Genomic DNA, 138884 nt, shown 5'->3' on the forward strand with positions numbered 1-138884 from the left:
GATGCACCAAAGGCTCCTTGGTAACACGATCACCCACCTTTGTTTGTACTGTCAGGGACATGCCCACCTGCACTGAAAGCCTCTTGCTAAGTACATGTACAAGGGAGGTTCCTTGGGCTAAGCGCAAGGCAGAGGAAGGGAGGTTGCCGATATGCGGGGGTAGGGGAAATGGGTCAAACCTTTTCTCTGGACCCAGTTGGGCAGTTTGAGGTGAGAGCAGTCCACAGGTGGCAAGGGTATAGGTACCAAGTTTGCTCTCTTATCCCTGGCCTTGGGGCTTGCTGGGCCAAAGGATGTGGGGGCAGTGGCAGCAGACAGTGAGAGCACACGACACATAGGTGTGTGGCCTTTCGTGGAAGGAGAATTCATGTGTGTACATGGGCAGCACTTTTCTTCTTTTTAATGACATGGTTATAAAATTGTCATGTGTTGAAGGTGTGGGAGGATGTATGTGTATCTGGGAATGTGCGTGTGCCTGAATGTGCACAGGGGCATGCAGGACTGTCTGCAGGCACATGGGCCACACAAACCTTAGGAGCACCTCATAGTTAGTTTCTTTATCTGGCAGGGGAAATGCCATGTATCCGGGTCCATGAAGGCAGTTTTCCTTAAGCATTCCCGGAGGTAACTGTTCTTCTGGCGTGGTTTAGTACCCGCTGAGGTGTTGGGGCTGAAAGTCCACTTTATGGAAATAGGAGGCTCCTCCCTAGCTTGCTTCTGTGGCCATATGGCTGAGGGCAGGCAAAACTTGGGGGCAACCAAACCACAAGCCCCCAGGCTTGGGGCTGCATGTAGGATGCCTGCCAAAAGACTTTGGAAATAGGTGAAGCCAATGGTGGGGGTGGAGGATGTTGCCGGGCTACTTATGGTTCTGGACTGACTCATGGATTGGGACTTGATTTGGCTGGGAACACAAAACCTTTCTTTAAAAAAACCCAGGGAGGCATGCACAGGTGCTGGGTGTGCATCTCTGGCTCTATCTGTATCGTGTTGTCTGTGCATCTGTGGACAGCTGGTTGTGTTTCAAGCTCTGACACATGATGGACAGATTATGGCAGCAGCAGGGCCTAACCTAGCTTGGAGGCCATTCCTTATAATAAAGCCCCTGTGTCCCATGCAGATATGTAACAAAGGACATGATAGCAGTTTTTAAACCCTTGAAGGCCTGCCATAAAGAAGAGTGAAAACACTTTTCTCTCTTACTGAAGAAAGTAGGACACAAACCAATGGCTTGAAGTAGCAGCAAATTATGTTTAGGCTGGATATCTGGAAAAAACTTTATTGTTAGAACAGTGAGACAGTGGAGTAGACTGCCTAGAGAAGTTATGGACTGATCACTGGAGGTGTTCAAGGAAAGGTTAGAAAGCCAGTGGTTGGGGATGATCTAAGAGTAGCTATGCCTATGTTCTGCTATGGTTATTTCCCTTGCTTCTGAGTTTTGCTGGTTGCCATATGGGGCTGGGAAGGAATTCCACCCCCACTCCCTTGCTGCTACATGTGTCACGGTGTTGTGTTTTTTTTGAAGCCTTTCTTAAAGGCATTGGGTGCTGGCTGTAGTCAAGGCTGGGGATTTTGACAGTGTTCCTGCTGGGATTTAAAGTCAGAGGTTCCTGGCTAGAAGGTATTCCCAATCAACATATTTGGGTTATAAGAGGAGTTTTACTTCACGGTCAAATTAGTATGAACTGTGGAGGGTTTGCCTTCCCCTGCAGTGGTGAGCATGGCCCTCTACCTGGGATCTTAGTGTATATTAACAACCTTCTACAGAAGCAGGGCATTGGCTGCTTTGGTCCTCCTGCTGCTTTACCTGTGGCAGGTTAGGGTGTTAGGTCTTGTATTGTGTCAGGGTTGACCATCTAGCTTTACTAAGAGGTTAGATTATGGATTTGTACAGGATGGTTTGGATAGGAATGATCCTGCTTTCAGGCTGGGGGTGGACTAGATGTCCTTTGGAGAGCCTTTCCAGCCCTACTTCTCTGATTCTCTAAGGTAGCTGGGCACCTGGATGCATGGGCACTGTGATGACTTCCAGCTGCTGTCATGATGCTGGCATAATTATATGGCTTCAGCAGTAGCTACTATTTTTCTGACCTTCCCACCAGAAGTTGGCACCCAGGTCGCTACCCTCCCCCACCAGTTATACTTCTACTCCCTTGTTTCTGTTTCTCTGCCCCTGAGGAGTTAAAATAACTCCCTCTTTGCAGCCAGCTCTACCCCTCTCACAGGCACTCAAGCATCCTGGGAGACAAAGCCACATGGAGCTTTCCATGCAGGAAAGGGAAAAATGTTCCCTTTGTTTGATAAATAAAAGACAATGGGCCAAATGTAGCTCAGTATATAGCTGAAGGAGGACATTCCTTCCTGCAGCTACAACAAGTGACCCAAGTGAAGTGCATGTCTCAGCGTATGTGCAGTCACAGGCTTCACTCCTGGAAATGCAATGTGATGGGGCTGCTCTTGATGCCCCCCTTCCGCTGTTCCCAAGACTTTGGTCTCCAGTATGCTTCAGGTCAGCCATTGGGGTTGGCCCTGTAGGAAGACCTTCCTGGCCTATTACCAGGTTTGTGGGGAGGAGGAGTGGGTACATACGGCATGTTTGGGAATGTCCTGACTTGGCCTTGCTGCCAAGCTATGAATCCTGCCACAGATTCTAGAGAGACCCGCTTACTCACCCCACTGGACTCAGCAATAGTTAAAGGGTTTCCCAGATTGAGTGACATGCAGGCATTCCCCCACTGCAGCAAACTGGAGCTAGTGAGTGGAGTCCAGCTTCTGGGGTGTGTTGGCTTGATCAGCTTGGGACACCAGACCTCTCACAGCTTGATTCCTCTATAGAGAAAACCCAGCAAAGAGCCCAGTGAGGTCCAGTAGTGATTCTTTTAGATTTGTCTGGAGAACCTCTGCTTTCAGGGGCTGGCAGCACTGGCAGGTTTCACTTTCTGTTCTTGAGCTGGGGCTTTACTATCAAAAGCCACTGTTCCACAGGTCGCAGTACCACCTTACCCAGTCTGCATTCTGCACAACTTTAGTGCCATCTGATGATCCCAACTGTAATTATTGCCCTTTATCATTTATATGATCAGAATATATGATAATGCCAGCCATAGCAATGATAGATGGTAGGCGGGATTACAATTGAGCACAATGAGAAATGAAAGAGAATGCAAATGAAACTGGCAAGAGTTGTTTTTTCCCCCTATTTCCCTTCTAGAGGCAGATGAGGGCTACCCCTCTTCTAAGCCTTTGGCCTCAGCTTTTTCCTGCAGTCAGAAATATGCAGCCTCAGAAAATCATAACATTATACATGTTCAATGATAACCACTCCCCCAACACAGATTGGTTCCTTTGATCTGAGCAAATCCACTGTTCCTGTTATAACCCGGTGGGCTATAGGGACAGCTCTCTTCTGCACAGCTCCTGACAGAGCTCTTCGCCAGTCTCAAAACTCCATCGTCTCTACTAACTGCTGGTAAAAAGAGGCAGGCCAAATCTTTTGAGTCAGAGGTATTGCCTCTGTGCCAGACTCTGGAGAGCGGGTTGACCAGAACTGGGTGAAATTCTTCAAGTGAATCATTTATTCATGAAAAATACTCTTTCAGGATGATCAAAACTATTTACATTCAGGTCCAATTTGCCAAGAAGTTCCAGATGAAAAAATGGGGCAAAAATGTTTTTTGGAAAAAGTAAAACATTTTGCTTCAACAGTTTCTAAATACATTGTTTAAAAATGTCATTGCAAAACAGGGTTTCAAGGCTGATTTTTGTAAAGTAGCACTGAAGAATAAAAGTGGCCTTCTTTTTCTCGAAAACTAAAGGAAAGGCTGAAAAAAAAATGTTTCATTTGACCTGAAATGAAATGTGATTTAAGTTTCTGTTTTGATGAGAAAACAGAAACTTTTATTTTGGGCAGACCCAAAACAAAACCTTGCTTAGGTTTTTTTTCTGTTTGGCCCCTGAACCAAGTTATTGGTTATCCACACAACTCTACAGTAGACTCTCTGTATGTATGGTTGTACTGCCTAGGAGAAAAATGGTCCAAGTCCCTTCTACTCTAGTGAATTTGAAGCACATCTGGAACTAGACTGTGACCAATGTTGTCTCTGCCAAGTGCTTTGAAGAAGAAAGCAGTGTGAACAATTGTGCCTCTGGGTACAAAATAACCTAAAACAGGCTTCTGGCCATTGTGTAAAGCAGTGCTTCTCAAACTATCTGATGTGGCGGACCGGCAATTTTTTTTCCAGTGGGCCAGGGACCAGGGACCGGTGGCAGCAACTGCGTGTAACAGCGCTACACAAATACGCGACCGACTGTTTCTTTCTCTTTCCTCACCTTGTACGACATGACGTCACGTGGAGTGTTGGAACGTATGAACTATGGCATGACGTATGAACTCTTTCTTTCCTGGCAACTCGCTGTGGACCGGTGAATATATTTCTTTCTTTCCTGGTAACTCGCTGCAGAGTTTCCTGGGGCCTAATAGGGCCACATGTGTAGATGCAAGATATTTACTGCAGAGCTAATTAGTCCATGCTGCAATAAACATCTCTTGTAGATGAGCCTCCTAAGACAACTGTCCAGATTTTGTCCATGATGACCAAGAGGATCATTGTGAGGCATGAATGCTGTGTCTTTTTGTACTGCAAACACACATATAATTAGATTCAGTTTCTTACAAGCTGCCAGATTCAAAATTGGTGTCACCTACCTAGGTACCACTTTCAATGGGAATTTGTACACTGTTTTTATATTGGATGCTAGTGATGCATCTCCCTTTCACCGATATATTTGTTTCTGAATAGCCAGCTAGTTTGACATTTGTTGGATTCATTTTTGGTTTCATCTTAATTTTGTTTTTTCATCCGATGGTAAAATGTTAACCTGAGCTCCAGTGTCCCCATTAAAAGTAACTGTTGTTCCTTGCACTTTCACTGGCAAAATCCATTCCATCTCATTGCTTTTTCTTCATTCTACCATACCTATATAAAATTCTTCTGGTATTCTCTCAACTGCATGTATCTGAGGGTTTTGTGTTTGAGATCTGCAGCCCCTGGTAACATGGTTCCTCTTGTTACAGTAAAAGCAAAGATTTCCAAGCACAGCACAATGTTTGGGGCAAGGCTTCCTTCCACACTTGGTACCCACCTGCTTGTTTGTTCTCTCTCTCCCTTTACCATTCTACTTGCCAATGGAAAATTCCACCCTGTGATGTGGCTTTTTCTGGCCTCATTCTTTCATCTGTACTGCACAGATGACCTCCTTTTGTACAGCCATTACAGGTAGTGCTAGAAAATTTCTCTGGTGAAAGAAGTTCCTGGTAGAAAATGCTACTTTTTTCAGGGAAAGCCAGTTTTCTTCTATGAAGAAATCCTCTGCCATCTGTATGATAGCTTTCTGTGGCAGGAAAAAAAGGCCTTTTTCCTGGTGCAAATATGTCTATCCATAGAACAATGAATGGTAGCTATCACTTGCTTTAAATTTCATTGTCTTTCAGACAGCCTTTGAGAGGGTTTTTTGGCAAATCCTGGGAATCTATAGATTCCCGTATGAAACTATCCAGGGGTTCAGAAGTCTTTATCAGGATGCTAAATGGGCTGGCATCTACAACCCAGAATTAGCCAACTGGTTCAACTTTACCAATGGAGTTACATGAGGCATGTCCTCTTCTCTTTGTTGCATGGTGCTCCCATGAATGTGATTACATGGCCAGCCTAGGCCAAACTCCTTAATCATTTGGTCTTATCCCCACACAGTCAAAAAAGAAAAGAAAGGTTATGGAAGTTCATAACATTTCAGATGGTTCCATCATTCAAAAAGAAGTAGCTTTGGGTACCACTGATGGGTTTACTTACCTTAAGAAAGGCAACATTTTTCCTAACTCTGCTAACAAAATTTATAATGAACTGCTTTTTAGATGCTCCCATCAGCAGAGAAGTGTAGTTCTAAAGGTTGGTCTTTGGCTGTCTATATTGCCTAATTTTTGCAAGTTGATGTACACAGCACATGCAGTATGGATGCTTGTTGGACTTTCCCCTCAGATGATCCTACCAACCCTTGGGCACCAGGGACCAGTAGTGTAACTTGGGGTGGGTGAATGGGGCATCAGCTCCAGGCACCCACTTAGAGGGGGTGCCAGAATGAGGGCTCCACAAGGAGTTTGTGGTGCTGCAGCAGCAGTCAGCAGATGCAGGGACTCTGTGCTGCTGCTGTAAGAGCAGAAGCAACAATAACCTCTCCGTGTAAGCAGCAGCTGGGGATGTTACATTCCCAGGGCAGGTAAGAATGATCTCTCCCCTTCCCTCCTGCTTTCTGGCATCCCCCCTCACCACAGTTTTGCCTACAGTTGATACCCCAGCTCCCAGCACAACCTGATTCTTGCCTGGCGGCCCTTTGTGCTCCGCTTGGACGGTCAGCTTTCTCCATGTTAACCCCCTTAAGTCTTCTAAGCTACAGCATAAAGATGGTGAGTTTCCAGGTGTCTAGGAGCCATGCTCCTACCTGTGTCCTGCTGTAATTAGAGAGCATGTGAAATCAATGCCATTCTCCATGATCACTGGCCATTCTTTTAGCATCAGGGCAAACCAGACTTTCAGCAGCTAGCAAGTCTCTTCTGCCAACTACATCTTTATGGAGCTCCAGGGTGACAATGGCCTACCCCTGAAACAGGTATTGGCCCTTCCTCAACCCAGTCAGACTGTACGGTCAAGGGATTAAGCCTTTCTTGTAGAAGGAGTAGGATACAGCTGATGCTGGAGATCTGATGCCAGGTGATCCCATGTCTGTCCCTCAAATAAGCTGTGCTTGTGCTCTATCAGAAATATCAGCACTGGTGTCCTTTCTATAGAAGTCCTGAAGAGTCAGATGGCTCCTTCTACCAGGTTCTTAGCCTCTGTTACCCAGTGTAGGGTATCTTTGCAGTAGGTGGCCACTGCCTGCACCTCCCTAATGTTGGATATGTAGGGGAGGTGAGAGTGCCTTGAAGCTCACCCTCCCCTGTCTCCAGATCTGGACCCATTGAGCCAGTTGCATTTCTGTATTCACCACCAATGCAAAGCCTGCCCTGCTGGTTGGCCTGGGGGATTTGTAACTGTCCTCTCAACCTTCCCACACATGCAGGGAGCTTTTCACTTGCCCTTTGGCTTGAGTTGGGGGATTGTCAGTGTCAGCACACTACAGTCTTCGGCATCTATTTGTGTCTCTGGGCTATTGTGCACACAGTCCATAGTGACCACCTGAAGCTAGACCCTTGAAGACTCTCCATGAGTTGCTCCTGGTTGTCTGCATTTGTCACCTGCCATGCTTGCATCATTTTAGAGGAGTGCGCTGGCTGTGTGACCACGTCTTCTGGGCCAGGTAGTGGGACCCCAGGGTGTATGCCCTGATGTGTGACCTGTGCATGTGGCTGTATCACAGTCTTTGCTGCTTGTCCTGGGGCCATGGGGCCATCACCCACACATTCCGTGACACACCAGTACCCAAGGGTGGGGTTGAAAGATTAGAGATCAACAAGCCCTTTACATCACTCAGAGCCTGGTCCCTCCTGTTTGAGGGAAGCTGAGGCTTCCTTTGTAAACATCCCCTCTGAATACATGGGAGCTGCCCTTCATGGGCAGATGCAGGATTCTGAAGAAGGCAAGTGTCATAGAGTCATAGTCATAGAGGTGTGGGCCTGGAAGGGACCTCCAGAGCTCATTTAGTCCAACCCTCTGCCTGAGGCAGGATTATCTTTATCCAAATCCTCCCATACAACCATAATCTAAACTCCACATAAGACTACCTTCAACCCTGACACAACATAGACCTAACACTCTAACCTGCCACAGGTAAAGTAGGGGAACCACAGCAGCCAATGTCTTGCTCCTACAAAATGTTGTCAGTATACACTCTAGAAGTCCTGGGTAGAGGGCCATGCTTCCCACTATGGAGAAAGGCAAAAACCCCCATAGCGCATACCAGTTTGACATTGGGGTAAAATTCCTTCCTGACCCCAGATATGGCAAGCAGTCTGACTCTGAGCAGAGGGGCAAGACCCACTAGCCAGGAACCTCTGGCTTTGTTCCTAGCAGGAGACTCGGCACACCCCAGTTGAAGTCCCCAGCCTTAGCTGTAGCCAACACCCAATGTCTCTGGAAAAGCATAAAAACACCCTAACACATACAGGATAAAAAAAGGGGTGGGGGAGCAACCAGCAAAGCCCAGAAGCATGGGAAATATCCATGGTAGAACATATGCATAGCTACACCTACGTCATCCCTGACCAGTAGCTGTCAAACCTCTTCTTGAACACCTCTAGTGATGGAGAGTTCACAACTTCCCTAGGCAGTCCATTCCACTGCCTCACTGTTCTAACAGGGAAGAAGAGTTTCCAGTTATCCAATCTAAGTTTACTTTGCTGGAACCTCAAGCCATTGGTCCACGTCCTCCTCTTGACAGCAAGAGAGAAAAGGTGCTTTCCTTCTTTATGGCAGCCCTTCAAATATTTGAAGACTGATATCTTGTCACCTCTTAAGCGCTGTTTCTGCAAGCTGAACGTGTCTTGCTCCTTCAGCCTCTCCTTGTATGACTTGCCTCCCAAGCCCTTGATCCTTGTTGCCTGTTTCTGGACCCTCTCTAACTTCTCTACATCCTTCTAAAAATATAGAGCCCAGAACTGCCCATAGTACTCCAGATGAGACCTCACCAGTGCTGAGCAGAGAGGCAGTATCACCTCCCATGTATTGCACCTAATGCTTCTAGTGCAGCTGCTGGGGTGCATCCTCACATAACGCAGTGCATATTTTTTTCCAGTTAGCAGGGAACTAGAAACTTTACTAATATGCTACGGGTATACAGCTATATTATTCAGTTTTGGATCCAAGCAAAAACAAAGACAAATATTTGGAGGGTTGGGGGCCTGACTGCCAGCTCCAGGGTGGAGCAGGCACCTGGCGATGGGGGGTATAGCCATTACACCCCACCCAGGCCACAGACAGAACTGCTGCCTACACCCCAAAACTTGTGTCCTCCAGACACTCTACCATGGCCCCAAAGTTCCCTTCATTGCCCTTTATGCATTGCCCCTGCTCCCTCATCTTCCCTGGCTCCACTCTGTCCCACGTATGTCTCCTATGTTCGGCCCCACCCCATTATGCCCCAAGCCCCATTGGACGTCACAATCCTCTTCATGCCCCACTGTGTCCTACCCTACCCTCTCACTGTTCCCATGGACCCACTGCACACTGTACAGCCTTGTCCTCATCGTGCCCCAGCCCCTTGACACTTCACCATCCCCCTCACAACCCACTGAACCCTTCCCTGTCTCTCTGACACCATACCTTACTGCAGGGGGTACCCCTGTTCAAGGAGACCAAACCCTCTGGGTCCATCCATGTCTGGATTTATGCCACCCTGATAGCACCCCTGGTTCAGCCTCCTAGAGCCTCCGCCATCTGCTGCAATGAATAATCTAGGAAAAGGTCACTGCAGTGACTTGCCTTTTCATCTCATCTTTACAGCTCCCTGCTGCCATTTGACAGGAGCCAGTTGGCTCCCTCAGCTCCTCCTGAATAGAAATGCAGAGTTGTCCCTGCTGAGCAGGTTGTTTTAAACTTTGAGTGGAGCAAAAATCAAAGAAGGGTGAAATATCCCATCCATCCCCACCCTGCATTTGCCTCTGGTGCCCTGGTTCCACAAGCTTTCTCTTCTGTAACCTGTCAGAGACTCACTGGTAATGGAGGGCTCCACAGGTATAACTGTAGCACCTTGGGAGCCCGAGTCATAGATCAAGCAGGACCTGTCTCCTACTATGTATTGAGCAAGCAGTGCCAAGTTTTATCTTTGACACTTTCTGGGAAAAGTCCCCACTGGATTAAGCAAAAGTACCCTGTAGGGATTTTCATCATCTGTCTGCTACTGCTTTTGAACCTGTGTAATAATGATTACACCAGTTCTACAAATAAGCTGCCAGCCAGGAACTAGCCTAAGCACATTGCAGCTGCCTCTGTCCTTTTAGTCCTGCTGCATTTTAAGCTGTTCCTGGGAATAACTGATAGCCTCTGGCCACACTTCAGCCCACAGAGCCCTGAAGAGCCCTGAGCCTCTTCAGTGAGGAGGTCTGGGTTTTATCATCTAACCAAAGATTGTAGGCACTGCTGATGAGATGCAGTAAATCAAGGGTGTAACACTCATCTGACCCACAGGTGTGAGGACTGTCTGCAGGGTAGATCAGGCCTACAGTCTGGTCCTGAGCACCAGATCCAGCGTACGGGCTGGTCTGGTGTGAGTGCTATGCAGCATGTGTCCCAGACTGGCTCTGTGCATTAGATACAGCATGCAAAGCCAGTTTATAACGGGCCTGATCCAGACTGGCCCTGCATCCAGCATGCAGGGCTGGCCTGGCACAGATGCCATATGTGGCATGCACCCCAGACTGGCTCTGCATGCTGTGTGCAGCAAACACCTCAGACCAGCTCCACATGCTGTGTGAAGGATGCCCCAGCTCCAGCCTTACACACGGCATATGGCATGCACCAGATCAACTCCATGTGCCACATGCAGCACATGGAGCCAGGGCCAGTGCATGTGACACATGGAACTGGTCTGAGACCCAAAGGCAGCAACCTCGAGCCTGATGATAGTGTTCTGTGGGCTTGCAGTCTGTTATCTTTGACACCCCTGCAGTAAATGCATTCCCCCCATGGCAGCCATGTGTGGGATCATGAATAAGCATCACTGGAATATATACAAATAAAGGCAGCTCAGGGAAGGCAGCTTCCCTGTTACCCCCAAAAGGGGGGAGCAACGGGCTCTGTCCCTTTAAGTCTTTAGCTCCTCAGCAACCACAGCAGTGATGGCAGGTGAGGGGAAATATGCTGCTCATGTAAGGACATGCAGGAAGCTCAGCTAGGGCCCCCATGGCATGTTCAAAATAGGTTATGCTTGGAGAGTGACAGACCATGCTCTCCTCAGGGCAGAGCTACCTAGGCTTGCAGGCTAGTGTGGCTGGGATTCATCCAGCACTCAGGGCTAGTGCCAACTGCCCAGGCAGGACATGCCCACTGTAGGGAGCCAACTTGGGAGTCTAAATTGGCAGCTTTGGACCAGTTGCTGCCTATCCCAGTGCCTTGGTTTCTCTTGCTGTAAGTTGGCCTTTGCTACAACTCCTGCTGTTTAGAGTAGTAGACATTAGAGTAGCAATGCATTGCCCCAGCCATGGTGTCTGACTTCAGGTGTGGAACTGGGAAAATTCCTGGGTGTGCTACTACCAGTGCCAGATTTTTCAGCATGGAGACCTAGCCAAGTCACCACACACATAGGGCATGGAGGCTTAAGCTCACAGCAAAACTCAAGCTTGCAGCAAAACTTATTTGCTGGGAACATACATGAGCCAAAGAGGAACATCATGTCCTCCCACCTCCACAGCAAGAGACTGTGGGCAGGAAAGAGGGCAGTGTGAAGGAAGAGGGCTAGGGTGGCCATCATAAAGGTCAGCTCGGTTGTCTTCTGTCCTCTATTGACATGAAACCAGATGCCTTTATGCCCTCTATTTTTCTCTTGAAGAGAAAAAGGCATTGGGTTTCGTATCAATAGAGGGCAAAGGACAGAGTAGCAGAAAACCAGAATGTCCTCTATGATGGCTCCAGGCTAGTGTCCCATGAAGGAGCAATGTCGGGGGATCTCTCCAGGCTGGTGTCCCACAGGATGCTCTATTCCCTAGCCTCCTTCATGGCTGTGGTAAGTTCCAGGGTTTGGTGCAGTGCCTCTGGGACCATGGCTCTGGGATGCTTGAGGACCCCTAGTAAGTGGAGAGGCTGGTCCCTCTGCCTGTTTTGCACCCCATCTTTCTTCCATGCAGGTGGGGCGTGGTTCTGCTCTGTCTGCTGCTCCCCAATTGGCTGATGGAGCTCTGGCAGCCACCCCAGCAGGATTATCAAGGGTGAAGCACTGAATAAACAACGCTGCCCAAACTGCTGAGTCGGAGTCAGTCTGTTAAGGCACCCTGCGAGGTCGTGAGCTGCTCTTCCAGTGACTCCTAGCCCTGCAGACGCACCGGCAGCGCTGCACATCCTGTCCTCTGCAGGTAAAGGCTTTTTGCTGAGCTGTGATCAGGACCCAGGGCTGAACCTGGGAACCTTGGCCTCTGAGGGATAGGTGGGGTAGATGACTCTCATCTAGCCACAGAGCAGTGGGGGACCCACTGGCTCTGGGGGATGGGGAATTGGACACAGGGCCTTTCTTCTTTGGGGAAGGCCAGTTCCAATCCAGGCCGGTATCTTAAGTGGGCCAGCACAGAGCCCCTCTGGAATCTGCTGGTATCCACACTGGGAATATGTCAGGGTTTATAATTTGGTCCTGGTTTACACAGGCAGCTGTTACAATAATTAATCCCTTAAACAGATGCCTCAGCCCATTGCCCAGCCAACCCTAGGCTGTGATCTGGTTGCCTTGAGCTGTACCCTGTCCTAAGACTGTCGGCAGGCTGGTGAGAAAAGGCAAGCAGAACTAGAAGGCTGTGGGTACTCTGTGCTGGATTGGCCTTAGACCCTGGTTACAGCCCTGCCCTTCTCATGAGTGTCCATAGACCATGACCAGGATGTGAAGCCCAGAGGCTGGCAAGGGCACGACAGATAAGTCAGGCTTCTTGGGCCTCCACACTGAGCCTGAATTGTCTGGCCAGCTTTCTCCACTCTGTGCCTATTTCCCCCTGTGAAAGGCACTGGTTTTAGCCTTGCTGCTTCTCGTCCCCCAAAGGACCTGCAGGGGGAATTTCTTTCAAAAGAGAAAGGGCCAAAGACCAGTGCAGGGATACTGTGCTCCCCTTTGGCCCACGTGAGAGAACCAGGATGTATGCAGACCTTGTTGGGTTGCACTAAACTACAGCCCCAACAAGGCCACTCAAAACCAAGGGCTGGATTTTCCATTCATAAACACGTCTATCAGGGACATGGCATATGTGGAATTCAAGGAAGCTGAGGGTGTCCTTAATCCTGGGAGGCTCTGCCCTAGCCCTAGCCCTTAGGACATAGCTGAGGACATATGGCATTTATCTGGGGGGAGGGGTGCTTTAATTAGAGCGGCTCTAAGAGCTGCTCTAATTAAAGTACTTGGAACATCATGTGAATCAGTGTCCCTGCCCTGAAAAACAATGGCAGAGGGGGTGCTTTAACTAAAGCTTGTTGAACAAGCTACACCCCACCACCATTTTTCAGTGCAGGGACACTGATACATGTGATGCTGGCGTCTGCTGGAGTGAGGTAATAACCATGCTCCAGCAGACTCAATTAATTGAGTCTGCTCTGACATGCTGTAATTACAGCACATCGCACCCTTGATGCACATGTATAGGGGCCCACTGTGAAGTGGAGACTCTGACCTGAGACAGAAGTTTCTTACACAAGAGGTTAGTGGTGGGGGTGGGAGGAGATGTAGGGGCCATGGAGGCAGGTAGGACTGTAGGGAGCAAGGCCTAGGCAACAGGACCAGCCAGCATCTGCTGGCTTCAGCTTGCTCAGTGGAGTCAGCCTCTCTTCATTGTGCGCCCTTGGGAGTTTAGCTCAGTATCCAGCAGCAGAGGGAGAAGAAGAGCAGTGCAGCTCAGACAGCTTGTGGGGCAGGGAGGAGGTGCAGAGATGGCACTTTTGTACCCTGGAGGGCAGTGGCACACAGGGCAGGGGCAGTGGCCAGCAAGGGTGTAACAGGGTGAGTTGCTGCTTCAGTAGTTTATGTGGAAGCTGCAGCTGAAATGTGGTTCAAGCCTTGATTTAAAAACTAATGATCTGTGATAAAATAAGGATGTGCAAGGGTTAACCAGCACCCCTCCATGCAACAGCTTCCCCTGACATTGAACCTCTGGTCAGTACCAACCCCATGGCGGCTGCTCTGCCTTTCCTGTGGGTCTCACACCGGGCGCCCTACCTGGCTGCTGGAGCTGCTGAATAGAAAGTACAGAGTGGAAAGAAGGGTAGGGCAGACAGGAGGGGGAGGCATTCTCCTGCCACCTTTCTGGCTCTCCGCAACCTTAGATGCTCATGCCCATCTTGCCCACCTGTAGGTATGCTACTGTGAGGGGTGGACAGAGCAAGCGTCTGCTGGCAATGAGGATCCTCTCTGTTTGGCTCACCTATGCTGCCTGGGGGTGCCCAAGGTGAAACTCATTAAAGATAATGAGGTGCTGTTGCTATTACAGTAGCAAGGTCAGGAATGGCTTGGGGCTAGTGTGACTATTTACAGACTCTGATCCTCCCCAAAGCAGCTCCTAGCCCTAGTATCTAGGCCCTTCCTGAACCCTGTGTGTATTTTGGGGGGGGGAGAGGCCAAGGTTGTATCTCTCCTTCAGAGAAGCTTTCAGGCAGAGTGGACTGTCCTCTCTCCTGGGCATGTACCCCACTCAGGAGCTGTACCATTGCTCATGGGGAGGGCTACAGCATGGCCCCTCTTTGGCAGGCTCTGGCTTAGAGTCCACAAGGCACACACTAGGCTTTCCTGACACTGGCTGAGTCTAGGTCTGTTCATTCCTCTGTGTGCAGGCAACCACCTTCTTGCCCCAGCTGAGTCTGGCCTATACCAGTGCCCTGATGGAAAGTAGCTGGGGGGTGGGGGGGTGCTAGGGGATGCTTCTGTTGGTAGAAGTGTGTTTACACTAGGGCTTTAGCTGACATAGGAATGTCTTCACCCTCCCCACTGATGTCCCTATGCCAGCACCAGTTTCTCAATTTTCCATGGCCTCAGGCAGGTTTGGCCAGTTCTTGGCCCTGAGGAATATGAGTGGAAAGGGGGAGTGCAGCAAGAAGAGGCAGGGAGAGCAACCTCTCTTCATGCACCTGCCCAGAGAAGGGCCGGGGGACTTCCTTTAGGTCTCTACACCACTTCTTATACCCTGCTGGGTTGCATCATAGTCCTGGGCCCTCTGGCCAAGGGAGGGGAGTGGGAGGTTGGTCTCTATTGTGGATATGAGCCCCTGCTGCTGTCAGACCAGGGATTGATGTGGGGTCAATCCCTGCTCATATTTGCTGCCACACAACAGTCCCACAAATAAATCTTATTTCTGCCCCCACATACCCTGTAGGGCCTTTTGCCATCCTCCCGGAGCCAGCCCCATGGGTGGGGATGGAGTCAGGGCTGCACATTTCTCCCTGCTCCAACAGGTCTGGCTTAGGAGAGAAAAGTATCCCATACACATCCTCCCTGGTCCAAGCATATTCCACTGGTACCTGCATCTGAACCTATGCTGGAACAACTGACTCAATCACTAGAGAATCAAATTGTCCAGAAGGCTTATTGGAGGAGGGTAAGGTGGGGTGAGGAAGTGTGTGGGGGGGAGTCGAGGGGTTTCCACAGGGGATTGGCCTGGCTTAACTCCTTCATGATGGCTGTGGGGTCAGCAGCCTGTCCACGTGGTTCCAGCCTCACAGGTAGGTGGGGAAGATGCCAGTTCTAGGAAGGACTGGGCATTCACAGGGAGCCTGGCCCCGGTGAGCCTACACCCTGGAGAGCTGTAATGTGGCAGCTAGAGACTCCCAGGGAAGCAGATGACAGGATCTGTGGCAAATGGGGACTTGCAGTCACAATCTGTCCTGTATGGTGCCAGGGGCAGCATGTCATAGTGGAGAGGTTGCATCTCTCAATAGCGGGGGCAGACAGGCTGAGCACTACACTGGGGCTACAATCTTGTCTATTTCTATAGAGAGAAGACTCATTGGACACCTTGCTGTCCATACCTCCCAGCAAGAAAAGATGAGCAGGAATGAAGAGGGCCAAGAGGAGGCATTTGTGAGCAGCAAGGCTGGCAAGTCAGATGACAAAGCCACAAGGTAAGTGGCAGAGTGCCCAGAGATGCCAAGAGATGGTACTCTATGAGTCCAGGGAGTTGTGGTCCAGGGTAGGTGCCTGATTCAGGTCATGGGGCCAAATCATGGGGCAGTCAAACCCCAAACCACACAGGGAGCATATGCCAGGAGCCCTACCTGATGCCAAAATCTGTAGGATTAGGGTTGAAGGACAAATAGGAGGGCCAGTAGTTCCACTGGCCCAGCAAACCTAGAGAGAAGGGCTGGTTGGCAGGATTGACCCACCAGTCCCCAGCCATGAGAGGGAATTTTCAGGCAGAGTAGCTTATGGCAAGGCATCCTAGTTGCCAAACCATGGCCCATACCAGGCAGAAGATTCCTGGGACTTGAGGCTGCTTGGAGAAACAGTGAAGGTTTGCTTTCGAGTGAGGAGAAGAGGCTGTGGCAATTGGGGGGTCAAAGCTGTGATGGGTCACAGAAGGGACTGTGGGGTCAAAGCTGTGATGGGTGTGGGAGGCATTGAGCAGGACAGGTAGAAATGGGGTGGGTGTCAAGGCCTATAGGACCTGCCAACACAGGCTGACTTGCTCTTTCAATCCTCAGCACGAACCCTTATGCAGGGCTGGTGAACCGCCTACGTGCTTCCTGGCTCGCGGGGAAGACACGTCCCATAGAGTATCGGATCTCTCAGTTGGAGGCGCTGGGCCGATTTTTGGATGAGAAGAAGCAGTCCATCCTGGATGTCTTAGCTGCAGACTTGAGCAAGGTGAGGGGGCCTCTCTGCACAGTTCAGCCTGTTGGGATCTCCTCTATAGCACAACTGCAGGGGGCTCTTGGGTCTAGTTTCTTCTGTGCTTGGTCCCATTCCCAGAAGTATCTACCATCCATACCATCCAGTCATGTGTTTCATTCCTCTCCTCCTTTATGGAGGCGTGAACCGGATACTATGTTTCCAGGCCTGGGGCATTTTTTAGTTGGGTATTGTACCCATGTCCATGCTTTTTTGAGTTTCTGTCCATCAAGACAGGTCAGAGCAGGGCACTGGACCAAAGGAAAGTAAGGCAGGGAGAAGACCAGTCCATGGTGGAGTAAAATCTGCAGCCTGGCACCATCTCTGAAGACAGTGCTGTTCCCTCTATAGAAAAGCTGTTATTCTAGGGGCAGAAAACCCTGCAGGGTCAAGCAAGCAAAGCTGTGAACCACTTGTCAGCATTTCTTTTGTGATGAACTTGTTCTTGATCTCCCTAATGTAACACCTGCTAACAGGCGAATGACCTTCAGCTCATGTACAGACCTGAGCTTCCCCACTCCCCACCTTGGTGGCTCTGGAGTAGATCTACTCATTTACAAGGGTATGTCAAAGTGGCCTGGCCAGGCAGTACCTGACCAGTCAGTAAAGCCATCACACTTTAGGGGCTGTTACAGTCATAACGTAAGAGGAGACATGCACAGTAGGGAAAGAGATGGGTAAGGGGGCAGAATGGATGGTTTGGCACTCATGAAGCAACCCCATTATTTATAGCTGACAGACCTAGGAATGGAGGCCAAGTTCTTTTCTTATATCTAAAACTCTGCAATCACATGTTGCCCTCTGGCTGCCAACTCAAAGTCCTGAATGCTGTCACTGTATACTAACCACAATCATCCGCTCACACCTTTGTAAAATCACATGCCACTGCTGTCATTTGACTTCTGCAGCTTTTGTGGCAGAGCCAGACCCAACATAACAAGTGAATGCCCTAGGACAGAATGCTTTGAGGGAGTTTTCCTGTTAAGGTCAGCATCTTGTTAACTCTTGGGCCCACCTCTTTCCACAGCTTCCTGGCTTTTGGACAGACCTGTATGCATCAGATTTGCTTTCTCTTTGTTATTCACAAGCACAGGTTAGAGAGTAAGGCCTTTTTCTTGTGGTGGTCCAGGATGCTTAAATTAATCTCTTGTTGCATCTAGCACAGTCTGGACATGCAGATGCAGTGCCATTGATGTTTTTTTGTGGTCATGATAAATCCCCTTCCTCCACTTTCACAAAGAATGCCAGGTTCATGGACTTGTTCTTCATTAACAGAATGGGCAGGAGCCTGGGAGTTAATGGAACAATAAATAAGGGCCTCTGGTTCTTCTAGGGTCCTTGGAATAAACATATGTGTTAGCAAGTGTCTTAACTGTAAGAACCATTGCTTTGCTGAGGGTGGCAGGTCACAGCCCTGTTTCAGCATTAGAAAAGGGATGTAGCCCCTGTCATTGACCCACTGATTAACCCATTGGGTGTCTCTGCCAGGTTGTAAGGCTGACAGAGCAACCTGGCAGCTGGGTGCTAAAAAACCAATTGCCCATTAAAGCACTGGGAACTTTAAAGGAGCAGCACCAGCAGAGTGATAGGCTCCTGTAGAGGTGAGTCCACTCACTGACAGACTCCCCCAGAGGTGGAGGGAGCTAATGAGCAGCACCCACTCACCCTCTGGTTGGAGAGGGCTCCTTTGTTATGCTTCAGCCGGGGGGGTTCTGCACATATGCACACTTCAGGGTGATCTAATTTTTGGAGCGCTACCAGCTTTGTAGTTCTATGGAAATAACTTGTCAGCAAACTGAGAAACTACTTTGGAATAGTTTTCAGAGGCCTCCAGAACAAAGATATCTCTCAAATGTTCCACCCTTTCTCCTGTACTCTAAAAGTTAGATTCACAAATGCTCACTCTGTGGACAGATTTTTGGAATAAATGCATTGTTCCTCTATCATCCCTGTAACCCCAGTGTGAAAATAGAGGGGGACATGATTAGGAACAAAACGTGCCTTGTATAGTCTCACATTCCTTTCCATTCTGTTTAGGCGCCGAAGTACTAGTCCCACTCTAGTAATGTCCATTTTTTTCTTTATAGCCTCCTACTCATCTAAGAAAACAATGGACAAAGGAGGGTATTTGGCAGGGAACCAGGTCAAATTTCTATTGAGCAACACCATTTCAGTGATTCCATTCCTCAAGATCATCTAGCCCCAGCCTCCCCTGTAATGATGATGCTTCCTAACTATGGGCTAAAATCCCATTTAATCTTTATGAGCTTAAATGGCGGTTAGGTAGTTGTGTAAGTGCAAATGTCAGCACTTCTGTGACTTTTTCATTCCATTCTCACCTGTAGGAGAACACAATTTCCCACGTATGTATGGACCTGTCCAAAAGGAAAATGGCAGAGGAAGAAGATCCTTTCACCTTTTAGCTCAATAGCCAGTGTACTCAGAGAGCTTACTGTGCATGTGCCACAGACTTGAGGAGAGCATGGTCACACCACCTAACCATAGTTTTGGATCCACCCATGGTAATACCTGGAGTATGGTCTAGCTCAGAGCTGTCCAAATTCTAGAGGCTAGGGACAGACATTACACATAAATCGATTTAAGTGATCAGAAACTTACTTAAACCTGTAACAGAACAGACATTCAGTGCTCATAAACCAGTTTGAAAATGGCCAAAGCCGGTTTGAGATAAACCTGGTTGAATGTAGTATCAGATTTAACTGATTTGGCTCAAACTGGTTTATGCAATGTCTGTCCCAGACCCTTTGCTGGTTTAAGTTAAACCAGACTCCCCCAGCATCCCGGCATTCTGTCTGAGCAGCTCTGCTCTCTGTTCCAGTGAGCTGGGCTGGCCCCTCCCCTCTGCTGTCTAGCCAGAGCAGGGGTAGGGTATGGCCAGAAGCTGGCCTGCCATAGCCCCTGAGGCGAATTTCTCCCTTCGTCCCCTCTCCACCCCCCCACCGCCCCGCTGGCAAACCATGGGAACTGCAGCTGGGGTTTGCCACTCCCTGCTGCACCTCCATGGCTTGCCTGCAGCCAGGCAGGGACAGAGTTAATTCTTCCCTCTGTCCCCTCTCTCCCCTGGAGCCCCTGGGGGTTTGGCTGAAGTCTCTGCAGCTTGCCTGCAGCCAGGCATGGAGGGAATTAATTTCACAGCCTGGCCTTGGGGGGTTGGGGTGGGAGTAGGGAGAGAGGCAAGCTAGTCCCCTGTGTGGAGATCCAAGCCCTGCACCTGTGAGCCCAGAGCTAAGACCTGCAGGACCAGACTGAGAGGTGGGAAGTGTTGGCAAGGACCTGAGAATCATCACACATGTTGGAGATGTAGTTAAGGAAAGTTGCAAAAAGCTTCACCAAAAAATGCAGAGAGCTACATTTACATTATAAAGCAGAAGGTGTAAAGGGTGGAAATACCTAAACAAAGCCTTTATGAATGTCTGGCTATAAGGAGACACTCTGTCCTCAAGATTAGTAAAACTAATTCTTGTCTTCCTGGTTTACATTTTAAGTTAGACTAAGTTGTGTATGCTGGGTTTTACTGGGCTGTATCTTAGCTTAGAGGAAGATTTTTGGTAGTTCCCTGTTGTATGCTTTGCAAACTGCTGTGTTCAATATATGCTTGCTGAAGAGAAAGGACTATTTTTCCCATCCCCACTCCTCAATCTGGCAGCAGCTGCCCTCCACCCCTTCCCCGCTGGTGGTTGGCATCTGGTGTGTTGTGCTAGCCCCTGCTAGTGCCTGGCTATGCCCCGCTCCGCTCTAGCAGGGAGGGGTGAGAGCCTTGGAGGGTGTCTTTCTTCCCTCCCCTTTGGCAGTGGCTGGCAGGCATGCTCTAGCGCCCCCGTGACTTCTGATTTGAACCACTGCAGGCATGTGGCTGCATTTTCTGATTTAACGGAGAATGTCTGTCCAGTTATTAATCAGTTTAAGCTGCACAACTTAGATTAACTTGCGAAGAGTGAATCAATTCAGGCTCAGGTTTTTTGAATATCTGTCCCTAAGTGGCTGCAAGACACATGCCTTGCAAGCCACACTGATGGGGGCCACATGCTGTGCAGGCTACACCAACATCTGTATCAACATCTTCTTTTTAACATCTTTATCAATGACGTAGACACTGGTGTCAGAAGCGTACTGGCTAAGTTCGCCAATAGCACTAAACTTTGGGGCATAGCGTCTACACCTGAGGACAGGCTAGTGATCCAGGCTGACTTGGGTAAGCTTAGTAAGTGGGCGGACACAAACCTAATGACGTTCAATATTGAGAAATGTAAGGTACTCCATCTCATGAAAATCCCCGCGCAGCATGCTTATAGGCTCGGCAGTGCTACGCTTGCTAGCACCATGGTTGAAAGAGACTTGGGGGTCATGATTGACCACAAGATGAACATGAGCTACCAATCTGATGTTGCAGCTGGCAAAGCAAACAAAACACTGGTTTGCATCCATAGATGCTTCTTAAGTAAATCTCAGGATGTCATCCTCCTGCTGTCCTCAGCCTTGGTGAGGCCGCAGCTGGAGTACTTTATCCAATTCTGGGCTCCACAATTCAAGAAGGATGTGGAGAAGCTTGAGAGACACCAGAGGAGAGCCACGCACATGATCAGAGGGCAAGAGAACAGGCCTTATGAAGAGAGGCTGAGACCCATGGGACTCTTCAGCCTGGAAAAGCTCAGGCTCAGGGGTGACCTGGTGGCTGTATATAAGGGGTGTGCATCAAGATCTGGGAGAATGTCTGTTCACTAGAGCACCCCAAGGAAAAACAAGGACCAATGGTCATAAACTCCTCCAAGACTGTTTTAGGCTGGACATAAGGAAAAATGTCTCTACTGTCCGATTCCCCAAGACCTGGAACAGACTCCCTCCAGAAGTGGTGAAGGGACCTACTCTGGATTCATTCAAGAAATGTTTGGATGTTTATCTTGCTGGGATCCTTTGACCCCAGCTGACTTCCTGCCCCTGGGACAGAGGGCTGGATTTGATGATCTTTGAGGTCCCTTCCAGCCCTAATGTCTATGAAATCTATGAAACATAAGCCACAAGCTCTCCAGGGCATACACTGCATGGGTGCCCCCTCATAGCATTGTGTGTGTGCATGTTCCCTGGCTGTACTGCATGCCTGGGTGTCCTGGCCTTACCCTCAGCTCCTTGCACATGGGGTCCCTTGCTGCCAGCGGGGGGCAGGGCCAGGAAGTGGAAGTCAGAGGGCGAGCCAGGAGACCCTGGGTGCTGCTGCTATGCAAGGCATGTGTGGGAAGTGGTGCCTGGGTGGGAGCCTGGGGACCACAAATTAACCACTTATAGGCTACATGCACAAGTAGCTAGAGCACTGTGCTAGGAAGTAGGAGAGGCAGGTGCAGATGCAAGTGCCCTAACCACTGCATCATTAAATTAAAAGGTAAGAGGGGCCTCATCTGGCATCAAGCAAGCAGTACTCATATTTTTTTCTGCGATTGTAGCTTCATAGTGTTCTGTGAGTACCCAGGCCATCTCTTCCACCTGGAGCCTACCGAGCATGCTGAGAAGGGAAGTGCAGGTCCACCTCATCTACCCCTAGCTAGACACCCGGTTGTTGTATCAAAGAAGGATACCAGGTTAGGCTGACATGATCTAACTTTGGTAAACCCAAGTTGTATTTAACCCATTTTCCATATACACCCATGCCTTTCTTTTTTCTTCCACTTTTTTTTAGCATCATGCATGCATGCTGTTGGACTTTCACAAGTGCTGACTTTAATATGACTTTTGGAAAGGTTTCCTGAACTGAATGAAACTCACATTTAAACTCTTCTCATCCCCCCACCACCTCACCCCTGGCGGGGGCTGAATGACATGTGGGTATACTATCATAGTAGTTCTCAATCTTTTTAGATTCCAAGCAGCCCTCTATATTTTTTTTTAACTTGGTACCACACAGTTGAGAACTACTTTGTGCTATTTCAGTTTCTCTCAATGGTTCGCAACTGGAGTAATGCTGCCATAGCCAGGTGAAACTACTCTGTGCACCTCATACAGCACCCCTGAAAGGGCCTTGCAGCACCCCTGAATGCCATGGCAACCCCATTTGAGAACCATCATACTATCAGTATGGACATAGTCTTTTTGCTATAATGGGAGAACAGGATATTAGCTTGTGATGGTCCTCGGTACCTGAAGTCTCTCTCTATATATAAATACATATTTAAATTAAAGCTTATATCCAAACCCCAGATTGTAACACATGAAACCCCACCCTCTAATTAGGCAAAGGACAGGCAGGTAAACGCAGAACACCTTATTCAATTCCTTTAGTAGTACCAACACTCACACACTACTAATCCTCTAAGTACAGAAAAACAAATCAGTGATGCGCATACCAGACTCACAAGACATTACTCACTACCCCTGTGGGGTGTTTCTCTCCTATTTACCTTTGATCCTTTTTCTAGTTGTCAACACCTCCTCCTTTTTGCTTTGTCTCCTCTTATGCTGTTACCAAGTTTGGGCACCTTTGTCAGAATAGAACAGGCTCAAAGTTTCCTCTCACCTGTCAGTTGCAACTGTGTTGAACCCCGGGGAACCTAGATGCCTCCATTCTTAGAGAGTGAAGAAGCAGCTCAAAACAGTTCTCTGGTGGTCCTTGGAAGACCACCTAGTTATACAAACCTACCCTTCAGTAATAGTGGAGCTCCTGAAAAGGAAGTTTTCTTTTCACTTCTGCCATCTGGTCTAGTACTGACTTGCCAGTACTTAGCTTTTCTAGCAACCTTCTAGCAACCTTCCGCATTTACAGACTTCCTGGTCACTGCAGGAGAGTTAAAAAAAAAAATCACTGACACTTTAGCTTTTTGTTTACCTATTTGTTTCAGGGGCTTCTGGGAAATCAATATGCAAAACCTACAGGAGGTGTTATAGTTCACTAGCTGTCATCCACATAACTAGAGCTGCAGCAGGGGTGATGTGTAGGGGTAGACGTGGCGGTGCACCCCCTACAAAAAGGCACCGCTGACATTGTTGGCGGTGCCTGTAGGCGGTTGCCACTCACCCCCCTCCCCACCGCCGGCAGCATCTGCAGGTGGTCAGTGATCGCTGCTGGCCACTCCCAATGCTGCCAGCGGCATCTGTGGGTGGTTGCTGACACCTGCTCAGCGCTCGCCACTGACAGCTCCGGCGGCGTCTGCGGGAGCTTCTGCTTACCACTGCCACACTCCTGCTGCCGCACTCCTGGTGCTGCCATGCCCACCCGGCTGCTGGGGGCATGTGTCGTTCATGACCTGGAGCATTTCACTTAAGACAGTGTTAATTTTCTGTGATGAGTACTCAGGCTCTGTTTAAGTGGTCAAGTGGCTCAGGCCTTGTTAATTGACTCCTGGCGTTCTTCAACAGCACTGAAGAGTTTTACAATATTTTCCAGCAGACAGAGACTTTAAGGGCTGTCTCATGGATAGTAATGCCTGTATTCAGCAGGTGCCTCAATACAGAAAATGGCATTTGCCTGGGCAGACAGAATAGGATTATTGCTCTATTAGATATCTGATGAGCATGCCTAGGAATGACTTCAAAAGGAATATACATGATATCAAAATTGTTGTACATGATCCAGATTTACAGGCCAAGTTTTGAAGTTCATCCAGATATGATGAAGTTTTGAAGTTCATCCAGATATGATGTGAAGATAGCAAATATGGAGTTGTGAAAGCCTAAATCTTTAAGTAGATACTGTAAAAAGATTTTCTCAGCCTTTGGGGAAAAATATCAGCTTTTGGGCAAAGCTGAGCATGAAGTCTGTCAACCCAAAGGCTTTTTCTCTTCAGATCATAAGTGTGGGCATAGTAACAAGGTAACAAGCTTGCATAGCAAGCTACTCTGCATGCTTCAGTAATGCAGCATATACATACTGATCACTGGGTTCAGTAAACACCGGCATATGTGAATAAGAAGAACAAAGGGATACATTTTATTGTGGAGCAGTAGGCAATCTCTGCAGACCCTTGGTCTGTTTCTCTAACCAATTAGTATAACTGAGGGACCATCTCCCAATTCCCAACTTCTTTAGTCTTCTAAGTAATGGAGTGTCTCTAACTTACAACTTTTATCACTGCAACACTTAAAACAGTGGTTCTCAACCTTTTTTTTTTTAGATTCAAGGCACCCCGCATTAGACTCAGGGCATCTCTCCTTAGTCTCAAGACACTCCACAGAAAATGCCAGCTCTTCATTTTCACTCATTTTTTGACTACAGAAAATACTAGAGCAGTGGTCACTAACCTGGATATCCCGATCTAGAGGTAGATCTTGGAGCCTCTTTTGGTAGATCCTGGGCTGGTGGGGGAACAGCTGGGTGTGCACACATATGCACACCTGCTGCCCCCCACCCTAGCAGATAAATCTGTGGGGAAGGGAAGAGGTGGGGGGCAGATCAAGGCCCCCATGGTGAGCGGTTGACTGTGCGGCCCAGCCAGGAGCAGGGGAAGGTAAGTGGGGCCCCAGCCCAGCTGGGTGGTGGGAGGATTGGAGCCTAGGGGTACTCTTCCAGGGCCACAGGGGGCTCCCTCCCCATCTCTGTGGGGGTGGAGGTGACAGAGGCTGCTGCCACTGCACCTTGAGTCCCCCTGCAGCTGGCCATGTGCAGGCATGGCTCAACTCAGCAGCAGAGACTCACGTGGGGGCAGCCCCAGCCCAGCCAGGTCTGGGAAGATCTGGTCGTCCAGGGACGTGTTGGTGGGGAGGGGCTCCCGCTGCTGGACACAGCCCAGTGGAGGCCCTGGGGGTCTGTTCCCCCCGACCTGTGCCTCATTTTTGGAAACTGGTGCATGTGGAATGCAGGGTGAGCCAGGATGTTCTTCAAAGCTGGACTCCCAGGCAAGGGATGGAGTCTGCCTGCATATGCCTTGGTGCCCACATTGAGCCCTCCACTCTTCTAGGAGTTCAGGCTTTATGATGCTGCTGTGTGTGTAGTGGAGAGTCAGTGTTAGTGGGGAGCCAGCAGCCTCTGGATTAGCACAGCATTGGCCGAGACAAAGCAAGGTGACCATTAGTCTTGAGGACAGTACTGTGGTTGCCTGCTCATAGAGTGCCTCCCCCAGCTACCCCAAGCTGTCTGTATCTGTGCCATTCTGGTGCACCAGAGTCTGTGGGGATTGCTGAGTGGAGCTGAGTCACTCTTAGGGGTGGGAGAGGTGCCCACAGCAGGGTTGGTGCCAACATTGCTTTGTGCCTGCAGCCACCCTTCGAGGGAGAATTCTCTGATATTCTCCTGGTCAGGAACGAGGTCAACTATGCAATCAACAATTTGTCTGCCTGGATGAAAGATGAGCATGTGGAGAAAAACCTGGTAAGGGAGGGCATATCCCTGCTGCTGAGCTGGCAGGAGGTGGAGGGACATGCCTGGGGGTAAGTTAGAAGACTACTCCTGACATTGTGGCTTTTTCCTTACCTCAGGTGGTTCAGCTGGACTCAGCCTTCGTCCGCAAGGACCCCTATGGGGTGGCACTAATCATTGGGCCCTGGAACTACCCAATCCACCTGCTCCTGGTGCCAATGATTGGGGCCATTGCTGCTGGTGAGTCAGGTGCTAAGCCCAGCAAGGAACCACTTCCCCAGTGATGGGTTAGGGTGCTGGGATCCAGGTGATGGCACAATGTCTCTGAGCTACACAGTGACATCCTGCCTGGCCTCTCCCCAGGTAACTGTGTCATCATCAAACCCTCTGAGATCAGCAAATATTCTGAGGCACTCATAGCTGAGATGCTGCCCAACTACTTGGACAAGGTAAGGAGCTGTGCCTTACCCTGGCATCCATGTCCTGATCTGAACCCCTTCCTCATATATCCTGAGACAGGCAGAAGGGTGTGGGATAAAGTGGGAACCAATATGCCCTCTCTTCCCTTGCAGGACTGCTTCGCTGTGGTGACTGCTGGTGTGGAGGAGACTACAAAGCTGCTGGAGAACAAGTTTGACTACATCTTTTTCACTGGTATGATGCAAGTAATCCCACATCCCCTACCCCAAAGATGCCTTCACTTCCACTCCAAAAGGGGCATCATTCAGACTTTCTGCACCCCTGCTCCCAGTCCAAGCAGCACAGGGACAAAGTCTGGGTCAGGGAGCCAGTGCCCTCATTGCTGCTCTGACTGACCAGAAGGGGTTGTTCCAAGAGAGAGATGTCCAGCTGGGTGACAGAGATGAAGGGGTGACCTCAGGGACATTGTGTAGGGAAGAGACAGATATAGAGTCCTTCTTACTCCTGGAAGAGACTGCAATTACCTGCATCTTATACTAGTCCCAGTCCCCAAGCCCCCTGTCAGGCTGATAGCAGGATCTCTATCCTCATGCATTTCCTCCTCCCCTACAGGCAACCCCAGAGTGGGCAAGATCATCATGAAAGCTGCAGCCACGCACCTGACACCAGTGACTCTGGAGCTGGGGGGCAAGAACCCCTGCTATGTGGCTGACCAGTGTGACCTGCAGAATGCAGCCAACCGAATAGTTTGGGGGCGCTTCTTCAATGCAGGGCAGTCCTGCATTGCACCTGACTATGTGCTGTGCACCCTGGAGACACAGGAAAAGTTACTGCCTGTCCTGCGCCGTGCCATCAATGACTTCTATGGGGCCGAGCCCAAGGAGTCACCTGACTACGGTCGCATTATCAACGACAAGCAATTTGAGCGCTTGCGGGCCTTGATGAATGGTGGACGTGTGGCCATTGGGGGACAGACAGATGCGAAGGAGCGGTACATTGGTGAGGGACACTAGATTGGGGACACAGGCTTTTGGGGAGTGCTCAGGTCTGGCTGACAGGGGTTCTCCTGTATTGAGGAAGTAGGCAGAGCAGAGGCACCTCCATGTAAGAGGTCTGGGGTAACTGGGGAGAAAAGAACAGGGGAGCTACAGTCCCAGGGCATGGCCATGATGGGAAGGACACTGCATGCCCCCGTGATTGTGGTGACCCCTTCCCTCCTTCTGCAGCCCCCACAGTGCTGGTGGATGTGTCAACTTCAGCACCCATCATGCAGGAGGAAATATTTGGGCCCATCTTGCCCATTGTCACTGTGGCCAACTTGGAGGAAGCCATCGACTTCATCAATGCCCGGGAACGACCGCTGTCCCTGTACGCCTTCTCCTGTGATAACAAGGTATGGAGGAGGGGTTGAATGGAGGAGAGGGCAGGGCAAGTGTATAGAGTCAGTTCTCATCCTGGATAACATTTTACTGTGGGGCCCACGGCTCATGCCATCACTGGCTTTTCACCCTTTCTCACCAGGTGCAGGAAAGGCAGCATAGGCAGGTGACCCAGCCCTGGGGTTCATCTCCATAGGAAAGCAGCTCCACTTTGTCTCAAGATGGAGACTGACTAGTTGGCAGCAGGGCAACCCTCTGTGTATGCTTTGGCCAGTCTAAGATTAGGTCGTTTGGGTGTAATTTTGTTTCAGCTGCCCTGGAAGCCTTCAGGGTTGGGAGCATAGTCCTGCCCTCTTACCTCCCCTCTGGGCATTATGCACATACTGGTATCCAGCAGGCACTACTCTGATGCTCACAGTTCCTGGGCTGTGCCTGCTCAGCATCCATGCTAGGATTTATACCAGTCAGATTGCACTGGCTAAGCATGGATTTCGGTGGCAACAGAATGGCTTTTGGTCATGTGGGGGTGCAGGTGTAGGAGAGAGGTTAGGGGTGTAAACTGCATCTATGGGTTTGGGGCGGGGGCTGGACTGGGGGTCCCTCATGTGCTTTGTTTCTCTGGCAGGTGATACACCAGCTGCTGGACCGGACGAGCAGCGGTGGTTTTTGTGGCAATGACACCCTGATGCACGTTGCGCTGGTTTCATTGCCCTTTGGTGGGATTGGTATGTTTGGGCCCCCTTGCCCATATTGCCAGTGCTTGTTTTTATTTATCCCTGACCCATTGCTTCAGTCTAGGGCTGATCCCCTTTCACTCCTCTTCTCCTGTCAAAGGCCCAGCAGCAGACTAAGCGTGAGAGACCACCCTTACATGGGGTGTGTTCTGGGGCTGGAGGGTCAATGCCCTGTGGTACTAGAGCATAATGCTTGGTGAGAGGGCTGTAGACCATCGGAGTCTAGATCTAACCTGCTTTGGCCATTGTTGACCTGAGTGACAGAGAGGCCTGGCTCTGCATATCCACATGTTGAACCCACTCATGGGATGGTGACATAACACTGGGCCAGGTAGCTGAGAGCATGGTGTGATGTGGCTATTGGGATTGCATGGAAGCCGGATTTGCTAATCAGTTGAAACACTGTGGGGGCAGGGGCAAGGCTTAGGTGCCGAAGGCCAAGCAGACTTCCCTCAGAGCCTTTCCAAGTGACCTGTCTAACCCAGCAAGTTCCGAGTCATCCCTGCCTCTCAGCTATCTTGGAGTACATTCCTTGGTGTTCCTGTCTGTGTCCCAGCCTTGGTAGGCCTAGTCCCAACCCTGTGACTTTCTCTTCTCCTGGGAGACATGCCATTCTCTGCCTTCTTTGACCAAAGGGAGGCTTTAACTCCTTCTCACCCAGTAGGTATCATAACAAAGTGGTTGGGCATACTGAGTCACGCCTATTGTACAGAAAGATGACAGAACTACACATTTTACCATGTTCTTGGAGTAGTATTTGAGTCAGGCTTTGTGTTGCAGGGAACAGCGGGATGGGAAAATACCATGGCAAGTTCAGCTTCGACACCTTCAGTCACCACCGTGCCAGCCTTCTACGTAACGCAGGCCTGGAGGCGATCAATCGGGTGCGGTACCCACCCTACAGTGACCAAAAGATGGCATTGCTGATCGCTGCCTTTGGGGTCAAGCGCAGGGGGGGCTGCACTCTGCTGTGAGCATGGGAGCGGCTCAGCCCACCCCACAGGCAGCACACACCTACCCACAGGCTCCCTGACTGCATAGGTTGAGGGAAGGGGCTTCTGCAGCGAGCCACACTGACAAGAAGGTCTGGACTCCTCCTTCACAGAAACTCAGCTCCCTCCTTCCTTACTCCTCGGAGAAGGGGGGAAACAAATCTTCTCCTTTCCAGGCCCCGTCCTTTCCTGAAAGCTCCTGCTCCTCCCACCCCACCTGGGTCCTGACCCATCTCCAGCTGCTCAGGCCAGCAGGACAGGAATTTCCTTGACTCTTAGAACTGCCTCCCCACCCACCTCCCCCTGGAGTCTTGCCCCACTGGCTTGGTTGCTGGGAGTGGGCAGATCAGAAATGCCAAAGCACCTTCTCAAGGCATGTCCTTGTCTTGCAGAGACAATGAGCCCGTGACCACCAGGGAGCTGTCCCAGGCCAGCATCCCACTGGCTGCTACAGCATGGCTCTTGGGACAGCTCTGCATGTCCAAGGGGACAAACGATGCTGACCCCAGTGTCCTGCTCTGAGACTAGTTGACCCAGGGGAGGGGGGCTGTTAGGAAGTTTGGGTCCCAATCTGCACTCTTCTCTCCCTGGTTGACTACACCCACCTAGTAACTATGCCCCCTGCCTAGGGAGCTACCTAAAGTTTGGCAAGAGAAAAGGATTTTTGTGGGCCACTCACAGTGTGCAGACTGATTTCTCAGCCTTTTTAGGGCAAACCTGCCCCTTGCTGCTGATTGGCCCAGAGTGGTTGATTGTCCATCATGATTCCCTCTCAGCCAATCAGCAGCAAAGGGTGGGTGGACACTATCTTGGCTGCTCCTCTTCATGTGGGTGGCATCACTTCACTGGCAGAGTTTGAGGATGGGCTTTAGTGGCTGTGAAGACTGCTGGCTACTCCCACTGGGGAGCCAGCATTTTATTTTTAGTAAGTTTTTTTCTTGATTTCACAGACAGTGCTTGATTTCATGAAATCTACAACATCGCAAACTAAGTCGGGTCCCTACCCATGCCAGGTTTTCTTCCTACTTCCACCACCATGCTCTACTTTAGGTACCATCTCTTCTCCTGCATCCTGCTCCATGCTCTGCCCTGTATGTTTTGCTTAAGTAAAGATTCTGCATTGAGTTCTCCTGTCTGGTCTCCCCCTGTGACTCCTTCACCCTCCAGATCTCAGCTCAGCTCAGCTGGCTGGAGGTCAGAGTGGAGGCTCAGGAACTGGCACTGGTGATTGTATCCAAAGCTTCCAAGTCAGGGCTTCTACCTCTACCTGTTGTAATTAAGCAGCTTCTGGGAGAAGCAAAGGACCTGCAGTCAAGTGCAGGGAAGCAGTGATAGAATAGATGAGGAGCTGTGTCTGGGGTTGGGGACCACCAGCAGAGTGCAGGGATAGCAGAGGGGCTGCACATGGCGGTTATAAAGAGTGCTAGCAAGGCTGCAGACCCTTGGGTTGGGACATAGGAGGCCAATTCAAAACCTGCTCTGGACTCCACTGCACCAAAATAGTTCCTGTGTTTCCAGTTTTCTTTTTAAATGGGTTTATTTAGCTGGCTCAGTGAGATGTCCTTCTGAGAGAGGGTTCAGTACATACTGGTACAATCATTTTCACATCTCCTGTGGTACAAACCGCAAGTTTCAACTGGTCCAGAACATGGCTGCTTGTCACACAAGTACATGTTTCTAGAAATGCAACTGCAAAGTTACCTTTCATAAGGTACCTTTACTGTAGCACAAAGATGTGACAGTGATGAGGCAGGGGCAGGGAGGATGTGGGTATCTAATACAAGCCAGGCTCCTTAGCTCACATCTGCATTGCACCTACCTGACTTTACCAGTAACACCAGCCTTCATTCTGGAGCCCAGTCTGGCCTCGTGCAGAGGGAGCACTATGCTCCCTGGATTACTTCCACCAGCAGTTTGCTCACTGCTAATTTCAAGGCACTTGCCCTGAAGGGGTGCAGATGTCACTTGGTCTTCACTGTGGGACTGTGTGAGCCCACTTCTGATAAGACAGCAGCATCAGCCAGCAAACAGCTCCACATGACTGAGCCAGGGCTAGGCTCTCAGCTCCCAAACCCCTTCACATATACCCTCCCCCAACCATAAACACGCACATAGTCTCACCATTCCCCATTCAGCAACAGCCAGCCTTTTACTGCTTTCTCAGTCACACACATAACTCTTGCCTTACCAATTCCTTCTGCTCATTTGGTCATAACCACTCTCACTACCTTTGCTAGCAGCTGCCTAGTTACAAATCCCATAACCTCACCCTCCCAGCCAGTCAGACATACCTGATATCACCCATTTTTCAGCCAGTTTTAAACAACCCTCATATGCTCAATTCCCCACCTATCTAATATAAACAACTGGATTTACTGCATATATTATCCAACCACCCAGTCTCAAAATTACCCCCAGTTGCCTCCCCTGATATTCCTGCGACCCATTACAAACACCCCTGGTACTTCACCCACTTCCATGTGCCCCATCACAAACATGTTTCTTTTCTTTACTTATTCCCGCTACCTAGTTATTAACCATCCTTTTGCCTCCCCAAGAACTCTGCCCCCCAGTAACTGGTGTTCTGCTGCAGGGTGCCCTTCTTCACACCAGTTCACAAGGACCCTGAACCTTCTCCCTTCCCTCACCCAGTGACAAAACCCACCATATTTTACCTTCACCTCTGCCCACTGGCAAACATTTTTATGGCCACAGAACTCCACAAATGGATTTACCACATATACTCCCCACCTATCTAGTCACATTCACCTTGGGTGTCCACCCATCCCTAATTGGGTGGGACGGTCCTGAAATCTGAACATCAAGTCTTGGTCCTGTGCTGAATGACTCTGGGACAGCACTTGTCCTGGAGCCCTAGTATCGTGCAAGGATTCGGGTTCTCCATTTGCCACAGAAAAACATGGGTTTCCCCTTGCAGGGTCCCCTCAGTCTGCAAGGGGCTGCTTGCGGCTGAGGGGAGTGGGACATGGGTGCCATGTGTATGTGTGCATGCACCCATCTGCACGTGGCTGGGAATACAGCCAGGCAGCTGTGGAGAGCAGCTCTCTACAGGTAAGTCTATGGGTGGGAGGGGGCACATGCCCCCCAGATTTGTGTGTGGGGTAGGGGCAGATGCAGGCTGCCCACTGCAGGCTCAGGGCTCCCTACCTTGCTGTTCTCCCCTCCAGGAGCCCTGCCTCACCATAGCAAGGCACCCCCTGCCTGTCTGGAAGCAGTGGGGATAGTGGTGGCATGGAGTTGTGCCCCCATGGCTGCTGGGTGGGCAGGGGGCACCTCACCATGATAGTGCAGGGCTCCCAGGCGGAGGGCTGTAGGGTGGGGAGCCTGCATCCTCCCACAGTGGGCAGCCTGCATCCTCCCACAGGCTCTCCTCCTGCCGTACCACTGGGCGGGGTGGGACGTGGGCACGTGTTCTGCCTTTCCATTTTGAAAAGGTAGTTACCCTACAATCACCCCATTGCCTCCCTTATCCCCACTCAAATCAGTCAACCAGCCCATCCCTTCACACATCCCCAAATAGTCCTGTTGTCTTTCCAGTCCCCTCAAAATACCCCATGGCAAAGATTCACAAGACTTCACTTACCTCTCCATCAGTCACAAAGACCCACATCCATCCTCCAGCGGTCCAAACAAACACACTCATCGTCTTGCCCATCACCTCTCAGATCATTTACAAAAATTTTTTTGCCTTCCCATCTCTCCACTCTAAAAAAAATTCATTCTCCCCTAGCTCCTCACCCAGTCACAAACACCTTACTGTCTCACTCTACTCCACTCTTGTCCAGTCACAACCACCCCTTCACCATCACCCACTCAAAAATACCTATTTCCTCACTTTTCCTCTGCCCAGGCACCAATATACTTCTCAGCCATCCCCCCAATCCAGCCACAAGCAACCTTTTTACCCCCTACACTCATCACAGTCACTCCCACTTCCTCACCCATCTCCCACCCAGAAATAACCTCTCCCTCGCCCTATCTACCAGCAGGCATTGGGGAAGTCCCTGTTCCCCTGAGCACTACCAGGAGTGACCAGGAATAACGGTCACAAGCTGGCAGAGGGTAGATTTAGGCTAGATATCAGCAGGTGCTACTTCACTGTCAGCGCGGCTAGGATCTGGAACCAACTTCCAAGAGAAGTGGTGCTGGCTCCTACCCTGGGGGACTTTAAGAGGAGGCTGGATGTACACCTTGCGGGGGTCGTTTGACCCCAGTACTCTTTCCTGCCATGGCAGGGGGTCGGACTCGATGATCTGTTCAGGTCCCTTCCAACCCTAGAAACTATGAAATCTAGTTCCTGTCCAGGTATAAACAACCCCATTGCCTTACCTGAGCTATACCTGCCCAGTTACAATAATAACTGTTATCTCCTCATCCACTGTTTAGTCATAAGTACACCCCATTGCCTCACACAGCACCCTAAGTCTGTCAGAAACACCCCACACTCTACCAACCTGCATTTGTCCAGTTACAATCATCTCCATTGTCTCACCCATTCCTCCTGCCAAGTTACCAGCTCCGCCATCAACTCACCCATACATCTGTCCAGCCACATTGGTGAGCTGCTGTAGGGTGCCCACCAATGTAATGCCCCCCAAGATGTCCTGTCCAGTTGCAGAACCTACTATATTCTCACTCAGCCAGTACAGCTACAAAAGCCTCATTTTCCCATACTCACTCACAAGAGAGGCCTCACCTTGCTTATCCCCGCCACTCACTGAATGACAATTATGCACCCAGCCCACATCCACCTAGCCACAAATTGCCCCACACCCAATCGCAAACATCCCTCATGACTTCCCTGATCCCCCTCACCCACCCACTTATCACATCCACAAACACCCATCTCCTCATCTATCACTTGCACAGTCACAAATTTAACTGTTCCCTGGTCTGTCCCCTAATAGCCACAAATGCTCCCTCTTCCTCCACCCAGTCATACCTGTGATTGCTTCACTCCCCCCCTTCCCCCACTTCATAAACATATGCCACCCCTTCCCTATTACTGCCCATTCAGTCAACACCCCATTACTGCTCCATTTCCTCCCTTTGTATCACAAACACTCCCCTCCCCTTACATGCCTCCCCCATCAGAGAGCCAATGGTACTTGTAGCAGTGGAGTCATATGACTGTGAGCTGTCCCAGGGAACAGCAGTGCTAACCAGGGTGGGGACACTCAGCTAAGTAGTTAAGCTGCTGCTTAGTTACTGGGAGCTCAGGCTATACTAGCTGGCAGAGAGGAATGCCAGGATCTCCTGGAGGCAGAGCAAGAGCAAGAGAAGTCTTGCCCTAGCTCAGAGAAGCTTTTCCAATCCTGCTATCTCTCTTTCTGAGAACTCTGCCCTCAGCAGTAGGCACAGACTTTGGTACCTCTGCACAGATAAGCCTCTAATGCTTGAACAAGCACCAGGCTCATCCCCACAAGAAGGGCATTTCACGCTGGCAGGAGATCAGGCAACATCAGCACAGCAACTTGTGAAGCCCTCAAGCAGGGGCTGTTGGGCACTGCACGCAGCAAGAGGTAAAAAAAAACGTGGTGAGGCGTGGGTTGCGACATCTCCATACGCTCTGGAGCCCAGTGGGCAGAGGAGTCTGTGTAGGGAGGGCAAGGCGGAGATGGTAGGGGCTCAGGTGTGGGCATGTGGTCACTGGGATGAGGACAGTGTGGTGGACATGGGCAGCCAGGTGAGGCTACAAGATTTTGGGGATCACCCAGAGCTTGCTGATACTGTCCCCAGTATTACAGGCCTGGTTCAGGCCCAATTTCTGGGCTCTGTCAACCCATCCCTTGGTCCCTTGCTCTGCCACTGTGGGAGTAAGTGTCTCAGGCTGTTCTCTGATCAAGGATGGGGTTTCACATTGAAGCTAGCAGGATGAGTACACATGGCAAAGGGGAGATTGCAGATAAAGAGCTCTGAACACAGTGCTACTCAACCCCCCGCTTGCTCCCCTTGTACCTCCCCCAGCCAGGGAGTTCAGGTCAGCACCTCCTGTCCCCCAGCCAGCTCAGGGGTCAACTAACCACCCCTGTCCTGCTCAGTTTTCCCCCCTGTCATCCAACCTTCCCTGTTAGTTTCTTCTCCCATTTCCCCCTCCCCTCAAATTCTCAAACTAGTCCCGTCCAGCTCAGAGCCTGCCATTCCTCGCTCAGTTTTTGCTCCCCAGTCTCCAGTCCTAGTGCAGCCCTGGTGCCACAGGGTGAGGGGCTGCAGTATGTCTACCACTCAGTACACTGACTTTACTACATAGGATAGAAGCAGCTGTACAGTGCAGAGCTCTACTAGGTAGTAATTTACTCAAATCTAGGTTCAAGTTACCCCTTGAAAAATGTGCAGGAACTTTACCTGGGAAAGTTACTTCATGCGTTATGTATCCGCTCCCCTCTCAGTTTGATTGCAGAGTAGCTCTCTGGTCAGTGCAAACCAGCAAGCCTGCAACCCGGGGTCAAGGGCTGTAATAGCACCTACTGCGGGCAGCCAGTTTGGGAGAGCTGGGCATGTGCCCGCTCATTACCACAGCATAAACCCACTAGGGAGTAAACCCAGAGTAAATTACTAAGTAGTAATTGTGCTACATATCTACGCTCATAGATAAATGGCCAGCAGGCAGTTCGCTGCCTTGGGACTGTTCAGACCCTTCATCAGCCAGCACTTTCACAGGGCACGCGGGGCCCTGGGGCTGCTCCCACAGCACGCTGGAGGGAAATAAAGCATCCCTGGGATGAGTCAATCCTATTACACTGTCAGCCCCCAAGGGGGCACACGTACTCATTAAAGCATAATGTGACACAATTTCGTCCCCTCTTGGCAGCAGCCCTTTTTTCAGCAGGGAACAGCAGTGCTAACCAGGGTGAGGACACTCACCCGGCCAGTACTTGGGGCTGTGCCAGGCCTTTCCCTCTGGAGGAAAAGCCGCAGGCCTTGTTGGAGGCGGCACGGACGGTGAAGCCGCGTGGGCCAGGGCCGGGCCACAACATGGCGCGGCCAAACCCAGCCCTCAGAAGCCCTGTGCTGACGCCGGGCCCTGGCCAGGGCCAGAGGACGAGGGGCTCAAATGTGCGGCCAGCCCGAGGCCATGAACAGTTAACTGCAGGTAGCAGCACCCCCCTGGGGGCCAGCGCCGGACCGGATTCAGGCTCCCTGACTCCCAGGGGGGCCCAGGCGCCCTCCCCGGGCTCTGCTGCAGCCCGCCAGCCCCGGAGCGAGATCTCCGGCCCCGGCTCCCGCCCCAGCCGTCTCAGCCCCGGCGCCTGGCGGTGGAGCAGGGAGCACTGGCGATGCATCCCGGCCCGGCCCGGCCAATCGGCGCCCTCTGTCGCAGGCAGCTGCCCAATCAGCAGCAGAAAGACGGGAAGGAGCCGGAGCCACGCCGCCCCCTGGGGAGCAGTGGGGGGGGGGACTTGCTGACGGCGCAGCAAAAGGCCCCGGCCCCGCCTCACCTGCCTTCATCCCTCAGGTGTACTGAGCCAGGGCCGACAGCCCTCCTGTCACCCCTGCACCCAGGGGCCAGGACGGGCTGTGGAGGGTGGGCGAGAGGCCCGGAGTGGGCCCTGGAGGCTATGGGCAGGGTGGTGGTTGCAGCATGTGGGAGAGGCTAGAGGGGCACAGGGGTGAGGGCTGTGAAGATGGGTGCGGGGGGCAGGTGGAGGTGAAGGTAGGTCCTGCCGGCATGGGCTGACTCACCTCTTCCTCCCAAGCATGAACCCCTATGCAGGGCTGGTGAGCCGCTTGCGGGCTGCGTGGCTGGCGGGGAGGACCCGTCCCATGGAGTACCGGGTCTCCCAGCTGGAGGCGCTGGGCCGCTTCCTGGATGAGAAGAAGAAGTCCATTATGGACGCCTTGGCTGCAGACTTGCACAAGGTGAGGGGCTATGCCATGGCTCAGCGGGTTGCTGGGTTTGCGTCTCCCCCATAGGACTAGCAGCAAGAGGCTAAGGGGGCTTATTCTGGCCAGGGAGTAGGTGCATAGGGCTGGGGTGTTTTGACCCGATCTTGTGCCTATATCTGGGTTTCTATTTGGCAAGGCAGGTCAGAACAGGGCATCTGGATGTGACGCTAAAGGAGAGGAGGTGCATGGTCCCTTGTGGAGCATGAGTCCCCCCCCAAGGAAGTACTTGCAGGTGGATTAGCTTTGCTTAGACACAAAAAGCTGTTGTGGGACAGAGGAGTCCTCCTTGGCCTCATCCAATTTCGATTGGCTCCCGGATGTACCGAGTCCAGGCCAGGCAGCACCTTGAAGATATGGAGCAAAGCCTGGGCTCTGTGCATGGGGCAGAGCAAGGAATGCAGGGCCGGTGTGAAGCACAGGATAACTTGTGTTATAAGAAGAGTTGCCTGGCAGCATTTTGGACTGGCTAGGGTATCAGCCCCATGTCTAGTGCACTGCTGGGTCGAGCTGGGAGGTGGTGAGAGCATGTACAGCTGAGGTCAGGCCACCTTCCAGCAAGCAAACAGCAAGGGTGGAGAGCATAGCACTCAGATACAACTATTTGTGTGCAGGTCAGTGTTAGCCAAGGGGTCAGCAGTCCCTAGACTAGTGCTAAAGCACCTTGTCAGGTTGCCTTGGGCTTGCTATATCTGTGCTCTATGCTGTCCTAGTGCAGTGGGGTCTGTGGGGACCTGCTGAGCAGAGTGTGTCTCTTAGCCCATTGCCTGGGGAGCACTAACACTGCTTTTTTTGTCCCCAGCCTTGCTTTGAGGTGGAGGTCTCTGAGGTCATCCTATGCAAAAACGAGCTTAACCATGCACTCAGCAACCTGAGCAGTTGGATGAAGGATGAGCATGTGGACAGGAATCTGGTAGGGGTGGATGCAGCCCCAGGGCTGGCTCAGGCTCTTTCCCTGTGGCCTGGGTCATTCTCTTGTCCATATGCAAGGCCTGTGACTTGTTGCCCCAGCTTCTGACACTGTGCCCCCCTCCCCCCTCAGGTGACTCAGCTAGACACGGCCTTCATCCGCAAGGATCCCTATGGCGTGGTGCTGATCATCGGGCCCTGGAACTATCCTGTCCAGCTTATCCTGGTGCCACTGATTGGAGCTATTGCTGCTGGTAAGTGCCCAGTGCAAAAGTACACCCTTAGCAGAGACTCGTATCCCATTGTGAAGGCTCCCCATACAGCGCTACCTCTATTTGGAATACCTCTCTTGTGGTGGGTCTGGGTGCTGGGCTGTTGAGTAGGTTCGGTGCTATGAGAGTCAGCTTCTGCAGTGGGTCCAGGCTCTGTGACTAGTGGCTGTGTGGGTGGTGTCTCTCTGCTCTGTAGTGATCTCCCACCTGTCTTACCTCCAGGTAACTGTGTCATCATCAAACCTTCTGAGGTTAGCAGCTGTGTTGAGAAGCTCATAGCTGAGATATTGCCCAGCTACCTGGACAAGGTGAGGAGCTGTGCCCTCCCCTGGCACTTCAGCTCATCCCCTACGTTCCCCTGCACCATGTCTCCACCCACAGCCTGTTCCCTCATACGTCATGGTCCCACATTCATCCCTCAATGTTTTCCCCTGCGTTGAAAGTGAATGGGGTAGGGGGGAGAGCTGGATAGAGGGAAGGTCTGGGCAGGGTTCCAGCGCACGCACGCGCACACACCCACACCCGCACGCGCACACACCCGCACGCGCACACACCCGCACGCGCATGCACACAGATGGTCAGATAGCTTTTGATGGGCCTGACCAAATTTCAGAAGGGCTTGATGAACTTCATCCTAGGGTACTGAAGGAACTGGCAAAGCCAATATTAGAGCCTTTGGCAATAATATTTATGAAGTCATAGGAGACAGGTGAGATACCAGAAGAGCGGAAATGAGCCAGTGTAGTACCACACTTTAGAAAGGCAAGAAGGTGGACTTCAGGAACCACAGATTGGTAAGCCTTACCTCAATACCAAAGAGTTTACTGGAGCATATCCTAAAGAAGATTATTTACAACCGTTTGGAGAAGGAAAGGCTGATCACAAGCACTTGGCATGGATTTACTAAGAACAAATCATATATAGGTAACTTGATTGCCTTCTTTCACAAAGAAGCTATTTGGGTGGCTGAAGGAAATGCTGTGGATAAAGTGTACCTGGACCTTAGCAAGGCTACATTACCTTTTCATAAGCAAATTGGAGAAATGTAGGCTAGTTGAAACTACTCAGGTGGGTAGACAACCTGCTCAATAGCTGAAGGAAAGAGTAATTGTAAATAGATCCATGTCAGAATGGCAGGAAGTTTCAAATGGAGTTTCACAGGGTTCTGTCGTGGCCCCATTGCCATTCAATGTATTTGTTAATGATTTGGAAGCTGACATAGAAAGCTTCTTAAGCAAGTTTGCAGATGACACAAAACTGGGAAGGATTGTGAATACATTGGAGAACGGGAATGCAACTGTGAAGAATCTTGACAAATTGGAAAGCTGGTTGGAGCTAACAGGATGAAGTTCAATGCTGACAGATGCTACAACTTCAGATGAATAATCAGAAATACAAAATGGGTGACGCCTGGCTGGATGACAGTACTATAGAAGATGATATGGGAGTCTTGGTAGATCAGACTCAATATGGGTCTGCAGTGTGATATAACTGCACAAAAGGCAAATGCTGTTTTGGGATGCATCAATAGAAGCATTAAGTACAAGAAATGAGAGATGATAGTCCTCACTACTAGGTGCAGGTTAGGCCTCATCTAGAGTAATGTGTGCAGTTTTAGGCTCTACATTTTAAAGGTATGTGGAGAAGTTAGAGAGAGACCAGAGGCTGGAAATAACAATGATAAAGTGCTTGGAAGGCAAGTCATACAAGGAGAGGCTGAAGAAAATAGGTGTGTTCAGCTTGCAGACAAGGCACTTAAGATGGGACAAGATAGCAGTCTTCAAATACCTGAAGGGCTGCCATAAAGAAGAAGGAAAATACCTTTTCTCTGTTGACTCAGAGTAGGACTGGCAGCAAAGGATGTTTATATTGGATATTAGTAGGGGTTTCTGGAATTCACTCCGGAAGTGCACAGTGTGGTGGCTTCTTTAATCTTGGAGTTTCCCCTATCAGGTGTGGGTGGCAAACAACGGGGTCTCTGCCAATCAGCAGTGGGGCAGGAGGTACACGGGGGAGACTCCAAAATGAAAGAAGCTGTCGTGCTGCACATTTTCAGCGTGAATTCTCAGGATCCCTAAATGTTAGAAAACATTTCTTCACTGTTAGAACAGCAAGACAGTGGAACAGACTGCCTAGGAAAGTTGTGGACTTTTCATCATTGGGGGTGTATGAGAAGAAGTTGGGCAGACATTGGTCAGGGGTGATCCAGGCATAGCTATCCTAGGTTCTACTTTTGTTATTTCCAGTCATGGGTGACTGGTGCTGCCTTAATCAGCGACATGTCCCCCGCCTCCCCTCCCAGCGACCAGTCAGTGACCAGGGTGTGGGAGGTTCCCCCCCACAGCCGATCCCACTGACCGGGGCGGGGACTTCCCAGCTGGCATTCCCGCTTACTCCCCCTGCCTGTCGCCTGGGTGGGGTGCACGTGCACCCCCTACGTGTGGCCAGTGTTTCCAGTGTTGGTATTTCCGGGCTTTGCTGGTTGCCCAATATGGTCAGGAGGAAATTTTATTCCCCTCCTGCTGCTACATGTTAGGGATTTTTTTTTTTTTTTAATTGAGTCTTCTTCCAAGACATTGAGTGTTGGCTGCAGCCAAGCAGGGAATTTTGACTGGGGTGTGCCAATGCTCCTGCTGGGACCTAAGCCCAGAGTTTCCCAATTAGAGGGTCAGTCTAATCATATTTGAGGACAGGAAGAAATCTTACCCCTGGTCGGATTGGTGTAGACTGTGGAGGTTTTGTCTTCCTCTGTAGTGGGGAGTGTGTCCTGTTCCTTGGATCCCTTGAGCATTTTTTAACAACCTTTGTAGCAGCAGGATGTTGGCTTCCATGGTCCCCCTGCTTTATTTGTGGCTGGTTAGGGTGTTATGTTCTGTGCTTGTGTCAGGGTTGACAGTATAGTTTTACTAAGAAGCTAGACAATAAATTAGTATAGGATGATTTGGATAGGGATGATCCTGCTTCAGGCATCGGATTAGACTCGATGACTTCTGAAGATCCCTTCCAGCCTTCTTCTCTATGATTCCATGATATATGCTTCCCCCATTCCAGGACTGCTTTGCGGTGGTGACTGGTGGTGTGAAGGAGACCACAGAGCTATTAGAGAACAGATTTGACTACATCTTCTTCACTGGTATGTCCCAAGTGACCCTGCCTCAGCGTTACTCTCTCTTCCACCCCTGAGGAGAGGCACACGCTCCAGCTTCTACCCCCTCGCTTACCTATTTTCTTTTCTTCTAAGGAGGTAGCAACCAGCGTTCCCCACCAAAGTATTGTGTGAGGTCACTGAGTTAGTGCCCAGGTTAGGGAACTTGTGTTCTCAGTGCTGCCCTGAGTACTAGGAGGGGGTGCTCCAGGGGATGCGAGTGGCAAACACGGAGGTGGAATCTTGGAGCCAGGGGTTGGGAGGGGTCTCCTGCAGCTGAATGAGAGGGTCTGTGTTTTTCCTGGTGCAGTGAGGGTGCATACGTCTTACCCCAGGCCTGGTTCTTGGGGGCTTGGAATATTAATGACCCTGTTGATCAGTGGGAATCCTACAACTTCTCTTGGCTCCACTCATACTAAGGGATACCAAGAACGTGTGTTCCTCATTTCTCTCTTCCATAGGCAACTCCAGTGTAGGCAGGATCATTATGGCAGCTGCTGCCAAGCACCTGACACCAGTGACATTGGAGTTGGGGGGCAAGAACCCCTGCTATGTGGCTGAAGATTGTGACCTGCAAAATGTGGCCAACCGGGTGGCCTGGGGCCGCTTCTTCAATGCAGGACAGACCTGCATCGCGCCTGACTATGTGCTTTGCAGCCAGGAGACACGGGAGAAGTTACTGCCTGCCTTGCACCACGCTATCACAGAATTCTATGGTGCTAACCCTCAGGAATCGCCTGACTTTGCCCGCATTGTTAGCGACAAGCAGTTCCAACGCTTGCAGGCCCTGATGGATGGTGGACGTGTGGCCATTGGAGGGCAGACGGATGAGAAGGAGCGGTACATTGGTGAGGGACCCTGTACTGCAACCATGGGTTTTGGGGGAGTACCCAGATCTGTGTGACAGAAGAGGATGGACGCAGTACAGGGCACCTCCATGTTGAGATCTAGGTAGCTGGGGAGACAAGAGCAGGGAAGCTGCAGTACAAGGGCAGGGCCATGGTGGAGGATAAGCCCTGATGATTGTGGTAACTCTTGCCCTTCTGCAGCCCCGACAGTGCTGGTAGATGTGTCGCTATCAGCACCTATCATGCAGGAGGAAATCTTTGGGCCCATCCTGCCCATTGTCACTGTGGCCAACGTGGAAGAAGCCATTGACTTCATCAATGCCCGGGAACGGCCGCTGGCTGTGTATGCTTTCTCATCTAACAAGAAGGTATGTTCCCAGGCCGGGAGAACAGTACCCGATCTGGGTGAAGTAAGAAGTTGCTTAGGAGGCCTGGGGAATAGGCAGAGAGCAGGGCCAAAAAAGGCAGGGCCCCAGGGCTTTGTGCTCAGGGATCATTTTACCTACTAACATATGCCTGAGGAGATAGCATTGTGATGACCTCTGCTGAGGCATGTTTGCACAAGGTAAGTGTTTCCCCTTTGTTGCCCACTGGGTAAGGGACCCTGACCCAGAGGATGTTTGCCCTGATCTAGAGTCAGGTTTTATTAGTTTTGCCTCCTACTCATTCTGTGTTAGTCACCTGCGAGGGTTACATACGGGCATGATAGAGGGCACTGGAGCAGCAGTGGCGTGTAGTCTGATGCTGCAGTGTGGAGCGTGGCTTTTTCATCCCCTTTTTCTACCTCCCTTAGGTATTGAACCAAGTGCTGAAACAGACAAGTAGTGGTGGCTTTGGAGGCAATGACACCATTATGCATATGACGTTGATCACGCTGCCATTCGGTGGAATTGGTATGTCTGGGTCTCCTACCTTGCCCTCACCAGTGCTGCCTCTGTCTTTGTGCTCCCTACTACTGTTCTGGGGTTCAGCCCCTCTCCCTTCCCCAGCTGAAGTGCTCCAAGGGGCATAAAGGTGTGTGATTCTTCCCCCAAGTGCCAGGATTGCACTCAGCCTGGAGAATAACTGCTGGGCTGATCCTGGGCAGCCCCTGGGTGGCTAGACTGCTGCTAGTTGAACAGATCATAGCTGAATGGGGTTCAAATCTAATTAGTGCTGGCCATTGCTGCCACAAGTGCTGAAGAACCCCAGTCCACCCCTTGCTGAACCAACTGACATGGGGCAGGGTGTTGAGTCTGGCCTCTCCTGTGTATGAGACTGTGCCACATGTTTGGCCAGGTGGCTGAGAGGACGGTGCCCTATGACTACTGGGATTTCATTGAGAGGCTCAAGAACACACTGCTCAGTGTATCTGAGCCTGGTGTGGCCAATCTCTGGCTCTGTGTTAGTTGCTAGTTTCAGGACTCCAGTGTCGCACAGGGCCCAGTGAGTTGGCAATAGGAACGTGGGCCATAACACTGAAGAGACCTGCTAGCTCATTTGAGTCCAGTGCCAGGTTGTCAAGGGTATCCGTTTTTTCTTCTTCATAAAAAGATTGATCCCCATCTGGGAATTGCTATCTTGTCTTGTGCTACTGCTCTGATTTGGCAGTTTGATTTTAATCCTTGCTTCCTGGGTTCTGGTTTCATGGGCCAGTACTTGCAGTTCTCTGGGAAAGAGTTCACCTAGTTGCACACACTTGCTCTTGGAGTTTGGTTGTTCTCTGCCTGAGGTCATTTCTGTTTTCCATTTGGCAACCCACCCTTGTCCCATGTTTTACACCTTCCTTATTGACAACCGAGGCAAAGCATTGATTCAATTTTTGGGCCAGGCCTAGATTATCTTTCATTTTGACACCTTCCTTACTATAGTGCTGCCCTACCTCAACTTTTGAAAATTATAATTTTCTTCTTACGTTTTTGCACTGTCAAGGTGGAGCTTTTTTGCTGATCAGTCTTTCTTTTATACTCCTTGCAAACTCTCTCTTTGTTCCCAATACCCTTTTTCAAATGACCATTCATTCAGTCAGATCAGGAGCCCTCTTCTGCAAAGTTTCCCCTTTTTAGGCAAAGTCTAAATAGTGTTTGTGCCTTTGGGTTAAGTTGCAGGCTTCCCCAACATTCTGGTCACTAGATTGTCCAGTTGGGTTCACTTAATTTCTTGAAGTTTGCACTTTTGAAGTTTAAAACCTTAGTAACAGATCCTAAAAAAATGTGTGGTCATTCCATTCCAGGGTTTTTTTTATGATCATATCTACAGTAATGTCCTTGCTTTATACTAAAATCATTATTAGTGTTGTTTAGATTTACCTCCTGCCCTCCATGTCTAAAAGAAGCATCACCTCTTGTTAGTTGTACCATGGGAGCATTTAAGGCTGGGCCTTGCACATGCGCCTGTGATGTGCTGTATGTTACAGGGCAGAGTAGGTTGGGACTTTTGAGAATTTTCACTTTATCTCAGCACTTTCAAACCCAGCCATTACTTTTCCTGTTCCTTGCAGGTTTTTAGCCTATTCCTGGTATCCTTTTTGAGTAAGTTATTTATCCTGTTAGGTCTTGGGTCCTTATGTATAAACGTATTCCCCCTTGGGAATGCAGCTATTGGGTTGTATTAGCAGGAGTGTCCTATACAAGTCACAGGAAGTAACTGTTGCATTCAGCACTGGTCAGGTCTCACCTGGAACACTGTGTACAGTCTCAGACACTGAATTACAAGAAATTTAAAAGAATTTCAAAATTTAAGGAAAGCACCAAAAATTATTAGAAGCCTATTGGAAGCTTAGAAAAACATGCCATATGAGGACAGGTTAAAATAATTAGGATTATTTAGTTTGGAGAAGACAAGACTAAGGGATGACTTGATAAGTTTTTGTATACAAAATATATGAAATGGGTTGTAATAAAAACCAAAAAATGGTAATTGTTCACTGTATTCACAGGAGCCAGGACAAAGAGCACTAGGTTTAAATTGTAGGTAACTAGGAAGGTGATTATGTGCTGGAACAGACTTGCTAGAGAGGTTGTGAAACTTCAGTTGTTGGAAGATCTTAGGTCCAGGTTAGCTAAATGTTCATTTGAGATTGTTCAGATGGGGGAAATCCTTCTTTGAGCAGCATTATTGGACAAGATACCTATCAAGGTTCTTCCCATCCCAGTCGTAATATAATGTCTATGATTGTATAGTTTTTCTGCCTTTTCCTTAAAACTTAAGCTGTTTCCCTATTCAAACCCTGGGCTCCTCAGGCTTGGTGATTTCACTGACAAGGTTGTCCCTTGGAATTTGAAAACCTTGAAAATCTTGAGATCACTTAAACCTGGGTGCCTTATGAAGAGCTCTTTTGTAATGGCCTCCCTTAATAAATTCATACCTGAAGCAGCATCACTTCCTTTTGGTTGTGCTATGGGGCTAGTGGGGCAGAACCCTTCCTTTATCCTGCTGTCTGAGCTATGCTGTGTGTTACAGGGGAAAGTGGTTTGGGGATGTACCACGGCAAGTTCAGCTTTGACACCTTTTCTCATCACCGCACCTGCCTACTGCGCTACACAGGCCTGGAGAAGTTGAATGAACTCCGCTACCCACCCTACACCCAGCGCAACTTGGGACTGCTGAGTTCTACCTTTGAGATCAAGCGCAAGGGGTCTTGCACCCTGTTGTGAAGGGAGAAGTAGCTTGGCCTAGCCCGGCTCAGCTCCATGCTGGTCACTCCACTTCTACTTTGCTCCATTCCACAGTTGAGGGAACCTGCAGTGGGATCTAAACAGGCAGGTTGGGGAATTTCTGTTCTCACAGTCCCACTTGGATATGCATCCAGTCAGACACCCTCTTGGTAGTCATGCCGTCAGTCAGGTTCATCTCCTTCTGTCATGCTGTGCCATATGCTCTACTCTGTATACATTTCTCCACTATAGACTGCATTAAGTTCTCTTGCCTGGTCTCCTGTGGCTTCTTCACCTTCCAGGCCTAAACTCAGTTCAGCTGGCTAGGGGTTGGAGTGTGAGCTCAGCATCCAAAACCATCACAACTGGGCCCCCTTCCACTTCCTGTTGTCACTGAGCAGCCTCTGGGAGAAGTGAAGAAAGGGACCTACAGCCAGTGCAAGGGAGCAGTGGTAGAACTGGGAGCAGGGGGGAGGGAGGGGGAAGGATCACTGTGTCTGAGAGTGGGAGGCACCAGCAGAGCTCTGGTATTGGGGTAGCAGAAAGGCCACAGTTCAAACTAGAAGGCATCAGTGAAGCTGTAGGTGGCCACAGATTGTTTGACCAAATGCAAGGACTGTGAGAGAACTTTCATGGTCTGTCCTTGAACCGGCATACAAAAGATCCAAAACCCACCCTTATTTTTCACACAGACCCTTGCTCAGTGCTATGGGGTGTGGACAGATGCAACTATTAAGATATTTTAAACTGGGTGTTTGTGACTGGGTTGATGCAGGGAGACTGATCCAGGGAGGACACAGTGCTGAGCATTGGCACCATGTGGTTTATGGCCAAGCGGGAAAGGAGCCCAGATGTCCCATGTTGCAGATAGACCCTGATGTCTGTCTCAGCTTGAGTGTGCCACACCTAGGTACTTGTAACCCTTTTCTGCAGCCCCTCCCTGAGCATGGGTAATGCTCAGGTTTCCTCTCCTGTCCAGCAGACATCTGTCAAACCCTTTAGCAGTGATTGGTTCAGGCACATCTCAAGGAGAGTGGTCTTACTGTTCCTGGTTTAGCCCCGCTGTACTCTCCTCCCCCAGTTTCACAGAAGGAAGTTTGTGCTCTCTGAGTTTTCATTCTAACTGGTTTAAAAAGAAATGGGTAATACATGTGGGTGTTCTGTGCCAACGTGGGTAGTGTGTCATGTATTTCTGGGACATGTTTGATATTTCATATTTCACTCTTGGTCCATCACAAACACTTACTGTTGCCTCATTCACTCCAGTCACAAATACTTTTTCATCTTTGCTTCCCCTCATTGCTAAGTTCCCTCCTCATCATCCTGTCCTGTGACAACTTAGTCACAAACACCCTCTCTTAGTTACTTCCTATATCCTCCTGCCTGCCAAGTCACAAGCACTATCACCTTGCACTCTCCTTGGGCACAAACTCCCTGTTGCCTCACCTGTACCCCAGTCATGAACATGTGTTGCCTTCACAATTCCCACCTTCTGGGTAACCTTTGCTTCACCTGTCACCCTGCCTAAACATGTCTGTCACCATCTTACAACCCCAGTCACCTATCCCCCATCCAGTTATAAACACCCCTGTCATGTCACCCTTCCCCTCCGCTATTTGTTACAGCCCCTCCTCCTTTTGCCTCCACCATTCCTCACTCAGGCAAAAAGAACCACTTCCTTGTTCCTGCACTCCACCTGGTCATGTACAGCCTGTCATCCCACTCACACTTCACCTACGTCCAAACACACTGGTTTACATCACTATCCCAATCTGGCAGGACAAAAGTACCCCTGTTTGCTTCACCCATTACCGTACCCACTCATGTCCCCCACCAAGTCACAGATACACTTCCCGAGCATCTCTTTATTACCCTAAGGCAGTTACAAACATCTTGCCATCCTCCCCTGTCCAGCAATAACTCTCCCCTTGCTTAATCCATGCTGAAAAGTCACAACACATGTTGCCTGTACTATCCCACCCCTTCTGCCAGAAATACCTATCTTTTCCTCATCCCCTCTTCTGACAACAGAGCCACGCGCATGATCAGAGGTCAGGAAAACAGATCTTACGATGACAGGCTGAGAGCCATGGGACTCTTTAGCCTGGAAAAGCGCAGGCTCAGGGGTGATCTGATGGCCACCTATAAGTTTATCAGGGGTGACCACCAGGATCTGGGGGAACGTCTGTTCACCAGAGCGCCCCAAGGGATGACGAGGTCGAACGGTCACAAACTCCTGCAAGACCATTTCAGGCTGGACATAAGGAAGAATTTCTTTACTGTCCGAGCCCCCAAGGTCTGGAACAGTCTGCCAGCGGAGGTGGTTCAAGCACCTACATTGAACACCTTCAAGAGTAAATTGGATGCTTATCTTGCTGGGATCCTATGACCCCAGCTGACTTCCTGCCCTTTGGGCAGGGGGCTGGACTCAATGATCTCCCGAGGTCCCTTCCAGCCCTAATGTCTATGAAATCTATGAAAGATTCTCCTATTGTCATCTCACACATCAACCCCATCTGCCCAGTGGCAGACAACCCCTTTGGCCTCCTCCATATGCCTGCTGGCTAGCAAATGCCTATATTATCGCCCTCAACTCATCACCAGAAAATGACCCCTTTTCCCTCTATACACTCGGCTGTGTCACAAATACTGCATTGCCATGTTTTTTTTTAAACTGATTAAACAATTTATTCATAGGTTGGATGTAATTGCTACACTTTTTATAAATCTGACTAACATTTAAACCATTTAAGGGTATAACACATGTTATTGCCTTCAATATTGCATTTTGAATTGCTGTAGTTCTATAGTCAATTTTACCATGCAGTGAATTTCCAGGGATTATTGCTCTGCAAGGTGCAGGATCTCATCTTGTAGGTATTTTGATGGTTGTTGTGGAATATTGTGTGGAGATTTAGATTTAGGAAACTAGCTCCCAAAATTCTTGTGCAATTAGCCATGACCCTGTATGATTGAACTTTATTATTAAGGTGTATATGTTTTCACCTGTACAAGAGAAAGCATGGAAGGGTACATCTAACCAAAAATAAAACTGTGTTGCTGTGACTTTGGAACACTGGGCATCCTCCATGGGAAAGGGATTAACTGCAGTAATTATTGTAATGTATTGACATCCACGTGTATGCATCTCTTTCTGCCCATCATAAAGGTGCAATTTTTCAGTGTTTATAGAGTTTTTTCTGAGTCATACTTACTATATCTTCTTGTTTTCTTTCTGAGTGGGTCCAAACTGCACCTAATTATGTTCCATTAGGACTGATTATGCATACACCGTTTGTACATCCTGGTTTTGTTATTGTGTTCCACTCTTTTTTGCTGCTGGCCCATCTTTGGGTCTGTGTTTTGTTATGTTGGGGGCGGGTTGTGTCTCATGTTTTCCATTTAACATGATTCCCATAGCCAATATAAGAAGCACTATTAAGCACTGCGTATTTTGGGTCTGAAAAAGAACAGAAACAAAACAAAATGCTTCTCACTTGTTAGATGAGTTGTCTCCTTTCCATATTTTCAGTTGTGATGAATGAAATGATTTGCATACAGGCCCCTTTTTCATTTTTCCAGTCAGCACCTGATACACTCTGGGGCTTGACTTGTCCAGTGTTTCATATGGACCTTCCCACGTACTGGCTAATATATGTTGGTTTTCTTTGAGATACTTTACCATTACTCTGTCCCCAATTTGCCACTCACAGGGATAGGATGGGCTGAAACAATTTGTCCTTTTTTTTAATGTTTAGCTCTGTTTGGTTAGCAGTTTGTATATGAACGTCATTAAGGTGTTGCACGAACTGACTTACCTATTTATCTGTTGAGACTTGAGGTTGCCATTCATCAGGAACTGTGGAGAATGAGGCCTCTGGCATTCACTTTCAGTCATTGCCAGGTGGGGACTTATCCCATGTGACTCTGTGGCTGCTCTTAGGGTCATCAGGACAAGCTTAACATCCCAGTACTTATCAGTAGAAATTACGGCTTTTCTAGAGTCTCTTTGATGGTTCAGTTCTTTCCACTAACCCTGAAATTTGGGGATGGTGTGCAATCTGCAGCTTTTGTTTAATTTCATATACCTGGCAAACTGTGCTCATAGGAGTTTACAAAACTACTTTCTGGCCACAACTACATGAGATGTTGACTGTACAGTACCCCAATACTACTGTACAGTTATGTCATATGGCAACAACAGTGATGCTACACTACTGCACAGTAGTATTAGACTACTGTGCAGTAGCTTCATGATAAAGATGTTTGTTGGCACTACTGCACAGTAATTCGGGTTACTATGCAGTCACTTGTTTATACAAGTACTAAGTGACTGTGCTGTAATGACTGTGTGGCCAGTGTCTCATGTAGACATGGCCCCTCTCTGAATCTATTTCTTTGGATACACCCCACCTAGAAAACACCTGTTTCATCAATACCGTGGGAGTAGCCACTGCTGTATTATTTTATACTGGAACTGCCTCTATTTATTTGGGGAAAGACTCTACAATTACCAGTATGAATTTGTTTCCATGAACTGTTTGAGGTAGAGGTCCCACATAATCTATTTGAATTTGCTTCCATGGTCCTATGCTTTGGTGCCTCAGTTCCCCTTTCTTTACTACTGAATCTGCATTATTCATTGCACACTGGAAACAGTTATTGACATATTCTGCAACATTATACTTTATATTTGGCCAGCACCCCACTAGTTTTAACTTTTCCAAAGTTTTTTCTGTTCCCAGGTATCCATGGTTTTGGGTCAAAGCTATTAGTTCAGTGTGGCATATTGAGGGTACTACCTAGACCCAAGCCTATTTTATCTAAATTAATACTAGCCTGCCCTTTGTCACCTTTACTGGCAATTCTTGTACACTTTCCTTTTTTTTTTTCCCCCCCAAGTCATTTATTTTTTCCTGCCTCATTTTGTTTAACTTTTGTGGTAGAAAAAACTCCTTTTAACTACTTCGAGAATTTCCATGCTTCCCCATTTTGAGCTCCTGCCTTAGCTTCCAGATATGCCCAGTTTTTCCAGTAGGAATCTCTCGGAGCATTTTGTGTGCCTTTACCTTTACTATAGCAGCTATGTGTGCAATTGAATAATATACTTAAATACCTTGGCATGTGTCACTGGCTTTCCTTCAGAGTCTTTCATTTCTCTAGCTCCCCAAGGCAGGGCTTCTCTGGTGGTGTGTGAGTGCCAGGAACTGCATGTGTGCCATGATAGAGGCGGGCTGGCCTGGTTGCATTCCTTGTCACCACGGGCAGTGCTGGCCCTAGCTGTGCACTGCTGGGCAGCAGCACCTGCATGGGCCACAAGCACCCCAAGCACCTGCTGCTGCCACCAGCAAGGGGTGTGCACCATGGGGGAGAGTGTGTGAGGGGTCCCCACCCTCCCTCACACACTCATACCATGCCCCCAAAACCTCCCCACATACTCTGTGTACCCCACACACATCCATACCCTCTTACAAACCACACACATACCCCACACCCTACCACACACACACATCTACCCCCAACCACACCCCATGCACAATATGCAAGAGTAAGACTGAGTTATTATACAATTATCTCTACATACAGTACACATACACCAGTCATGGTAATAATATTATGTAATAAAATATGTTATAGTAGGTGTTTGAATACTGTATATGATTTGTTTTTTTTCTGGTTCCAAGATGGCAACCCTCCCCTCCCAAAAGGTGTAATTCCAAGGGCAAGGGTGGGGACTCCCAGTGGCAAAAGTCAGGGGTTTGGGGCAGGACTTCTAGTCTCAAGATGGCAACCAGGGGGTGGGGCACCTGTCAAGGGGCAAGGCTAAAACCTGTTAGCCCCAAAAAGGACTGACAGATTGCAACATCTGTAGGCAAGGGCAGCTGGCAGATTAACTGTGCATGCTATTGATCTGGTGACCTGCCTGGCGCATTAACTTTTATTCCTAAAAAGGACACCAATTGCTGAACTACCTTTTTGCCATTTAATTTAAGGCCAGTTGTCAATAATGGTTGTAGTACTTTAAGGGCCACTAAATGTCTCTCACCATCTTGTGTACTAATTAGAACAGGGGTGGGCAAAATACGGCCCGGGGGCCAGATCCAGCCTACCAGGCCATTCTGTCTGGCCCATGGGGCCCCTAAAAAATTTAGAAAATTAATACTTATTTGCTCCTAGCTGCCTGTCAAAGATGATAGGAGCCTGGGGCAGTAGGGCCCATGGGAAGCTGGTGGCAGGACCCAGCAACAAGGCCTGCCCAGGCTTGCCCCCCCAACCAGAAACCCCTGCCTAGCAGAGGTTTCTGGTCTGGGACCATTCAGCTGTTCCTGCTTCCCTGCGCCAGAGAGGGAAATGCGGCCCTCAACAGCTTGCCAAAACTCAGTGAGTGGCCCTCCACCCGAAATAATTGCCTGCCCCTGAATTAGAAGATCATCTATATAAGCAATGACTTGATGTGTGCACTGCAAATTTTTTAGTATTTTGCTCATGTGTATGTGAAAAATACTGGGAGATTTATGCAAACCCTCCAGCAGTGGCTTCTCCTCTCACTCCTGCCACACTGTGCTGTGCCACTCCTGGCAGGTGCATGGGGCTCTGGCTCTAGATCCTGGAGGTGGGGGTGCAGAGCAGCACCTGGCTGGGCTGTAGGCACCGGTGGAAGCACAGTGTGGGCTGCCCCAGTGCAAGTGGGCAGGCCTTGGCCCCATGTAGAGTGCTGCAGGGCAGAATGGACCACACTGGCCAGTTCTGGTGTCCACCCTGCCACAGCAGGCTCCTGGACCTAGTGCCCAAGCAGTCCCCTCTGCACACACACACATACATACATGCACATGCACCCCCCGCACCCCAGAGGGCAGGGGTATGTGATCCTAGCCTCTTCCACTCCACTCCTGAACACTGCTCCTGCACACCCACAGCCCACAGGGAGTTTTGCTGAGTTGTTGCAGGGGTGCTGGCAGTGCTGAGTTGGTCTGCAACAGCCGATGAAAACTTCCTATGTGGCCCTCAGGCCCAAATAATCGCTCACCCCTGGTGTAGAGGGAACACCCAGAAATCATTAGAAATATCTGACACTGAAAACTACCCAGTTCCTTCACATCTTGCTATGATGCTACTCCTGGTGCTTTCTGGGGTGTTAGTTTGTTAAGAGCACAGTAATCAATTGTAAGTCAAGAACATCTTTATCCCCTTCTGGCAACAGTATTTGGCTGGGGGGAGTGTTAAAGAAAAAAGTGCATGAGTGAATCTAATTACAGCAGCTTCTTCACCCTGTAGATAATGACACATTCCAATCCACAAACACATTAGCATAGTTAATTAATGCTCCTAACTCTCTCAGGGTCTGTGACCTCCAAATTCCACGACAATCAGCTAACAACATCTTTCCAAACTTACCTGAACAATGAGTGGTATCTAGTAAAAAGTTTAACTCCTGGGTAATGCAAACTTGGGATATTTTACCTGTAAATCCTTCTAAAATAAAAAGCCTGCATTCTACAAGTTTCCATCTTCCCTTGGTTTTGTATGTATTATGGAACTGGATGCCCCTGTGTCAATTAATGCTTTGTACCAGCAACCCTCAATGGTGATATATATTTGGGGATGCCCCCAAGAGTATCCAGGCTGAATTTAACCGAGATATTTGATTTGAGAGCCTGGCATTGTTATGCAGTGACATTGGACTCCCCTTCTTTTTTTGGGGGGGGGGTGCAGAAGGGGTTGCAGCTGCTGATTTTTTAAATTTTTATTCTGAGGTTCTCTTTCTATAGTTTTGGTTTTGCTTAGCTGCACAGCTCTTTGCCAGTATCGCAGCCCTTCTGGTACTTTTTCATACTTGCTGAATCTTTGGATTAAATCTTTATAGGAGGGACATACCCAATAGCCTGGTTTCTTTTGCTCCTTATTTGTGCCCTTAGTTTGTGAGGGAGTTCTCCCTTTGATTTCAAAGATTACAACAGCAATTTTTCCTCACTGCTCTAATGAATTTAGATTTCTCTTTCCAAATTTGTTTGTTGCTATGGACCTTGCTGCAGTGCATCTCTCCAGAATGGTTGTGTAAGTAGTCCCTGAGGTTACTGTAATGCCCGCATATTTAACAGTACTAGGGTGTAATTCTGCAGTTATATTTTTACATAGACTATCATCTTGGTCAGACTCAAGCACTGCTAGTTTACATAAGAGAAAAACCTGGTTGGAAAACAGTCCTGGTGATTCCCCTGTTCTTTGGGTCATTTTTGAAAGGTAAGAGAACGTGTCTTTTCCAAGGACTGCACACACCTCCTTTGTTAATAGCTCTTTGTTTCCCCTGTTTAGTTGTGTCTGGGAGCTCCTGCCGGTCCCCAGGTGGCAAACAGCTATACATCACCTGGATCAAATCTCCAATTGTGAGCCCCTCCAATTGCCTTTTTGTATTCCACTTTAAAAGCCAGTTTATTACATTATCATGATTAATTTGGTCCATAGTGGTAACCAGAACACTTCGTTGATTATATTTCAGTAGTGTTTCCTCTCTAATCTTTCATCTGACTGGAATTTGGCTCCCAGGTTCAGTAGTTTCACTTTTAACTTGGAGTCATGGGGGCTGCTTTTAGATTGCTTTCCCTTTCTGGGCTATACCAGTCATATTCATAATCATATTCAGTGTAAAACTGATCAGGGTCATCATCCTTATTTCCTGTGGAAGTGACAACAGCCACTATTCCCTGTTTAGCTTGAAGCTGCTCTTCCGACTGCCTGGTTTTTGCTTCACTGTGGGTATGTCTACACGTTCATTAATACACCTTTGCTACTGTGCATTAAGTTTAGTAGCTTTAATATGAGGTACTAGATAACAGTGCAGTAGCTCTGCTAATGTGCAGTAGCAAAGGTGAGCATGTGTTTGTGATGCTTAATGCACAGTAGACTGATTTTGCTGTGCATTAGAGCATGAGCACGGTTTTTGCCATGATGCGCTAATGTGCAGTAGAACAGTCCACTGCGCATTAAGGCATCTTGTGTAGAGGTGCCCATTGTTTATGATCCCCCTACTCATATTGGGTTTGTTTAACTCCCCTGAGTGTGGTCCTAACTGCTGCCTGGCTGTCTTGCAGTTTGATGTTTATGCTTTTGAGCTTAGCACTTAATTTAGCTGCCTTACTGCCAGTATCTTACTTGTCAGTCAGCAGCTTGGAGGTGAACTCTATCCGTTAAAGTCCTACCATCCAGGTTTAAAACCCATGCTTGTAATTTCTTGCATACATTCTCTTGGGCTTTCAACTGTGCTGTAACATCTCGATACTCCTTCTCTAAAGTTTGTACTTTTTCTGATGTCCTTTTTGCCACCATGTACAGTCCTTTAAGGAGAGATGCCTTCTTCCTACATTTTCCCATTTTCTAATTCTTTTTAATCTGCCCATCCCATTCTTCACAGAGGGTCCTCCAGGGGTTTGGGGTGTCAAATCTACTGTTTCCATACTGTCCCCCTCATATCAGATTGCGTGAGATGGTCCTCCTTTTCCTCTTTATCAGGTAGGGTACTAGTACTACCCATGCCAGACTACTGACTTTTACCAGTGGGGAAAAATTCAAATTGCAGCCCCGAGGCCTCACTTATGCTTTAGCTAAAAAGAGTAAACACAGTGCAACCAAATTTCTACCACACTGTGCCAGGCAAACTGAGTTATCCTAGGGCTTTTTAGCCATAATGCAGGCCTTCCCAGCACCAAGCAATACAATTAAACAGACAACAGGCTTAACACCTTCTGTGGCACTGGGAGATGTGAGTGCTGTGACTAGTGTGCTAGGCGAGCTAGGAACAAGAGTTTCCGTATAAGGAGTGCTTGGCGTGGTACCAGGGGATTAGACAATTTAGGATGAGAAAAGTTATGAAAGTAATGAACAAACAGGAAAAGCTGTGTGTAGCATGCTGTGATTTTGGGAGGTCAGATGCAGCTGCTGCATCCCTGCTTGAACAGCCAGAAACTAACATCCCATGCACCCAGTGGAGGACCTGAGGCCTGATACCCTCTGAAGGTCGCTGCTGTAATGTCTAAGGAGCCACTTGCCAGGTTGTATTATGGGGAGGAAACATGTAACATTGTATAGGGATTACTATTAAAGTTCACTTGATACCACATTGGATGAATTGCTGTGTCAACCCTTGGCTCTGACAAAAAGAAATCCTATTGGTAACACACACAGCAGCCTGTGCCCCATGTTGGGCACCAATTCTGCTACCCAGATTACAGGTAGCCTTGTGGGTAGACTGCTGATAAAAGAGGCAGACACAGGTCTACAGCCCAATCTTTTATTTGCTTGCATGTTAAAACATGAAAACAAACATTTATTCTGAAGTTTGTCTGGCTACCCATGATAGCACAATGCAGATTCTCACCTATACCAGCTGAGGAGACTTGAGAAGTGGGAGAAGGGTGGCACACAGATCGGCACCAGGTCTTGAATTTGCTGAGTTCTCCAAATTTCTCTCCAGCCTATGCCCAATATTTATAGATGGCTGGTGTTAATAGTTTAATAAATGATCTCTGGTTGGTTTTATTTAAATTTCTTTGTTTCACTAAAACTTTTGGAGCTGGACTTTTAGAACCAGATCTCTTTTGGACTTGGAAGGTGTCAATTAACTGGGATTTATATCCTTGAGAAAGAGGGTATGTTTCTTACCTCCTTTCCTTCCCCATTGTGGAATTCTGTTCCTGTTTCATCTTTACCTGCAAAAGTTCATGCCGAGGTGACTCAGGAACTGACTTTATGAGCATTCTGCTTAGCAACGCTTCTGCATCTTAGCCCTGGTCCTTTGAAAATGGCCAAGGCTGGCAAAGGAACAGCCCAAAGACACTAAGAACATCCTAACCTGCCACAGGTAAAGGGGATGAGGGTAGTGTCAACATTTCAACCTGCACTATTCCCACCCTTCTGAACGAGCCCCCCGCCATCACCTCCCCCCTCTTCCCCCATAACTCAGGAACTCCCTGGTGCCTTGCAGACCTCCCTCTCCGCTGAGCCACAAACACCCCCTCTTGTCTCAGCCTTTCCCCTGCCTACTCAAACCTTATCACAAACACCCTTTCCCATCACTTCCCCATTATTGCTGGCAAGTTACAAACACACCTCGTCTCCCCCATCCTTGCATTGCTAAGCAGTCACAAGCACCCTCTGTTACTTTATCCATACCTCAGCTAGTCACAAATTGTCTGTTACCTTTGCTATCCTCACCCACCTGCATGCAAACATCCCTTTTGTGTCCCTTTGCCCTATGTCAAACATCCTCCTTGGCTGCCTCACCTGTGCTAACTTAGTCCTTCCTTCTATCATTTCCATCACCTCCCCCCCACCCGCAGAGTCACAAATACCCCCCAACCCTGGCACCTTCCACTTCATCATGCCTGCCAAGCCTCAACCTCAAGCCATCTTGTCACTCTTTCCTTCCGTAGGACCCCCCGCAGTCACATAACACCTGTGACCTCTCCATTATGCCCTTGCCACTAACAAACATACCTGTCATGCCAACCATCCTCTGCCTGCAGTCGCAAACAAACCCCTGCCTGTCACTGCCACCACCCCCCTGGGCTGGTCATAAACACACCTCTTGTCTCCATTGCTTCTCCACTATCAACCAGTCACAAACACTCTCTGTTGCCTGCCACTTTCCCCAGCCAGTCACAAACACCCCCCTCCCTTTGGCTTTCTTTGTCACCAGGTAACCAATGAGACCTGTAACAAAGAAGCAAGAGGACTGCGAGCTGCCCTGCCCCATGCCAGGGTGCAGCTTGCCAGTAGGGGTGGGGAGAAATGTGCCAAGGGGAGGTTCTTTCTCCCTTTTTTTAACACAGCTGTTAGGCTGCTGGCTGTGCAGGCCAACAGTGCTCTATGTTGGGGCCTGATCCTCCGGTCTGGTCTGTGCAAGGAGAACCTTAGCTGACTCCTCTGCTGTTACGGTCCTTCTGCCAGCAAAGCAGTGGTATTTTCAATCTGTGAGCCGGTTATCCACATTGAGAGATTGGGCACCATCAGCACAGCCTCTGTGAATAACTTAAGCAGGAGCACTTCAGCGCTGCACAGAGCAGGAGAGGTAACAACAAGGGTAGGTGTGAGTTGTGGCATCCCCATGTACCCTGGAGTCTGGAGAGTGAGGTTCCAGGGGTTTGCAGGGAGGTGCCCCACTTAACTGCAGAGTGCTTGTAAGCTCCGCACCAAAGGCAAGACAGAGGGCTATGGTGTGCCCTCCAGGAGAGGAATGCCCAAGGATAGCACTCCGCACATAGGCACAGGTGAGAACATGAGACTCTGGTGATCATTCAGGTGATGCGTGTCCTGGCACTGATCAAACCACCCCCAATATTGCAGGCCTGGTTAAAGCCCCATCACACCATCCCTTGCCCTGCTGCTGTGGGAGTTGGCATTTCAATCTCTGTTGTAGAGTGAGGATAGAGTTTCACACCGAGGCCAGCAGAATGAGGCCAGATGGCAATCAAAGGGGATGGAGGAGTTTTTTTTTAAATTTAAATTGTATCTGAGGCCAAATTAGCCTAAACTAATTCCAAATCCAAGAGTCCAGAATCATAAGTGGCCCTACTAGTGGCAAACATCTTCCACCCACACCTGGGGCTTCAGGTGTTTTCAAAACATTTGGTGGGCATCCTACTTGCAGGCCCAAGCCCAGAGGCTCGGGGTTCAGATACCCCCGAGTTTTGCTTGCCCTTAGCCATAAGGCCCTTGGAGCAAGCAAAGGGATGGAGGAGATGAGAAACCTTGAACACAGTCACTCTGATCAAGGCCACCCACCTCCTGCCAGCTCACCCAGCCCAGGTGAGGGCTCTGTTTCTGAGCTTTTTCTGAGGGCCATGCCTGTCGTTAGTTTTCATGTTTTTTCCTCGATTTTCCCTCTCCTGCACAAAGACCCTAACACAGCAGCCTGAGGTCCAACCCTCCCCTGCTCTAATCAGTCCCCTAGGCCCCTCCTTTCCTCCCAGAAGAAGGGATAGGAGTCCTGGCTTTACTCCCTGACTCTAATCCCCTAGACTCCACTGTCCTCCAAAGGCTAAGAGACACAATCCAAACTTCTGAGCAAGGGACGTATATGCCAACCAGCAACCTCTGTCAAGCAGTGGGTGCTTGGGTGAGTATTTATAGCGGAGAGGGAGTTTGCTTTGGAGAGTAAGAAAAACAAGATTGGCTAGAACCTGATCCGGGAGCAAGAGCAAGAAAAGAATAGAGTGGGTCCAGCTGCATGGGGCATAGGAGTATGCCCCGGCAATGGGAAGGGGTAAATATTGGGTCAGAGCTCTCCCTTCCTTGCTTGGGTCTGGTGGGCACAACAAGGTTGTACCAAGGCTCTGGTCCTTGTCTTCATCTGCCTTTAGCACTCTCCCCTCCCTGACCATCCAAAGATGGGGCTGAGGCAAGGTTAACAACCCTCTTCTCACCACCCAAATCCCATGAGGCCAGGACTGGGCTGTGTGTAGGGCAGGGTCTCTGAGGTGGATAGGTGAGAGGGCTAGGATTAGGGGTAAGAGGCTGTGGGAATGGGTGGTGCCTGCAGGATGTGGGGAGTGACAAAGGGTGACAAGCTGACTTTCCCTTTCCCTTCCAGCATGAACCCCTATGCAGGGTTGGTGAGCTGCCTTCGTGCTTCTTGGCTCGCAGGGAAGACACGTCCCATGGAGTACCGGGTCTCCCAGCTGGAGGCACTTGGCCACTTTCTGGATGAGAAGCATCAGCCCATTTTGGATGCCTTGGTCTCAGACATGCACAAGGTCGGGGGGGGAGGGTCTTGATCCCATGGTTCAGTGGGCTATGAAGTTGGGGGTTTTCTGTGCTTCCCCCTAGCACTGGCAGGAAGGAGGCCCCTATGAAGTGCTGTCATCCACACAGGCTAGATTTACCCAAGAGGGGCAGAAAGCCCTGCTGGGTCAGAGAAACACAACTGTTAACTACAACTTCAGCCCAGGGTAACCAGGTTTCTCAGCCACACTGCCCCCAGGTCACATAGCACTACGAAGATCTGGAGCAAGGCCAGCACTTGGTATGTAAGGAAGGCCAGAGAGTGTAGTGCTGGGCTTGGAGTTTGAGACACATGACAGCATCCTGTGCCAGCTGGCATGTCCTTGGTACTGCAGATGTTATGCTCAGGTATGTTGCATTGTGGGGTCTAGCTGGGAGGTGGTGAAAGTGTTTAAGGCCAAAACCAAGCTATCATTAACCAGAATGGGGCACTCAGTCTCTTGGGCACCTAGCAAAGGTTGTGTCTGCTTTCCACGCTGCCTGGAAAAGCAGCTACCGTGTCTCTGCCAATGGATTAACTAAGGTAATTGTAGAACCATCGGTTATTGCCTTTGGGAACTCATGGAGGTCAGGAGAGGTCTCCATAGAGCTGGAAAAGAGCAAATATAGTGCCTATCTTTAAAAAAGAGGAAAGGGCGATTCCAGGAAATTAGATAGGTCAGTCTAACTGATACCTGAGAAAATATTAGAGCTTATCATCAAGGAATCAATTGGCAAGCACACAGAGGATAACACAGTGATAAGGAGCAGTCAACACGAATTTTTCAAATCAGTCACATATGTCCAACCTCATTTCCTTCTATAAACAAAGTGACAGGCTTTGTGGACAGAGGTGGGGCGCTGGATGCAAAATGCCTTGAATTTAATAAGGCTTCTGATGCTTTCTCCCTTGACATGCTCATAAGGAGGCCCTGGAAATATGTCCTGGAAGAAACTGTTATAAGGGGGGTCTATAACTGGTTGGAGAATCATACTCAAAGAGTAGTAGTCAGTAGCTCAACATCTAGCTGGGAGGAGGTATGCCTTATGTCTAGTACTGTTCAATATCTTAATTAATGACTTGGAGCAGGGGTCAGCAACTCATGGGCTATGTGTGGCATCCCGGCTGTGAACAGGCTGGGTCCACTGCAGTTCAGGAAATAGCTGAACTGCACCTCCATCTACCTAGTCTCTCTGCGGCATGAGGTTGTCGTCTCCATAGCCCTTTCCTATCTAGAGCCTTTACAGCACCTGCTACCTGCAGGCAGGGGTGGCCTGAGGCAAGAGGCTGGGTTGCAAATAGTGGCCCATGGTGGCAAAAGGTTGTCAACCCCTGACTTGGAGGATGGAGCTGAGTGTACACTTAATAAATCTGTGGATGAAACTAAGATGAATGGAGTAGCAGGCACTTGGTAGGATTAGGATTCAGAAGGCCTTGATACACTGGGGAAATTGTTTGAAATAAATCAGATCACATTCAGTGAGGACACTTAGGACAGGACAATGAAATGCACATATCAAAACTGGGGAACAAATGGGTCAACTGCAGTACTGTGAAAAGGACCTGCAAGTATAGTGGAATAGGAGTCAATAGTGCAATGTAGTGTAAAGTAGTAGGATTATCTGCAAGTCACAGGAAGTGGCTCTTCCACTCTATTCAGCACTGATGAGGTGTTTCAGGGAGCACTGTGGCCACTTTTGGATACCACCTGTCAAGAAAGACATAAGCAAACTGGAAAGCACCCAGAAGAGAACAACAAATATACTTAGAGGTCTGGGAAACATGACATGAGCAAAGGTTGGAAGAACTGGGATTATTGAATGTGAAGAAAAAAAGATGGAAGGAAGACTTGATAACTGTTTTCAAATACAAAGGTTGCTATAAAGAAGATATTCTTTGTGGCTGCAGGCTTCAATTACAACAGGGGAGATTAAGGTTAGCTTTCACAAAAATCTTTCTAGATATAAAGAGGTAATCACTGGAAAAAGCTTGGAGGAGTTGTGGGATCTCTGCTGGTGGAAGTTTTTAACTGCAAGTTAGATGAATGGTTGTCTGGGATGGTCCTGTCTTGAAGAGAGCATTAGATTAGATAACCTCTTGAGATCCCTTCCAGCCATGAATGCCACATGCCTCCAGAGGCTGGGGGGACCCGATGAGCTCCCGCAGGTGGCAGAGGCAAGCAGGGAAGTCCTGCAGGAAGCTGTGGTGCTGTTGGTGGTGGTGGTGCAGATGGTGACCTCTGACTGGCGGTTGGCGACCACCTGTAGACACTGCTGGTAGTGGTGGCAGTGGCCAGCAGCGATCATGGACCGCCCACAGACGCTGCCAGCAGTGTCAGCGGCAGAGGGGGCGGGGGGATGGTGAACAGCGATTGCCCGCAGGCGCTGCCAGCAGTGTCAGTGGTGCCTTTTTGCAGGGGGTGCACCACCACACTCAGGGGATGCACATGTACTTGCGTCCATCCCCTACACATTGCCAATGCTTCCAGTCCCATTTTTATATAGTTTAATGAACAGAACAGTGTCTCTGGGTCCAGAGCCAGGATGGGTACTAACACTCCTGTGTCTCCTAGCCCCAGTTTGAAGCAAAGATTTCTGAGACTGTCCTGTGCAAGAATGAGCTCAACTACACACTCAACAACCTGAGAAGCTGGATGAAGGATGAGCATGTGGACAAGAACATGGTAAGACAGGATGCAGCCATAGCGTTGAGCCAGGGGGAGGTGTTGGGGGGTCTTATTCCATGGCTTAGTTCATTCCCTGGCTCCCCCAGGTCCTGAAACTGACTCCCCCCCACCCCACAGGTGACTCAGCTGGACATGGCCTTCATCCGCAAGGACCCCTATGGGGTTGTGCTGATCATCGGGCCCTGGAACTATCCTGTCAATCTTCTCCTGGTGCCACTGATTGGGGCCATTGCTGCTGGTGAGTCAGAGGCTGTGTCCAGTGCAGAAGCTTGACCCCAGTACTGATCCTGCCCCCTGGCTCTGGCAGAGCTATCAGGGCTGAACACAGATATTTTGTTACCAGATTTAATATTAGACTTTAGGCAGTGGCACTGAATTCATAAATGCTTGAACAAAAATAGTCCATTCTCTGAAGAAAGCATCTATTGAGCACAACAATTCCCAACTTCAAGCGTACAACAAAGAACAACAGAAAAACTTCACCCAAGCTAAGACACCACCCAGTAAAACACAGTGAGAATGCACACAACTTGGTTTAATTTTGAATGCAATATAATAAACCAAAAAGACAACAGAAAGCCTCCGTGTGAGTCTTACATAGTCCCAAAGGCAAAGTGTCTCCTTACAGCCAGGGATTCAAAAAGTCCTTCTGGGGAGTCTGTAGGTCTTCTTAGGTGTTGGAGGGGAGATGCCACAGGCCTCATCTCTGCCTGGGTTTTCATAGGTGAATCTGCACCTCCTTCTCTCCTTCGGATGCCTTGACCACAGTCACATATAGCACACCCCGCATGTATAGCACACTTCTCATACATTCAGTGTGTTTCAGTTTCTCACATCTTACAGGTTTTGCTTAGAAATGTATATTCAGTCCTTTGCTTTCTTTGGTCACACTAGCCCACACAGTCTGGGATCCTCCCCTGCTCCCTTAGCTCTGTCTCCAACATACACATGTGATGATTGTGCCAGGTCTTTGCCAACACTTCTGGGTAGGACCTCTGGACCAGGCCCTGCCAGCTCCTAACCAGAATCTCACTCGCATTCCTTTGGACATCTCTCCCTGAAGTGCTCTCCTAGTGAGTACTGTGGTGTACTGGGAGTGCAGTTGTAGATGAGTTTCTGGGTTGCACAGTGACATTTGCCCTCTTCCCAGGTAATTGTGTCATCCTCAAACCCTCTGAGATCAGCAGCTGTGTAGAGAGGCTCATGGCTGAGATGCTTCCCAGCTACCTGGACAGGGTAAGGAACTGTACCCTTGCCAGCCTATGGGTCCTTAGGCAACTTCCACATCGTCATCTGATACCAATCCCACCTGTAGTGCCACCTCCCAAGGGCTTAGCTGTCCCCATTTCCCCTGCCCTGTAAGCCCAGCTGTCCTCAACACCGTGCTTGTGTCCATGCACTCTCAGCAAGCACCAGCAATCCCCAGTAGTAGATCCATGCTCCTCACTGGCATATGCAGCCAGTATCCATACTCTACCCCATACTTACTCCTTCCCTCCACTCCTCACTTGCAGCCAACTCCATGGTCTGCTTAGCATCACAACGACTAAACCTCCCCTTTCCTGCATACCTCATGGCCCGCATCTTCATCCCTCCCTGTCTCTTTCCCCTGCATCCAAAATGAAGGGGGCAGGAAAGGAGCTGGGCAGAGGGAAGGAATGGGCCAAGTCCTAGCTTGCACACACACACTCTCCTCCCTCATTCCAGGACTGCTTTGCTGTGGTTACTGGTGGCATAGAGAAGACCACAAAGCTGCTGGAGAATAGATTTGACTACATCTTCTTCACTGGTAAGTCCCAAGTGAACCTGCTTCAGCACTATCCTCCCTTCTACCCCTTGTGGGGAGGGGCACTGTCTAACACCTCACCTACTTATCTGTTCCCTTAACTCTGTGGGAGGCAGCAATCAGCTATCCCCCCAGAGCTGTGCGTGAGGGCACTGAGCTTGTGCCCAGGTCAGGGATCTTGTGCCTTCAGTGTTGTCTTGAGTGCCAGGAGGGAGTGCTTCAAGGGGTGTGATTTTGGCTGAGTGACAAATACCAATGGGTACCTTGGAACAAAGAGAGGGCTCATCCAAGAGTGGAAAAAGGCCTTTGATATGGCATCTCATTCTGTTTTTGTAAATAAACTGACAAGCTGTGATGCAGATGATGACATGGTCAGGTGGGTGGCAAATTGGCTTAGGGGTCACACCCAGAGAGTGGTGGTGGACAGGTCGATATTGGCCTGGAAAGATGTAGGCAGTGGAGTCCTACAAGGCTCAGTCCTTAGACCAGTGTTATTCGATATCTTCATTGGTGACTTGGACAAGGGCATTGAGAGCACCCTGTCCAGGTTCACAGATGATACCAAATTATGGGGCAAAGTTAACACACTAGAGGGTAGGGAACGGATCCAGGCAGATCTGGACAGGTTGGAAAAAAAAAATGGGCAGAGCAAAATAGGATGCAGTTCAACAAAGACAAGAGCAAAGTGCTGCACCTGGGCAAAAAGAACCACCAACACACTTACAGGCTGGGGGATGACCTCAGCAGCACAGCAGTGGAAAGGGATCTTGGAGTCATAGTTGACTCCGAGACGAACATGAGTTGTCAATGTGATGAAGTGATCAACAAGGCTAACTGCAGTTTATCATGCATTAGCAGATGCATGATGAACAGGTCCAAGGAGGTGATACTTCCCCTCTGTGTGGCACTGGTCAGACTGCAGTTAGAGTACTGCATCCAGTTTTGGGTGCTGCGCTTCAAAAAAAATGTGGAGATCTGGAGGAGGGCCACTCGTATGGTCAGAGGCCTGTAGGCAAGGCCCTATGAGGGGAGGCTGAGGGACCTAGATCTCTTCAGCCTTCGCAAAAGAAGGCTGAGAGCTGATCTTGTGGCTGCCTATAAATTCATCAGGGGAGGGCAGCAGGGAATAGGAGATGCTCTATTTACTAGGGCACCCCCTGGAGTAAGTAGGAACAATGGCCACAAATTGACGCAGAGAAGGTTTCAGTTGGACATTAGAAAGAACTTCTTCACAGTAAGGGCTGCCAGAATCTGGAATGGGCTTCCAAGGGTGGTGGTGCTCTCCTTTACCTTGGGGGTCTTTAAGAGGAGACTGGACAAGTACCTAGCTGGGGTCATCTGACCCCAGCCCTCTTTCCTGCCCAGGGCAGGGGTTTGGACTCAGTGACCTACTGAGGTCCCTTCAGACCCTAACATCTATGAATCTATGAATAAGCTCATTGGGGGATGGGCGGACAACCGTCGGAGCAAGATCACCAAGCATCAACCGCAAAACCAGCAGGTTAGGACGCTCAAGGGAATCCACTCCTACCCCAACCCAGGAACAGAGCTTCTCCATGAGTACAAGGAAGCCTAGGGTCTCCACTGGCACTTACATGCCTGTACACTAATGCTAGAGGTTTGGGGAATAAACAGAAGAAGCTGGTCCTTTTGCTAAACAGAAATTACTATGACCTCACAGGGATCCCAGGTGTCTGGTGGGACTCCTCCTATGACTGAACTACCAGTATAAATGGCTATGCACTGTACAGGAGAGATCGTGCTGAAAAAGGGCAGGGGTGTAGCTCTCTATGTGAAGAAGAGCTACACGTTCCTTACAAGCTGAGATTGGCACGCAAGGAGGATGACTGGAGACCCTTTGGGTTAGAATACGAGGGGAACATAGTGAGACCTCTGGAGGAGTCTCACTACAGACCTCCAAACCAGGAACAAGAGCTTGACCAAGAATTCACCAGGGAACTGGCTGAGGCTGCACGCTGTCAGTGCATGGTTGTCATGGGAGACTTCAACTACCCAGACATCTCAGGGCCAAATCCAATTGGTCACAAAGCTTCCTTACATGTGTGGATGAGCTCCACCTGTCCGAAGAAGTTTATGGGCCGACAAGAGGTAAGGTGCTGCTGGACCTGGTACTGGCCAAAGGGGATGATCTAATCAGCGACCTAAGAATCAAAGGGAAGCTGGGTGGCAGTGACCACAAGTTGATCACTTTCACTATCCATTGGAAAGCTGGCAAGTCAGGCAGCAATGCAGTAGCCCTTGACTTCAGAAAACCTGACTTTCATCAGCTTAGGAGGCTTGTTCTTGAGGCCCTGAGAGGCCACGATTTTACAGGGAGAGGAATTCATGATGAGTGGTTTCTCTTTAAGGAAGTGATCCTAGAAGCAGAAGGAGAGTCCATCCCCACCTGTAGAAAAGGTGGTAAAATGGCTTAACAACCCCCTTGGCTCAACAGGGAATTCATGGATGTCTAAAAAGAGAGGAGTATAATGGATGGAGGACAGGAAACACCACTAAGAGGAGTATTCTGGACTGGTTCACACCTGCAGGGAGTGAACTAGAAAAGTCAAGGCTGCAACTGGACTTCATCTGGTTACATGAATCAAGGACAATAGAAAGTTCTTGTTCAGATATGTGGGTGGTCATAAGAAAAACAAGGGCAACACTGACACCTAGGAAAAGCCAATCTGCTTAATGATTACTTTGCATCATTTTTTCACCAGCCCAAAGGGAGCACCCTGCCGAACATGATGCGGGATGACAGGGGTGAAGATGAATATATGCCCACCATTGGCATGGATCTTGTGAGGGAGCATCTTGAGAGGCTGGACCCCCATAAATCAGCTGGTCTGGATAAGTTGCACTCAGGAGTGCTAAAGGAACTGGCAGAAATGATAGCACAGCCACTGGTGAGGATATTTCAGAACTTGTGGCTCTCGGGCAAAGTACCTGAAGACTGGAAGAGGGCCAATGTGGTGCCCATCTTCAAGAAAGGGAGGAAAGAAGACCCAGGAACTACAGGCCAATCAGTTTGACCTCAATCCCTGGGAAGATTATGGAAAAAAGTATCAAAGAAACCATTCTTGACAGGCTTATGGAAGGCACCATTCTGAGGGATAGTCAACACAGGTTTGTTGTGGCTAAGTCTTGCTTGACCAATCTCATTTCCTTCTATGACCGGTGATGTATCACTTGGACAAGGGGGAAGAGGTTGATGTCATATATTTGGACTTTAAAAAAGCCTTTGACCTGGTGTTCCATGATGTCCTCATGAAAAAATTGGGTAATTGCAGCCTCGACTACTGCATAGTCTGATGGCTGGAGAACTGGCTCTGAGGTTGGACCCAGAGAGTGGTAGTTGACGGAACCGAATCAACATGGCACTCAGTGACTAGTGGTGCCCCCTAAGGCTCTGTTCTTATACCTGTACTCTTTAATGTTTATAAAAAACAATCTGGACGCTGGTGTCAAAAGCAGACTGGCTAAGTTTGCTGATGACACCAAACTTTGGGGAAGAGTCTCCACACTTGAGGATAGGCTGGTGCTCCAGGCTGACCTCAACAGACTTGCAAGGTGGGGAGATGAAAACCTGATGGCATTCAATATGGAGAAATGCAAGGTGCTCCCCCTTGGGAATAAAAACCTGTATCACATTTATAGGATCAGCAGTGCTACACTTGCTAGCATCATGACTGAAAAAGAATTGGGGGTCACGACTGACCACAAGATGAATATGAGCCACCAATGCAATATTGCAGCTGGCAAAGCAAACAAAACTCTGGCTTGCATCTACCAATGCTTCTCTAGCAAATCCCAGGATGTCATCCTCCCGCTGTACTCAGCCTTGGGAGTACTGCATCCAATTCTGGGCTCCACAATTTAGGAAGGATGTGGAGAAGCTTGAGAGAGTCCAGAGGAGAGCCACGTGCATGATCAGAAGGCAAAAGAATAGCCCTTATGAAGAGAGGCTGCAAGCTATGGGACTCTTCAGCCTGGAGAAGCACAGGCTCAGGGGTGACTTGGTGGCTGCCTATAAGTACATCAGGGGTGTGCATCAGGATCGGGGGGAGCATTTGTTCACCAGAGCGCCCCAAGGGATGACAAGGTCCAATGGTCACAAACTCCTGCAAGACCGTTTTAGGCTGGATATAAGGAAAAACTTCTTTACTGTCTGATCCCCCAAGCCTGGAACAAACTCCCTCCAGAGGTGGTGCAAGCGCCTACCCTGGACACATTCAAGAAACATTTGGATACTTATCTTGCTGGGATCCTTTGACTCTAGCTGACTTCCTGCCTCTGGGGTTGGGGGCTGGACCCAATGATCTTACAAGGTCCCTTCCAGTCATAATGTCTATGAAATCTATGAACAGGAAACCTGGATTCCTGGTGATCAGGAACAGCCAGTGTGCATTCAACAAGAGCAGGTCAGGCCTGACCAACCTGATCTCCTTCATTGGTTGAACCCTATGGGTGGGATAACAGTGGATATGATATACCTGAACTTCAGCAAGTATTTTGAAACTGTGTCATGGTATTCTCATTAGTAAGAGAACAAGATATAATAGTAATCTGTGTATAATATGTGGTTTGCAGGCCATGGAAGTGATCAATCCAAGCCACAGGGCTTTTCATGGATTGGACCATCCACATCTGTGGGCTGGATTAGGCCTACAGGCCCCCTTGCAGTAGCTGCTGGAGTCCCTGCAGCCATGGAGTTAATCCCCATGGCTGCCAGAACTGCTATTTCAGTTTGCCTCCAGAACCCAGAGTTAGCATCACTTCCAACCCCCTTCCCCAAAATCAACTAAAATTGGTGGCGAGGGAAAACGGTGGGTAGTAAGCAGCAGAGGCATTAAATCTTGGTTCTGGAGCTATGCCAAACTGTCAGCTAGAGGAATTAACACTGCTGATGCCACTCACAGTTCATCTGGTATATGGGAAGCACTGTAGGCTGGATTTGGCCCACAGGGCAAATAACTTTGACACCTCTTTTCTAGGCAAAACTACTGGAAGGAGAATGCATAACTACTTAAAGCAGTGGTGCTCAACCTTTTTCCTTGGCAGGCCCAGTCTGTTCATGGGCCAGATGTGGCTGGTGGCCCTGATTCAGTACCATCTAGTCATATGCAGGGGTTGGGGGGCAGCCCAGCCTGATCCAGCCCTGCTGGGGGAAGGAGGAGTGGCCCACCCTCATCCAGCCCTGTGGGGAGAAAGTGGTGTGGCTTGGCTCTAACCTGGCTGCATGGGGAGAGGGGCTGTAGCTCCCATTCAGCAGGCCAGGGGGTGTGGGGAAGAGCATGGCCTAGCCACAGCCTGATGGCACAGAGAGACGAAGGTGTGGTCTGGCCCTGTTCTGGTTGTGCTGGCAGAGGGGGCTGGGAATTTGGAGGTGGGGGAGCGTGGGCAGTGCTCACCCACCACCAAATTTTCCCAGCTATGGGAAGCCCTGCAGGTCAGAAGCTGCATTTGGTATGTCAGATGGAAGTTGAGCACTCCTGGATTAGAGTGATCATTGTGCTCAAAGAGTTGTCATCAATGGCTTGATACTCAGTTGGGAGGAGATACCAAGTGAGGTTCTCCAGGAGTTTGTCCTGTGTGCTAGTATTGTTTAGTAGCTTTCTTAATGATTTAGAAGATGGTATTGAATGCAGACTTAGCAAATGTGCAGACGGCAGCAAGCTGGGTGGAGTTGTTGACACTCTGAAGGCTAGGATTAGGATTCAGAATGATGTTCGTAAATGAAGAAACAGTCTAAAATTAATTGAATTAAATTGAATTGAATTAATTGACCACCAGGATCTGGGGGAACATCTGTTCACCAGAGCGCCCCATGGGATGACGAGGTCGAACGGTCACAAACTCCTGCAAGACCGTTTCAGGCTGGACATAAGGAAGAATTTCTTTACTGTCCAAGCCCCCAAGGTCTGGAACAGTCTGCCAGCGGAGGTGGTTGAAGCGCCTACATTGAACACCTTCAAGAGTAAATTGGATGCTTATCTTGCTGGGATCCTATGACCCCAGCTGACTTCCTGCCCTTTGGGCAGGGGGCTGGACTCGATGATCTCCTGAGGTCCCTTCCAGCCCTAATGTCTATGAAATCTATGAAATCTATTTCAAAATCCTGTGCTCAAGATAGAACAACTGCATGTACAAATATAGCCTAGGGAATGACTGGTTAGGCTGCAGTACTGCAGAAAAGGACATGAGGATTATAGTGGATCATAAACGTAATATAAATCAACAGTGTACACCTGTTGCAACCCCCCCAAACAATAGCATACCACACTGTAGTAACAAGAGTATCACTTGTAAGTCAAGGGAAATCATTCTTTCACTCTTCTCACCACTGGTGAGGCCTCACCTGGAGTATTGTGTCCAGTTTTGGATCCTGCACTTCAAGAAAGATGTGGGCAAGTTAGAAAGAGTCCAGAAGAGAGCAACAAAATGCTGAGAGGTCTAGGAAACATGACTTAATGAGGAAAGTTGGAAGAACTGGGCTTATTTAGTCAGAAGATGAGAAGACTGAGGATGAATTTGATAACAGCCTACAAAAACGTGAAGGCTGGTTATACAGATGATTGTGATTCACTGTTCTTTGTGGCTGCAGGGGAAAGAACATGGAATAGCAGTCCTAAATTTCAGCAAAGGAAATTTAGAATACATATTAGAAAGTTTCTCAGGAGGATGTTAAGCATTGTTGCAAACTATATACAGAGGTTGGAGAATCTCAATCCTTGGAAGTTTTTAAGAGTAGGTTAGACAGTTGGATATATAGGATGGTTTAGTCAAGGATAATCCTGCTTTGCTCCCCCTGAGAAGGGGGTTGGATTAGATGACCCGATTTTCTGTCCTGTGATTCAGTGAAGTTCTTGTGAGCCTGCTCAGGATGCCAAGAACATGTGTCCCTCACTACTTTTTCCTGCAGGCAGCACCAGTATAGGCAGGATTGTCATGAAGGCTGCAGCTGAGCATCTGACACCGCTAACCCTGGAGCTAGGGGGCAAGAACCCCTGCTACGTAGCTGATGATTGTGACTTGCAAACTGTGGCCAACCGGCTAGTCTGGGGGCGCTTCTTCAATGCAGGGCAGACATGCATCGCACCCGACTATGTGCTGTGCACTTTGGAGATGCAAGAGAAGCTGTTACCTGCCCTGCACCATGCTATTACTGACTTCTACGGTGCCAACCCCCAGGAGTCACCTGACTTCGCCCGCATCATCAGTGACAAGCAGTTCCAGCGTGTGCAGTCCCTTATGGATAGTGGACATGTGGCGATTGGAGGGCAAACAGATGAGAAGGAGCGGTATATTGGTGAGAGACCCTGGATTAGGGACATGGATTTTGAGAGAGTGTCTAGATCTGGTTGGCAGAGTAAGAGGTAGGCAAAGCAGGGCAGGGCACCTTCATGTGGGAGACCTGAGCTAGCCGGGGAGACAGAAGAGTGGAGTTACAGTCACAGGGCAGGGCCGTGGTGGGAGGGACACCATATGACCCCACTGTGGTGACCTCTGCTCTCCCTCTACAGCCCCTACGGTGCTGGTGGATGTGCCAATGTCAGCACCTATAATGCAGGAGGAGATCTTTGGGCCGATCCTGCCCATTGTCACTGTGCCCAACTTGGAGGAAGCCATTGAGTTAATCAATGCCCAGAAGCAGCCACTGGCTGTGTATGTCTTCTCCTCTAACAAGAAGGTGTGTGGCTGGGCTTCGGAAGGGGCACCTGGTTCAGGTGAAGCAGAATGGTGCCTAGAAGGCCTGTGGAATGGATGGGGATCAGGGCTAAGATGGGTTATGATTAGGTTGATCATAATAATTTGAGGGAAATCTGGGACAGGATGGACACTGGGGAGTGGGGCGCACCAACACATGCATGCGTGCGTGTATACACACACACACACACCCATGTGCACCCCTCCCCCAACCCTGACTCTACTGTACAAGTGTCTGTTCACAGCCCAGTGAAGTCTGGACCAGGAAGCAGCCCACTGGCTCAGCTCCCTGGAGAAAAAGTAGAAGTCCTGGTTTGGCACAAACCTGCCCACATATGCCTGGTTCCTGACTCAGGAGCTGTGTGTGTGTGTGCAGGTTCCTGCCAATCCAAGACTTTTGCTTCAATTTTCTCCAACAGCTGGGATGCTGAGACAGCCTCTGAAATCTGTGACTGTCCCAGCCATATGCTGTGCAACAGTCAAAAGGGTCTGTGCCTGTACTGGGCATTCATACCTGGCTTAGGAGGGGGCAACATTCAGGCTGTTTGCTGTGACTCACGTTTGGTCCAGTCCAAAGCGAAGAGGTTGAGTTGAATTGTTTTCAGGCCTGTACCTGCTCAAGCAGGAAGGGTGGCCCCCACACCCTGTGTGAGTCTGGGTGACCCCACTTGGGCCTGATGGAGGGGATCTGGAGTGGGCAAGGAGGTGTGAACTGCAGTTGGCCACAAAATGGAGCTCCTTCACACTCTTCTCTGCTTCTCCCACAGGTGGTGAAACAGGTGCTGGAGCAGACAAGCAGTGGTGGTTTTACCAGCAATGACACCATAATTCAAACAACATTGATCACCCTGCCCTTTGGTGGGATTGGTATGTCTGAATCTCCTGCCCTGCCTTCCCAACAGTGTTACCTCTCACTAAAAGGTTAACTATAATGGTTAGCTTTCACTTACTGCAGGGTGAGCATGAGCGTGTGGGCAGTTACTACAGATCAGCTGACAAGGTAGATCCCAACTCCCTCGTAGTTCAGTAAGCATATCATATTTCTGTACTGCTACACCTTGGATGGTTCTAAACCTTCCTCTGGCTTACAGCCTCAGTTTGTTCCTGACGGATTTGTACTTGTTTGTTCTTATACCAGCATTATCTTGTAGTATCAGTGGCTCATCTGCTTTCCTGGTGTTCTCCTTGCTGCTTTATTTACAAAGAGCAACCACATTTCCTCTCAGCCTTTCTCCTGTAAAGTTAAACAACCAGGACTCTTCAGTTTCTTCCCATCATTCTCCTGATTGTCCTTCTTGCAGCCTTTGTATCTGCTCCAGTTTGAAGTCATCTTTCTTGAACGTGGATGACCAGTACTGTGTTCAGTTTTCCAGACAGTCTTGTCCTGACCCTGTCCTCTGGCATGAATACTTCCCTCTCGTTACTGGAAAGGCATCTTCTGCTCTATCCTAAGACTGCATTCCACACACAGCCCACAATAGCATGATTGCTATGGCTATAGTTTTTGTGCCTTTTCCTTAAATCTCAGGCCTTATCTGCATTACAAACCCCTGAGCTTCTTATGCCTGGTGACTTCACTGACTTGTCCCCTTAATCTCTCCAAGTTTCCTGTTTAGAATTTGAAAAGCTTCATTAGGGACCTTAAAAATCTTGTGATCATTTATTTCCGTGTACTTTCTACCATCAGCTCTTCCATAATGTCTTCCCTTGTTACCACATCTATGTCTAAACTAGCATCACCTCTTCTTGGTTGCGCTTTGGGGGTAGTGGGGTACAGTCCTGCCCTCATCTTGCTGTCTGAGCCGTACTGTATGTTGCAGGGCCGAGTGGTTTGGGGAAGTACCACGGCAAGTTCAGCTTTGACACCTTCTCTCATCACCGTACTTGTCTGGTGCACCACATGGACCAGGAGAAGTTGAATGCACTCTGCTACCCACCTTACGCCCAGCACAATCCACAGTCTCTCCTCTCCACCTCTGAGATCAGGCGCAAGGGCACCTGCAACCTGCTGTGAGGGGAGGTGTGGGCTGGCTTGTCTGAGCCCAACTGCATCCAACCTACTGCCATGCCAGCCTACTAAGTGCACACACCTGCGACTGCACAAGAAGGGAGAAGGTCTGCTGAACTAAGCCCTATCCCTCCCTACCCTGGCTGACCAGGAAAATAGTGTGTCCCCCCCAAACCTTTTCCCACCACAAGCAGATGTCTCTGCTCCCCACAGCCTCCATCCCATCCTGGCAAGCTCCTGCCCCTGCTAGCCTCAACTAGTCACAAACACAATGGTTTCCATGACTGTCCCCTTTTGGCAGGATGTAAAGACCCCCTATTTGCTTCAACTATCACCCTGCCCACTCATGCCCCCCACACAGTCTCAAACATCTTTTCCATCACCTCCCCATTACCCTGAGGCAGTTACAGACATCCCCCATCCTCTTTTCCAGCTGCTCAGGCCAGTGGGAAGTGAGTTTCCCCTGACTTCCAGCACTGCTTCCCCAATTATCCCCATCCACAAACAACCACATAGCCTCACTCACCCCTCACTCAGTCACAAGTCTGTTGCCTCACCCGCCCTACTTGTCCATTCATAGACCCCTTGATGCCTTAACCATTCTCAGATCCATCCACAGCTCCCCAATGCCTCCTCTATACCCACTGTTTCTTTAGCCCTCCTTCAGTCACAACCCCCTTCCCTTGCCTCACCCATCCTTTGTCCTGTCACAGACATAACCCTATCCCTTCAATCATTTCCACTCACACATCTGAGTCTCAAGCTTCCTATCACTCCACCTGTACTAGGACCCTGCTACACAGCAATTTTGGCTGGCTCCTAGAGCTCTTAACCCCTGGATTGTCCTTACATTAACACTTAAAAATAGTTTCAAGCACTTGTTATGCTGCTCAATGTGATGCTACTCCAGGACAGGATTTTCTGTGATCCATGCTACCCAGCTTGAGTTATACTAAGATGTAACCACTCTAGCCTACAACTTAGTATAAACACCCCACCTGCCCCTCCTCTCTCACTGTACAAGATCGGGCCCACTGCCCCCCATCTGCCCTCCCCAGCACCCCTGATCCCCACTTACTGCCCCCTGCTCCCCACCCCATGCTTACTTGTGGCTGCCTGCGCTGTCTGTCCTGGGGAACAGGCAGGGAAGGGTTAGCCTGCCTGCTTGGCTGCTGCTGTTTCTGCTTCTTGGGTAGGTGGGGAGAAGGAGGCACTGGAGGATCCTGGGGGGTTGGGGTGGGAGGGGGGAGGTAGGGGTTAGGGGGAAAAAATGATAGGGGATGGATTCTTACCTTTTGGCCCTCCAGTCCTCTGCTGGTGTGAATATGTGACTGCTCCAAACTTGAGCTAGCATTAATACCTATCTGCATTTGTATGGCTCACACTGGATGTGTCTACGCATGCATTAGATTTGGAAGCAGTTTACTCACAAGTAAAGTACAGGCAGTCCTTGAACTTACAACACATTTGGTTCCTGAAAATTGTGTCTTAAGTCAAAACGTTGTAGCTTGGAACCAATTTTCTCATAAAAAACTATGTTCTAAATGGAACATTGGTTCCTGAACCAAAGCCCGATACCCTATTTTCATTAAAAATACCCCAGAATTTTGTACTTAATCAATTATAGATGATTAATATAGCTACATTAATGTATTTATATTGTAAATAGAAATCTTATTGATTTGAAAGGACTTCTTTGAGGTGACTTTGCTAGATTTTTTGAAGGGCTCTTGGTTGGACTTTTTGAAGGGTTCTTGGCTGGAGTCTTCTCAGGAGTCTTGGCTGCAGGTTTTTCTAGAGCCTTGTCTGCTTTCTTAAAGAAAGTGTCCAAGGAAGTTTGGACAGATGTTCTCCAGGGAGATGGTTGACGCAGCGAACTTGTTCGCTGGCATGGTGTTGCATTGGTTCAAGCGTTGTAGAGCTGAAACATGTCATAACACTGAAACAGGGTGTCAATTTATAAATGTTGTAGGTGCGAAACTTGTAACTCAAAACGCTGTAAGTTGAGAACTGCCTGTACTTGCAAGTAAATACTTCCAGGGAGGCATCTACATGTACAGGGAAGCTGAAACAGATTTGCTGCTCCCACCTCCTGGGGCCCTGCAATGGGACCCTGTTGCCACCAGGGGGAGCTCTAGGCTGGCAGGGAGCACTGGGCCAGGAGAGGGCTGTAGTAGCTGAGGCTGGGACATTGCACCCTGTCCCCAGGGGGCTGCCTGCTACTGGAGCATGGACAATGTCCCCCTACCCCAGTAGCAGGGAGCTCCTGGTCCCGGCTCCCTGACTGGGGCAAGGGACTTGGAAAAAAAGCTAAAGGGGATGGGCAGCTTCCAGCCCTCTGCCCCAATCTGCTGGTGGGTCAGTGAGTAGTGAGCTCCCAGCTGGGGTGGCTCACTACTCGCGGTGCCACCAGCAGATGGGGCAGCAGGCTGGGACCTGCCTTACCCCTGCAGCTCTTCCCAAGCCCTGTGCCTTGATTGCCTGACTGGGGCATGGGGCTCGGACCTGCCCCTGACTGGGACACTTCCTAGCCTCTGCTTTGGGATTGTAGGGTAGGGGCTGGAGAGCAGACTCCCCGGCTGCTACCAGCAGAGAGCTCCCAGCACCAGCTCCAGTCTCAGGGCCAGCACTAGGAGATACCAGCCCTGTGACTGTGGAGCCGGTTGAGAGATAAAGGCCTCCCAGCACCAGCCCCAGGACCAGGTTGCTGGCACTGGGAGATAAGGATCTCCTAGCCCCCCCCATGATGGCGAAGCAGGGCTGGGAGATCAGGATTTTGGACGTTGGGCATAAACATGCTCGTTGCCTCAGCCATTCCTCACTGCCTAGTCACAAAGACCCCGTTATCACACTGCCTCATATCAAGTCCATCTATCCCCTGCCCAGTTTAAAAAGTCCCTGTGCTACACTATGCCCCATTGCTCATAAATACCCCATTGCCTTACACCATTTTCAGACAATGCAGATGTCACTATTTCCTCCCTTCTGGCCACTTGCCATGCGTACCAGTTCTGTTGCCTCTTCCATCCCCCTCTGCCCATATCTAACTCCCTCATTGCCTCTCCTGTGCCCTGTTCAGCAAGTCTACACTTCCCTTCCCAGCATTACTTAATCCTGGAATAGGAACCAGTTGCTGGGTGTCACTATGGAGACATTCTACAGGCATTAGAAATATGGCTAGAAAATTATCATTTAAGTTGCATGCATCAGGCTTATTTGGCAAGCAGGGAAGGGGCTGCGAGTGCTTTGGGTCCTGCCAGCTCAGCTGCCACCTGTTGAACTGTAACAAAAGCTGTCCTCTGGTCCTGCCAGGTGAAGCAGCTCTGTCAGCAGAAGGGAAGGTTCTTCCACTACAGGGGAGCTTAAGTGCTAATGCAGTAGGAACTATGTGTGCAGGGGAGCTTTGAGTGCAGTAAAGCCCTTTCTCTGCTCCTGGGCATGTTGCAGACTAAGGAAGATTGTAGCATGCAGCAGAGTCTGCTTAGCTTATAGGACAGAGGTAAGTGGCGTAAGCAACTGCTTGATGAATTAGCTGCTTCTAAGGGAACTGAATTACGCTGTAACCAACAGGGAGGCACAGGCTGAAGGCACAGTGTCCTAGGTCAAACTAACAGGTAGTTTTGTTGATTTTACACAGCACCTTTAATATAGAAATCAATAGGATTTGACCAAAGGTTTGTACCATTTGCATGACCTAAAAAGCTGCCTGTGTTCTTTGTGGGTGTCTAAATTGTCTTGCATGGTACCAGGTATTCTACATAAAAGACTGATATAACATCCTTAGTACATATATTTTGTCTCTTAGGGTCCCTTTGAATTGGCTAGATCTAGCAACAGAATTACTACATTGGTAGCACTGCAATTTCCCCAGCCTCCCTCATACTTTCCCCAGTCACCGCCTGCCCGACCCTGCACATTCACCAACACCCCGTCTTCTCCCCCAGCACTCCTACCCAGTCACAAACACCTTTTGTCACCTCCATCTCCCACAGTTGCAGACACTCCCTGTCATTTCCTCGATTACCCTCTGCCCAGTGACAAATATTCCTGTTCCCTCCTGAATCCTTTGTGGCCAAGTCTGTTTTTTGGTTTAGGGGGTTGTGACTGGGTGAGCAGAGGATGGTTGAGGCAGTGCAGGTGTTTGTTACTGGGCAGACTTGGGGATTGGCGAGGCAGGGGAGGTATTGCTGTCTGGACAGGAGAATGGGTGGGATATGGGAGACATTTGTAACTAGGTGCAGGGGTTGGTGACAATATGGTAGTCTTCATGAGGTTTCAGATGGGACCATGGAAGAGGTGACTGGGGTACTTGTGCCCAAGCATGGATGGTGGGAGTGAGGGGAGTAATTGTGACTGGGCAGGAAAAAGATAGGATGAGATAGAAAATACTTATGACTGGGCACTGCAGAGATGGGAAAGGTGGTTGGGGTCTTTATGACTGGGTGCCAGAAGTGATGGAGGTTTTTATGACTGCTTGTGGGGTGATGGGAGTGGGATAGTTGTTGGATGGGGGAAATGATAGGGACAGGGATGCAGGTGTTTACAGTGGCTGTGGGATACGGGAGATTAGTGGATGTTAATGACAGGGCTTGGGAAAGGGCAGGTGAGACTGTGTGGGTGTTTGTGGCTGGGGGAGAGAATATGTGAGTGAGTCTAGGAGCTAGGAGGCCAGCCCTGACTCTGTCATGTGGAGCTGTTTGCTGCCTGATCAGTGGGAGAGGCTACAGGCTGCTCTTGGATCAGGAGTGGGCTCACAGGGCACGCCTGCATGAGACGCTGACTGTGCAGTAGCCAAAAAATACTGTTCAGTAGCGCATCACAGCACAGATAGTGCTAATATGCTACTGTGTGGTATTATTATGCTACAGTGCAGTTTCATCACCTAAAAGACATTTGCTGGTGCTACTGCACGATAACTTCAGTTACTGCACATTTATTTAGTACTTTGTGCAGTAACAACTGCACAGTAGTGTCTCATGTAGATGCGCCCACACAGTCCCACAGTGGAGAGCAAGTGACATCTGCAGCCCTGTAGGGCAAGTGCCTTGAAAGTAGCTGTAAGCAAGCTACTGCATAGTGCTCCCTCTGGTTGAGGCCAGACTAGGCCTTGAGCAAAGGCTGGTGTTACTGGTAAAGCCAGGTGGGCACCATGGAGCTGTGAGCATCTCCTAAGGAGCCTGGTTTGTGTCAGATACCCACTAGAGTGACCACCTTTTTAAAACGTAAAGGCAGGACAGGGTGAGGCCTGCTTGGCAAAGGTATCTCTTTGAGCCAATTAAATAAACAGTTTCAAAATGAACCTGGGAGCAGAAACTCCTTTCTGTTACATCACAGGATGGGGAGTCCAGGTGGAGTTAAACCAAGGCCAGCAAGGCCAGCACACACCCACACTATCTGAGTTGTGGGCACAGATGTACCTGGGCCAGTCACTGACAAGGGGTTGATGATGGCTAGAAAATTATATTTAGAGACTTGCTTTAGGAATTGGCTTGTAGGTGGAGTAGATATTGCATTAGAACAGTGGTCCAGAGGAATGGCAAAGGTTAATTGGTGTCTAAAAGCCTGTTTGTGACAAAGCCAGCAGAAAAACAGGCTGGGGAAACTGAAAACATGAACAGTGTGTTTATAACAAAAGATAGGATTGCATCCTTGGAACAGATCACAGTGTCCAGCTGCAGAGCCCCAATTTTGGGGGATGGACCAAATTAGGAGGCTGGGAATGCCCAAGTTAAGACACTGGTAAATGACCAAATAAAGATGTATGCATGTAATATGTTTGAGAAACAAAGGTATATGGTAACAGATAGGGCTGGATTAACGCATAGGCATGCTAGACACATGGGCTGTAAAGGGCCCCCATGCTTCCCTCTCCAGTGGCAGTGCAAATGACCCCATCTGCCTCCCTTCCCTTCACTTCCCCTTCACTGGCCTTTCTGTCTCCCTGTTGTGGTGGCCACTTCCTAGCGGCAGCTCTGACTCCTCTCCCTGCAGGCGGCAGCACCCGGGTGGGGAGGAGGGATCTCAACCAACCCGGGGCCCATGGGTTTGTTTGCCTACAGCCCACTAAAGGGTTAATCCAGCTCTTCTAACAGAAGTGATAGTGGACAGTATGATGACCATAGGGAGACCAATCAATAGTGCCCAGAAATAGAGAGTCATCAGCCACTCCACTGTGGAGAGTGGGCCTCCACCCTCAACCTCCAAGGCTGCTGACATCTGACATTCAAGAAAGAACCACAGGGAGAAGCTTGCATACAGGCCAGATGTACTTTCCCTCTGTGAACCCTGGAACTGATAGATATAGAATCTGAGGGAGGTTATTTTGTTTGCCTTGCCTGCATTACTCTTATCTGCTGTCACTGTGTATCAATACAATTTGCCTATTATCATATGGAAGAAGTGGCTGGTTTGAGTGTCTGGGTTCACCCAGAATAATGTATTTGGGTCATAAATCCAGTGCCAAAAGCTGACAGCTGTTTGCTGGACAGGGAGGGTCTGTAGTAAGGGATTATCATCAGGGATCCAGGTTTTCCATTTCCCACAGAAAAATGGAGTAAAACACAGATTTTCCCCCCTTACCAGAGTAAAACATGGATTTCTCATTTTAGCAGAGAAACCTATGGATTTTGCTGTTTTGCAGTGACTCCCTGCAGGCTGACAGAGTTCCAGGCAGCAAGGAGCTGGGAGGGAGTGGGAGGAGGGTGGTCAGGCAGGGAGCACAATGTGCATGTACATGCACGTGGCCCCTGGCAGCCTGGAGAGCAGCTTCTGCAGGTAAGTTGGGGGTGGAGGGTGGCATTGAGACCCCTATAGGGAGGGAGGTGGGGGGGGGAGTTGGGCAGGGTTGGGGTTGGGGATGGGGCTGCTGCCCAGCCAGGCAGTGTGTGGGGCTTGGGGCTGCAATGTGGAGCTTCAGGGCACCAGAGATGAGCAGGATGGGGCAACAGATGGCTTGTTCAGGGGAAGAGGAGGGGCTGGCTCCCTGCTGCCCCAAGCACTCCAGGGGGGCAGCAGAGACCACACCCCCCAAATCTGTGCGCAGGGTAGGGGTGGGAATAGAGCTTGCAGGAGTGAGCAGCTTTCCTGCGCAGCCCCATGGTGTCTTGCAGCTCTGGGTCACACAAGCCAGGCTGCAGAGGCCTTGGGGGTGGGCAGCAGGATGGGAACCCACAATACACAGCCCCTTGCCTTCGCACAGATCTGGAGGGTAAGTGTCCTCCCTGCCCTGGTGATGCGTCCTCTGTGTGTGGGACTGAAGTATGCAGCACAACCCCACACCACTTTCCCTGTTGCCCCTGTACACAAAAGAAGTGTGGCCAGGGCAGCACAGAGCTCACAGCAGCAAGGAGATCCCTGAACAACTCCACTGTTCCCTGCTGCTCTGGTCACACATGTGGGGCTGCGGAGGCCCCAGGGGAAGGCAGCAGGGCGGGAGCCTAAGCCTGCAGTGGGCAGCCCACACTCTCACACAGATCTGGGGGGCCTGGGTCTCCCCTTCCCTCTGGGGCATGTGCACAGGGCCAAGGAGTTGGCCCTGCCTGAGCCTGCAGCCAGCAGGGGGGAGACGGGTTCTGCTTGGCTTCCTGCCAGGGACAGTGGGGTGTCTTGGGTAAGGTAGCTTGGGAACTTTGGATGCAGTCACTTGTTCTAGCTCCTGAGTTTTATCTATGTTCAAGCCTCCAGCCAGCCAAGCTGGGCTGAGGCCTGGAGGGTGAAGGAGCCAGAGGGGGAGACCAGCCAAGAGAGGCCAATGAAGTGTTTATGAAAGTGAAACATACAGAGCAGAGCATGGGGCATGAGGCAGGAGAACCAATAGTACCTCAAGGGGAACCTAGCAGGGGATATAGCTACCAGGAAGGTTGTCTGACTAAGGAGTGGCCAACTGGGGTCAGGGTGTGGGGGGCAAAAAATGCCCTAAGAGCAGGTTGGGGCACAAGCTGCCCTTCATTCCCCTTGGCAGGGCTGGCCAACAATTTTTTGGGGCCCCTTGCAAGAAATAGCTCTGGGGCTCCCTGATGTGAAGAAGGTGGTGGTTGCAGCAGTGGCGGGGGTGTGTGTGTGGCAAGCAGCCAGATGTGAAGCCAGCGGTGGTGTGGTGGGAGCGTGGCAAGTGGCCAGATGCAGGTGGCCCCTTGGTAGTGGGGCCCCCTGTGGCTACAGGTTTCACAGGATAGAACGGGGTAGCCCCCCTTGGTCTTCCAGTGGTAGGACACTCTCCCCGTTTGGCAGCAGCTGGTAAGGGGCTGGTCTGGGAGAGTTCTCTGGGAGTCATGGGCTCGTTGTTTCCTAGGAGCAGGCATTTGGTTGTGAGGGAAATAATTCCTGAGAAGGCCCATTTCTCATCTGCCAGCTCCCAGCAGCCAAACCATGTTGGCAGGACTCCAAGGGGAGGCAGTTCCAAGAATCAGGGAAACTCCCCTGCCACTGGCCTGAGAAGACAGAGATGGGGTAGTAATCAACACGGGGAGTGAGAGGGTCAGGAGCTCATAGGAAGGGATGGGACCTGGGTGGGGAAGTTTTGGTATCCCTCTGGGAGCAGGAAGACTGGAGAGTTTAACTCCTGCTACAGTGGTCTGGCATCCCTGGTCAGCTGTGTAGAAAGGCTGTTTCCAGCCACCCCACCTCCATTCTGTTCAGTCATGAGTCCTGTGGGGAGTATGCTGGGGTGTTGGCTACAAAGGACCAACTCACAGGGTCATCATAAAATTCCAGTTTATTAGACGGATGCAAAAGTCAGATCATAAACTTTGGGGATGATGTCCCCAAACACACACACACACACACACACACACACACACACACTAGCTAGCTATGAATACTAAGCACCAGTGTCAAGATACCCCAAGTGCTGGAGTCCACCGCTGATGGCCAGTTGAGGCTTCTTTCAGTGCAATGTTGCTTCAGAAGGCTGGTCCTTCTGGGCAGGTAGGGTACTGGTCAGGTCAAAGAGGGCACTATTGAGGGTCATTCTTCTATGCCTTTTATCCCTCTCTGCCAGACTTCGGTGAGTCCCCAATTTTTGGGCTTACCCAATCCAGGGGTTGTTAACCTCGTGGGACATCTCCCTTGATGGCAGCTGTCAGCCGCAGGGGTCATGTTTGCAGGTACATGCAGTCTTGGGAGTCTGTTGATGAAGTTTGATTAATTCACTGCTGTGATGAATAGGGCTCTGGGAGTGGCTGATGGGGGTGGGGGGCGCGGTGGTGGTATTCAGTCCCAAGAGTCAGTCTTTGGCGTTGATTAGTTCAAACCAGGGCTTCTGTATCTTTAACAATGAAGTTTCAGGGAGTTCCTGGCTCTGTATTGATCCTTTCCTCTGTACTCTGTGGTTTGGTAGGTGTTAATTGCTGCTTGTTAACTTGTTATCTTGGCTAGCTACTGTGTTATGCAATCAATCATGATTCATTCAGGGACCTGCTCAATACAGAGAAGCCACTGTTTGATTCCTGCCTTTGCTAACGTTGTTACATGGTATAACTTACTTTTAAACTTAAAGTACATTTGTTACAAAGTTAAAAAGCATAGAATATAAAACGTGAAATGCCACAGTACATACAACAAATAGACCAAATACAATGAAGGGGGGACATACTGATGCAGAATACTATTCTATACCCATAAAAGCATCTACAAACTTTATTTTTTATTACAAGTACACCCTATATTCTGGAATAATAATAATATAAAAGAAGAAGAGGGAGGAAGGAAGAAAAGGTAGAAAAGAGAAAGCATCTCCAAAAGGGGGCAAATACTGCAAAAGGGGCTTTTGCCATATGGAGGGGCTTCACATTGCGGGGGTGGGGGAGGCAAAAAAGGCTTCTTGCTACGGGGGGTCATCTGAGCTAGACTGGGTAGGGACAGGATGGGCTTCCCTCACTGCAGGGTGGAAGTGCTCTTTCCCTCAATCCCAAAACATGGATAGCATGTTGTCATAGGGGCCGCTCTAGTCAACTTCTGGGTGAGTGCAGCAAGCAGCACAACTTGGGGTGAATGCACAAGAATCAGTTGCGTGACAGCAGCTCCAGGAGACCGGCAGAGGGCATGGAGCAGGTGGCTGTCTCATTTTTAAGGACAAATTTAAAGGCTCTTTGCCACAAAGTAAAAGTTGTCAATGGCAGGTTCAATCCTCCTTCCCTGCCTCCTGGCCCCTAGCATGAGGGGTCTGACCACCCTGACCACCCCTCACTACCACCCTGAGGAAAGAGTCTGCAGTACCTCATGGTAATCCCCTGAGCTAGGAAGGCTGATGTTTAGATGGGAGGCAGATGGCTGCAAAGGAGGGCCCAATGGACGGAAAAATAGGAATGGATCCAGAGGAGATCACGATGCTGGAACAGGCCCCCAAAAGGGCCATGTGGGCAGATGGGTACATGCTTCTAGGATATATTTGGGGATGGAGTAAAAGTGGCAGTGGAGACAGAGCCTGGGGAGTGGCTGTCACCATTTTTGTTATTTCTACAGAGTAAAATTGCAAAACAAGTGATTTCCTGAATGATGATGACTGATGCAATTATTGCAGTGGTAGGAATTGCATTCAGTGGGACGGCTTTAGCTTCGGCTGAGGAAAGAAACATTTCCCTGTAGACCCCCTTTTTCATCTCAGCCACATGCAGTCCAAACTGGGTTCTAAGTTGGAAAGACAAAAACAAGTACCTGATGCCATATTTTGACCTGCAGTAGACTTGATTACGGGCAGGGAGAAAAGGAGGAGGATTGCAGGTGTTTCAGCATATGCCGCTCTCTTGCAAATCTGTCCCACTGTTATAAACTCACAGCATGACATCACTGGCCTAGACAGCTGAAATTAAAATTGAGGCAGTAGTAAGTGAAAAAGTCACATGGTGAGGTCCAAACTTGGCCTCCTGGAATGAGTCTGTACTGCTGCCGAGGGGTGGGCACCCTGCCCATCTCCACTTACATTACAGCTCAGAAACATAGCTTCTCTCAAGAGTGCTAGAAACAGAGGTCTTGGGAGCAGCTGTGGGGGAACATCCACAGAGACTTCAACCCCTCATTTCCAGGTTTGAAGCAGCAGTGTTGGGACATGCCTGGGACAAAATGGAAGTGGCAACTTCCAATTGCCAGCATGTGCAGCTGCCAGCAGCAGCCACTTTTTTTTGCACCCCACCCCAAGTTGCGGGGGGGTGGGATGGGGTGGTTGCCCCAATTGCCCCTTCTAGTTACACCACTGGTTTGGAGTGCACACGTGGGAACACTTGGTTGGCTATGTTCTCTCTGGGAACAAGGTGCAGACATACCTTTGCTGCTTCCCATTCATATCGTGCTGTTTAGGCCAGCCTGCATGTGATGGGGAGCTCTGCTGTCGATTTGCTTCTGCATCCTGTTAATGCTAGTTCAAATAACCCCCAGCGCTTCCCATCCTGGTTGGTGATGCTTGAGAACTCATTTGGGGGAAACTCAAGTGGCTGATGAGATTTCTAGACACGGGAGTTTTCCAGTGGCTGCCTCTGCACCCTGGTAGTCTCCTCCATTCTTTGATGTGCTGTTCAGCCAGTGGTTTATGAAAATCTGGTACATTTGGATGGAAGCTCTTCTGATGCTGGCCAGGACAAGCTGGTCCCTCTTCCTAATCTTCAGTAGTATAAACCACCCTAAATCTTCCCTGGCTTGAAATAATGTTAACTTTATTTCAGTTATTTGGGGCATGGGGAAACACACCCTCTCCCTAACAGCCCCCCTGTCCTGACCAGGTCTGAGAACAATCATTTGCATTTTTTTTCTTTTGAATGCATTAAACCTGACATGGTTACTACAGCATAGCTGTGGCTAGCATCTACTGAATTGGGCAATGCTGAGAGATTAAATACATGCGCGGCAGGGGGCAGGACTGTGAATGCCAGAACATCCAAGGGCAGACGAGGTTCTTTGGGTAGATGTGATAGCCTTTGTTAGACCAAGTAGTTGGAAAAAGCTCTTTGCAAGCTTTTGGGCGAGCACTGGGAGACTCTGTCACTGTTGTGCAGAAGAGCAGCTATAGTTTACCAACAGCTGGAACCCACAGCCCTGCGGATCAGCAAATGCTTTTTTTTCTTCCCGCAGACCAGGAATAATATAGCTCACTACCTTGGCAGGACCTTCCGCCTCCGCTGGGCTGCGGGCAGCATTGGGGACGTCCCCTAGAACCCGCCAATCGCTGCAGCGGTGCCCACCGCGCTGGTGCTCCGAATTAGCCCCGCCCCAAACCACTTCCACCAATCCGCTCGGCCGCTCCGGGTGTCACCTCCTTAGCCCAATCCTTTAGCTGCTCGGGGTGGCACCGCCCCCCGAGCCTCCCCGGCGGCCAATCAGCCGTGAGCCCGCCCTGTCGCCAATCAGCTCCCCACCGAGGTCGGTTTCGTCAAATTCAAGCTGCAGAATGAGGGCTCTCGCCTCGCCCCAATTCAGTTCTCTAGCCAATGAGAGATGTGCTGGGCGCTGATTGGCCCGCGGGGCCTGGGGCTTCCAGGAGTGTAGGAGCCTAGGGCTGTGCGGTGAGTCCTTGTGCGGCCCCGCTGGCGCCGGTCCGTTCCCCGGCCCCGGCCCTGTTCCCGTCCCTGTCCCCACGTGCCGCCGCGCCGGCTTCCCCCCGCCCCACCCGCTTCCCCCAGCGCGCCCGCCAGCCCGGCCTCGGTCACCGGGACCTTCACGGGGCGCGCGGTGCTGCGCCTGCGCGGCCGGGGTGCGCACGCGCTGTGGGGGCCTGTGCCCGCCTCCCCGGGCTGTGACCGCGTCTCCGCTCCGCTGCAGGACCCCACGGAGTATGGCGACGCTGCAGCTGCTGCGCCGAGCCCCCTGCGCAGGTGAGGACGCGGCGCTCCTCCCCCCCCCCACCCCATTTCCCGGAGCGGTGTTGAGGCCGCTCGGCTGCTGCGGGCTGGCCCCGGGGCATGCCCTCACCTCTGCTCCGCTTCCCAGGACTGCCAGCGGGCCTCATCCGGGCCCGGACGCTCAGCACCACGGCTCCGAGAACCAGCTACAGTGAGTACCGCTGTAGCCATGGGCGGGTGCTCCCGTCCCTCCTCCAGGGATCGCCTGGAGCCGACTCAAGCAGTCCCGGCCAGGTGTCCTGCTGGGCGCTGTACCCAGAGCTCCTTCCCTGGGGCAGGCAGCCCCCTCTTGGTCTTCCCCGCAGGCTGCCCAACCTCACAGAGGGTCCTTGGGACACGCTTGAAGCCCGTCCAGGCACTGACTTGGGGTGCTGCCCCCAAAGATGAAGTGTTCCCTCGCCTTGCCTCGCTCCTGCCTGCAGGGTGGTGACTGCTTGTCTGTCCCTGCAGAGTATGTGAACCTAAAGGAGGACCCGATGGACATGAAATCCATCACTGACAGAGCTGCCCAGACGCTGCTGTGGACAGAGCTCATCCGAGGTGAGCGGTGTGATGTGTGCTCTGATGTGGCGCTGGGTGGCGCTCAGCTGTGGTGGCAGGGCCTTGGAGTGAAGGTTGGGGGGTGTCAGGATAGACATTGAAGGCAAGGGAGGATGCGTGGGCCTGCTGGGGGAAGGAACCATCAGGCAGAAAGCCCCAGCTCTTGTGAAATGGCTGGGGAGAGCCTTGTTTGGTAGAGTGAGGGTCTGGGTTGTGCTTGGCATCTTTCATTCTCACCCCCGAGCAACTGTAGCTTTCTCCCCTCTTCTCTAGGCCTGGGTGTGACCTTGAGCTACCTCTTCAGGGAACCTGCCACCATCAACTACCCCTTTGAGAAGGGCCCCCTGAGCCCCCGTTTCCGTGGGGAGCATGCCCTTCGTCGCTACCCGTCTGGTGAAGAGAGGTGCATTGCCTGCAAGCTCTGTGAGGCCATATGTCCAGCCCAGGTGGGCCTTTCTGGGTCACACCTTTGTTCTCACCCTTCCCCTGCCCCCTGGGTCCCTCTTACAGTCCTGTCTGTGGCATAACTCTTCCTAAATTGGCTTCTCTGGTGTGACTGGTAGCTCTGTGGGATACATTGGAGAACCCTTCCCAGGGCCTTTGGTTTAGTTCCCTTTGGGGGCCCATCCTCAGCTTGTGCCCGGAACTCAGGGCTGCGTTGCCCTCCTGCCCACCCCAACCTTCAGGACAAAGCTAGGCCACCCATGCTATTGCTGACGCAGCTTGGTCCTAACCCTATCTGGACTGCAGCCATGGCCCTCCCCTTGCCTGGAGCAGTGGGTGTTGAGCTCCTGTGTTTGGAGGATGTTGCCCCAGGCAACCTGCCACCTCAGGATTGGATGCAGAGCCTTGTGGTGATACACCAGGGAATGATCATGTTTCTCCCTCCACCACCATTAGGCAATCACAATTGAGGCGGAAGCACGAGCTGATGGCAGTCGGCGAACCACCCGCTATGACATTGATATGACCAAGTGTATCTACTGTGGTTTCTGCCAGGAGGCCTGCCCAGTGGATGCCATTGTGGAGGTGAGAGCAGCTGGCTGTGTGCTGGACTGGTGCCCTGGAGAAGCCAGGGGGTTGTAACCCATGTCTGGGTCTGTGTTGGGTTGGAGAGTGGAGTCCACCTCTCCATGGGACTGGGTCTTTGGGCACCTTGCTGGCAGCTGGAGCTCAGGTGGAAACTGCCTCATGTTTATTTCTTCAGGGCCCTAACTTTGAGTTTTCCACGGAGACGCATGAGGAACTGCTGTACAACAAGGAGAAGTTGCTCAACAATGGGGACAAGTGGGAGGCTGAGATTGCTGCCAACATCCAAGCAGATTACCTGTACCGGTGACATACTGCCCTCATGCACCCTGCCTCCCACCCCCTGCAATAAAGGGCCTACACCCATCATTCTGCTTCCTGAGTTTGCTTGTGATGGGGGTGAGGGGATGGGGATCAGCACTAGGAAGGTGTGGGTCTGTGTGCCCAGTCCAATTACAGTAGGGGTGGGGCACTTTTTTTGTGTGGAGGGTCGCTTACTGAGTTTAGGCAAGCTGTCAAGGGCCACATGGGTAGTAGTCCTGCCCCTTGACAGGTTCCCCACTCCCTGGTTGCCATCTTGTGATAGGGGTTAGGGGGCAGGACTTCCTGACCTTTGCCACCAGAAAGCCCTCCCCTTGCCCCCAGAAATACACCATCTCAGAACCAGAAAAATAAGAAAAACCAGAAAACGATATTCTAAAAATCAAACATCTACAACATTCATTAATTTGATTTCAAAATGTATTTTTGTCCTGATTTGTGTTTGTAGTGTGTATAGAAGTGATTGCACAATAGCATAAAATGAAGTCTTACTCTTGTATATTGGGGGGAGGGGGGCATGGAGGGGTGGGTATAGGTTTGTGGGGGGGCTGTTGTGTTGGGCGTGTGGCGGGGGTGTGGGTCAGGGGCCTGCTGTATGGCAGTGCAGGGGGGTGGTGTATGTATATAGTGGGGCGGGGGGACTTGCCCTGTGAACACATACACCCTCCTGCTCCTGGCAGTGCAGCCAGGCGCCACGTGGTGCAGGAGCAGCTGGCAGGCATACAGGACAGCGGTCAAAGCTGTAGTACGCAGAAGCTTCTGCTTGGGTGGGGGAAGGAGTCTGGCAGCAGGGTCAGGCGGGCATTGCTACTGCATACTGCCGGCTCCCCTTGGGTCCTACAGGCTCTGGCTCCTGTCATCTTTGACAGGCAGCTAGGAGCAGATAAATATAAATTTTCTAATTTTTTAGGGGCCTGGCAGGCTGGATCTAGCCTGTGGGCTGTATTTTGCCTGCCCCTACATTACAGCATCCTGACTTAGGCGCTCACAACCTTCGGTGTCTGAGCTATCTAACTATGGGCTGCTTGTGAACATAGAATCAAAATCATAGAACCAAAAGGGGCTTGTACGATCAAGTCCGGTCCCCTGCTGTAGGTAGGAAGTTACTGGGCTCAGATGAGTTCAGCAAGGTGCCTGTCCAGCCTTGTCTTGAACACCTCCAATGAGGGTGACTGTAGCACCTCTGCTGGGAGCATGTTTCAGATTCTGGTGACACTTGCAGAGAAGCTTTTCCTTGTATCCAACCTGAATGTACCCTCTCTTAGTTTATGCCCATTGGTCCTTGTCCTCCCTTGAGATGCCCTCCTGATAGTTGCTCCATTCAGGAGGGCATAGTTGTGATAAATCCTGCTGGGTTTCCTAGCGTGTTTTTTTTGCAGGCTTTGCTCTATCATCTCCCTCAGAGAATGCCAAGTTAGCAGAAATCTTCAGCCTGCAGGGCTGTGCTAGCACTGGGGCTTTGCTGGAATAGCTCTGTCTTGGACAGAGTGTGTGTATAATCTCTTTCTTAACTCCCTCCCCCCCCACTTTCTTCCTGCTGATCAAGATTTGTCAGCCCAGCTATGGCATGTAGACCAAACTTCTTCCTCTTGATCATGGGGTGGAAGGGGAGACCTGAGACCAGGAGCAGACTCAGCTTGGGGGAGGGGTACAGATGGGGCTGGGCACTGCCTGTCCAATGGCTCAGTTTATGCTGCTTGGTCCACTGTCTCTGAAGAAGCCAGGATGCTCTAGCACAGTGGCCAGACCCTGGGAATTGAGTAACCTCCCTACACCTAGAGAAGCAACAGGGAGTAGTGGCTGAAGTGACTGCTTTCTTCCTCCAGCAAAGCCACTCCCCCCCATGTGGTCTGTGAGGAATCAAGTCCTAGGAGGGACTTGGTATGCAAGAAGCAGGCTGGGGCATGACAGGAGCACATAGACTGGAACCATCTGGAGATGGCAGCTTATGAGGCTAGGAGGCCAAAATAAGGTAAGAGCAAGGCTTGCAATTGGCTAGGAGGGGTACAGGCTGCCCTTAGCCATTGCTCTCCTGCTAATCTGCCTCGGCAGTGCCTTGGCCTGGTGCTTCCAGCTCAGGCCTGTTCTCTGTTCTAAGCCGAGCAATCCCCCCTCTGGCCTGTGTGCACAAAGATGTAGTTAGCCATGTTAGTCTGAAGTCAAGTAGAAAGCAGAGTAGATTTGCACCTCAGGCATCAAAGTAGATATATATGGCACTAGGCTGACACCCGCTCCATCATATGTACAGAAGGCACAGTGTGCACATGTACTTTGGTTGATCACTGAGGTGCAACTCCACCCTGCCTGCTAGCATGCCCTGGCAAATTGCCCATGGTGTATCACCTCAGCCGAGGTGACTGCGATTGCCTGTGGCCAGTCCCAAGGACTTGGCCGGCTGGGCAGACCCTGCGGAAACGGCCGGGAGCCGGGCCTTGTCAGGCACGGCCCCCGGCGAGCGCTTGAGGCGGCTCCTCCAGGGCGCGGGGGGAAGCGGAGTCCTAGGGCAGGGTGCGCGGGCCCGCTGCGGCCGGGGCGCCTCACGCGGGCGGCGGCTGCGGCGCTTGTGGCCGGCCGGACGGGGCGGGGTGTGGGGGGCAGCTCGGGCCGAGCCGGCGCCGGGAACGGCCCAGGAAGGGGAAGGGGAAGGGGAAGTCCAGCTGCCGCTCCCCCAGCCAGGCCAGGCCGCGCCGCGCCGCGCCGTGCCGCCGGGATAGGTAGGTGCCGCCGGGAGGCGCCGCTGCGGGGCGAGGCTCGTCCGGGAGCGGGGCAGCGCCTGGCACCGGGGAGCTGCCTCTGCGCCGGGCGAGGCGGGGCGGGGCGGGTGCGGAGGAGCCCGCGCTGCCCTTCGTGGGCGCCGCTCCGCCGCTGCGGGCCTGGTAGGGCCCCTCTCGCCTCCCCGCTCCCCCCCCCGGCCCGTGCTGTGCTGCGGGGCCCGGCTCGGCCCCTCGAAACCTCCCTCCCATTGAGCTGAGGAGACTGGGGCCCCTCCGACTGCCGCCGAGCAGGGCTGGGCGCAGCTCCGCACCCAGACTCCTGGCAAACTTGTAGTATCAGGCCCCACTTTGCCAGAGGTAATGGGAATCACCATTATTTTCACCCTTTTTGGGACCTCTTTTCTGTCCCTGGGCAGCCGCCTACTGTGTCTGGCCCTGGCTGGGGTGGATGGAGACCGGGCACAGCCCATCTCCTGGCATGGCCGGGGTGTTGCTGTCCTGCATCCTGGCCCGCTTCATGCTTAATTTTGTGTTTTGCCCCTTTGGCCCACACGACACTCTGATCCCGTTTTTTTCATTAGTTGTCCCAAGGGGTTGTCCCAGAGTGGCGAGAGTGGCACATGGGGTGGTTGCAGTGGAGGATTTTGAGACTTGTCTGAGCTGGAGACAGTGGGCTGCTGACTCCTGTGTCCCACGTGTTCTGTCTGGGCCACGGGCCTGGCACTATGGATTTGGCGTTTGGACTGGTGCAGAGCCTTGGGTCCCCTGACTGCAGCTGGGCCAGCTGGAGGGTGGTGGGGACATGCCAGCACTTCCCCATGCAGTCATACCCCAGGGCTGGTGGTGCACACTGGGGGGGGGGAGGGTGTTGCCCTCTCCAAGGGGTGGCACTGCTGCTCCTCTCTTTGGCCTGGTGGAGGGGTTGGAAACCCTCCGTAAGTGGGCATTGTTGTTAGGCCTGGGCTTGTGTTAAGTCTTGCTACCTCGTTCCCTGGACAGATGTCCCCAGCTCTTAGGAGTGGATGGGCTTTGGCACTGTTCATGGGGCTGGGAGGAGCCAGATCTGGCTGGTTGCTGTGTCAGTGCCTTGCTAAGGCATGGAAAGAGAAATGGGGACTCAGAGGGGAGTGATGGGTTTGTCACATGTGCCAGCCATTTTGGTGTCCCAGCAGCATGGAGGGGTGAGCAGAGTGCCCGAGCCCTTCAGCTGGGCTCCTGGGGTTTCTAACAGCTCCAGAAATGCTGGCTCTTCTGTTCCCATCACAGATGCAGCCTCAGCCCGCACTCTGTCAGGCAGCTCCGTGCCTCCATAGAGGCTTGGCACCCAGTCTGGCATGGCTGCTGTGCCACCGCTTCCTGTGCTGCTGGGGGCATTTCCTGCTGCAGGCTCCTTGCACATCTGTGCTGCAGGCTGGAGACCAGACGTGGGGAGGGGGCCAGCCTGAGGTGGGTTTGGGCTTCCCCATCACTGCCCCAGAGCTGCAGTCACCCTGTCCTACTTAGGGAAAGCCCAGGGCCCCTTTGCACGCTTTGCCCTTGCCTTTCCCCCCACTGTCCCAACTAGGGCAGTCCAGTTCCTGCCCTCCTCCCCCCTCCTAGTGGCCCTGACTCAGGAGCAGCTGAGGTTGAGCTGGGGGAAGGGAGGGGGGTAGCTTTGCTGGAAAATATTTTGCAAGCACTGTGTGTGGAAAAGCCCCATGTGACTCAACGCATAGCTTCCTTCTCTGCTCCTTGCAGTCAGAGCCAGCAGCCCTTGCTGCTGGGACACTCTTGCCCCACTGCCGGCAGGACTAGTTCAGAGGTGAGCTTCCATTGTCCCCAGCTGCCAGGAAACATGCCAGCTGGAATCAAGGGCAGCTTTGTAGCCTGAACCTGCTTCAAACTGCATCCTCTTTTCCTGCTCTCCGGCACCCTGATGGCTCCTCTGTCTCCTGCCTTCTTTCTCCCTTTGCAAGCCAATTTCTCTCTTTTCTGCTGGCCCTCTTTCCCTTTCCCATGCATGGGGTTGCTTGCTGTAGGAAGTGCTTATTCCCCTCATGCCAGTGTGCCCATGCTCAGGCTGGACTGTGAGGACTTGATCCTAGAGGGGCAGGATGAGTGTCTGTGCCCCTCTGCTAGGTTGCTGATTCTCTTCTCCCTGCAGCACCATGGGATCCATGTTCCGTAGTGAGGAGGTCTGCCTGGCCCAACTCTTCCTGCAGTCGGCTTCAGCGTACTCCTGTGTCAGCGAGCTGGGCGAGCGGGGACTTGTGGAATTCAGAGATGTATGTGCTGGGTGGAAGGCGGGCATGGTGTCCTGAGGGGTGTGGGTGTCTCGTTAAAGAGAAGGGAAGGTGAGATGGAGTGGGGAGGGACAGGGGTTTTCAGTCCTGGTGTAGGGCAGGGGCGAGCAATTATTTTGGGTGGAGGGCCGCTTACTGAGTTTTGGCAAGCCATTGAGGGCTGCATGACAGGCAGCCAGGGGCAGATTAATATTAATTTTCTAAATTTTTTAGGGGCCCCATGGGCCAGATAGAATGGCTTGGCAGGTTGCATTTTGCCCACCCCTGTCTAGGGGGTGTCAGGGATCTGGTGTCAGTGCTGGTGGGGCTTGGGAGGGTATGGAATGGGGGTTCCAGATGGAGATGGTTGGGCGGGTCTGGTCCCTGAGATATGTTTGGGGTGGAGGCAGGTGGGTATATTCGGGTGCTTTTGGATGTCCTCACTGCTACTGACCTGCACCCTCTTCTTTCACACCCAAGCTCAACCCCACAGCCAATGCCTTCCAGCGGCGTTATGTGGGGGAGGTGCGGCGCTGCGAGGAGATGGAGAAGACCTTTAGTGAGTGACCACCCAGGATCTGTGTCCATTGGGTACCCTGGGGCGGCGGGGTAACCCCTGGTGTGGGGAGATCTGGGGTAGGGGATGGACAGGCAGGTTCTCTGGGACAGCAAGGATGCTGGTGAGATAGTGGGAATTTTAGGAAGTGTCCCTGGGAATAGAAGGGACCCTATAAAGTAGGGTCTTTTGAGAGTGGGGGTTGGGCTTCTCATTGCATGGGGAGGGGGCTCTTGTGAGAGGGGGCCTGTGTGGGAGATGGCTTGTCTTGGGGCTGGGGTTGGGTTCTGGCTGATTTAGGAGGGGTTTCAGGGCTGAGGCAGTCCTATGTGGTGCTAAGGCCCTCTTCCCTGCTGTGCAGCATTCCTGCACCAAGAGCTGCACAAAGCAGGGTTGACGCTAGCTCCCTGCACCGAAAGCCCTCCAGCCCCGCAGGCCCGAGATGCCCTGCACATCCAGGATCAGTCGGAGCAGCTGGCCCTTGAGCTGCGGGAGGTGAGCCGCAACCGGGCATCGCTGCATGGGCGTATGCGGGAGCTGCAAGAGTACGTCCAGGTCCTGCGTGAGGGGCAGCGATTCACCGGCCAGATGGTGAGTGCCCTCAGGCTGGGGCCTGAGGCCAAGGGAATTGGCAGCGTAGGAACCACAGGACAAGGGCTGGACACACACAAAGTTGCCTAGGGTTAGGGATCAGGGCTAGGGGCCAAGGAAGTGCCAGAGGCTAGTGAGCAAGGGAAGGGCAGCCTTGGCATCTGTAAGGACAGAAAAGTAAGGGGTATAGCGATTCTGAGGCCAGGGTGAGCAGAGTTAGGGCAGGGCAGCCTGGGGGTGGGACAGGGTGAGTAGGTGACCTAGACCTGTCATCAGGGCTGGCAGTGGGGTTGGGCAGGGGTAAGCTGGTGTTGCTCTTGGAGGATGCTGGGCTCTAGGGGAAGGAGGGGAACTGAAGGGCATCTTAGCACTGGTTGCCAAGAGAGGTGGTACAGTGGTGCTGGGCTGCTCACCTCATGGTGTCTCTCTCCCTCTCCCCTTCCATCTCTTCCTGCTGTGGGGCAGGCTGTGTTGGGCTCCCCCACCCGCCCCCGTGCCCACTCTGAGCGTGACCCCCTGCTTGACCCTTCCATGGCACAACGAATTGACCTCAAGATCAAGTGAGTTGTTCACAATGCAGAGAGGAATGTATAGGGGTGAGCTGTATTGGGGGTGTGTTAGGGGGTACAGGTTCTACCTCAAAGCAGGGGTTGGGGTGTGTCCTGCAAAAGTAGAGTGCCGTGAGGTTGCTCTATCCCAGGTCCCAGCCCTCCCATACCCTCTCTGTGTCCACCCCACAGCTTTGTGGCAGGTGTGATCCACCCATGGCGGGTGAGTTCCTTCGAGCGGCTGCTGTGGCGTGCCTGCCGTGGGTATCTCATTGCCAACTTCGTGGAGATGGCTGAGCCCATGGAAGACCCAGCTACGGTGTGTGCACAGGGGTGGGGTAGGAGGCAGGAGGGCCAAAACATCCTAAGGATCTCAGACAGAGCTAATGGGGAGGCAAGGGCAGGTAGCCATGGGGTAGTGTAGGGGAGGACGTGTGAAGTGACATGGGTGGGTGCAAGCATGCCTTCAGGGAAGTGTGGAGGAAATGTCTGTTAGAGAGGCTGGTGCAAAACACCTGGGGTGTCTCTAGGGAAGAGCTTGGGGTGAGAGGGTGGTTTCTGCTAGGGGGCCAGAGCATAGTATCTGGTGGTCTGTTTGTGTCTGTGAAGAGGCATTTGACCCTCTGCAGTAGAGGGGCCATGGGTGATATATTGCCCCCTGCTTCTCACAGGGCGAGAGCATCACCTGGGTGATCTTCCTTATCTCCTATTGGGGAGAGCAGATTGGGCAGAAAATCCGCAAGATCTCAGACTGGTTAGTGGACACCACCTCCTCTCACCCACTGTCTGTCTGTTTGTTCATCCACCTACCTGCCAGTTCCTCCTTTCTTTCATCCTCTTTGTGCCCCATGCCAGGGACCATAATTCCCACTGCTCCTGGTGGCAGGGTCATGTTGCAGCTCTTCCATTTCTGTCTGGGTAAACCCAGGGGGAGGGATGGCAGGTCCTCTCTCTGCAGTACCCACCATGGCTGTTTTGTACTCTCTGGGGTAACAGGAACAGGCTGCATTCACCCTGTCACTCTGAGGGGCTCCCTGGTAGTCTAGTTGACTCCCCTTGGCACAATGGAGGCACCTTCCCTCTCTGAGCTGGCTTGTCTGCCCATCCTTTCCATTCAGGTTCAGGCCCCTGCCTTCTCTCCCACTCCCCACCATAAATTTCCCCAACGTGCTCCCAGCTCATGTGCCTGTGTGTCTGTCCCAGCTTCCACTGCCACGTGTATCCTTATCCTGACAAGGAGGCTGACCGGCAGGAGACTCTGAGTGGGCTGCTCACGCAGATCGAGGACCTCACCTCGGTGAGATGGGGCAGGGTGGGGCTCTGCCCATCTCATGAACACATTGGGTTGGCTGTCCTATTCCTCAAGGATCCTTGAATTCTCTGGCCCTAGGTTGGCCTGCTTCCAAGGACAGGCTCATGGTGCTTTCCTGGTGCCTGCGCCCTGATCCCTGGGTCTGTCAGTGGCTTTCCCAGCATGTCCCTGTGTCTCTGGAGCCCTAATGGTTTGCAGTATGGGCCTCTGGGCAACACTAGGCCTGAGCCCTGGTACTGAGCAACTACCCTTGTGGGGCTGGGGTGGGCCCTGTCTCCCAGCTGGGACTCTGTTCCCAGGTTGACTGCAGACCATCTGCACCTGCCAGTCTGGACATGTATGCCTGGTGCCCCTTCTGCATTCCTGCTCTGTGGGCAGCAATGTGGAGGGAGCAAGTAATTTAAGGAATATGGATTGATCCTACATTTCCAGCTAATGGGTGCCCAGGAAAGGAGCAAGGCATGCCCCCCAGAGCTAGGGAGGGAAGGGCAGTGGGATTAGAGGAAGGGATGGTGTGTGTTCTTACTGACTCCCTCATCTGGCAGGTGCTGGAGGAGACAGAGCAGTATCTGACACAAGTGCTGCAGAAGGTGGTGCAGGCACTGCCTGTGTGGCGTGTGAAGGTCCAGAAGATGAAGGCCATCTACCTCATCCTCAACCAGTGCAGCTTCAGTGTCACCGAGAAGTGTCTTATTGCTGAGGTGTGGTGCCCAGCACGGGACCTGCCTCAAGTGCAAGAGGCCCTACGCCATGGATCGGTATGTCCCCCTGCAGTACTGCACCTGCAGGATCACTGATCAGATCTTGTTCCTGCTCCTCTCCCTCTTCCTGGGGCCCTGAGGCCTTCCCCTCCCCCTTTCCCAGATCAGCAGGGCTTGTTCCCCAGATGGCTGTATCTTTCCAGTCTTCCTCCCTGGCTTCCTCCTTGCTTTGTAGCAGGGCATCTCCTGTGCAGTCCTCCTCCTGGCCCAAGACTGGGGTGGGTGCAGCAAGGACTAGCTGTGCCAGCTCCTTGCAGTGCTGGGTGGTAGTACAGGGCTCAGCACATGCCCTGAGTGCTCAGTCCTAGTGCCCCCTTCCCTTTCAGCACAAGAGTGGCTCGGCAGTGGAGTCCTTTGTGCACCGCATCCCCAGCTCTGAGAGCCCTCCAACTCTCATCCGCACCAACAAGTTCACTGCTGGCTTCCAGGCCATTGTTGATGCTTATGGTGTGGCCAGCTACCAGGAGGTGAACCCAGGTAAGGCCTTAGTTACCTAGCCATCTCCCCTGGGGGAAAGGGGACAGCTCTCTGAACATATTCAAATGCTTCAAGGGAGGTACAGTTGAGGGGGAAAGCTGTGTCCTGTCCTTGTCTCTGAGCCAGGCAGCGTGTGCCACCTCCGACCCTGGGGCTGGATCAGAAGCAGCACTCTGGATGTGCAGAAGGCACAATGAGCCCCATTGCCCACCTCTGAGCCAGGCAAGGACCTTGGAGCTAGTGCCCCCTGGAGGAGACAGGCTTTACATCCTGTTCACCACTTTCTCCTGAGCAGCTGTTCCCCGGCCCTGGGGCTGATGGAGCTGATGCCCTGTCAGAGAAGAGAATAGAGCTTGTGTTTCCATCCTCCTACCTCAGGGCTGATAGGCTGGGACTCACTGAAGTAAGAGCACTTCTTGCTGGGCTGTGCCAGATAAGGCCCTTCTCTGATGTGCTCCTTGCCCCCACAGCTCCTTACACCATCATCACCTTCCCCTTCCTCTTTGCTGTCATGTTTGGGGATGTGGGACATGGGCTGCTGATGTTCCTCTTTGCTCTCTGGATGGTGGTATATGAGAACAGCCCCCGCCTGCGGCAGACACAGAATGAGGTGAGGCTGGGGACTAGGCATGGTGGGGGAGGGCAGGTTGACTGGTGTCATGAAGTAGGGGTGGGATGTGTGGGGGCTGCACTGCAGAGGCCTGTGCTGGGCAGGGTTGGAGTTAGGGAATCTGTGTCTGGCCTGGCCTGGGTCCTGACCTCATGGGTGGGTGTGTCCTTTGACTCTCACACCTGCCTGGATGTCCATTTGTCCCCAGATCTGGCTGACATTCTTTGAGGGACGCTACCTCATTCTGCTTATGGGGGCCTTCTCCATATATACTGGCTTCATCTATAATGAGTGCTTCAGCAAGGCCACCACCATCTTCCCCTCTGCCTGGAGTGTGGCCACCATGGCCAATGAGTCTGCCTGGAGGTGGGCACCCTCTTCCTGTCAGTGGGATCCCCCCTATATTCCCTAGTCTCCCCCATCTGCCATTGGGCCCCCTTCATCATTGAGGAGATGAAGGAAAGGCCCTGGGCCCCCTTCCCACTCCCTGAGCCAGCCAGATATTCCACCAAGACCCCCTCCCTCATGCTGTCTCTAGCAAGCCCTCCCTCCTCTTCTAGGACCCTTCATGTATTTCTCCCCTTCCACTCTGCTAAGCCCCCTCACCCCATACCAACCTTACGCAACCTCCCCTGTACCAGCCTTTGTGCCCTTCCCACCAGGCCTCCCCATGTTAACCCCCATGCATCTCTTCCACTGTCAGGCTCTCCCCTTTCTTCACCTTGTGCCATGACATCTGCCCAGCTTATTCCTTTAGCCGACATGTGGCTTCACCCCTGCATGTTATCCCTGGTTTCCCACATGTCCCAACTTCCAGGCACCCCTGCACTTGTATGCAGTCCCTCTTGACCCCACCCTTCACCCCCCAGAGTCTTTTTGTGGCACTGATACCCTGTCTGCCCACAGCTCAACATACTTAGCAGAACATCCTTTGCTCACCCTGGACCCCAACATCACAGGCGTGTTTAAAGGACCCTACCCCTTTGGGATTGACCCGGTGAGTGCTCCCTGACTACCCTTCCTCTGACACACCCATCTGCATGGGGTGCTGTGGAGAGCAGGGCAGAAGCCCCCCTGCAGGGGGTCCTGTGCCTGCCCCACCCTGCCCTGCCTCACACCCCTTTTCCCTCTGGTGCAGATCTGGAGCCTGACCAAGAACTACCTGAACTTTCTCAACTCCTTCAAGATGAAGATGTCTGTGATTCTGGGCATTGTGCACATGAGCTTTGGGGTGCTACTCGGGGTCTTCAACCACATGTGAGTTGCTGGGTCCCTCCTAGTAAAGGGTTGTGTGCTTGGGGCACCGCAGCTGTGCGCAGAGCACAGGTTACCTAGTGGGGGGTCCCCCACACTGTAGCCTATGTCTTTCTGTCTGAGCAGCTTGGTCTGGCTTTCCCCTCCTCCTTCCTTGCTGGTGTTAGATGTCACAGGAAGGAGGTTGGAGATCAGCATGAGGCCCTATCCCTATCACGGGTCAGATGCTGGGCCTGGTCTGCCCACTTCCAGTCTCCATTAGAGTAACTGGGTGGGAACACTGTGGGTGGGAACAGGGCCATGTGCTGGTGCCATATGGCTCTGCTTATCCATGCAGGGGGGGCATGCGGGCTAGTGTCTGGCAAAGGAAGTTGCCTAGTGGAGAGCTGGGGCTTGTTGCTTGGTGAAAGCTCTTTGGGAGGCTCCTGTTCTAGCTGACACACCTCCTGCCCACTCCCCTGGTGTAGTCCCAGACCTCCATGGCATCCCAGAGTTGTCTTTTGCATAGGGATTCCTGCTGCCAGGCTGAGCTGTGACTCTTGTGCAGCTTCCTCCAAGGGCATCTCCTGGGCTGTCCAGCTGGGCACTTCATGAGCTGTGCTCCCAACTCATGCTTCCTCTCTTGGGCATACAGACACTTCAGGCAGCGGTACAAGCTGGTGCTGGTGTTCCTGCCTGAGATAGTCTTCCTGATGGCGCTCTTTGGCTACCTTGTCTTCCTCATTTTCTACAAGTGGATCACATACAGTGCTGCCAACTCCATGGTGGCACCCAGCATCCTCATCCATTTCATCGACATGTTCCTCTTCTCTCCGAACTCTGACAACCGCCTGCTCTACACGGGACAGGTAACTACCTGCCTCACGTGCTGCAGCCAGTACAGGCCCAGTGACTGCCTGCTCTGCCTGGTACTAACCCAGTGGGCTCAAAGCCACAGCCACAGCCTGGGTCTGATTCAGGGGTCTGTTCAGCCTCTTCCCCAGCTGCCCAGAAGCTCTGATATGCCCACTGATGCAGGCTGCAGGTTTGACACCTTCCTTGGGTGGTGGGATCATGCAGCAGAGCTGGCCTGGAGCCCCAAACCCAGCCCTGTCAAGATCCCAGTGCCTCAGCACTCTCTTGGCTGGTTGGAAAATGGAGCTCCTTGATTAACCCTTTTAGGGCCAGCAAAACTGGCAAGCAAGGAAGGCACAAAAAGGATGTCTTAACCACAGGCACTTTATTCTCAACAAAGCACTGCGGAATGGGAGATCTGCAGCAAACTCCTGCACCCAGTACCCCAGTCTGAGCAGCCCTCCTGAGAACCTCTGTGGCAGGGCCTGGTGATCCAGCCTAGTGCTTAGAGGAGCAGCCATCTTTTCATATGGGCTCTGTCCTTTATAGTCTAAGCTTCAGTGGAGGAAATTTCACCATCCTGCCCATCTTCATGCACTGTCTGCTGTAGTTTGAGCAGGCCAGTTGGGATGAGGGTGTCAGAATTGCCAGGTTCGCACTGGAGCAGGGCCTCAGCACACATTGTTCCCCTGAGTGCAAGGCTCCAACCCAGAATGGACACTTTGTGGCAGTGGCAGTACACTAGGAATTGTCATCTGCTGACAGAGGGGACAGGGCAAGATGGAGCAAAGCCAGAGGTGTTGCACAGACACTCTCTCCCTTCGAACAATGGTTGGCAACCTCTGCATCTGCTCTTCCCATCTCTCATCCTGGATCAGACCAAAGGGCCTATTCATGTCTTGCTTAGCACCACAACCCCTGATCAGTGGACTTATATTGGATCAGTGGACTCATCTAGTCTGGTGCCCCCTTCACTGCCCTCCTGGAGCAGACCAACAGGTCCATCTGGCTTGCATCCCCCCTGCCACAGTCTCCCCTGAGCTGCACCAGATCAGACTGCCAGAACCAGAGCAGCCCAGCATTCTTTCTGCCCCTGCACTCACCTTCCTTTTCCCATTCTCTGCTGCAGCTTACAGTGCAGATGGTATTGGTGATCTTGGCCCTGGCCTCTGTGCCTCTCCTGCTCTTTGGGACACCCCTCTACCAGTACTACCAGCATTGCCGCCAGGGGAGTTCCCCCCACAGGGTAAGAGCCCAGCTGGGCACGGGTCCTGGAGGGCATGTGTCCAGCTGCACTCCTGGACCAAGGGCAGTGAGGAGGGGCTACTCCTGCAGTGAGTTCTCAGGGGCACGAAGGGCTTGATTTCAGTTGGGGAAGGGGTATTTCTTTTGGGGGATGCTGTCTGCTGCAAGGGTACAGTAAGTGCCTGGGGGGATTGGGAAAATGGGAAACTCAGTTTCTGGGGGTATAGGTTTGTAGGGAAATGGTCTCAGGGAGGGGTGTGGTAGGTGCCTGGGATGCTCAGAGCAGGGAGTCAGGGGAGCTTAGCTCTCTTTGGTGGGGGCAGGGGCATCTCCCAAATCTGACATGTTTGGTCCTGATTTCATATAGCTAGAACCATCCCTACTGAGAGGCTCTGGAGATACTGAGGAGAACCAGTCCCTGCTCCACGAGCACAGGAACTCAGTAAATGTGACCAAGGAGGATGTGGAGCATGGGGCACCAGGCCACAAGACTGAGGTGGGTCTCTGTGGTTATTGGGTGGAGGGGTCTGCCTGCCAGTGCTACTTGTGCTGGGACAGGATTGTGGGGATGGCAGAGCCACAGGGAAGGTCAAGCTGGGACCGTGTTCCAGACACTGTGTTCTCACACCAGCGTAGGGCCCTCTGAAGCAGAACTTTTTGGTCCTGTGGAGTGTCTCTGCACCCACTGTGCATGTCAGAAGTGGAGTGGGGCACTTCCCACCCCACCCCCCTCAACTCCCCAGCACAGAGAGACAGGGCTATGGTGCGGGTAGACTGATCAAGAGTGGATTACCCCACCTCCAGCCATGGCATGCCCCATGACCATCTTGGTATTCCCAGTGCTCTGAGCATGGGTCCCCAAGCTCCATGCATGGGTGAACATGGCAGCAGGGGGATGGGCCCAAAGGCATTGACAGGGGTGGGGTACAGTCTCCATGGAGCATTCTGCTCTGGGCCTTTTTGCCACCAGGATGCAGTGGGCCATGCCCTGTCCTGCATCCTGGCAGCTCACCCTGCTGCCAGCCGTGCCGAGAAGGCAGAGCACATTTGTACCAGGCCACCACCAGGAGGAGACAGAGACTGCACTTAGGTGGGACCCAGCCTGAGAGTTCCCTTCATGGTGTGAGATCCTCCCTTCTAGTCCCTTGTGTTGGCTTCTTACAAGGGTATTCATCCCCTTTTGTGCCCCCAGGACTTTGTGTTCTCTGATGTCTTCATGCACCAGGCCATACACACCATCGAGTACTGCCTGGGCTGCATCTCCAACACTGCCTCCTACCTGCGTCTGTGGGCATTGAGCCTGGCACATGCACGTGAGTGTTTCCTTCCGTCTCAGAGCTGCATGTTCTGCCTGATGCATGTGTATGCACTCACACATGTGCTCTGTGGCACTCAGTGCTGCCTGGCAAGGCTGTGGCAAGAGGCAGCACTGTGGGGCAAGAAGAGCTGCATTGATGTGCCAGGCTTTGACTTCCTCATTTTTCCCCTGCAGAGCTGTCAGAGGTGCTGTGGACCATGGTCATGCGGCATGGCTTTCAGAGGCTGAGCTATGCTGCAGGTGGTGTGCTGCTGGTGCCTGTCTTTGCCTTCTTCGCAGTCCTGACGGTGGCCATCCTGCTGGTGATGGAAGGGCTCTCAGCCTTCCTGCATGCCCTGCGTCTGCACTGGTGAGAACATTGACCTGTGCTGGGGAGGTGCGGGGAGTTTGTCCCCACTCATTGCATCTTGTCCTGGTAGTGCTACCTGTACCCCTTCAAGGGACCTGAGTATGTGGACAGGGCCATGATGTGGAAGTCCTGGGGTTGGACTGCAATTGTACCTAGATACCCCCACTGGAGTGGAGGTGGAGGGGGGTGTTGGTGTACATGTGAAGGAGGGGTTTGGGGTGTTGATTTCAATGTTGACCTTTCCCTCTCTGTTCTGTGTTTCTAGGGTGGAATTTCAGAATAAGTTCTACACAGGTGCTGGGTACAAGCTGAACCCCTTCGCCTTCACCCCTTATACTTGGGAATAGACAGTAGGATCCAAGACCAGACATTTTGTCCCCTGTCCCTTGCAAAGGGCTGGCACCTCCTCCCTGGCCACTCCCTGCTCCCTTGGTGGGTTGCTGTGCCCCAGCCCTCACACCCCCCTCTCCTTCCTGCTGAGCCTGGTGCTGCTTTCCTCTCCGCTCCGTCAAGGCCTGGTGCTTTCACTGATATTTCCTTCCATCTTTTTTATGATTAAAGAGTTGAATAGCCTTGTCCTCATTTGTTTGTAACAGGATCAGCCAGTGAGCAGCTACTTGGGCTCCCTGTGCCTAAGTCTTCCCTACTCTAAGTTACCACCTGGGGAGGGAGGTGGAGCAGAGACCATGGTGGGGCAGGCGTCATGGGCCAGTGCAGTAAGGCAGGCAGAGAACCTGGGCAGCAGTTCCCATGTCTGGCCACCAGCTAGCACCGTCCCCTGTCTAGGCTCCCACCAATTGTGGAGAGGGTAGAAAAAACCAGGTGCATGGGCCACAAGGGGTAGAGCCCCCTCAGACCACACTGGCTTCAAGAGCTGTCCAGTGGCAGCCATGCTAGTGGAGTGGCCACGGCTGCCACTGGGCAGCTCTTGAAGCCAGTGCATAGGGGAGGCTGTTGCCCTAGAGGTGACACTCATGGATGGAACCCATTGCAAATCCAGATTGTGCTTCATGGATTCTGCTCTTTGCTTGGTCAGGGTTCCCCATGACCTGGTGGTAGCAGCCAGCCACAGTGGGGCCTGTTCTAGGCTGGGACCCTGCACCTCTCTCAACAAGTGTGTGTTATAAGGGATGACAGACAAACTTGGTGCAGTACAGTTGCAATGGACCCCCAGAACTATCCTGAGGACTCACCCCCTGGGGAGAGGGAGATGGCTGAATTTAATGTCCCTGACATGGGAGCCTGGTGGGGCACAGCCAGGGTTGTGGGACTAGCTCTGTAGTAGCAGTGGGAGATGGAAGCCACAGGGGCAGCCTGTACATAGTTCCCTTTGGAGGCCTGCTCTGCTGGCCAGGGGACACTGACTGGGCAGGCTTGGGGAGAACAGGCCTGGGCTACAATGGCTCTGTAGGTTGCATCCTGCTTCTGTCAGGCTATGTGTTGGGTGGAGGCCGTCAGCTGTTGTGCAAGGAGCATGTGGCTGTTGGAACCCTCCCTGCTTCTCATTGCTGCTTGTAGCCAAGGGCAGGGGTCATGCTGGTGGTGTAGACATTGAGTGTATGGAAGCCGGCTGCCGGGATAGAGGGCAGTGGGTAGGGTGCTGCCCTTGGCTTAGCCCCAACATATACACCATGGTAGGCAAGGGGCTTGTATGGTGCCAGCTCTGCAGGGCGGGGGTGCCGTGGGGTTGGGAGCTCCTGGAAGCCATGGGCACCTATGGGTTGCATGAAAGAGGACTGCTGCAGTGACGGGGTGCTCTCTCGGCTGAAATGGTGTCCAGTGGGCATATCTGAAGAGAGTGGAGGACAGAAGGGGTCACTACAAAGCCCCAAGCCCTACATCCCAATGTGAAAGCCCCGCCACCATCCATAAGAGCCTTGAGCTCTGCCCCCATGGTGAAACCCCACCCCTTCCCCAGTCAGTATCCCAAACCTCTGCACCAAATCATGCCTGCTTGTGCTGTCAGTGTTGGCACAACACCCAACTACTGCCCCAAGCCCTGCCCTCAGTGCCAAACCTGTGCTGCCTCCCCCACCCCATCAATGTTGAAGCTCAAACTGACTAGTGCTTCAAATCCCACCCCTTGTACCACCTAGCTGCAGGCCCCATGCCCCAGGAGGTGCTAAGCAGAGATGCTACGTGGTCTCTGTCTACTCTACCCTGCAGCCTCTGGGCCATGCCTGCATCTTTATGTGGGGGGAATGGAGTGGCTATCCCTGCAGCTGTCACCATGGGTTTAGCTGTGCTCTACCAGCCCGGGAGCAGCATAGGCTATATGGCTATGAGTCAGGGCTGAGCCTTCCTCAACCCAACATCACAGTTGCCTGGTGCGCCCTTCCCCACATGTTGTTGGGGGTGGGGATCCCCCGTGTCAGAGCTATTAGGCTCCCGAAGTGAGGACTTACCTTTCTCCTGCTTCTTTAGCTGGGTGGAAGGGGTGGCACCCCGATTCCGGGACAACACCCCCAATAGGGGCCCAGCTGTCCCTGGCCTGCATGAGAGAAGGGCAGGGAAGGAGGGTGAGAGGTTGGGGGAGGCAGTAGGAGGGGCAGGGGGGCAAAGCCAACACCGCCAGAAGGGGGCTCTCCACTTCCCCTTCCTAGGGGCATTTTATTCACATTAGTTAGTGAATGGATTTGCCCCTTTGATTTACAGTCAAGTCAAGAGGGCCCAAGCAGGGAGAGATTATAGGGCTGGATGGGAGCAGGGTGGTAGAGGGTGCTGTAGAGGTTGTTGTGGGTAGTGTGGGGCCCATATCCCTGTGGGGTGGTATGAGCAGCACAGTCACCCCCATGGTTAGCTTGGAGATGGCAGGGGGTGCCCAGTGAGGGAGCGCTGCAGGTGGTGGTGTGGCTGTGGGTTCTGCTGTGCACCTTACCAGTCCTCTGGCTCGCAGTCCCGGAACCCCTTGGCAAATGGGTTACTGGCAATTTTTAGCTGCGTGATCTGCCAAGAGACAAGGAGGGATGAGGGGAGCACGCCCTGCCCCCCACAGACCTGGGCTGCAACCCCTGCCCTTCCTTGCTATAGGGGGTGGCAAGTCCAGTTTGTGGGGGACAGTACTACTCCATGGGGCTGCAGCCCCTGCAGGAAATCCATCATGGCTGTGAGGCAGGGCAGGGGGTTCGGTGTAGCCTAGCCCTGTCCCCAGCTGGCTCTGTGTCAGCATGTGACAGGGCGGAGGTCAGGCACTCACCCGGTGGTTCTGATAGGCTGTCACTGCCATAAACTGAGTCTCAGTGAAGGTGAAGGACTTGAAGTTCTCATGGGCAAAGCGCTCGCTATCTCGGCGTGGGTCCACGAACACAACATGGAAGCGGGGCTGGTACCGGTGCATGGAATTCAGGATGATCTGGGTGTGCAGTGGGGAGGGGAGCACTGCACTGAGATGGGCACGAGGGCAGCCACAGCATTTTATCTCATTGCTGTCCCCCCACCCCGTTGCCATCAGCCAAGGCACCAGACCCCAACCACTACCAACCAAGAGTGCCCTATAACCATCCCTAAGTCAGCCTCCTCTCCCCTCTCTCCTCATCCACAACAGGGTAAAGGCCCCATTCCCACTCTTCTGCCCCTGAGCCAGCCCATCCACTCTGCCTTTGGGCTAGATCAGTGCTGGCACCCCCTGAGGGGAAAGACACCTGCTCTGGGCTCTGCAGGGTTGTGCTTCCCCCATTCCCATGCCCCATGAGCTCTAGGTGCCTCCACCGTGCTGTTCCCCCGTGACTCACATGGCCATTGTCATCCAGCAGGTTGTTGGTGAGCTTGAGCTTGTCAAAGGACACGATCTGCCGCATCCACTGTGCTCCCTTGGCGGGCGAGTCAGGGTGGAAGTGAACACGGCCAGGTGCTGCGGGGTCTGCCCGCCCAGCCACCAACCATGAAGAGCTGTGGAAGGCATACCTACAGGGGGAGAAGTGCGTCTTAGCACCAGGGAAGGTGTGCTGGCTCTTTCACCAATACAAAACACCTACGTGTGACCCCTTTGTCTCTCCAGGGCCATCTCCTAGTCATTACTAGTACCCTCTGGCAGAAGGCTGGTCGGATGGCCATGGAGGGGCTTGTTCCTACTGTGGGACCCTGGGCTTGCCTGCAAATGCGCTTGGATCCTACCCTGAGCAAGGGCAGGGGAGCTCTACACTTGATGCCTTGTGAATACCCCATGAATGGGAAAGGTGCTGGGACAATATGGGGGTGTAGACTGGAGTAGAGCCTGCAGTGCTGTGCCCAGGCCAGTGCTGGGAGTGACTGGGAAGAGAAGAGGGGGGAAGGACCCAAGAAGGTGGACCCCAGTGTGCAACTCCAGCACAGCCTCCTTTGTGAGGGGCCTGGCAGTCACACCCTTATGGGCAGAGAGAATGGGGCTTGGTGCCTTGTACCTGCCTGGACTGGCCTAGTTGATGGGGGAGGGGGAAGACCAGAGGGCAGGCACCTGGGTTCCAGGCAGAGGGGTCCGTGCCCACCCGAGCCCCTATACCTGTATCTCTTGTCATCCAGCGGCATGAAGTCCATGAGCAGCACATAGTCAGCCAGCGGATCCAGGCCTGAGAGCTTCACCTGGAAGGTGGGGAACATCCTCCTGCAGGGACAGGAGAAGGGGTGGGCATGAGGATGGTGATGGAGGGGGCGCTGCAAGGAGAGAGGGTCTCAACTTTGGGGACACAGCATTGGCTGGGCACAGATGCACTGCCTTTCTGTGGAGGTGTAGTGCTGAGGACAGAGGACTGAGCCCATCCTGTGGAGGTTGCAGTGTTGAGCAGGCACAGAGGTACAATGCACTGCCCACGGTGCTGCCCCTGCCCCTGCTCCTGCCATGCCCATGCAGTGCCTCCCCCTACCTCCCTGCCTTGGTGACAATCATCTCAGTGCCCAGGCGGTTGAACTCCTCCCACAGGCTCCGCATCTCCAGTTGCACTGACACGTTGGATACACGCTGGTTCTTCCTGTCCTGCTGGGCATCATCCCTGAGCCCTGTGGACCCCTCCACAGCCAATGCACCCAACCTTGCACAGGCCTGCGGGACCCCGAGCAGGCAGGGAGTCCCCCCAGAGCTGCCCCACTCCGGGCTGGAGAAGGGGCCTCCGTCTGCAGCCAGGACGCTCAGGCTGGCTGTGATGAAGGCTGCAAAAGGAGAAAGAAAGGGCGCCAGTCCCCACAACAACCATGGAGCTTCAACACAGACATGGGGAGTGTGCGTTTAGGAAGGGGAGTCCTTACTCCAGTGATAGCTGGCAGCCCCAGGAGACATGTGGGGCTGGGGCACATGAGGCACCCTCCAGTCTGGGCACCCTCCAGCCAAACCTGCCCAGGTTTCTGGACTATAAAATTGTTCAGGATAAATGGCAGTGCCTTCAGCCCAGTCCGCCGCCTCCATCCAGTGCCCCCAGCTGCCTCCATCCAGTGTCTCCATCTCTGACTTCCCCCATGGCCCTGCCCCTTTATGTCCCCTCTGCAACCATCATGGTTTACACAACATCCCGTTCATGGGTCATTGCACTCCCTGACCATCACTGTTATAATCAGCAGTCTGCACATGCTTCACTTCCCTGGTCCTTCAACAGTCTCATCTCCTTTCAGCCCCCTTTGGGAGACTACCTGCACTCTGCTACATTAGACCAAGACCCATAGTCCCCACCAGCCCATCTGCAGTGAAGCTCCTCATCCTGGGGCAGCCCCTGCAGCAACCAGTCACAAAGCTCCAGCCCCTGGAGTTGTGACCTCCCTTTCTGGTGCTTGCTTGTGTAATTTATCATCCTGGATATGTGTCAACCCAGGGCTGCTCCATGTGGGCCCCCCTGTATCACCCTCCCCTTTCCAAATGCACACTCTGAAACATCCTGTTTCCCCTCCTTTACACCTAACAGGCATTCCTGGCTGCTCCTGTTGCCCAGCCAAACCAGAGCCAGATCAGAGACGTCCTGATCTCTTCATCATATTTTTCATATAACATGACATGAGCACAGAGCCCTGGCTCCCAGCACTCCCCTCCTCCCACCTTGCTCTAACCTGCCAGTGCTACTATATAACCCAGGACTTCTGGCTTCCAGCCCTCCTGCTCTAACCCTTGACAACCAGGTATTTCGAGGTGCGGGTGCACTTCTGGGTGCCCAGAAGGTTTTTGAACATAATAAGCGCTGTACCGCCAGTAATCTCCATAGCTAAGTCAATAACATGAGACTGCAGCACCATGGCCAGATCCACTGGGGGGGGTCTGGCATACAGATTTGCACACATGCACAACCTGCCCATGCTCAGCCCTCTTGATATTCAGCAACTCACTGCCAGGGTGTGGATCTGAAATGTGGCTGCCCATCCCTGTGCGCAGCACATGGATCCTGGGGCTGCCAGCAGTCACTGGGCTAGATTGAAGCCAGGGACCAATGATCAACCAGGAAGGGCCCAAAGCAGAGGATCCCAGGGGCAGTTTACCTGTCATGAGTATCACGAAGCAAGCAGTTTGGGGTTGTGCCGGGCAGAGTCCCTTCCCCAGCTCAGCACCGCGTCCCAGCACTCTGGTCACCAGCTGGCTCAGTGAGCCTCTGCACAGGTCTGGGAGGTTTTTATTGTCCTCTTGGTGGGTGGAGAGATGCTCGCTACTGTCAGCTGCGTGGCATAGAGATGAACAGGGCGGGGCAGGCAGTTCCTCAGGGGGCACTAGCTGGCTTGGGACACTGACTAGCATGGACTTGGAGCGTGCCGGCAGCAACTGTGTGATGAGCTACTGATGAGTGATAAGCAAACGGGGACTGGGGAGCATGTGCTGGACTCAACTGTGCTGCAGGGCACTGACCTCCCTGGGAAGATGAGGGCAACAAGGCCTCCAGACTAGCCTCTGCTGTTGGTAAGATGCTGGTAAGGCCTCTTCCACCCCTCTATAAAAGGGGGAGAGTGGTGGCCTTTGCAATGTGAAGTGCTCTGGTGTTTGTGGATGCTGGGCAGGTGCTGTGAAGCTCATCATTCCCAGTGCCTCCTGGATTTTGGGCAGAGACCTAATTGGTACCTAATACTTTTCATATCACTCTGGCATCTTTGAATTTGGCACTGTACTTTGCCTGTATCTGGGGCATTTACATGGTGAAAACATTTTGTCTGGAAGGACCCCACTGGGAGACATAGGGTCTGCCTAGGACTGGCAAGTCTGTGCCACCTATAACCAGATCAATAGCCTGAAATAGAGTTAATTCAACAGGCCCAGCTGAGATACCTGCCCCAGCCCAACCTGGAGTCTGGTGAGAGTGTGAGAACAACAAGACTATGCTACCAGGACCCTTTCAGCACCATGTGGCCTGGAGTAATTCAGTGCTTAGTGCTGATGATCCCTAACCATCAAACTCTTCTTACTGTTGGCTCAAAAAGCTATAAAAAGCCACAGAGGCTGGCTCCCTTATTGCCTTTTCCCATTTGCAGCCTAGCAATGGGAAATTGTGGGTAATTGTGTGACACACTGTTAGATGGCATTAACTGTCCTCTCTCTGGGGAGACCAGGCCCACAGTGCAGGGGGGAGGAGAAGGAGCTGGACCAGCAGGGACTGTCCTTGTGGCTGGAGTCTGATCTAGTTTTCCCACAGTAGCTTATGCTATAACCTGTCCTTCTGGGACCTGCTCAGCAGCCCAAGCACTGGGCTGCCTCTGGCTTTGTTCCTGGCTGCCTTCGGTCATGGGGTGCTGTCCAGGCTGGAATTCCCTTGTTTGGCTCCTCCAGCCTCTTATTAGACAAAGGCATGAAAGAGGAATGGGGGGAAAAAAGATGAAAAAGGGAAAGGCCAGCAAGACCAACTGTCTGCAATGCCTGCCTGGTGGTGAGGGCTCATGACCATCCCCCAGGGCCCGCACTTCCTGCTTGTACATCTCACAGAGGTCTCTGTCCCCTCCCAAGCCAAGGAACTTCTCCTGTTCCCATCTGGGACAGCGGGCCCTGGCCTAACACCCAGCCCCCTCAGCACCTCCCAGCTGTCAGCCAAGGAGCTGGATGAAGCAGCAGGTTTTCCAGACTGGAGCTGCTTGCAGGGCATGCCTGCATTTTCACCAGTAGGTTTCACAGGGAATAAGTATTTCTGCTGGGCTTGTTAGCAAGGCACTTCAGAGACCTACTGGCTGGCCTAGTTCAGCTACAAGGATACTAGCCAATACTGCAATGCACAGCAATCTGGCTGTGTGCCAGATGTGACTTGGGGCCATGGCTGCAGGCTTGCCCATGGTTGCAAGGAAGCATGGGGTAGTCGGGATGGAGGGACAGATGCCCAGGGCTGCTCCAGCAGGAAAGAAGCAGGAGCAGAGTGGCTCTATGGAGACCTGACTGTGAACACTCTGCAGAGGGTGGGCATTGCGGGAGCAGCTGTCCTAGTGGCCGTGGAGGGCGGGTGCCTGTAGGGCCTGCAGAGGGGTTAGGGGCACTCTGTGGGGGAAGGGGAGAGGAGGGCTCAGGCCGGACAGGAGGCAGGTCCTTCCTTAAACATTCTTCTTTACAGCAAGTCCAGGCCCTTAAGGAGCAGGCCAGCTCTACCCCATCCAGATGCCCTGACACCTCCTGCCAGGACTCTTTGGACCCTGAGCAGCTGCCCACCCCCTGATGGCACTGCCCGTGGCTCTGGCAGTTAGTGATGGCAGAGCTGGAGAAGACCAATGTGCACTTCTCAGACCCCATTCTCCCCCACCCCTATGACACTCACCTATACCCATCCCTGTCCCCTCCCACATTGTTCTCACTCCCATTTCTCTTGCTGGGTGATGTCCTGGGGATCTAGAGATGCCAGATATGGCAGTCAATAAAAACTGTTATCTGGCTCTCTGCAGCCGCTTAACCCACAGATGCTCCCAGTTTGGGCACTCTGGGTGCCCCATAGAGGACAGGGGCCCTTGTGAGCCCCCATTCTGACACTCCACCTCCGCAGGCCCCTGTGGCAGAACCCAGCTCTACCCTGTGTATTCCCTTCTGGCGCTGGCAGGCCTCACCACTCACTGGCAGGCACATATTGAGCACCAAGACAAGGAGTGAGAGCAGGCATGGCCACAGCAAGTTCCCCCGGCTGAGGAAGGGGAGGAACCAGAAGTGGTGAAGGAGGTTATTTTCCTGCATCCTTAATTTTTCTCTCTCAGATACACTGATGAGGACATGTGGCCCCAGCCAACACCATTTGAAGCTCCCCTGCATCCCATCTCTCCCCTCAGTCCCACAGCCCAAGCCCCCATCCATTCAACGACTGCCTGTAACTCCAGGACAGCAGCTAGGAGCCCCCTACTCTGTGCAAAGCTCAGCAGTTTGCAAAAGGGGATAGTTTTCAGACAAAGACCATAGACATGCTGAACTGCTCATCAACTCAAGGATCTCAGCCCCCTCCACTCCCAACTCTTTATTGCCCACCACATCCCAGGACTACTGCCATCCTGTGCTTTGGGTAAGGAGGGGATCCGTCCTCCAAATCTTCCCCACAGACACTGTTGGGTGGCTGCTGTGGTTGTGCCCCATACCACAAGCCTAAGTGCACCACAATCAGCAACTGATGTGCACAACTTCCAGGAGCAGGTTCTCTACCAACCATGTCCTTGGCAGGTCCAGCATTCAGGATGTGAGGGAAGACTCACAATACCCAGGCCTCCCAATCTCTCTGCCCTAGACTCAGCAGGAGCCCTAGACCTACTTTGCCCACCATCCACGTATCTGCCTATTGCAGCAGGGCCTTCATTGCTACGTACTGACCTAAGAGGTTTTGTGGCACCCTTGGGGCCAGAAAGACCCTCTGTGAGCAGGTGTATGCTCCTCCTATATCTGCCTCCTTGAGTTTTAGAGCCTCTAACTAGCACCAACCCACCAGGTTACTTATTGCCCAGAGGCTCCTGGGTCTTGGGTGTTTGCTTCCACATTGGTCGAGTTTAGCTCAGCATTTGCTGCTCTGTAACTTTGTGCTGTGGAGCACAGCATCAGTGCTGTGTGACACTAACTGTCTTCCCTCCCCCCAGCTACTCTCAGCCCTCTGCCCCTCATCCATCTTCCTACACTGAGCTGCTGTCAGTGCAGGCAGGCATGCTCTCACACCTCTTCATCTCTGCGCTCGATACATGCCTGCCAGCAAGATATTAGAGCTGCCAGTGCCAGTGACAGAGGGAGATAAATGGGGCAGGGCCACCGCTGCAGGGAGCAAAGGAGGGGCAGTTGGGCAGAGGTGTAAATGTGCAGCCAGGAGCTGGGAGAAGGGCAGTTATCAGTAGGGAAGAGGCCTGTGTGATGCTTGATGGACACTGTGCCCACAGGTGGGCTGCTCTGAGACAGGTGGGGTGGGGGCACAGCTTAGCCCCGAGCAGAAAGCATTCAGCTGTGGCTAGGGACACCCAGTGGGTGAGGGTGGTGAGAGTGAGGTGCTTGTAGCAGAGGGCTCCCTCAGGGAGCCACATTGCAGTGCCAGAAGTTCATAGTGGTTTCAAATGGGTACCAGCTGAGGCTTGGTGCCAAGGGTAGTAACATGGCAGGTGAATTGGGGAGCTGGCAGCTCAGGGCAAGGAAGCCAAGCAGGGTGCTAGAGAGAAACGAAAGAAAGAGCAGCTGCCCTGCTGGCAGGGGGAAATGCTGCAAGCATGGATTTGCTGTAGCCCAGATGGGGTGATCCACCTGGAAATAGCTAGTACTTGCCAAAATGTTGTTGGGTGGCCTGCTCCTTGTCAGCTCTTTCTCCCATCTCTGCTGTGGGCATCAGGCCCTGGTATTAGGGACTGCGGTGCTCTGTACGCTGGTGTTGTTGCACACTGTAGTGACTGCATTGTTCAAGCTGTCTGGAAAGGGGAGCGCGAGTGGGGCTATGCTTTTGTAGGAAGGCCTTCAGCTCAGGTTTTTATAGTGGGAACAATGAATTAACTGTCTGTGTGAGTGGGGGCAGGGGGGTTGTGCACTGCAGTACTGCCTAGTAACCTTGCAGCTGAACCGGGCCAGCCAGTAGGTCTCTGAAGTGCCTTGCTAACGAGCCCAGCAGAAATACTTATTCCCTGTGAAACCTGCTGGTGAAAATACAGGCATGCCCTGCAAGCAGCTCCAGTCTGGAAAACCTGCTGCTTCATCCAGCTCCTTGGCTGACAGCTGGGAGGTGCTGAGGGGGCTGGGTGTTAGGCCAGGGCCCGCTGTCCCAGATGGGAACAGGAGAAGTTCCTTGGCTTGGGAGGGGACAGAGACCTCTGTGAGATGTACAAGCAGGAAGTGTGGGCCCTGGGGGATGGTCATGAGCCCTCACCACCAGGCAGGCACCGCAGACAGTTGGTTCAGGGCAGATGTAGTTTGTGCTGGCCCTGGTGAGAGAAGGGAGGCTTTCTGGACAAGGATGATGACCTTGCATTTGGGGTCAGGAGCAATTGCCTTTCCTGGTGTTTGTCCATGGCTACCTGCCCCGGGATGACCTACTTGCTGGTCCTGCCATGGATCATAGAGAAATAGGGCTGGAAGAGACCTCCAGAGGTCATCTATCTGCTTGCCTGAGGCAGAATCATCCTTATCCAAAGTATCCCATACAAATCCACTGTCTGACCTATTAGCATTGTTAGGCTTCTGCTCATGGTGCAGTGGTCAGGCCAGGCCTCTCCTCCCTGAAGCCCTTCTTCCTCCCATCTCTGTGAACTGCTCTGAACCCCCACAGGCAGGTTTTACTCAATGATATCAAGTGTTAGTATCCTGGGGAATTGAGCTGGGCCTGGCAGAGGCACAGTGGAGCCCCAGGTCAGCTGTTGGTGTGCCCACTGGTATAACATGCCTGTTTTAGTGTAGAGGGGGCACTGTGCATGCCAGGGAAGAAAGGGGGAGCGGTCCTTTGGCAGTGCAGCCAGGATGATAAGTGTCCCATGCTGAAGGCTTGGGGCAGCAGTGCTGGCATGTGCCTGTCTGCAGGGTTTGAACGACCCTCTAACTCTTGGCGGGTCTGCGGCACTGGCACCTGGAAGGAGCCACTGCCACCTGAGCGGTTTAGAAATGTGACGGGCAGTCCAAGGCCTCTCATCTTGTGGTGGTGGTGGGGGAGTTGGCTCAGCCCCTCCAACCCCTCCCCATATTTTGAATCCTGCTGATCTGTTCTTGCTGTGCAGGGTTGAAGCTGCTAATTCAGTGATGTTAACAAGTCTGCCACAAAGGCAAGTGTGGCAGCCTTTATGTTTGGCCTGCACTCAGGGCCTTGAAGGGGGCATTTTCTGTGGTTGCTCAGGCTATTTTTAATGCCTTGTCCAATCTTTGACAACCCAGGAGGCAAAGGAGAGTCCCCAGCTGAGGGAAAGGATGTAAAGAGCAGAAGTTGAAAGGGTCTCTGCTCATTATGAGGGGGTTGGCATCCATTAGTAAGACCCACATTGGCCTCCCTCATGCTCTGCCTACAGAGAGAATTGGGCCTTTCCTGGAGACCAGGAAGGGAACTCTCACCTGGCACTGTGGTGGTCTGGACTCTAACCTGTGTGTTTGGGTGGGAAGGTGCCACGGCGTGGCGTCTAGGAGCGGCCGTGATCCTTCTAGCGCCCCCTACCGCATCAATTAGGCAATCCAGCACCCTCTATCCTCACCCGCCACATCTTTGCTGTTAAATGGTTCAATTAGGGAGGCTGCCTTTTATCTCCTAATACACCGTATTTGCTGAACTATCCTCTGTTCTGTATGAGGTGACTCGATACACCCCAGCCTTAAGGGCTATGCAGGCCTCCTACCTCCCCTTTAGCCAGCCCCAAGCCTCGCAGCTCTTCCGGACGTTGTCAGGTCCTTCTCTTTTCTGTGCCCCTCTCTGGCACCCTTGGCCTTGCCATGCACCTGGCGCCCCTTACTACTAATTAGCCCTATCGGGCTCACCAATGGTATTCTTCCCCACTGGACAAGTGGTCTAAGCCTCACTTAGCCCCTCTGGGTTCTTGTCAATAACAGCTATCCAATTAGGCTCAGGCGACCTAAGCCTTACCTGGCCCCTCTGGGTCCTGTCAATAATGTATGTCCAGTTAGGCTCAGGCGGCTAGAGCCTTACCTGGCCCCTTTGGTTCCTATTATTGTGGAGACCCTCCGGAACATCTTCTAGGTCACACCCCTCTTGGGGTGACTGTCAATCAAACATGCCCCTCTTGGGGTTGCGTCTTACTACATGTGCCCCGCCTGGGGCCTTTCTTCAACACATGCCTGCTCCCACGGCTTCTCGGCACTTTCTCCGGGCTCTATATAGCCACTGACTCGCCCTCGCCGGGCTAGTCGCCTTTACAGCACCCACCCTAGGCTTTCACTCGTGTGGCTCCCACACCTGGAGCCCACCATGAGTCCCTACAGGCTTCACTCTGGTGCTAGGACCCTTGGGCAGGGTCCTCTACCCCACTCGGGCCTCTCACTATCGCCCATACAGGGCTACCCGCTATGCTGCCTCGGCACTGAACAGCTGTGCTGTCCCAGGCACCACTCGTCTGCCCACACAGGGCACCAGGAACCCCCAAGCAACTGGGGAGTTCCCGTGAGGCCTCCTCACACCCCTACAGCCTCATCCGGTCCTCCGGTGTTAAACCCACAGCAATAACATAAGCCAATCGGCTATAACTCAACAACAAGAAGCCTCCTGGCTTATAACATACGGTCCACACTCCCTTGGCTCTCTAGCCATGACCTCCCAGCCTGGGGTCTCTCTACCCTTACCACACCATAGCCACTTGGGTGGTCAGGCTGCAACCATCAGCTCTGCTTTGCTCAACTCTCCCACAGCACACAAGCAACTTCACCAGCCAGAAGAAAACTGCTCTCTAGGCCCGACCTGGGCTGTTTATAAAGGCCCGGCCCTGCCCCCTTCTGGTCATGTGACCAGCCTGGTTGCCCCAGCAACCGGCACCTGAGCTGCCCTGGAGATTGGCAGCTACCCTTCTCCACTTCTAGGAACAGGGCATCCAAGTGCCCCTGTGACAGAAGGCCCCCGTCCTTTCCCTTTCTCTAGCTCCAGGGTTGTTGCTTTGCCACCCTTCGTGCTTGTTGTGTCTTACTTCCTTGGAAGCTCATGTATCCTCTGCCCTCTACCACCACTCTCTCCTTATGGATCCCAGTCCTTTGGAGGGCTGCTGAGACTGCAGAAACGCTATCTGGGAGCAGGCAGCTCATCCTCCAGCCCCTATCTTGTCCTGCCTGTGAGGAGTCCCACAGCATGTGTGTTGGCTGTTGGTTGCTCCTTGCCCAGGGGAGCCTATGTTCATCCAGCTAGTGTGTTGGGGAGCCCTAGGACCTCTACCCAGGTGCAGTCTGTCAGCAGCCATGTGGTGCCAGGTTCCTCAGGGATCCTATTGCCCCAGCTTTGTGCTCCTTTGGTATGTTGGCTTTGTCTAAACCCAGTCTTTCCTCAGGAAGTGAGGATGGTGTTCGTGGAAACTGTGGTATGAGGTGGGAGACTGAAGTGCTCTGAAAAGCCAGCTTTCCGGGTTACAGGGTCTGGGGAGAAATGCTGTGCTCCCTCCCATCAGATCACTCCAGCTCCTCCCTTACCTGCAGCCTGTGCCTGGTCCTTCTTTTCCTGGGAGAGCACCCAGCAACACCCTCCCCCTGCAGCCTAGACCCAAAGATTCATCCTTTCAAGGCTGCTTTACAAGACAAAAGCGCCGCTCACCTCCCCCAGAAGCCTGGTCCCAGCTCAGCCCCATCTCCCCCTTCCCTAGCCACTCCCTAGAGTATGAAGTGCCCCTCTGTCCCAGATGACCAGCTGGGGAATGGCACCACCTGACGCTCTGTGCTAAAGCAGCCACAGGATGTGGCCAGATCACTCCATGGCATTCCAGTGACGACCAACCTGTTAGACAAGAAAGTAACAGCCCCTTCTCCACAAAGCATCCACTGGGCTCTTGGGGCACCAGGACCTGGTTGCACCCCGGGGGCCATCAAGCTATAAGTAGGTGCACCTCTCACTGACTGCATTGTGAGGCAGCCTGCATCTTCTTGGATTACCCAGGCTTCCGAGTCCAGGACAGGGACAGGAACCTGCTCTTGGTGCCCAGTGATCTCCAGCTTCCCACCAAATCACACCCTCCATTGATCTATCACAGTTCCTGGCACCCCTGTATCAAGCCCCAGCTGAGAGACTTCTTCATGGCCTGTGACATTTCCCCTCTGCTTCTGTGACTGCGCCTGGAATCCTGCGGGGACAGAGACAGAGCTGGATCTGCTGGGTTATGTTTCAGTCCTGCAATCTGCTGGCTCTGAGAGCCCCTGATGACCAGATCCAACTACTGGACTCTGCTGGATGACAGTGGCAGGGCCAGTAGCAGCACTGGAGCAGGCACAGGGCCTATCTGCATGTGATGGAGCCCTCTGCTCAGAGGCATGACTGTTCCCACTGCTGCATTTCACTCTTGGAGCCTTGGACATGGAGCCACTGTTGTGTCACCTGCTTGCTGCATCCATAGGGGGTCCCCAGTGTTCAGCAATGGTCATGCCATGGCTTTCCTGTCCCACTGGGGTCAAGATGCATCTGCATTGTCTGTTCTGACACTGCCCTGGAAATGTAGGCACAGCTCTGTCCTGTGAAAACCACTGGAAGCCTCTGTTCCTGTGAGGTGGCCCTCAACCCACCCATGAACTGAGGGTTTGAGGAACCCTCAGGCTGCAAGACAGCCCCCTAGCAGCCCCCAGTCAGAGATGCTACTGGAGCCTAGCATCCTGGATCTACTGGCATAGTGACAGCAACTGAAAGCTCCTTGTCATGGATTTCAGAACTCAGCACCAGGATTTGGGTTCTCCTGAACATGAGATGTTCTGCCGGCATCTACTTAGAGAGCAGCCGTCTAGCACCAAGGCCCCACTGCATCGCCCAGAAGCCTTTCGTGCTGACACAGGAGCACCACCTCTCTGCTCTGTTGGTTTCTCCCTGCCTGTTCACTGGGATTTACCGTTAGAGAGAAAGAGCTACAGACCTTCTTTTAAGTCTTGCCCCATGCCCTGCTGGGACTGAGATGTGGCCGTGTCCCACCTGTCACTGCATTCCCCACCCCTCTGGGACAGGGCTCTGCTGTCCAACCCTGCTCCCCTTCAGCATTACCACTTGTTTGGAAGTGTCCCATGGGAAGCACCACCTGCAAACATAGGCCTCTACTGTCCCCCTCCCATGCCTCAGCCCAGGTTCCCTTCTGCCCCATTTATCTCCTTCTGTCACTGGCACCGGCAGTTCCAGTAACTTGCTGGCAGGCATGTATTGAGCTTTGAGATGAGGAGGTGTGAAAGTAGTTGTGTCAGTGCTGGCAGCAGCTCAGCAAGGGAAGATGGATGAGGGGGCTGGCTCTGCACCCTTGGGGCTGAGTGGAGCTGGGGTGGTGAGGACTGGAATTGCATGCAAGGCTGCAGGCCTGTTCTGCTGTTCACATGCTCTGTTCAGACTGAGGAGCTGGTCTGCTGGATTCCAGGTGTGTCCCTGCTCCATTTTCCAGTTCTCTCAAGAGCAATGATTCTTCCTGGAATCACACTCAGGAACTAGTGTGACTGGCCTCCTCTGCTCCAGAAAGACCCAGCTCCCATGCTGCTGCCCCCACAAGCTCCTGCACAGCACTGAACTCTGATCCATGGATCTTTGCAAAAGCCCTCCCAGCCCGGGCCCTCAAGAACTAGCTGGCAGCTTCTGAAAGAGGAGACATTAGGTAAGGGGAGCCAATAGCTTTTGCCTCACCTGATAAAGCCCCTCACCTCTGTATGCACTGAGTGTAGAGGGACCAGCCAACTTCCCCTATGGCCATGATTCTAAACCAGAGTGCTACAGCACCCTTAGGAGCCAGGAGATCCTTTTAAGGGGGTACCACACAATATTTACACTGTTACATGAGAAAACACATACTCACACTTCACAAAATAAACCCAGAGGTGACAAATAGTATCAAAAACATTCTGATCTGTTGTAGTCTTTCTGAGTCCTTTGCAACAGAAGAATTACTCTATTATTTTTCCATAGTGAAAAAAGGAGTGAAATCTAAATGCTGGCAAATTCTGAGTCTAAAATGGTTGAGAACAACTGCCCTAGGATAAGGCAGCCCAGAGCCCAAGGAGGGCAGTTAGGGAAGGACTGGAGCCTAAGGCCCTACTCAAATGGCCTAACTTCTATTGTCTGCACTTCTGGATGTCATGACCCCTACTCAGTGGCAGAGGCCACACAAGGCAGCAGCCACCAGATAACCCCCGGTTTCCTACCATCTTCAGCACAGTTATGGCTGGTTATGGTGGATCTCTCTGAATAATGGAGCACCCAGTTTGAATGGGGTCAGGTCACTACAGGACTCAAGTAGAGCATGATCCCACCTGCCTCCTGAACCTTTCTGACTGTCCCCCACTTCTTATCAGTGCCCGGACAGCCAGCATGTTCATGTCAGAGTGCAGCAATATCAGAGGCTATTGCAACTGTCCCTACCTTCTTCTGGTCAACGGACAGTAAGGGCATGTCAAGTGCCAGAAAGCTGAATTCACCCACTGGGTCTGAAAAAACCTGTAGTAGAGCTTGTTGACCCTCATGCATGGAGTACTGCCTATTGGCCCCTCCCATTGAGCAGCCAGGCAAAACTTGCATGTTGCTCCTGTTAGGAGGAGACACTGATAGTAGAGATGGGTATTGCTGGCATCACCCTGTTTTATTTATAAGGAATGCACACAGTCCCAGAAACAGTGTCAGTGCTCCAATCCCATGCCCCTTCCAGCAGAGTGCTGCACTGTAGGGCTGTGTGAAATTTTGCCCTCCGTTTTGTTTTGACACTGTTTCAACCAATTTCGAGGTCAAAACAGCAAAATCAAAACAAAAAAAGGCTGTCGAAATAGCCTTGAAACAAAATGAGGCTGGTGGAAATGTTTCGAAAGTTGAAAACACCATAGGGTGGAGATGGGAAGTCAGTCCAGCTGGGTTGACTTCTCATCCCCAGTGCAAGATCCGGCAAGGGGAAGTAAAGCAGCCCAGTTGAGCTGCCTCTCACCCCCAGTGCGATCTAGCGTGGGGGACGGAAAAGCAGCTCAGCTGGGCTGCCTTTCACCCCCCCCCAGCATGATCTAGAGCTAGGGATGGAAGGTCAGCCCAGCTGGGCTGATGCTCCCATCCCCAGCAGAACATTGAAACAGCATCGAAACAGCCTTTCTGTTTCCACAGGATGGAACGGAACAGCTGTTTCGACTCAAAATGAAATTTGATACAAAACACTGTTGTGTTGAAATGGTAAAGCTCATGGTGCAATGGAATGGTGCCATTTTGCACAGCCCTACAACACTGATATTGTCCATGGAGTGCCTGGAGTTTTATCCTCCCTTACTATGGGCTCCTCCTTTCTCACTCAGTTATGTGCATACCCCAATCAAACGCTGCTGGGAACATCCCCTCTGCAAGATGTGAAATGAAGGACAGTGGTTATGCTTACCAGTTCCAGTGATGTTTAAGCTAAGGTATAACCATGTGCCATGCAGGTCTGTGGAGGTTGATGTGTTAGCCATGCTATTATTGTAGCTGAAATAAACTTCCTTCTATACAAGTCCTGCCAGTATTGTTAAAAAGAGGGCAGAAATGAAAACAAACATAGGACAGGGATGTGAGACTGAGCCCCAAACATGCCCTCTCATGTCTCCATGCTCATTTCTTTAGCAGCCTTTTCCTGAGGTCACAGCCATGGTTTGGCTGCATGGCTGAGAAGCAGTTGATGGAGATGGCTTCCTGTGCCATGGGTGTGATCCTGGACCCACAATTCCAGGAGATCCTGCCTATGAGGACACCATACCCCAAGATGGAACTGGGAGCACCAGGCCAAAATAGGGAGCACATAGCTGTCCTGTTCACGCTGCTGGAAAGGTGTGGGCAAGAAGCAGTGCAGAGCCTATCCAGAGCTGTGTTCATTAGCTTTGTGGCCTGAGAGGCTTTCTGTGATGTCTTGTCCTGCTGGGATCAAGGACTGAATTCAGAGGCCAGGCCAGCAAGGTAAGCCTCAAAGGGGCACCACCTCATTTCTTTGTATCTTCACTAAAGAGAACTCGTCCGAGGCTTCATTTTGGGGGTAGATGCATAGACACATGGCATGCTTCCAGCCTTTTGGGATGAACCTCCTTCTCTGCAATGGCCTGTCCACAGTGGGGTGACTCTCCAGTGTGCAATGTGTAGATATTATCAGAGCGAAGCCAGGAAATAAAGGATGGCAGCAGAGCTCAGGCTATATAAGCTCTCCCCCTTCTCCCTGGGACTCATGGTTAGTGGGATGCCTTGGGTCTGAATTTCCTGAGGGTGTCACAGAAACTGGTTCCCCCAGGGGAAGAAAATCAAAAAATTTCTGAGGAATTGGATTCCCCCATTTTTGAAGCCTTTTGCAGGGATCCTTGGAAAGCTCCGCTTGTAGTGGTTCTTGCAGTGCAGGTCCTGGTACTGTGACCTGAGCTGACAAACTGGGCTTGCAGACATTGTCCCTCCCTCCTTATCCCTGCAGCCCAGCCAGTGCTGTAGCATCAGGGTGAGCTACATCAATCAGCATCACCAAAGATGGCAGCAGAGGCAGCTGGGGGGATTCCATTCAGCCCCACAGTTGGTCCAATATTGATTTCTCAGGGCTTTAGGTGTTCAAATGCCCATGACGACCTGGTCCCCAAGCACCAATCCAGGACCATAAATTGTGTGTCACATAAAGATCCATCCAGGGCATGGCAGCAGACCAGGAAGTGTTTCAGTGAGGCATGAATACTGCTACACTACATAGCCCCCAGTGGTGGCAGCTGATACACACAAGACAGCAGCCTGGTGGAGGTGCCAGACAAGACAGCCCCTTGGCAGGCATGCCAGCCCAGAGAGATTCTTGATGCCCCTTTGTTTGTGGGATCCTAGATGTCGTCCCAGGAAAGAATCCCCTTCCCCCATGCTGCTCTGGTCTCCAGAGGAGGGAACTTCTGCTCTCAGGACAGAGACAGATTGTGACCCCCACCATCAACCCCATTCTGGTGGGGCAATTCCCTTACTGCATCCTGTACCCAGCTCTGAATAACTCTGTTCATGTCCTTGACTGTCCCCACACCCATGAGCCTGGTCACAGGTGCTGGGACTTGGGAGAGAGCTGGTGAACAGCATGGGCTGATGTATGACAGTACAATCTTTCGCTGGGGTTGAAGTGGTGGCAGGCAGAAACTGGGGTGGTCTCCCAAGGGAAAAGGTGGCAAGAAGGGGACATGCAATTCCTAGAACCTGTGTCAGAGTGTTACCAGTAGTAGTTACAGCACTCAAATTATTTTTTTGGCAGATCTTCAGCAGATGAGGTTACGTTTGTTGGTAGATTTGTTCTATTACACATTATCTTACTATAATATTTTTATCTGTCATTACAATGTAACTGGTTTTATTGCAAGATGCCCTGAGCCAATTTTAAGGAAGGCAGAATATGCATATACTAAATAAATAAATAAATAAATGGGGCATAGAGACAAAGTGCTATCCTAGGTCTATGCCGGCTCTGAGCTTCGGTGTTCTAGCCCTTCTCCTTTGCTGGGCAAAGTCAAAGAGTGACATGGTATCATGGCAGAGCCCGGGGGGCAGGAATAAAGCAGGGTCCAGCCGGGGCAGCAGTGCATGAGTGACTCTCTGTGCAGCCCACTGACTTCTCTGGAGCCTTTTGCTCAAAGTCCAAGAGAAGCTGTTGTTGCTGGTGCTAGCAAGGCTCAAGAACCTCCCTTATTTAACCAGGAGGCTGTAGGAAAGGTTTACAGCCTGACAGGTCACTCCTACTTGTCCACCCTGTGACCACCTGTCTATTTGTAACACTCATACCGTGGGCCCTAAGGTCCACCTGGCTAACTAATAACCCCATGTGGGGCTAAGGAGTGAGTGGTACAAATACATTCTTGGGACAACTAATGAAAAAAAAAAGGATAGGAGTGTTGTGTGGGTCAAAGAGTCAAAACGTGAAAATAAGTGCGCCCCAGGGGGACACCGAGCAGAGACCCCCGGGCTGCATCCACCAGTCCTCAGAGGTATCCATGGAGCCAGTAGATGCTACCCACTGGTGCTCTGCCCAAAAATGTGCATGGGCAAGTGACAAAAAAGCAGCCCTGCAGTCCCTGGGCACCTTTCCAGCCAGAGCCTCCTTCCTGGTCATGTACAGGGCCTACTTGGCCAGGGCCAGGAGGAGGTTCCGGGACTTGGCTGGGCCACAGATGGGGTGCCCAAAAATAAAAAGGTGGGAGGTGAAGTTTACCCAGCACCTCAGGAGGAGGTTCTGGAGGTGGAGGGGCTGTAGCTTGGCACACTTGAGTTTCATGTGTGCCAGGGTCTCCCTCTGCCCACCGAAGGGGCAGGAGACTGGGGTGTCCATGAAGCTCGCTATATACACGCCCGTGGCAATGGCTCCACAGAGGAGCCCCTGTAATCACCTGGAGTGCAGTGAGAGGACACCAGGGCCCATCTGGAAATCTAAGGTGTGCTGGTACCTTGAACTCCATAGTCACTGCAAGGAATGGCCGCAGGCTGGCAGCAGAGGCTGCTGCACTTGAGAATGGGGTAGTGGTCAGGTGCTCTTACATGTCATCTAACACCAGTGTTGTTCACAGTACTTTCCTGTTCAGGTCAGTACCACTGCCTCTATCTTTCAGATGGGGAAGCTGAAGCAGGGAGAGAGGAGAACAAAACAGAACTCTGAAAAGTTTACTCAGTACCTCCCCCTATTGACTGCCTTGATCTATGAAATCACAGGTGAACAAAAAGAGGTGTTTAGTGGCAAAGACCACTACAGCTAGGACCAGAACAAATTAGCTTCCACATAGCTTCAGTTCCAGCTGTGTCACTTTTGCTTATCAGGTATCATACTCTGTTTATGTCCTCATACAGTGCACAGAGAAACGTAGTGCCTAAATAAATGCACTGCAAGTAAATCTCTCCTAACAGCAATGAGAACAGGGTTTTAATTTTGATGGCGTAAAATGGTGGGATATTAAGCAATTGTCACTACTGAACACAACCTGAGTTTAGGCATAGGATTATAATGGAGGGGATATATGAATTCTCATGACACTATGAATTCTCTTGACTTTCTGGTCATGACTGTCATAAATCGGCCAGATTGTGTTAGGAATATAATTTGCAGGGCCTTAACAGTGATTAAAGGGAGCAGGGGAGACTTGTGTCATTTAAATGACAATAACGTGCCAGAAGAGTAACAATGTATTGGATAAAATCCAAGTCTCTTGCTTTCAGGATGCAACAGCATTTGTTTTCACTGGCACTAATCCGCCAGGAAGAATGCCATTCAATTACCCTCACTGGGAATGTACTAATTCATTTTGTTAAACAATCATTGCTACATTAAGATTGAGCACTCAGAAACCAGGAGCTGACAATCTGTAAGGTTTATGCACAACCTTAACTCTGACCCCCCCATAATTATTGCAACACAGCTTTTAATTACAGGCTTATCACTTCTGCCTCATACCTTTATGAGAGCTCGGGCTTGTAGCTAAGGCAGCATAATATTATCATACCGTGGCCTCCGTCTTATATTGAAGCTGTCAGTTGTAGATCTAAGGAAGCGCCATTCTCCCCATTCTCCCTGAGATTCTTGGCTTCGTGATGGAGTCAGCAGACAAAGAGAGAGTTCCAAGCTCTGCCACAGGTCTCCTGGGTGACACAGGACAAAGACACTTTATTTCTCCAGCAGGAGCCTTTCTGAGATGGGACTTGCTTTCACTAGTTGTGTGTGTGGCACCCAATATATTCTGGGTTCTAACCTTGATTGTAGGTGCTACTAAAATAATATTAATTGTTTGGATTGATATAAAAAACAAGAGTTGTATAACAGGAACAGATATACGTGCCTAATGAGAGTCCCCTCAGCTGTAATTTGTACAAATTCATAGTATTTATAATATCTCTGGACACATGGGAAATCTGCTAGAGGAGACAAAGACCAAGCTTCAGTTTTAAGAGTAACAAACCGATTACTGATTCCACTGTACAATCAAAAAGCCAGACCCTTTCCAATAGCCTACAACACTTCTTTTGGACAGCTTCAAGCCACATAAATAATAATACATTTAAAGAAACCCTAGGTTCCTAGCTGTTGAGTGACTCTATTCATCTCTCCTGATCCTTACATGCTTAGAAACTGTGACCCATTAGGCTTTTGCGAATAGGGAAGTATTCGATTTGGAGTCAGATTCAGCCAATTTGGAGGACAGTGATTCAATTCAGAGATTGGGGGGCATGGGCCCTGGATGATGCACAATGACAACAGGATGCTGCTGCCAGCTGGTGAAGGTGGCAGGTCTGGGGTATTTCCCCAGCCAGCAGCAGCAGTCTGCTGAAACCCTGTGAAGATCCAGGGGCTGTGCCCCCCTTGGAAAGAGCTGGGGAATGATCCAGGAGTTGCAGCTGATACAGGGAGCCACCCTAGCTCCCTGGCAATGTATGGTACCCTGCTGAGCTGCACTGCACCCACGCTATCAGGCAGCTGCCATGCAGGTGCCAGGCTAGGGGAGCAATTCCCACTACCCCCCACAGCCCCGTGCTGCATGGGGGACATTCTGTCATGAGCCCTCAGAGGCCCTGATTGCTGCTGCCAGAGCCGGTGAGTGCAGGGCTTTTTTTTTTAAAGTACTGGGAGGCTGGGCTGGGTGGGGGATGGGCGTAGCCATGGGGCCTTCTTCTGCAGTTCCTGTGGCTGTGCCTGCCTCTGCCCTAGTGGGGGGAGCTGTGGGGGATATGGGGGTTAACCAGCCAGCACCAGGAGGGGAAGGAGGGGACACGATACAAGCATGGCTCACTCCGGGCGGCAACAGGGCAGAGCCCCCACTCCCAGTTATGCCGTGCCTGCATCCTGCGCCTCCCCATCCTCCTCCCCAAGTAACACTCCTCCTGCCTCAGGTGGGCAACTTGTCCCAGCCCCAGCCCCAGCCCCAGCCCCAGCCCCTCCATCCCCTCTGCTCCTTCCCTTCCCTCTCCCTCAACCCCAACAGACTTACCAGCTGGAGGCAGCTGTCAACTGCCTGTTTAGTCTAAGGCCAAATCTTCAAATCGGCCAAATCTTTTTCTGAAGCTTTTCCAAATCAATTCAGATGCTTCAAATTGATTCGGAGCTTTTACTTGGTCTCCTGATTCGATTCAGATTTGGAGATTCAGTCCCCGAATCGAGCCAAATCTCCTCTGAATTGAATCAGCAGCCCTATGACCCATCATGTGGAACCACCTGGAAATACAAGAGATGAAGTTAGTGCCATTGCTCATGAGTTTTCCTTGGCACTCTAATCCAAAAGGGGGCTATGCATGCATTGTGCCATGTGGAAAAAAGTGCCCTTTCCAATAACCAGGACCCAACTACCGTAGGGCTAGGAGTGGCAGTAATTCCCTCTGGGTACTTCCTAAATTAATTCTGGCTGCAAATATTAGCTCCCAGACAATGACAGAAACCTCTTGTGTGCATGTGCTGATTGGTTCTTTAAAACGACATCCCATGGTGCACTCTGCTTGTCAGGAGTCATTCTGCTTGTGTGCCCAGTGTTCTCTGCATTGCTGTGGGTTCAGCATATTGGGTTATGCAGACTTTGCATCTGAGCACCACAGCCCAGCAGCCAGGCACACATTCATATCAGAACAATCTGCCTTGAGGGATGAATTCAGCCTTGCTGAAAAGCCATCCAGAAACCACAGAAAGTTCTTGAATTCCCCAGCAAGGCTCTACAGCACATGTATTGATTGCTTTATCTAAGACAGGTATGTTGGCAGTTATATGGAGCCCGTAACACATGGTGAACCCACAGTATGATGGAGGAGGGACATGAAACAACAAGCTCTTAGAGGGATGCTGCCTTTGGGATTGATCAACTAGCTCCACGGAAAATGCTCCAGAGCTTGTATTAACTTAGCTTGTGGGGTCCTGCCTTCACAGCAGTTGGGGATTCCACTGAAGGAGACAGCTCCACCCTGAGTTGCTAGGGACCTGAACCAGACCCTCTGCATGTATGACCCTGAGTTTGCAGTGGATCTCCTGAATCTGGAGCTCAGGAACCTTAGAGGATGAACGTCTACTTTTATTTGCATCAGAGCAAATGAGCCATGAGCAGTTCTGGCTGTTCTCATTGATTCCATTCAGTGCTCAGCCAAGCAAACTCCCCATCATGTCACGTGCTATTGCCTTTATATCCAAATCCCAGAACTTTCCATTTGCAGGGATCTGTGCACAGATCTGTTCCAATTCAGGGTTTCATCAGAGCCCCTTTGAGTAATGTTGGTGACTCAGGATAATTTAGCAGAGAAGTGTCAAGAAGTCTTTCTGTCCCTTCAGACCTTTGTGAGTCAAGAAGAAATTTCCAAACTTGCAGTCATCTGCCTGGCAACATTGTTAATGTGTGGCCCTTCCACTTCAGCTAGTTAGAGCTGCAGGAGTCTCAGGCCCCTTTCTCTATAGTCACTCCACCTCCTCCTTGCTCTCTTTATCACTATTTAGGGGTCACATCAGATTCTTGTAGTGACTGCAGTTCTGGCAGTAATAGAAGCAGTAATACACCATTTATTTGAATATAAGATGACCCTTTATAATTAAATTTCATATATGGAAAATCTTATAATTATAAATCTTATAATTTTCCAGGTATAGAATTAAATTATTGGAGGGTTGCCTTGAATTTGTCCCCCTCCCACTGCTATAGCAAGGAAAATATATTTTGGGGTCAGGTTGCCCTCTACTGTCCCCAACTTTTTTCCTCTGCAGCCCCTTCCCTCCTCCTTACTGTCAGACCCTCCTGTCCCTGAGCACATGGAAATGAAGAGCAAATCTGAAAACACTGACCTTGAAATAAACATACCTATAATAATTTGCATATAGGCAAATTATTACAGGTACCCATAGACTTAGTTCATCCAGAACTGATGCATTTCACTTTTCTTGAAACTGCTGCAAGTTTTAGTGCAGGTTCCTCATAAACACAGTTTTAAGCAACACTTTTATACCTCCTCGTATATAGTACATTTTTTTGCAAAAATATTTATTTCTATATAAATAAATATATATGACTGCTATGGTTCACTTGACAATCCAAAAGACACCTTTACAGTTACACCATTCTTATTCCCATTACAGTGACCATACCATGTGTGGCAGGAAGCCACCCTTGTTTCTCCCCAAAATCTCTGTGCTGTGACAATGTGATTAGGATGGGCCCAGCAGAGGAGACACACCCTTACCCTATCTCTTTAGGTAACCTGAGATGGATACTTTCCTGAATGAGGGGGGAAACCTGCTCCCTCTGCCTACGTGACTGGTATCAGCTACCTGGGTGAGGGGCTTCTACCTGGTGGGCTAGAGTCTGCCCGGCAACTAGTGATGTATTTCAAATTGGTTGGCCGACAGCCAACTGGAGCTGGCCTCCACTGGACCAGATAAATGAGGTCACAGGGGCTATATAAGTTAAGACTGCCCAGGAGGAGAGGGCAGCAGCCATATGGGGGACTCAGAGAGGAGCTTTACCATCTGAAACTGGCTCTCTCCCCCATAACTCATGAGCTAGGAACGGCCTGCCTCCAGAGGGAATCTTCAACAGCCCCTGGATGATGCTTGTGAGTAAGCTACTCGAGATCTGGTTAGATATCTAGCTGGCAGTAACTCAGATGCGTGATCAAAAGGCTACCTCAGCCAGACTGTTTTGCTCTATGGGATTTCTATGATATTGCTCTATCTTGTACCCTATTTTCATCCTACCCCTGTAATCAATAAAGTTCTTCTTTGTGACCGAGACTTATTGAGAGGTGGGTCTAAATTATGCCTAAGAGGCCCCTTAGGTCTGCGGACTAAGGGAGACTTTCTTTTTTGGCCCCCAACTTGGGGAAGTGCCCCAAGTGCCTGTACTGGGTCAAGTACCCGTAGGACAATTAGGCCTGTGTTTCCCCGAGGACACAGAGCCAAGACAGTCCCTTCTTGGGGTGGTGGCAGCTTACGTTACCCCCAGGCTAGTGAGTGTGCTCCAGGAAGGGGGTCAGCCGGATGCGAGGCACCCCTAGGGAGGCACTCGGAGCCTGGAAGGTGGTTGGGCGCAGGGAGGTGGGTGGCTCAATGCAGGAGTGCCCCCTACTGGCCCACCACACCATGCACCCAAGGCTCCCATGTGTCTGCATGTCCACATGTCCATCAGCTTCAACTTTAGCTGTCACAAGCACACAAGGGATGGCTTCCACATCTCCTTCCCATCCCTCCCTTCACACACCCCTCTTCCAATTCCGCCTCACGTTGGTCATCATGTACAATTGCCATTGCCATAGCAGGTATCCTGAAACATACTTTACAAAGCAGGCTGTTTTGGATTCTGTCTCCATCACCTGTCTGCAGATCTGGCTTGTGTACTTGGTCCAGAAGAACAGCAGGGTGTCTGGGATTCCTCTGTCCCCAGACCATTTTGCTTTGTACAGTGTGGCCCTCTCCAGCTTCTCTCATCTGGAGCCCCAGAAAAAAAATGTACATGGCTCTTTGGATTCTGTGGATGACCTGCTCTGAGAGGAGGAAGACCAGTGTGGTATACAGAAATACAGGTAGCAACACTGCCCTCATGAGTGCTATGTGCTCCCACATTGACAGGTGGTACATATGCCACAGTCCTGGCCTCTGCTTGACCTTAGCCTTAGTCTTTAGGGTTCATTAGCTTTAGTCTGTAGTGGCTCTGTCAACTTATGGCCATTATTCCTTGTTACTTCCAGTAGTGCTTGGGGGAACAAGGACTTTCCCAATGCCTGCTGGTCCCCCTTGGCCAGTTTATAGACAGCCACCAGATCCCCTCTCAGCCTTCTCTTGTGGAGGCTGAATGGGTTCAGGTCCCGTAGCCTCTCCTCATAAGGCCTGCCCTGCTGTCCCCTGATTGTGCAAGTGGCCCTCCTCTGGACCCTCTTGTTCATCTTGGAGTCAGTAATGACTCCAAGATCCCTTTTTGCCTCTGCACTGACAAGAAGGGAGTTCCTCAGCCTGTCGGTATGGTGCTGATTCTTCCTCCCCAGGTGCAGTACCGTGCACTTGTCAGTATTGAAACCCATCCTGTTCTCACCTGCCCACCCCTGTAACCAGTCCAGATCTAATTGCAGCCTATTCCTACTATATACATGGACATATTTTTTGCTTTGATAAAAAACCTTAAAAAAAATCCTATTTTTGTTGTACACAAGCCAATTCCTTCCTCCTGCCTCCTTCCCACCCTGTATTTGTTTGGTTCAGTCAATATTCCAGTGTTCCTTTTCCCACATCAACATTGTTAGAGAAAACAGCAGAAGGCAGAGGTCATGGCAGAGGGGAAGATGAGAAGACAGGAAACCAAATTCCTTTGGCCACAGCTGCTATCCCTTAAGTATGGTGTGAAGCCTGCAAAGAAGAGGAATGGACTCCCAAGGGAGGTGGTACTCTCTCCTACCTTCCTGGTCTTCAAGAGGAGGCTGGATAGATATTTGACTGGGGTGTTATGACCCCAGCACTCGTTCTTGCCCGGGGCAGGGGGTCAGACCTGATGATCTGTTTAGGTCCCTTCCAACCCTAAGCACTATGAAGAGAGCTCTGATTCCTTGGGCACTATCAGTCTATGGGTGTTTTGCCAAGGGGACTGAGTAAAAACAACTCCCAGCCATAGGAAGAGCTTCTCTCTGTGTGTGGTAGTAACCCAACTCACCATGGGGTAAGCTTTACTTACAGCAGAGAAATAATGGCACAAGCAGATGCAAGAGCTTCCCAGGCTTTTGAATGGCCACCTGCACAGCTGAAAAATCTCCAGAAATCCTTTTTCTCTGATCTACGTCCACCTTCCTGCTCCATCTGTTCTTAGCCCTTACAATGTCACTTAACTCTTTCTTCACTCTTCAGAGGTTACTGGCCAAGCCCTGCAGGTGTTTGCAGGTGCTGTGCTGGGGAAAATGTACTGGAAGACCTTAGACAGAGAATTGACCCCTTGGAAAAGAAAAACTGGTGAGAAATGGTCCTGGGAGCTGATGGAGAGCTACCACCACCCTGCACTTCCTTGCATTTGTCACTAGCAGAGGACAGAGGGATCTTGCCCATGAAGAGGAAGGAATGGAAAAATTTGGCAAGAGAAGATTAAGCTCTTGAAGGAAAGTTTGCAGATGGCTCAGGTTTATAGGAATGAGTTCTCCCCTGTCTACTGGCAACTAGAGAGAGTCTTTTATTCCACAGGAAAAGCATGTAGGTTGAAATACTGGGTTAAAAATGTACCAGTAATTTTGGGTTAAAAGTATTCCAAGTTTGTGATTTTTGCTATGTTGTGCAAAGAAATAATTTAGGGTTAATAAATGCCTAGAAACCTTACCACAGTGTAGCATGAACAGAAGGAGAGGCTGTTTGAAAGAGAAGCTGTGATATTCAAGTTCCTCCAGCCCCCAAACTGGTTATTAAGAAGTCACATGCAAAGGCCATTTCTGATGCCACCATATTTGACTTGATGCCCATCATTACCATTCATCCCCCCACTGCAAAAGTCAAAGAGCACTCACTCACCGTATGCTGGGAACATTTTGTTTAGACATAATGGCACCATGGCTAAAGGAGTTTGGTACTGGGGGGTCACCAAAGAAATGCTTGTTTAGGCAGCCTGCAGCCAGGTATCCTTAGGCCATATCTAGCTCTTGTTCAATAGTACTTGTATTATAATAGGTCTCTGTGCCCATTATAGGAACTCTTCATTACTTACTCTCTCCCTTTTGCTTCAAAATCTTCTGCACACACATCTGCATTGAAAGTTACCTTGTTGGCAATGAATGGACTTACTCTGTTCCCAGGACTCTGCTCCATACAGGGTGACACTACATTACACCTGAAGAACTCAAGTCTGGTTAAGATCTTCCGAATCAAAGCCAGGATCCAAAAAGCCACCTGTGCTTCCTGATCGTCTTGAATGAGGAAATGTGCTTATTCCAGTGTTAATTCCAGTGGAATAAGGGCTGGAGAGTGAAAGGTGCTTATGCACAGGCAGGCAAAATACAGCCCATGTCCTGGATTCGGCCTGCCAGGCAATTTCATCTGGCCTGCAGGTGCCCACCTACTAACTGTACTCTACCCAGTCTGTGTGCCTTGCTCCCACCCTCTTGGGTGGAAGGGCCTGGCCCAGCCAACATGCAGCTTCTGTGTAGGGCTGCTGCTGCCACTGCTGCAGCTGCCGGGGGAACCTGCTCAGCTTCCCTGGTGTCCTGCTCGCTCCGGGCAGCAGGTAGGGAAGCAGTGGGGATGGGAGGACTTGCAGCTGGGCAGGAGCATGGGGCTGGTGGCAGCATGAAGCCCCCACCCAGGGGGGTGGGAGGAGCATGGACCTCGGGTGGGCAGTGTGTGGGGACCCCCTACACAGTCCCCTCCATGGCGCACAGCCCCTGCCGCCAGCAGCAGCAGGCAGGGGTGCTCAGGGCGATTGTGTCCTGCACAGGCTGTGTCATCCAGCTGCACATGGCTCTGGTCAACACTGCACATAGGGGTGAAGAGTGCAGCCCAGCTGGTCTGCCTCTGTTGCATGGGGCTATGCACAGTGCATATGAAGCTCTGCATCACTGGAGGAAGCCCCACATGGCAGAGCTGGATGCTTCCGGTGCTCGCTGCTGGCTGGTGCTGGGACTTTGCAGGGAAGCAGGGGATGAGGCTCCCTCCACTTCTGGTGGAGTCCCGGGACCTGCTGGGCAGGGGACAGTGAAGGCAGATGGTTCCATCATGTGGGGCTTCCCCCAGTGGTGCAGAGCTGCATGTGCATTTTGCAGAGCCCCACGCGATAGAGGTGGGCCTGCCAAGCTGTGGTCCTTGCTGCCATGCTCAGCATTCCTGCTAGGTGGCAGCGGCTGCACGGGGCACGAGTACCTCAACCTGCTGCTGCTGCCACTGGTGGGGGCTGTTATGCCATGTGGGGGGAGTGTGTGGGGGGGTCCCCACACCTTTCCACCTTCCCTCACACTCACAAATGCCACTCAACCCCTGCAACCCCCCACATATATACATACCCCAACATACCCTATTGTCCCCCACACACGGCCCCAGCACCTCACAACCCCCTACCCCCACACAAACACCCCCCACACCCTAAGATATACACCCCCCACCCCTAACCTCACCCCCCACATGCAATACACCAGAGTAAGACTTTATGTTTGAGTTACTATGTAATCACCTCTATATGCACTGAACAAACACAAATCATGGCAAAAATATTTTTTGTAATAAAACTAAAATGTTATAATACGTGTTTGACTTTTAGCATATGATTTGTTTTTTTCTGGTTCCGAGATGGCAACCCCTCCTCCCAAAAGGAGTACTACAAGGGGGGCAAGGGGAGGTATTTCCAGTGGCAAAGGTCAAGGTTTAGGGGTGAGACTTACAATCCCAAGATGGTGAACAGGGGGTGGGACACCTGTCAAGGGGTGAGGCTACCCTTGTGGCCCTTGCCAGCTCATCACAACTCATTAAGCAGCCCTCCAGCCACAATAATTGCCTGCCCCTAATGTGAATGCTAATGTGAGCCTGGCACTGCCTAAGTCACACAGTTAAAAAGGCTCAGTGCCCTTGGTCTGCTCAGCCCCTGAAAATCCATTGAAAATCCTTTTGCCTGTCACTGAGGATACAAGAAAAAAAGAGGGAAAAGGAATAAAGCATTTGAAATGTTAAGGTTTTCATATTGAAAATATCCTGTACTCTCATATATCCCATTATCTTGAAAGGCGCTTTACAGGAAACTCCCCCCCCTTTTTTTTACAGTCATTTAGATGTTTTTTGTCCATTTTGGGGGGGAAAAAAGTACATAGCTGAGATGGCTGAAGCTGCTGCTGCTGCTGCTGCTGTTGTGTCTGATTCTGCTTTTTGGAGACAAAACAAGACAAATTCACATAAAATGGGAGAGAACAGGATCATAAGGATAGGAAATTTAGCTCCTGCCCCTTATGCTGACTCTACAGGGACTGCTAAGCAAAGAGTCCGAAAGCCCAGTCTGCTCAGCCCATTGAAACTCAGAGCACCAGCACCAGCACCAGCACCAGCACCAGCACCAGGCAGCTTTGGACACTGCTTTTTACTGCCTCTGGTCATAGTGCTGTGAAAGACACAGTTCTGCAGTGAAAGCAGGCTCTCTTTTTTCAAATGAGGATGTGGTGGAGATGTTGCCATGAGACAAAACTTACCTCTGACACCAGAGCAGAGAGAAAAGTGGCGGCCACAGAATGCTGCCAAAGATCAAAGGCAGGGTGACGAGATGCTGTTGCCAGAAGACAAGCCTTGCCAGTGCAGCAGCAGAGGGAAAAATGGCAGCAGCAAAATGCCGCTGAAGGCCAAACGCGCTCCTCCACACCAGCATGGGCACGCTTTGTGCATGTGTGCCAATGTCAGTTTGTTGGCCCGCCCTCGGAGAGAGGGATAAAATTTCCACAAACCAACTTCTGGGGAGGACCAGAAGTGAGGCCTCCTGAGAGCCTGGAGTGGTGGGAAGCAAACGAGTGTTCTGGTAGGGACAAGTGGTGGCAACCCTGAGAGTTGGGATGCCCAGGTAAGGCTGGCTCAGAGGAGCCAGGATACATACATCTCATGAAGCTGTGGATCCTGGATGAAGCTGATAGAGACTGGGACAGCGGTGAGCCTGTGGAGAGAAAAAACAAGGAAGGATGCTAAAGCCATGAGTAGCCCCTGGGGAGAGAGAGAGAGTCCTGAAGGAAGGCACCCCGGGGTGCACACAATAACAAGTCAGACTGACATGAAGCCTGAATAAGGACGGTACACCATCTGAACCAGGAGCGAGATTAGATAAGGACTAAGGCCCAGCCGTGGCTGATTGACTTTGCTTTAGCCTCGGCCAAGAGCTAACGTCATCGCTGGTCGGTGTAAAGTGGGGTGTAGGGGAGGTGGAGCCCCAAGACAAAGACCTAAATGAGAGACCAAAGAGAAAACCAGGAGAGGCAGGATTAGAGAACTTCCTCCCAGCAATAATCTTTAACATCAAGATGTGGCAGATGAGAACCCCAGGTGACCTTTTAGTGACTCTCATTATAGAGCAAGCTGCCAACCTGAAAGGAGGCAGCTGCATCTGATTAGCCCAAAAAGGCAAAACACTCAAGTGAATGTCACAGGAAACTACAGAGGGAAACAGGAAAGGAAAGAAATGAGGTGGGAAAAAGAAAGGGATGGAAGAAGAAGGGACAAGAGTGCAAGTCACATCACAGAGTCCAGGGGAGCTGGACTTACTGGCCAGTGGAGGGAGTAATGCCAGTGGAAGGAGCAATAGTTTCCTTTCTCTGATCTGGTTTGGCTGGGGCATCCCTCTGGACCAGGATGGTGAAGGTCTAGAAGGGTCACAATGGACCCCAGAGTCCCAAGTGATGGCTTGGGTGGCATCAATGAGGCTGAAGCTTAGTTCTTTCTCTCCACCTGTTCTTTGGGTATCAGTGTCCAGTGAGAGGGGAGATGGGTATACTGGATGACAGCCTCATTATTCTGGCCACTAGTTAGAACTATATCCTATACACCAACTTGGGTACCTTGATTTCTCTAGTTTACTAGGAGAAATACCATTTTTAGGTATGGCTAGCCAGTCTTTGGCTTAAATTACCTTAGTTTTTCTGAGTTTTCTGACTTTTACAAACCATTTTATGTAACAGGCCAAGCCAGGAAATTGTTATCTTGGTTGGCACTGAAAAATGACAGGGTCTCTTACCCCTTCTAGCCTCAAGGAGTTGCATCTGCTTTTGCTATTTTTCACACAAGAAATTATCTGATAAATTTCTTATTCCTCCAAAGTAGCAGAACTTCACAGGTGGGACACAAGAGTGAAATTCAGAACCCAAAGCACAGACAGAAGTTACATTTGTCACACAACTGCCCCCCTGAAAGCACTCTACAGCCACATTGTGACACATGTGTATGGCTGCAGAGTTCTTTCGAAGTAGCCAATTACATGATAAATTAATCCTCATCAAATGAGAGATCAGATGAAGATGCTCCACTTTGGAGCAGCTTAGGGAACTTCTGTTGCATGACTAGGGCTCGGCTGATGCAGCCCAGCTCTGTCCCCAGTGAGGTATGCAGGAAAGGATGAGGGGAAAGGGGAGGGAGAGCAAGCTGCGGGCTGGGGTTTGCCTGGCTTGAGCTGGAGGGGGGAATAGATTGGAGCCCACCTGCCTCGTTGTCTCCCACCCTACAGCCCTCCCCCTCCTCCAACTCAAAAAAAAAAAGCCAGCCCAGGTCAGAGCTGGGTTACCTCTAGCCTGGTCTCACATCTCTGTCCAGTGGTTGGTCCCAGATGCCACAAGAGATTTAAGAGCCTGCAGTAGCAGCTGTGGCATAATCTGTTTCTCATATTACGTCTTGTCCTGGTTTCACAGAGTCAGAGATCATCTTAAGCCCTATAACATGAGATCAAATACCCCTGCAAATGTTTTTTATATTAATTATAGCAGCTGTGGGTGTTTCCTACAGTCTAATTATACATGTTGGAGAACAATTCGTTCTGTTGGTTTTTTGGTTTCTCATCTTTCTATTTTATTGACTAGCCCTGTTCTTGCTTTACATGTTCCTCTTTCTTTTCTGGAACATGCTTTATTTTATAGATGTCCACCTGCTCCCTTCTTACCTCTTTTCACCCTATCTGTCTCTCAACAAGAGAGTTTTTTCAGGCCTTTGACCATTCTTGCAATCTGTCTCTAGTCCTGCAATCTGGGTGTGGTGCCAAAGTTCCAAATACTGCAACCAGCCTCCAAGTAAAAGCTTGCCAGGGAGTGACAGAAAGGTGTCAGGGGCACCCACTGCCTTGGTTTCTGCTCATTTTGCCTTGTGACAGTTTCTTTGTTCTTGGACACCAATGGCATGCTGAGTAGAGTTCTCCACTGCTCTGCCTATAGTGGTACCCAGCTCTCTCCACTGAGATGGTAGAGTCCATTTAGATCTCTGTAAGGCTTATGAATAGTCCAAATTTCTCCCTTTGATGTGCATTAATTTACAGGTGTCTCATCTTCAGTATCAGACCTTAATATCTCACCATCAGTATTAGACCTTGTGACAGATTCTTTGGAAGCCTCAAGTCTTGATTTCATTCCCAACTCTGCCACTGCCCTTCTGCACAATGTGGGGCAAGTCCCTTCCTTACTCTGTGTCTCTGTCTCTCTTCCAACCTCCATCTATCCTTGCCTATCAGGCAAGGTTCCCCAGCACACCAGGGATCATTCTTGTTCCACCCCATTCCCTGGACATTTTTCAAACTCCCAGTCCCCTTGTTGAAAGAAGAACACCAGGACCAGAGAGCTGTACAGAAATACCCAATCAGGCATGAGCAAACAGTAGTAGATGAAGAACTTCAAAGGGAAACATTTGTTTAAAATGTCAGATTGACCCAAATCAATTGTCCCTGTTTAGTGCAGCGGGCATGACAAAGTAAC

At 51.2% G+C, this 138884-nt stretch overlaps 6 protein-coding genes across 12 annotated transcripts; 5 read left to right on the forward strand and 1 right to left on the reverse strand.

Annotated features, from left to right (window-relative positions):
* Window positions 1-15685: 15685 nt before the first annotated feature.
* On the forward strand, window positions 15686-29356 carry LOC149871063 (aldehyde dehydrogenase family 3 member B1-like). Its single transcript, XM_090034812.1, has 10 exons — window positions 15686-15785; window positions 16365-16527; window positions 25751-25861; window positions 25969-26089; window positions 26213-26298; window positions 26422-26503; window positions 26882-27268; window positions 27496-27662; window positions 28274-28373; window positions 29163-29356. The coding sequence occupies exons 1-10, from the start codon at window positions 15709-15711 to the stop codon at window positions 29354-29356; spliced, it is 1488 nt and encodes a 495-aa protein (XP_089890938.1). The 5' UTR covers window positions 15686-15708.
* Window positions 29357-34648: 5292 nt separating this feature from the next.
* Window positions 34649-52546, forward strand: LOC149871064 (aldehyde dehydrogenase family 3 member B1-like). 4 transcript variants are annotated; one of them, XM_090032076.1, is made up of 10 exons: window positions 34649-34917; window positions 37093-37255; window positions 38082-38192; window positions 38322-38442; window positions 38683-38768; window positions 41512-41593; window positions 42067-42453; window positions 42655-42821; window positions 43247-43346; window positions 45895-52546. In XM_090032076.1, exons 2-10 carry the CDS (start codon window positions 37094-37096, stop codon window positions 46086-46088), a joined length of 1410 nt encoding a protein of 469 aa, XP_089888202.1. In that variant the 5' UTR covers window positions 34649-34917; window position 37093; the 3' UTR covers window positions 46089-52546. The 4 variants fall into 4 exon arrangements, with proteins under 4 accessions (XP_089888202.1, XP_089888201.1, XP_089888200.1 ...); XM_090032075.1 differs by lacking the exon at window positions 34649-34917 and adding an exon at window positions 36229-36245; XM_090032074.1 differs by lacking the exon at window positions 34649-34917 and adding an exon at window positions 36254-36488.
* A 7059-nt stretch (window positions 52547-59605) lies between these two features.
* LOC149871065 (aldehyde dehydrogenase family 3 member B1-like) lies at window positions 59606-75180 on the forward strand. The gene is made up of 9 exons (XM_090034813.1): window positions 59606-59836; window positions 62417-62527; window positions 62648-62768; window positions 63681-63766; window positions 64238-64319; window positions 71242-71628; window positions 71843-72009; window positions 72794-72893; window positions 73847-75180. Exons 1-9 carry the CDS (start codon window positions 59606-59608, stop codon window positions 74038-74040), a joined length of 1479 nt encoding a protein of 492 aa, XP_089890939.1. The 3' UTR covers window positions 74041-75180.
* Window positions 75181-86394: 11214 nt separating this feature from the next.
* On the forward strand, window positions 86395-88799 carry NDUFS8 (NADH:ubiquinone oxidoreductase core subunit S8). The gene is made up of 7 exons (XM_090032078.1): window positions 86395-86525; window positions 86782-86834; window positions 86950-87012; window positions 87312-87401; window positions 87675-87847; window positions 88302-88430; window positions 88609-88799. The coding sequence occupies exons 2-7, from the start codon at window positions 86795-86797 to the stop codon at window positions 88738-88740; spliced, it is 627 nt and encodes a 208-aa protein (XP_089888204.1). The 5' UTR covers window positions 86395-86525; window positions 86782-86794; the 3' UTR covers window positions 88741-88799.
* A 1789-nt stretch (window positions 88800-90588) lies between these two features.
* Window positions 90589-104168, forward strand: TCIRG1 (T cell immune regulator 1, ATPase H+ transporting V0 subunit a3). Of its 4 annotated transcripts, none has more exons than XM_090032079.1 (21): window positions 90631-90723; window positions 92732-92911; window positions 93609-93729; window positions 94207-94285; window positions 94644-94873; window positions 95339-95433; window positions 95614-95740; window positions 96093-96175; window positions 96625-96718; window positions 97279-97491; window positions 97821-97971; window positions 98442-98581; window positions 98790-98947; window positions 99488-99578; window positions 99720-99838; window positions 100470-100683; window positions 101799-101915; window positions 102282-102410; window positions 103107-103227; window positions 103407-103581; window positions 103847-104168. In XM_090032079.1, exons 3-21 carry the CDS (start codon window positions 93613-93615, stop codon window positions 103926-103928), a joined length of 2535 nt encoding a protein of 844 aa, XP_089888205.1. In that variant the 5' UTR covers window positions 90631-90723; window positions 92732-92911; window positions 93609-93612; the 3' UTR covers window positions 103929-104168. The 4 variants fall into 4 exon arrangements, with proteins under 4 accessions (XP_089888207.1, XP_089888205.1, XP_089888208.1 ...); XM_090032082.1 differs by lacking the exon at window positions 90631-90723 and adding an exon at window positions 91335-91465; XM_090032081.1 differs by lacking the exon at window positions 92732-92911 and having other exon boundaries at window positions 90589-90723.
* Window positions 104169-105083: 915 nt separating this feature from the next.
* Window positions 105084-109770, reverse strand: TBX10 (T-box transcription factor 10). The gene is made up of 8 exons (XM_090034548.1): window positions 109644-109770; window positions 108420-108702; window positions 108059-108160; window positions 107313-107484; window positions 106778-106933; window positions 106460-106527; window positions 105987-106072; window positions 105084-105370 (listed from the first exon to the last, which is right to left on the reverse strand). Exons 1-8 carry the CDS (start codon window positions 109768-109770, stop codon window positions 105084-105086), a joined length of 1281 nt encoding a protein of 426 aa, XP_089890674.1.
* Window positions 109771-138884: the final 29114 nt, after the last annotated feature.

This window comes from Crocodylus siamensis, chromosome 2 (genome assembly GCF_052110815.1).
Source record: "Crocodylus siamensis isolate JL-2025a chromosome 2, ASM5211081v1, whole genome shotgun sequence".
Lineage (NCBI taxonomy): Eukaryota > Metazoa > Chordata > Crocodylia > Crocodylidae > Crocodylus > Crocodylus siamensis.

Excerpts from the sequence above, each read along its gene's own strand:
- LOC149871063 (XM_090034812.1), top strand. The coding sequence starts at position 15,709 with ATGAGCAGGAATGAAGAGGGCCAAGAGGAGGCATTTGTGAGCAGCAAG. Across the intron at positions 16,528-25,750 it reads TAGCTGCAGACTTGAGCAAG|CCACCCTTCGAGGGAGAATT; the intron begins GTGAGGGGGCCT and ends TTGTGCCTGCAG. Across the intron at positions 26,090-26,212 it reads GATTGGGGCCATTGCTGCTG|GTAACTGTGTCATCATCAAA; the intron begins GTGAGTCAGGTG and ends GCCTCTCCCCAG.
- LOC149871064 (XM_090032073.1), top strand. The coding sequence starts at position 36,673 with ATGCATCCCGGCCCGGCCCGGCCAATCGGCGCCCTCTGTCGCAGGCAG. Across the intron at positions 38,769-41,511 it reads TGCCCAGCTACCTGGACAAG|GACTGCTTTGCGGTGGTGAC; the intron begins GTGAGGAGCTGT and ends CCCCCATTCCAG. Across the intron at positions 43,347-45,894 it reads GCTGCCATTCGGTGGAATTG|GGGAAAGTGGTTTGGGGATG; the intron begins GTATGTCTGGGT and ends TGTGTGTTACAG.
- LOC149871065 (XM_090034813.1), top strand. The coding sequence starts at position 59,606 with ATGGGTGGTGCCTGCAGGATGTGGGGAGTGACAAAGGGTGACAAGCTG. Across the intron at positions 59,837-62,416 it reads TGGTCTCAGACATGCACAAG|CCCCAGTTTGAAGCAAAGAT; the intron begins GTCGGGGGGGGA and ends TGTGTCTCCTAG. Across the intron at positions 63,767-64,237 it reads TTCCCAGCTACCTGGACAGG|GACTGCTTTGCTGTGGTTAC; the intron begins GTAAGGAACTGT and ends CCCTCATTCCAG.
- NDUFS8 (XM_090032078.1), top strand. The coding sequence starts at position 86,795 with ATGGCGACGCTGCAGCTGCTGCGCCGAGCCCCCTGCGCAG. Across the intron at positions 87,848-88,301 it reads AGGCCATATGTCCAGCCCAG|GCAATCACAATTGAGGCGGA; the intron begins GTGGGCCTTTCT and ends CACCACCATTAG. Across the intron at positions 88,431-88,608 it reads CAGTGGATGCCATTGTGGAG|GGCCCTAACTTTGAGTTTTC; the intron begins GTGAGAGCAGCT and ends TTATTTCTTCAG.
- TCIRG1 (XM_090032081.1), top strand. The coding sequence starts at position 93,613 with ATGGGATCCATGTTCCGTAGTGAGGAGGTCTGCCTGGCCCAACTCTTC. Across the intron at positions 94,874-95,338 it reads AGCGATTCACCGGCCAGATG|GCTGTGTTGGGCTCCCCCAC; the intron begins GTGAGTGCCCTC and ends GCTGTGGGGCAG. Across the intron at positions 103,228-103,406 it reads ATTGAGCCTGGCACATGCAC|AGCTGTCAGAGGTGCTGTGG; the intron begins GTGAGTGTTTCC and ends TTTCCCCTGCAG.
- TBX10 (XM_090034548.1), bottom strand. The coding sequence starts at position 109,770 with ATGGTGCTGCAGTCTCATGTTATTGACTTAGCTATGGAGATTACTGGC. Across the intron at positions 108,161-108,419 it reads ATTGTCACCAAGGCAGGGAG|GAGGATGTTCCCCACCTTCC; the intron begins GTAGGGGGAGGC and ends CTGTCCCTGCAG. Across the intron at positions 106,073-106,459 it reads GACTGCGAGCCAGAGGACTG|GCCAGGGACAGCTGGGCCCC; the intron begins GTAAGGTGCACA and ends TCTCTCATGCAG.